The sequence below is a fragment of the Salmo salar genome, chromosome 03 (assembly GCF_965601325.2).
Source record: "Salmo salar chromosome 03, fSalSal1, whole genome shotgun sequence".
Classification (NCBI taxonomy): Eukaryota; Metazoa; Chordata; class Actinopteri; order Salmoniformes; family Salmonidae; genus Salmo; species Salmo salar.
This window is the reverse complement of record NC_138293.1, coordinates 55,445,524-55,589,702: the sequence shown is the minus strand read 5'-3', so window position 1 is coordinate 55,589,702 and position 144,179 is coordinate 55,445,524. Positions and strand designations below refer to the sequence as shown.

Genomic DNA, 144,179 nt, shown 5'->3' with positions numbered 1-144,179 from the left:
AATTTGTGAGCGTGGTCAAGGGGACTTCCTTATTATGTTGATATTGACTCTGGGTCTGGTAATTTGGCTGTTGAATGGCCTTCTGACATGTGACAGTCCAGTTCCATGGTTTCTCTGTCTCTAGTAACTTCCCGAGGGGAGGACTGACGGTGGAGTGGGCCTATCGAGGACACTTCTGGGAGATTTAGAATTGCATTGACATTGGAGAGGTGCAATTCCTATGACGTGAAGAAGGCCAACTAAATTGATGGCATTTCTTGTCAATGAGCAACAGGTTATGTTGGTTCATACTAGCCTTATGCGCTTGTCATGTATGGTTGCATCCTTCCCATACACCTTAATATCACCAAATCAACATATAAGGCAACTCCAGTGCAGACAACCAGGATAGTGGACATGATTGTCTGTAAGAAGCAATGTGCCAGCTCAACCCGAACAGGATAAGAGGGCACCGGAACATCCCAATGTGCATCACAAATGCAGTTATCCAGCGAAAGGTCGTGTTGGAGTCAAGCAGCCATATTGGACAAGCAATGAATCAAAGCTTACTTCTAAATGATAAGGAGGTGACATAAGAGTCCAATCTTGGAGGCACAGTTATACCACAGTGGGGAAAAGCTGTAGAGATATGGAGTGGGTTTGAGAGTCCAGGGTTGGATTCTCTTTCCTCTCGTTGGAGCCTCCCAGTTGCCTCATTGATCCTCAAAGAGGCTTGTCACTTGGAATACTTGGTGTTGCCATGCCAAACAGCCTACTTCCTTTTCCTTATCCAGACAAAGGTCTTGGAGTGTATATGCTGGGCGTATTGGATTCCTAACATAGTTGAAGTACACAAAAATTGTCTTGAGTACAGGTCATACAGTACAGGTACACAAATCTTCAAAATGTCTCTCATTAAAACGTGCTCATAAACAGGTGACTAAACCACTATTAAATGGTATTGTGGTGGCCATATTTAATTTTGGATGCTATACTGGATTTGGAGAAAAATCTAGGTGGGCCCCCTAATGTAATTGCAAGAATAGGGGCTGAACATATAAAATTCACAGAGGAACTTTTGGCTGGAAAGAATTACAGTTTTCAGTCTCAGCCTACTTGCCTTAGAGCCAATTACAATAGCCACAACATCAAAAAACATGTGTAGGCCTAATTGTATGCATTCTGTCAGGCAGGACCATACAGCACTGAATGAGAGCAAATTTGACAGCTGACAGTTGTCTATTGAACAGCTACCAAAAAGTGAACTTCACATTCATCCTACATTTTAATTGTTGGTATTCTCTGCATATTGTATCTGTATGTTTACAGGTCTATATTTCCAAGATGCCTTCAGATGTCCTAATGCTGTTTGTTTGTTTGTGTATGTAGGGCAGACAACCGACTACTTGTATTCCACATTTTAACAATATCTGAGCTAGAATTTTAGGTTAGATGTGGCCCACCCCTCTCCAGCCAGGGACTACTCTGCACTTTTGTAGCTTTTTTGATAGTATGATAAAAAACCTGTTGGTATTGCTGTTTAGATGTGATGACATGTATGCCATTTTTTTGCTCACGCCATGCATTATTCTGCACTTTTTGAGTTTAGGTTGTCTAGCTTGTCTAGCCTAATGAAGGACTCTCTCATTGTGGAACTCTTAAGTCTTATAAGCAGCTGATTTCTGCTGTGGGAAAATCCCATGCTGCTGATGCCTTCATTCAGGCTTCTGCTGTTTTGGTGAAAATAATGTCTCCCCATTTCTGTAGCTTCCTAATGGAACTATCCTGAATAGCCTAACATATAACTGTTGCTGAAGTAATGCATCTGGCCTTGTATAATTCAGTGTTGTTGTAACCAACACTCAGACAGACAAACAGACATTTTTCAACCGTTTAGAATTTTTCACAATTATAAATAAAGGTTAAATAAATAAATACATTTCCTATGCAGTTAACGGATAAAAAAAGTATTCTGTCGGGAGGAGGTGCGTGAGTCCTCTGTTATGACAGATGGTAACCGTATATCTCTTCCGGTGGTGTAAAGTACTTACGTAAAAATACTTTAAAGTACTACTTAAGCAGTTTTTTGAAGTATCTGTATTTTACTTTACTATTTATATTTTTGACAACTTTTATTTTACTTCACTACATTCCAAATGAAACGTATGTACGTTTTACTCCATACATTTTCCCTGACACCCAAAAGTACTCGTTACATTTTGAATGCTTAGCATGACAGAAAATGGTCTAATTCGCACACTTATCAAGAGAACATCCCTGGTCATCTACTGCCTCTGATCTGGCGGATTCACTAAACACAAATGCTTTGTTTGTAAATGATGTCTGAGTGTCGGAGTGTGACCCTTTCCATACATAAACAAAAAAAAAACGAGAAAATTGTGCCGTCTGGTTTGCTTAATATAAGGAATTTTAATTATTCGTACTTTTACTTTTGATACTTAAGTATATTTGAAACCGAATACTTTTAGACTTTTACTCAAGTTGTATTTTACTGTGTGACGTTCACTTTTACTTGAGTAATTTTCTATTAATTTAGCTTTACTTTTACTCAAGTATGACAATTTAGTACTTTTTTCCATCAGTCTTCTGAGAAGCTTTAGGTTTAAGTTCAGACAATGGTCAAGGTTATGGGGAGGAGAGCGGAGATGAACATAAATGAACAATAGTGAATTTCATTGTCTTTGCCTAATAAAATGAACAATATCGAGAAAACTGTTCAGCCAAGGCTAGATAGGATAATATTTTCTCGTCATAAAAACTATTGTTCTTGAAATATCTTGTTGCGTAGTCCTAACAGTCACCCTGACCCAACCAATAAAATAATTGATTTCGTTAAAAGCCTTTCTAATATGTATTCAGAAGCGTAACAAAGAACGGCATCCGCAATCCATCAACCTAAAATAAGACAAAATATGTCATAATACAACAGGCTACACATGACAATTCGTGCGATTTGCCTACATCTTAAAAATAATCAAATCTATAGTATTGTATAAACAGCACACTGCTGAATTAATAAATGATCCTATTGACCACTTCGAAATTATATGGTCGGCATTGCCAAGTTTGATGAAATGGCACTATTTCTACAGGCCATTTAAGACCATTTAGCTTATCTTTTCGATTCAACTGCATAGGAAACGACACCAAAATGTCATTTTAAACAACGATTTTGTTTTTACAATATCCGCAAATTCTAAACATGGACCTACAATTTAATTTGATATTCGTGTCAGAATGTTTCTGTTTGTTGAAGCAAATAGGTAGTTTTGACCATGGTTAGGAAAAGTTTATACCTACGCGAAATCGTGAATACGTCTGTTATTAATAATCAGAATGAGCAACGTCTAATTTCTTGTCCACCATTTTACAAAAATGTTTACTGGACATTTATACTTTTATTTACAGATATTAAATGTTGATTAATATGTGCAAAATGTGTAATTTGCATAAGCCTATACAATACAATGCCTAAACTAAATAAAACCATCATTATTTACAGAACACATGGGCTAACTTTTGATTTTCCTATGTAGGCGTACTTCAAATGTGGGCAACCTATAAACTACTTTACAACGACCTGCAAAGATTTCATTTGATCAAAATCTGATATGAGCAAATAGTAAAAGGTAGCCTACCCACTGTCCACATACGTCAATTCAACGTCTATTCCACGTTGGTTCAACATAATTTCATTGAAATGAGGTGGAAACAACTCTGATTCAACCAGTGTGTGCACAGTGGGTAGGCTAATGTTCTCACTCTCAGATTATTCCTCAATAAGTATGGGTGCTGAATCCCGATGAATAAAGTCCACAATGAATGAGATGGACAGACAGCACACCAAAAGCATGGCTTAAATAGGCAAATCCATAGATTATTGAAGACTAATTGTTGGTGCCTGTGGTGTGATACACGCTCCTCAGTAACTCTCCCTGATGCACACACACTTTCCATGTTCTTATTTTGCCCACATGATCTGTCATCATGAGGTTTAAAAAACACACACAACAAAAAAAAATCTATGCAAAGTAGAAACTGCATGAGAAAAAAAATGTATATTTGTGGTCCCTACAGGTGTAGCCATAATAAGACATAATCTGTCCCAGGGGGCCTCATTCTGTAACACCATTGTGATTATGGCCAGGCTGTGGCTGATTACTCTATATGGCACAAGTATTAGTCTCATGTTACGTTTGCCTTGGTAGAGAGGAGCCCTGAGGAGCTCCAATGTTTCATCTATTTTATTCAACTTCATTATCAATTGCGTCAAACAAAGCTTATAATTGGCCACTTGTGGCTAAACCATGTTGGAGATCACACATTTTAAAACAGCGATTAATTCCATCCCAGAATAGACCTGAGATTGGGTCCAAACCTTAAACCGAACGGAAATGAGATCCAGGTCTAAATTTATAATGCAATGTAATCCAACCTCTTTCTCTCAGACTGACTGCAATTGTGTATGAAGACTGTATAGTGTAAAGTGTAGCGCATTCTTTGCATCATATGTGCTCCGGACACACACACACACACACACACACACACACACACACACACACACACACACACACACACACACACACACACACACACACACACACACACACACACACACACACACACACACACACACACACACACACACACACACACCGCGCACACGTGGGAGGGGAGACGCCAAGCAGTCTGGGCTGAGTTGAGAAGTATTGTTATTAACTTTTTTCCCCCAGTGTGAATAAAAGCCACAGTAAGGGCACATCCCTGCTCCATGGCTGCAGGGCCTGGCTTTGTTCTCCTCCATAATGCACACACAATTACAGTCTTAAAGAGTGGCTGAGCCTCCCTTGCTCGCTCTCTCTCATCTGTCCCTCACCTTGCACAGCTATGACAAGCGTCCACGACTCCACCTAGCTACCTATGTATACCCCAAAACAATTGCTTGGTGCCATGTCACCAGTTTGGTAACCCTGCTATCACTGGTTTCCCAGCAACGTCCATTCCTCCATCATTAGAGCATTTTTCTTTTTCATCCCTCAATCTGTAGCATTTCATTGGACACATCTACTCATTCAAGGGTTTTTCTTTATTTTTACTATTTTCTAAATTGTATAATAATAGTGAAGACATCAAAACTATGAAATAACACATGGAATCATGTAGTTACCAAAAAAGTGTTAAACAAATCAAAATACATTTGAGATTCTTCAAAGTCGCCACCCGTTGCCTTGATGACAGCTTTGCACACACTTGGCATTCTCTCAACCAGCTGCATTAGGTAGTCACCTGGAATGCATTTCAATTAACAGGTGTGCCTTGTTAAAAGTTAATTTGTGGAATTGCTTTACTTCTTCATGCTTTTGAGCCAATCAGTTGTGTTGTGACAAGGTAGGGGTAGTATACAGAGGATAGCTTTATTTGGTAAAAGACCAAATCCATATTATGGCAAGAACAGCTCAAATAAGCAAATAGAAACAACAGTCCATCATCACTTTAAGTCATGAAGGTCAGTCAATCCGGAAAAGTTCAAGAACTTCTAAAGTTTCTTCAAGTGCAGTCGCAAAAACCATCAAGCCCTATGATGAAACTGGCTCTCTTGAGGACCGTCACAGGATAGGAAACCCCCGAGTTACCTCTGCTGCAGAGGATAAGTTCATTAGAGTTACCAGCCTCAGAAATTGCAGCCCAAATAAATGCTTCACAGAGTTCAAGTAACAGAGACATTTCAACGTCAACTATTGCTGCAAAGAAACCACTACTAAAGGACATCAATAAGAAGAAGAGACTTGCTTGGGCCAAGAAACGGGCAATGGACATTAGACCGGTGGAAATCTGTCCTTTGGTCTGATGAGTCCAAATTAGAGATTTTTGGTTCCAGCCAGCATGTTTTTGTAAGACGCAGAGTAGGTGAACAGATGATCTTTGCATGTGTGGTTCCCACCGTGAAGCATGGAGGTAGAGGTGTGATAGTGTGCATGTGCTTTACTGTTGACATTGCCAGTGATTTAATTAGAATTCAAGGCACAATTAACTAGCATGGCTACTACAGAATTCTGCATCAATATGCCATCCCATCTGGTTTGCGCATAGTGGGACTATCATTTGTTTTTCAACAGAACAATGACCCAACACACCTCCAGGCTGTGTAAGGGCTATTTGACCAAGGAGAGTGATGGAGTGGTGTACCAGATGGCCTCCACAGTCACCCAACCTCAACCCAATTGAGATGGTTTGGGATGAGTTGGACCGCAGAGTGAAGGAAAAGCAGCCAACAAGTGCTCAGCATATGTGGGAACTCCTACAAGATTGTTGGAAAAGCATTACAGGTGAAGCTGGTTGAGAGAATGCCAAGAGTGTGCAAAGCTGTCATCAAGGCAAAGGTTGGCTACTTTGAAGAATCTAAACTCTAAAATATATTTTAATTTGTTTAACACCTTTTTGGTTACTACATGATTCCCTGTGTGTTATTTCATAGTTTTGATGTCTTCACTATTATTCTACAATGTAGAAAATAGTAAAAAAATAAAATAAAACTTGATTGAGTAGGTGTGTCCAAACTACTTTTGACTGGTACTGTACCGCTCAATTTAATCTCACTCTCATCAATTCCTCCAATCCTCATCACTACCTCTGTTAGGTATTTGAACTAACTGTAAGTCGTTCTGGATTAGAGCGTCTGCTAAATGACTGAAATGTAGACGTATATAAGAAAGAACAGTTGTCATACTGTTGAGTTGAGGAACGTCAAGGAGATTTGTGCATCATCAGCAACATTAGAATAGAGATATTATATATCAGCTAATGACATGACCTTGGGGGAACAGCTAACAAGAAAATAGGCCTAGAACTGAACCCTGTGGGACACTACAGTCTTGAATCTACAACATGAACTCTACTTACTGAACTTACAAGTCAGTGGTCTGCCTGTCAACCAAAGAGTGATATCTATTCCATGGTCTTAGGGTGTACAAGACAAATCCCATTTAATACATTTTGTTTGTTACCCTGTGAAAGATGACATTCGAACATTCACAATGCCAGTGAATAGCATATGCTGTTAAATTCTTGAGTTTGTGCATGGTGATTGATGACCTGTGGTTGATGTATACTGTGCCACACGGAGAAGAGTGGGGTGGTATACTAATTCAGGACCATGGCCTTACAGAATCTGTGGAGGCCCTGCGAAACAAAATAACAATACTGTTTTAATGAGTAGATATGAAGACAGCTTTGTGACAAAATGTCAGTGTAGATTCAGTCTATCCCCCACTGGCCTTAAGTTTGAGGCTGATGAACAGATTGAGTCTACATTGACTTGTAAGTTCAAGATGTGTCACAATGTGTGAACCCATGATTTCAACTCAAACTCATAGGAGACTAATATATCATGACATTGTGCATCTCTCCATGCTAGACTTCAAGATTAGCATGATGTGGTGATGGAAATGTTACTAAGGGGGGGGGTTCAAGGTTTAGGGGTGACATACACATCAACACATTGAACCCCCCAAAATGACATTTTACAGCCATAAATGTGACAATAATTACTAGTATTTTTTCAACGCTATTGGCACAGTGAGTATGGTCCCAGTGTAGTTCAATTAATCTTCTGGCCCGTCTTGGATAAAAACCCAAGAGCTGGCAACATAGAGGTAAAATGACAGGGTTCATGAGAGGGGGAGGGCGTGCCCGACGATTACAGAGGTGAAATCAGAGCGCCGAAGAATGTTGGCGCGAGATGAAAGCGCAGGAATCTATCATTCTCGACACGTCATTCTTTTGGCGTAATAGCACGGGTCCTTCGGCAGAAGACAACAAACATGAACTTCTAAAGTCGAGAGAGACAATACTGTGTTTTTTCTTGGCACTCAGCACAGGGATAAAAGTACAGTGTGAATGTCTCAATGGAATCTGTTACGTCTTATCTTCAGAAGATAAGATAAATATGTATCGTTCAGACTGTAATTATTTTCAGTAGGCTATATAGACCTAGCTTTTTTGCAATAGCCTATACAAAGACTGCATACCAACAGATAGAATCAATTAGCCTAAATTTGGTCTATGCAATTTACAACAGGACATCATGTCTATAGAGCAACCATATTCTTGATTTGTGCAGCAATCCAAGTAATCACTAAAGGACACTACTTTAAGGTCTAAAAGTTCATGAAAGATGTTTAAATATTCTACTGATTATGGCAGGGTTTTTGTCGATTTAAAGTTGCATCAAGACATGCACTCTACAGGTCTAAATTATACCTGAGGACTGCACAGTGCATTCTTGCTCAATATTCCAAGATCAAGTTGGCGCTGTACAAAAGATAGCGACAGGCGTTCAAAGAGCTGTTAAGTCAATGCAAGATTAACAACAGGGTTGGGCGAACTGCCGCCGGCAAATAATAAAATACCCTTGTTGTTCATATTTTTTCTTTATTTGCACTAAATTTACACGTTTGGGGATTGTAAAACTGTATGTAGCCTATCGAGTTATGCTTTCCCTTGGGTTCCAATTCTAATATAGGCTACAAATGGACATTTGGTGAAACTAAATGTGCAAACGTGTTGGCTCATTGCATGGTAACGTGGTTGCATTGTTGGCTCCTTGCCAGCAAAGTGGATATTGGGATTTGTTTTCACTTCAAAGTGTTTTAGTTCGTTGCTTTTTTTCTGTTGTGTGACTTAACCTAGCCTCTAATTATTTTTGCCATCACGCACTTTAAGCCTACACTGCATTTGTATCCTCTTAAAACAGGTAGGCACCTGATGTGTTATCATACAATATTGTTGCTTTTTTGCATTTTCATGTATTGAAAAAAACTTGATGATTGTGTTACACAAATATGAATATGGTGAACCATTTAATATGCCAACATTCGGCTAGATGTTCTTTACCATTCGACCATCAGATTTGCCACCAATGCTCCTTATAGGACACATCACTGCACTCTCTACTCTGTAAACTGGTCATCTCTGTATACCCGTCGCAAGACCCACTGGTTGATGCTTATTTAACCCTCAAGCCTCACTCCCTCTTATCTGAGATATCTACCGCAACCCTCATATTCCACATACAACACTCGTTCTGCCAGTCACATTCGGTTAATTGTCCCCAAAGCACACACATCCCTGGGTCGCTCGTCTTTTTAGTTCGCTGCAGCTAGCGACTGGAACGAGCTGCAACAAACACTCAAACTGTACAGTTTTATCTCAATCTCTTCATTCAAAGACTCAATCACGGACACTCTTACTGACAGTTGTGGCTGCTTTGCGTGATGTATTGTTGTCTCTACCTTCTTGCCCTTTGTGCTGTTGTCTGTGCCCAATAATGTTTGTACCATGTTTTGTGCTGCTACCATGTTGTTATGTTTTGTTGCTACCATGCTATGTTGTCATGTGTTGCTGCCATGCTATGTTGTTGTCTTAGGTCTCTCTTTATGTAGTGTTGTGTTGTCTCTCTTGTCGTGATGTGTGTTTTGTCCCATATATATATATACAACTTTGTACATTTATTTTCGCAATCCTAGCCTTGTCCCCGCAGGAGGCCTTTGTAAATAAGAATTTGTTCTTAACTGACTTCCCTAGTTAATAAAAATGTTAATAAAAAATAAAAAATGAAATACAATTCGTTATAGACTAAATGTTTTCAATATTATTTTAAATAAATATAAGCCATTATTATGGGATAGGCCTATTTAATTCCACCGAATAGCAGACGTTGGAACATGATTACATAGCCTACTATATGAGGATGAATGGTTCACCATAACGACTACAGTAGTATTTTTATTTGAGTATTACTGTGTAGGCTAGTGTGTAGACCTAATAGTTAGGCTATCATAATTATTCAGGGGGTCTCAGTCCTGAAACGTTATCTTCCGCTCGTTGCTCAATTGTTACCAAAAGCAGCATCGGCTAGCGGCTAGAGCTCTGGCATAGGCTATATGCCTACAGGTTGACAGCAACCTGTGACATTTAGACTTGTGACTGAATTACATAAAGTGACGACTCTAAATGTGCCATTTAGGCCTAATGATTTCGAGCGTCTTCGGCGCTACATCTGTCATGCGCTGGGCTCCGGCCGGCGTGCATTCAAGTTGATATATATCGTCACCCATCTGTCTGCAACCTACAGACATAGATTACACATGACCAACTATGTAATGGTTTGCAGTCGAATGTGAACGTCTTCTTTCATCACGGACAAGATTGATAGCTATGGGCAGACTCCCCTCCTTCTCTAGAAACGATCAGTAATTACAACTCATCCTCTCACCAAGTACAACCTCCTAAAGAAGAGTTTCCCATTTGTTGCATTTTTGTTTAAAGGGAAACATGATTAGTGTGTGTTATACAGGTGCTGGGAGAATGTGGGGGTGTGCGTGTGTGTGTGGGTGTGTGTGCATGTGTGTGCGTGTTTTATGTTTTATCTTGATGCGTCTGAGCGTTTTGATAAATTCAAATTTACAACAGTATAATAGCCACTGTGTTGGGTTTCTGCGCCCTCCCTTGAGTCTAGTCATGCGTAGGCTAAATCACGCATTGGCGCCAGATGGAAATTTAATGTATAGTCTTGTAATGTAGCTATGTGTATCGCGTATTAATTAGGCCTGTTTACATATATAATAATTGATTATCCTATGGCCTAACTTGTGCGCAAAAGATTTGTCCTCACGTAAAAACATCACTGGCAAGTTGTCAAGTTTGTTGACCGTCTTTGCAAACGCCAAAAGGCTACATAACAAAATCTAAACATGCTTGACATTAGATTAGCCTAGTTAATATCTGTTACAGTAGGCCTATCTTCTCATTTAGCATAAATTGTTTCCAAATTCTGCCGCAATGACATGTCATTGCCGCCCAAACTGGAAGACCGACTTCACGTACGTAGCTTGTATTAATCAAGTTAAATATGGTTTGGCCTCGGGGCAGGATGACATGATTAGCCACCGCAACCAATGAGCAGGCGCGCTTGTGAATGCCAAGCGAGGTAGCAACAAGTCTAAACCATATGCACAAAGTGTTCGGAGAAACAGTGCAGGTTTTCCTGGTCTCTTTTTAGAGACGATAAAATAAAGGGACTGCGTAATTTAGAATTTGGAGACAAACGGAAGGATTTAGGAAATAACCTCGTCGCTTTGTGCTCTAGGTATAGTTTTTTTAATTTTTTTGGCAGCATAACTTGCCTACTCAGTGGATATGCATCGGTCCCATCTGTAGCACTCTATGGTGCCCTTAACTGCGCCTCGAGTTTATGGACCCCCGCTCAATGATGACTATGAGTTCATTGTCGGACAGCCTGGTTGCTTCTGATCCCTCCAAATCTGCCTTTCTGGAGTTCGGACACGGCTATCCCGGCCACCAGCAGCACTCCCCCGGCTTGTCCCACAACCACTATCCAGTGCACGGCTTGCATCCCGTCGGACCCTCGCAGCACGATAGTCCCTTTTCTTCCAGCGCGTCATCTTATGGCCGCCCGCTAGCTTACCCTTACCACAGCACGGTAAGCGCACACCACCCAAGTGCCTACCTGCCATACCAGCACAGTAGCCACAACAACGGTCTGGGACACACGAGAATAGAGGAAACAGGTACGTTTTTAAAAACATCCGTGTTGACATTTTGGAGTTAGTTCAATGTTTGTTGCCATTTTGAAAATGTGGTTACAGTGGCGAAGGCTATACGAACGCGATTGACTTCTAAAATTAGAATCGGGCACTTATATAGCCTACCTAAACCCTATCATAAGCCTGCAAATAAACCACTAATGAAATATAGGGAATTCCTAACATATAGCAAGCAGCATTACGCAAACAGTGCTCGGACCTAAAGGTGTTATCAATAAATAGGATGTTCCCATGTCACATATGTAGTCTATAACACCTGAGCACTTTTGCATAATAATACATATTTTTAAGGGTCAATAGTTGACAGGCTACTGAACCTCGAGATGTATGAATGGGTAAAGCAAGGGACTGTTCTCGTCTCAAATTGATATGAGAATCTATTTGCATACGATTTCACAATACCTAGGGCTATATGTAGCCTATTTCACCATTGTAATTATTAGTCTAGTCCGATATTAGGACGGATGATTAGACCTAAGGCTAGGCTACAACTGGCCAATTTGCATTTATATTATTGGGCCGCAAGACAGGTCGGTTGATTAGCACAGTAAATAGCCTAGCCTACTCTGGATGATGATACAGGTCACATGCAGCCGACATGGGAGGAAAAAACCTAGCCACTAAACATTTTGTCCTGTGGTCTCCCACAAAGCACAGGGTCCAGACAAAACATGTAATCTGAAAACCATTTGTCTTTGATGACGTTATTGTTTCTGTGATCCTACATTACTTCATTGATATTTTAGCATACAGATAGCCGCATAGGACTACACGAAAGAGTCACATCGTTATACCTCGTATTTTTTATTAAAACGTTAAACAAAATGCGTACAGCATTAATTCCACGTAGCCTACTGTCAATGATCAAAATAACCCTGTCTCTAGGTTTATACTTAAAATCAAATTGTTTAAAACGGCTAGTCCTATTTGGAGTGTGAAGCTGTTTGGGACTAAAAGCTCGAAGACATTCAGATAGGAATATTAACCAATAGGCCTACTCCTCTCCCCCCAAAAATTTAATTATGATGAGAGTGAGTTCGCTTAGGGGTTTAGCAGCCTATTTATATTTACACAACATCAAAAACCTGTGCTATAATCGGCAGGGAACGTCATCCATATATTGTTGACTGACGTGCGACATCTCCACTGCACGGTTGGCAATTGCCATGTTTATCAACTCTCTCCAGACATTGAAAAGTAAAACTTTTCACCCGCGTATTAGGAAAGGGTTTGTGTGGCTATCTTACAGGCATTTCGTGTGTTGGGCATGTTGGAAAGTCAAGAAGTATTTAAGGCCCCAGATAATATAAACATTGCAGTCCTCTTGAGCATTAACAAATTCATTATGTTATTCTTAGTTCTGATTAAAATCCGGTCTTCGTTCTGAACAATGTATTATTATTATTATTATTATTATGATAATATAACCATGAAATTATGAGTTTAATTCCTACCAATAACAAGATAATGGCCTAATAATAATAATAACGGAAACAATAGCAACAAATGCTATATCAACAATGATGACCATTTATTTGTATGTTGCAATTATTTTTGGAACGCTATTAGCAGGCCAATATTACTTTTAGTGGTTTTAAAGGTGCTACACAGGATTTTTATTTATTTTTGCATTGTCATTTCAGAAAATGTCCATAATATATCTGTCGCGAATAGTGGAATAATAGTGTTTCACAGTATTACTTACTCGCCAATGTTGTGATTGGCTGTGATATTCAACTATTGATTTCTCCCACTGGAGTGGCATCTGTTGTCAAACTGGAATATATTTTCAATAACAAAAAATACAGTTTTACAGCTGTTTGAAGCTGGTGGACCAAAACAAAAGAACAGTTTCTGCATAGTCACACAGCAAATTGGCCAGTGTTACCTATAGTGTTGATTTTCAGTGTAACATTTCTAGTGTTGATTCAGGTGTTAAATCAACACTCATTGGTGTAAAAGTGTTGGAGTTAATAACCAGTGTTAAACCAAAACCACAACCATCAGTATAATATTTCCAAGCATGCTGTATTGCAGGTAGATTTTTAGAATAGTTTGTTTTAATATCTATGTTTTTGCATGTACATTGATTGATTAATTAATTTTATCCTACTGAAATATAAATACAACATTCCTAAACTAATCAAATCTGTAACTTGGACTTATTGCACCGGTTACTGAAATGGTTGTTCCAGTTTATATGGTTTAGGTAGTCTTATATCTTGATTTAACACTGGAGAATTGGCTGTGCAGTAGCATATGATGTAAGGCCTATGAGTTTGTTTATTATTTGCTATTTGAATGGCAGGCTTAGAATAGAAAAGGGACAATCAAGATTCAACATTTCCAATGCAACTTATTTAACTCAACAATAAAATACAACTTTATTTCCCATTAGTTACAGCAAACAACAGAAATATGTCTTCTTCTCATTCTCAACTGCCCCAGACAGCACAAATCACACATACAGTTGAGACGAGCACCGGGTCACCCCTGTATGTTGTGGGGTTAAGGGCCTTGTTCAAGGGCTCAAGTCACCTAACAATAGGGGGATGTCTTAAGGATGTGAACCCAGCAGCACTCCACTTGCCAGAAACATTTTTTCCAGCGCCTGGCCCGGGATTCAAACCGGCCGTCTTTCGGCCACAGGTCCAACTCCTTTAGCCGCTGGGCTACCTACCACCTACCGAAATTCTCTGCAATTATTGTTCAACTTAGCAAATCAAATCTAAATCTTACGCCGCGGTTCTAGGCCATTTCAACTGGGGGGGGGGGGGGCAAGCTGGGGCCAGTTACATTAGACGTTATTGTTGTCATATCGTTTTCTTCACTGCATTGCAGGCATTAGCAGTCAAAAGACCATGTTCATAATCATCATCGTTGCCACTGTTTAATAAAGGATGTAAAAAAATAACGATAGCAAAAATTTGTTATGTAAAAATTATTTCATACTCCACATTTAGGGGGGCCACAAGGGGGTCCAAAATTGTTGTCACAGGGGCACTGCCCCCCCCCCCCCCCCCCCCCCCCCCCCCCAGAACCACTGGGGCCTAACGCAGCTGTTTCCCTAATCACTAGTTGGTATGTGCAATCTTCATAACAATGGGGATAATGGGGAGCACTATGCAGTCTTTATATTCCTCATGCTCAATGACCTCTTTTGCAACATGAGGTAGAAAAGAAAAGTTAAGCTCTTGCCCTCTGAGGGCAAATTAAATGGCTTAAATTAAACATGTATTATTCAGTAAATGAATGATTATTATGATGATCATTATTATTATTATTATTATTATTATTGATGGTGTTGTTGTTAATATTGTTATTATTATTCCAACATTTCTGACCTCAATTGGACTTCCTGGTGAAATAAAATACAACTTTTTCTCCTTCATCCCTTTGAAGAGCTTGAGAAGCCGACCACAGTGATCGAGAACGGAGAAATTCGACTGAACGGAAAAGGGAAGAAGATCCGAAAACCTCGGACCATCTACTCAAGCTTACAACTGCAGGCGCTCAACCAGAGATTCCAGCAAACCCAGTACCTCGCGCTACCTGAGCGCGCCGATTTGGCGGCAAAATTGGGACTAACTCAAACACAGGTACATATTTCTGTATTTTGGGCCCATTTTAATAGTCTATTTCAGTTCTTTTTAACTGATATAACTGTTCAATAAGGTGTTTGTTACAAGAGGCTCTTCAACACACAACGATTTTGGTGGAAGTCTCTTTTTAAATGTGGTCTGTATAGGTCTCAATAGTTCGAATGGAATACCTTACGCAAAGGGTTCACAAAGTGAACAATTCCTATAGCCTATTGTTTACTCGAGTCGGGCAAAATGTCCCTCTTTTGTAAGCATCTCATCTCACAAGGCGGTGAGAAGTTTAGTCAAAATGCTGCGCGTGCCCATTCTCAATGGCACGCCTACTCTTTGCATCCGGGCTACAACACTATATGCATAAGTGCCCGGTTAGATACTGTTAAGGCCAAATGTCTCATCAAAAATGAGACTGGTGCCTAATGCTATGGAGGTATGTACATTTAAGGCTTTGAGAATTTCCACTCAAAGTAGTTAAAGTGTTGACTCTTTCGATGCTTTATTGTTTAGCATATAGGAGAAAACACTGGAACATTAGGTTTCTAGGTCAAATCAAATCCATTTTTATTTGTCACATGCGCTGAATACAACAGGTGTAGACCTTAACAGTGAAATACTTACTTACAAGCCCTTAACCAACAATGCAGTTTCAAGAAAATCCCCCCAAAAATGAAGAGATAAGAATAACAAATAATTAAAGAGCAGCAGTAAATAACTATAGCGGGGCTATATACAGGGGGTACCGATACAGAGTCAATGTGTCAATGTGCGGGGGCGTTAACTTGCATTAGTGTGATGTCCTGCCATGTTCATGGAGGTGTTAGCCTACTCTCTCGGCCTGTAACTGATATTGTTTCCCCTCATCCGTGTGTGGCACACACACTTTCATGAATATTTGAATGCAACATGAATGCCCTTGGCTTCAGCTGAAATGGCAGTTCCCTGTTGGCAGGGAGGCGAGGCAGCAGAAGAGCAGGGTGTATCACCGTCCTGTATTACCGCTACTTGTCTTACTACTGTGTTATCCATCTCCTACTATTACTTACTTACTCATCTGGGCCTGTATTCACTATAGGCCGCTTTCCTGGACACATGTTAAGTGTAATCCTGGACTAAAAAAAAAACAGTTTCAATGGTGATTCTCAATTGAGCATGCGTTTTAGTCCAGGTCTAGGCTTACTGGCCTCGAGTCTCAGAGTAGGAGTGCTGATCTAGGATACATTTAGCCTTTTAGATCATAATAAATATGATTATGGACAGGGGGAAACCTGATTCTCGATCAGCACTCCTGTACTCTGAGATGCTTAATGCTTAATGCTTAAGCTCAGTGGTCTCCTTTAGCCTATATAGCTCTTGCTTCAGTATTAAGCCCTCAATCTCTCAGCCACTGGGTTCCTTTTGTAACTAACTCCTTGCTTCTCACCAAGCTCTGTCTGTCTGGCAAGGGAAGAAGAAGGGAGAGGGGTGGAACGACCGCGGCCATTTTGTCTGTCAGTAGGAATAAAGGAAGAGAGCTTAGCAAGTTATCGCGTCACGTTTTATATAAATATTGTGAGTCCCAGGAAGTTTTGGGGTTCCCAAAACGAGAGAAAAATAACTGCAGAGAAAGTACAGACTTTGGTAGGAATACATCATTTTTTATTTGGGAGAGCTTACTGCTTTCAGCCAGGTAATCATTTTATATTTCTTTAAATCTAGAGATCTCCCTCACTACGTTTGCCTGGGGGCTTAAAAAAAAAAACATAATGGCGAATCCAAAGGGAATATGTACTCTCAATGCTGCTATACATCAATTGGAGTAAAGATAGTTTTTGGCGTATGGACGGATATGAGTGGTAAGAGACCCTTCTGAACCTGTAGAGGCCGTGATGCGCCGCTAAGAGAGGACGGCCTCAGTAATCCCATGTAAGTGCTACATGACAGATATCTGAGAAAGCGTCAACGGAACTTTTTGCAAGATGAGCCCTTTTTACATATGACATCAGCAGCCTACATCTTTGTAAATGAGGGTGTCAGATAACTAATGTCCTCCAGAGCCTTTTCAAGTGGATGGCATTACACTGTGGCTTTTTGTTTTTGTGGAGCTAATTTCTGCTGGGTTATGCCAGATGTGCTATTACATTAATTGGTTTAATGTGCAATCCTTAAATGGATGAAATCACCCTCAACTATAGAGCTTACTGACATATAGAACTACAGTATTGTGACCCTCCCATTCACAGACACTTGACTTTACGGTTTCAAAGACATATAGAGCTACAGTATTGTGACCCTCCCATTCACAGACACTTGACTTTACGGTTTCAAAGACATACAGAACTACAGTATTGTGACCCTCCCATTCACAGACACTTGACTTTACGGTTTCAAAGACATACAGAACTACAGTATTGTGACCCTCCCATTCACAGACACTTGACTTTACGGTTTCAAAGACATATAGAACTACAGTATTGTGACCCTCCCATTCACAGACACTTGACTTTACGGTTTCAACGACATATAGATTACATCAAGACAGGACTTTTTTCTTGAAAACAATACTTTTCCAAATCTAGTTGGAGAGATTATTGTGTATACATGCATCTGAAAGTTGCATTAATTAGTACTTTAGAGACATGATATTTCTAGTATATAAAGGACACCTATATACACTGAGTACACAAAACATTAAGAAAACCTGCTCTGTGTATCAAGAATGGGCCACCACCCAAAGGACATACAGCAAACTTGACACTGAGGAAAGCATTGGAGTCAACATAGGCCAACGTCCCTGTCGAACGCTTTCGACACCTTGTAGAGTCCATGCCCCGACAAATTGAGGCTGTTCAGAGGGCAAAAGGAGGGCAACTCAATATTAGGAAGGTGTTCCTAATGTTTGGTATACTCAGTGTATGTATATGATAAATATGAAGAAGCACTTCTCGGAACCTCTCTGATATTATGTTTCCTGGGCGGAAGCAGGAGTTATTGATTAGGGAGCTATTGGTAAGGTCATATTGATAAGGGTCATATTGATAAGAATCATATTGATAAGGGTCATATTGATAAGAATCATATTGATAAGGTCATATTGATAAGAATCATATTGATAAGGGTCATATTGATAAGGGTCATATTGATAAGGGAGCTAAGTATAGATAATTGGGATCGAACATTGCTTTGTTGGAATCACTCATGTCTTCTGGCCTTCTATGAGCAGCAACCACCTGGCAGATTATGCATAGACCTTTTTGCACCAGAAACACTGACCACCGCTCGCCAGTCACCACACATTTAACTAAGGAGAGTGGTTTCCCCAAGTTGTACGGTACATACACTGAGATTTAGTTGGATATGTGGGACAGGATTTTCTGCCGTGATTTCTTGAACTACCTAGTTACCAAACATTTCAGACTGAAAGCCCTTGTCAGCTGAGTGTTGCTGTTCAAATCTAAAACCAATACTTCCAATTATTATAGGAACAGCGACTTACATTAGCATGCTGTTGATTGACGTTAGGGTGAAATTCATTCATAATTAAAGTTCAATCCAATTCGGCATTAAAGGGATAATCAGCAGTCGCTATATCACTTTTGGATTTATAAATTAATGATATGTACCTATTGATTCTTGAAGAATATAACTCATAAATGCTTCATGAACTTAGTTAAACAGTCATACCCCATAAGAACCCAAAATATGAGCTTGCTTTACTCCAATGGTTGTAAACAAAGTAAATGTAAACCAACACTATTTAGCCTCAGAACATGGTTAAAATGTTGATATCATGGATGGTCAATCCTTGCGCCCATTGCACTGTCTATGAATTTGATAGTGGTTGCATTTCTCCAGCCCCATCCTTCAGCTTTTTAACAAAACGGGTGGGAAATCACTTTTATAGTTTCAACAGCTGATTTAAGGATGTCCCCCTTTTGAAAATCAGTGTTTTTGGAGGTCTTAGATGTAGTTGTAGATCCCCAACCTGCGAAGTTATGAGGACATATTTCATATGTCTTCTTATTTCTTGTTTTTTTCCCTTCTAGTATTACATTATTATTGATTATTCCATTGTTGGGTTTTGAGTTTGCAAGAAAGGCGTTTCACTGTACTTGTGCATGTGACATTAAAACTTGAAAGACAATATCAGCATTCTGTCATTGAAAATGATTTATGTGAGACTTGGTTTTTGTTACATCTCCATGAACTGTTAATTCCCTTGCAGGCATTGAATGTGATACACAATTATTATTAATATACCCATTTTAACACTTCTAGGTGTGCCCACATTATTATGTTTAGGCCTATGGGAGTTTAGGGGAGTGAAAGATGTTGGTTACTCACCATGGCCCTAATACTTTTCATGTTCATCAGAACTGTGCATGTGCAGGCTAAAGGCAGAGAAAACAACATAAAAGTTAGCAGAGTTGTGGACTCCAGTTACATGACTTGGACTACTCGAGTCACATGACTTGGAGTCGAGTCTGACTTGAGTCACAAATTTGATGGCTTGAGACTCGACTTGAAAGAAAATAAAATAACTTGAGACTTGACTTGGACTTGGAGCCTCAAGACTCGGGACTAGACTTTGACTTGAGACTGATGACTTGAAATTATCTGGACATGTTTTGTAATGTTTTGTAACTAATTCTGTGGCACAGATTCTATGTGGATTACGCTACATGTAACCAGAGAAAATAGCCGCAGCATCGCCCTTGCAAAAAAAAAACTGCAAAAGATTGGCTAGTGAAACGCACACTCGGCACTCTGATTGGACCAGAAAACTGTCAATCAACACAGGCAAGGTGCGCAAGCGAACAGATTGATGATTTGATGTACAGCTATAGGATCGGGTGCAGTGCAAACGTGAAATTGTAGGAAGAGAGGATTGAAATCAGGCCAGCAGGCAGTTGGGAACCCCAGCAATCACTGGGGAAGCCAACACCCCAACTAGAAAAACATGTTGACTCACCCTACTTGTAAAGAAATGTCAATGCCATCCTCCTCTCTTTCATGTTGAGGGAACGGTCTATTGTCCTAGGGTATCGGGCTAAAATGCATGCTCACTAGCCTAACATCCATTCATGGGCAAAGTTAGCTAGTTAACATTAGCCTAGCTACATATTGAACTTCCATCCTCTCAGGCCAGGGGCACAACAATGTATGAATTAATGGTCAGATCAGAATCGCCGTTATAATCATTGGCCAGTACGGAGAATTAAGTAAAACCACAAGTCCAAATCCATATCTCCATCCATAGCTAATTTAGGAAAGGGACAATTTTAGCTAGCTGGCCACTGGAGGACAACAACACAACAATTCAAGTTTTTCTGTCAATGACATATGCTCTCAATGGGATTTGATAGCTGGCTTCCCTTGACACTTTTTTTTGGTCCGCCAGTACCATTCATAGTTGACCTCGCTCAGTTTAGCTGATTGGCAAATTTGTTAATATTTTTTTTGTCAAGGGAGGCCAGATGCTCACTGGCTTCCCTTGCCTTCAATGCTAGGGGTGGCAACAATGTCATACTCGTTTGGACCAGAGAGCTTCAGATAGATGGCCTACATGTAGAGAGACAGAGGGGTGCTGTTTTGCTCACTCGGATGCTTTCCCCCTCGAGATACATTCAGCCTCTTGTCAATTGGGTAGGCTAATTGTATGGTCCTGGGGGCTAAGTGTTTATATTATGTAGGCCTACCTGTTTGAACTCCTGTTAGACAGATTTGATTTGTTTCTCAAGGGGTGTCTATTCAGACAGGACAGGTTAAGCCTGCTACAGAGGCTATTTCTTTTGGGCTATTGCCTGTCTATATTTGGTAAATCTACTTGTATATTTTATATGATATGGCGCTTTCACCATTGGATCACCAAGACCTAATAAATCTACACTCTGAGCACGTCAACCTGCCTTGCCGTCAGCTGATTTCATGCCCTTACCACAGCTACAAGGCCCATATTTTACAATTACTAAGGCTAATAAAAATATGTTGTAGACAAAATAATGAAAAGAGCTGTCTGGTAGCCTCAATAAATAGACAAAGATTTGTAGTTGAACAAGTTGTTGCATGTATATATATTTTTTACTTGACTTGAGACTTGACGTGAAAACTTGTGACTCATCTCGACTTGATTTGGTCTTAGAATGCACGACTTGGACTTGACTCAAGTCTTAACCACGTTTTACTTGGGACTTGACTTCGGACTCAAACATTATGACTTGAGACTTGCTTGTGACTCGTATAATAGTGACTTGGTCCCATCTCTGAAAATTAGTAAAGCCTGCAGGTCCCCCTTAATATATAGTGCATTTGGAAAGTATTCAGACCCCTTGACATTTTGTTACGTTAGAGCCTTATTCTAAAATGGATTCAATTGTTTTTTCCCCTCTCATCAATCTACACACAGTACCCCATAATGACAAAGCAAAAACAGGTTTTTAGAAATTTTGCAAATGTATTCCAAATATCACATTTTCATAAGTATTCAGACCCTTTACTCAGTACTTTGTTGAAGCACCTTTGGCAGTGATTACAGCCTCGAGTCTTCTTGGGTATGACGCTACAAGCTTGGCACACCTCTATTTGGGGAGTTTCTCCCATTCTTCTCGGCAGATCCTCTCAAGGTCTGTCAGGTTGGATGGGGAGCGTTGCTGCACAGCTATTTTCAGGTCTCTCCAGAGATTTTCGATCAGGTTTAAGTCCAGGCTCTGGCTGGGCCACTCAAGGACATTCAGAGACTTGCCCCGAAGCCACTCCTGTGTGCTTAGGGTCGTTGTCCTGTTGGAAGGTGACCCTTCGCCCCAGTCTGAGGTCCTGAGCACTCTGGAGCAGGATTTCATCAAGGATCTCTCTGTACTTTGCTCTGTTCATGTTTCCCTTGATCCTGACTAGTCTCCCAGTCCCTGCCGCTGAAAAACATCCCCATAGCATGATGCTGCCACCTCCATGCTGGTGGTGTTGCCAGGTTTTCTCCAGATGTGACGCTTGGCATTCAGGCCAAAGAGTTTAATCTTGGTTTAATCAGACCAGAGAATCTTGTTGATCATGGTCTGAGAGTCTTTAGGTGCCTTTTGACAAACTTTTGACAAGCAGGCTGTCATGTGCCTTTTACAAAGGAGTGGCTTCCATCTGGCCACTCTACCATAAAGGCCTGATTGGTGGAGTGCTGCAGAGATGGTTGTCCTTCTGGAAGGGTCTCCCATCTCCACAGAGGAGCTCTGGAGCTCTGTCAGAGTGACCGTCGGGTTCTTGGTCACCTCCCTGACCAAGGCCCTTCTCCCCCGATTCCTCAGTGTGGCCATGCGGCCAGCTCTAGGAAGAGTCTTGGTGGTTCCGAACTTCCATTTAACATTGATGGAGGCCACTGTGTTCTTGGAGACTTTCAATGCTGCAGACATTTTTTGGTACCCTTCCCCAGATCTGTACCTCGACACAATCCTGTCTCAGAGCTCTACTGACAATTACTTCGACCTCATGGCTTGGTTTTTGCTCTGACATGCACTGTCAACTGTGGGACCTTATATAGACAGGTGTGTGCCTTTTCCAAATGATTATGGGGTGTTGTGTATAGATTGACGAGGAAAAAAAACAATTGAATCAATTTTAGAATAAGGCTGTAAAGTAACAACATGTGGAAAAGGGATGGGGCCTGAATACTTTCCGAATGAACTGTAAATGTAATTAATTCAAGACATCACAACAACAATAATTCTGTCATCAGCGTGTTTGGGGTGACACTCTTGGGCAGATCTCTTATTTTGGTTCATTTACGAGCCTTTGTGAAATGTGGGCTATCTGAGCCGCGTTTTCCACTCATCTCCACAATCAATTGTAATTCATAATTAGATTTTACTAGAGCTGCTTTTACCACGCTGTGGGTGTTGCGGTTACATAAATGTCTCAACAGGCTCTCTCCATATCAAAATATCTCTGTAAATTCCCTGTATTGTTCGTATAATGGGGAAAAGCCTGCAATAAAGGAATGCCAAACGTATTGCTTGAGTGGTCTGTAGTGGGGTTTACAATTAATTATCCTGGCAACCTGAACCCACCCACCAGCTTTATTTTGTCTTTCTTGTGAATGTTCTGTTTTTAGTCCAACATATTGTTCTCAGATGGAAAATATTTGTATTATTCCTTGGCGCTAACAATGCAGTCATATAGCCTACAGTTATCATTTTAATAATGTAATGCTCAATTTGCCCGCATGCTGGCAACATGCAAAGGTGCATAACAATAATATCCAAAAACAATTATATTGACAATAACAACAATGAGGCCATGGATATTATAATGAATTATAATTATTATTATAGTGAGTACTGAGTAGACTAATAGTAATAATAATAATAGCTTATCAATGATGATAACGATTATAATAATAGCCTAATTGCAGGCTTAATATGCTAAATTGTATTTATTGTTGCAGGTTAAGATATGGTTCCAGAACAAACGCTCCAAGTACAAGAAGATCATGAAGCATGGCACGGGCGGACCGGAGGGAGAACACCTGCACCCTGGGTCATCCGGATCTCCGTGTTCCCCGGGGATGCCGCCACTTTGGGACGTTTCCATGGCAAATAAGGGGACGCCTGCGCACTCCGGTGGATACATGAACAATTTCGGACACTGGTACCCAAGCCATCACCAGGAATCTACGCCGAGAACTCAAATGATGTGATAGGATATGGGACAATGGGATGAAATTCTACACGCTCTCCTCTTGTACATGAACCGCGTAGCCTATCCCTTTTAAATATAGCTCCGAGCCCCAACTATCACATTAGAGACTTTTCATTTTTGAAATGGCCGTTTAAAGGTCTTTTGTTTGGATTTCATCCGAGGTTTTGCCTTACAATTTCTTGGACATATGACTACATGGATTTTGCTTGGAGGCCTATGTGGATCTGTATTTTGTATGCAGTTCAGTTCCAAATAAATCCTCAGTGGTCAACTATGCACTGCAATAATATCTATTTTTACTAAATTAGTTTGAGCATGACAATGCCTAACCCCGTCCCCATGAGTTACAAAGCAATTTAAGTTAAATTCAAACGTTTACATTTCACCTGATAAGTAATAATTATAAACTCATGCCTAACCGAAATGATGTCTTTGCATCAAATATTTAAATCACACATACACACATCTGTGATTTAAATATTTGATGCAGAGCCATCATTTCGGTTAGGCATGAGTTTATAATTATTACTATTATTAATATTATTATTATTATTAGTAGTAGCCTATTATTATTATTATTATTAAAGTACATATCAAAATATGCCAAAAGTGTAAAAAAAAATGGACTTCTACGGCGCAATAATGAAACTAACATATCACATAAGAAAGGGTCAAGTATTTTACCCTAAAACATCTGGAAAAGCAATAGAGGGTACTATTTTAACATTGACAATGATTTTATAAAATGGCCATGTCAATTAAAGGTAATTTGGGACGTAGTTTGTTATATAAAGCTTTCATTCCAACAGTATAATTACCAGCAATTTGCAGGCAACAAAATATCCCTCTCCAAAACTGAAAGTGCAAAGGAACTAATAGGAAAAGGACAAGGAGAGTCCATCGGCTGTTGCGGCTCTACAAGGCAACGGAATCGTCATTAGTCCAAATGACTTGCAGGTGTAAGCTAATTGTAGCCTATCAGCAGTCCGAGACAAATAGCTGAAAAACGAGAGGCAAAAGACATGACAGCGCTCGAGTGTGAACCAACTGTGGTGATTTTTTTTAAAGTATAGGACTAACTATTGAGCACAGAGGTGGCACCACAGGTCCAGAGTGGTGTGGCGAAAAAAAAACAATTATGGGGCCGGTAGTTTTTCTTGATCTGGTAACCTAACCACGTAAGTGCAATGCCTTATGCGGTAGGACATGATTCATCTCTTGTAAAAAAAATGTTTAATATGGGCTGTGATGGGACCAGAGTTTTTCTAATCAGGTCACATGGGTTAAAATTTTTAAAAAATATGGAAAAAGTCCTGGCTTTGCGGAGGATGAAAACCCAGTCAAACTGCAGCAACTTTGTACTTGTTCATATCTGAATTATATTTTAAAGGACTAGGGGGGTGCCTATACACGTACACAGAGAAAGCAACATGATTGGACAATAAAACACACAAGGCTGAGCTTCCCTGATGCTGATTTGCATACCCTATGCAACTGTAGGCCTAATAAACATTTACTCACAGTCTGTCAGCTATTGTGTTTATTGATTAATTCCAGTTAATAATTTGACAGAAAAATCCTAAATTGCCTAGTCAGCCCAAGTTTAAATATAAACCAAATTTGATCCATTCTGATTTTCTCACAAACAAATGGGTTAAAAATAAGCATACACAACGTTACAGCTTAATTTACTCTGGCCAGAAGGACAGGGCGCATAGAAGGCTAGACTATGCTGCCGCTGTTGTTAGTAGCCTATAGTTGATCAGACTGAGATATTGTCTCGCCTCCACGCAATACAGCATGTAAGATCGCTAATGTTTAGGTGTATAGGCTGCTACATTTATGTAATAGCCTTTGCTTGTGTCTGTCGAAAGTATTGTGTTATCATGCTTGCTAAATAAATACCAGAGGAAAGTGAAGCGCGCGCCTTGATCTTTGTCCAGCCGGTGCGGCGTGTTATTTCCGTGAATCTGATTGGTCAAGACATCAAAGAGCCTGCGGCATCACTCAGATGCGAAGGACAGAAATTGTGGGTAAGTGAACAAATGAGGCAAATCGGTCTAAGTAACAGCTCTTTGCCTCTCTTTATAAAGCTTTGCATCTATATTTTCTTAAACTAAATCAAAAGTGCTGTGGAACTTTTTTCCTATATCCCGGCAATTGTCAATGTGCGGTTGGATTATATTCCACAAGTGGATACTCAGGGCTAAATATGCTAACAAAATCATTTTGTGTTGACCACAATGTTGCCACTACAACCTACCTTGGTCTGAAGGTAGGCTAGGCTTTTGCACATGTTATCGGAAGCATCTATAGTTCCAAGTTGGAAATTTCACTTGAACGCAGTAGTGGTGCGTGGGTAAAATCACCGAGGAAGCCAGGGAAAAAAGCCCCATTACAACCTATGTGTTTTGATAATTGCGTTTTCTCTATAACCTAATAGTTAATTCATATGAATTACGACCGTGATATATAGGCCTGAAGGCCGAGACAATAAAAAGACAGTGGCGGAATAAATTCAACCACACCTTGATTTCATCAGAAACCCGGAGATCAACCTCTGTCTGGTGAAGTCCATAAAGCATATTGCATGTAACAAACAGTTATATGACCTACAGCATGGTAAAGCAAGTTAATGTTTCTGACATTTTCAGACCACTAAACAACTATTGATTTACAATGAACACAAATATAAACGCAACATTTTCAAAGATTTCACTGAGTTACAGTTCTTATAAGGAAATCAGTGAATTTAAATATATTCATTAGGCCCTAATCTATGGATTTCACTTGACTAGGAATACAGATAGGCATCTGTTGGTCACAGATACCTTAAAGGTAGGGGCATGGATCAGACACATCTCCTTCGCATAGAGTTGATCACGCTGTTGATCGTGGCCTGTGCGAAGTTGCTGGATATTGATGGGAACTAAAACGCACTGTTGTACACGTTGATCCAGAGCATCCCAAACATGCTCAATGGGTGACATGTCTGGTGTGTATGAAGGCCATGGAGAACTCTGACAATTTCAGCTTCCAGGAATTGTGTACAGATCCTTGCGACATGGGGCTGTGCATTGTCATGCTGAAACATGAGGTGATGGTGGCGGATGAATGGCAAGAGCATTCAAATTGCCATCGATAAAATGCAATTGTGTTTGTTGTCCTTAGCTTATACCTTCCCGTACCATAACCCTACCGCCACCGTGGAGCACTCTGTTCACAACCTTGACATCAGCAAAACGCTCGCCCACACGACACCATACACAGTCTGTGGTTGTGAGGCCGGTTGGACATACTGCCAAATTCTCTAAAATGACGTTGGAGGCTTATGGTAGAGAAATGAATGTTCAATTCTCTGGCAACAGCTCTGGTGGACATTCCTGCAGTCAGCATGCCAATTGCATGCTCCCTCAACTTTAGACATCTGTGGCATTGTGTTGTGTGACAAAACTGCACATTTTAGTGACCTTTTTTTCCCTCCAGCACAAGGTGCACCTGTGTAATAATCATGCTGTTTAATCAGCTTCTTGATAATTCATCCACCTGACGTGTGGCTTATCTTGGAAAAGGAGAAATGCTCACTAACAGGGATGTAAACAAATGTGTGCACAACATTTTAAAGAAATAAACTTTTTGTGCTTATGGAACATTTCTGGGATCTTTTATTTCAGCTCATGAATCATGGGACCAACACTTTACATGTCGCATGTTGCAGAGTAACCGCAATTCACAAAGAAACAAGAACTGCCTCCACTATTCCAGCAGAATTTCAACTTCAACATCATCAAATCACCTATGCTTACAGTGACTAAAAACGAAAAGATGGCAAAAACAATTTAGTCCAATCAACGTAAGCTAAATATGATGTGGCTGTCCATGTTTCTGATTTCTGTGTGTGTTTGTGCAAATAGACAAAACATATTGACTCACCCTACTTGTAGAGAAACTCCAATGCCATCCTCGTCTCTTTCATGTTGAAACAAACTATCACTCTGTCATACAGTACACACTTGTTTTTAGTTTCCTGGCTAAAATGCTTGCTCCCTAGCCTAACATCCATTCATGTGCAACGTTAGTAGTTAACGTTAGCCTTCTACATCTAGCTACATATTGAACTTCCGTCCTCTCAGGCCAGGGGCACAACAATCTATGAATTAATGGTCGGATCAGAATTGCCGTTATAATCATTGGCCAGTACAGAGAATTAAGTAAAACCACAAGTCCAACTCTCTATCTCTATCCATAGCTAATTTAGGAAAGGGACAATTTTAGCTAGCTGGCCACTGGAGGACAACAACACAACGAAATGCAACAATTCAAGTTGTTTCTGTCAATGACGCATGCTCTCGACGCGATGATGGGAGTGACACCAAATCCAAACTGGCTTCCCTTGAGACTTTTTTGTTGTTGGTGCGCCAGAACCATTCACAGCTGAGCTCACTCAGTTTAGCTCAATGCTGATTGGCTATTATTTTATACTTTTTTTTATCAAGGAGGCCAAATGCTTGCTGGCTTTCTTTGCATTCAATGCTATGGTCGGCAACAATGTCATACTCTTTTGGACCAGTCAGCCTCAAATAGATGGCCTACACATACAGAGACAGAGGGGCACTGTTTCGCATGCTCGGATGCTTCCACTGGTGAGATACATTTAGCCTCTTGCGAATTGAAGGAAAATTATGAGAGAGACAGAGAGATGAAAGATGTTTTTACTTTCTTTCCTGGTAATTTTTTGGGGGAAGCCTAGCTTCCCTTGGCATCCATGAATACTGCTTGAACGACTCTCCAAGTTGGAATTACAAGTGGGAAACTTTTTGTTATTCGAGTTGCCAAGTTGTGATGCTTTACCACTGACCTTTTACCTTTTCAACCAAAAGATGACAAATCCGTTTTTGACAATTACAACGTTATCAATAAGGAAAACATAGCTAGTTTGACCATTATGTCAATGTTAAGCACGTTATTTAACTTTGTTATAAGCAATGTTAGCTAGCTTATCAAGTTAAAATCTTATTGGATGAAGAATTGTTACGGCTTCAATGGCACGTGAACACATTCATGTGGACTTAGCTACCACTTCCCAGTTTACCATTTCCCACAAGCACATAAAGAAACCCTTTGTCCATAATCGGTAGACAGTTTAGGCCTATATTAATTCTGCGTCATTTACCGAGCAGTGAGCGAAAGAAAGCTATTAAAACCAGTTTTTAAGAATTTACCCCCCTCCCCAAATCAAACATAGGTGCTAATGTTGTGTCCTCGTTTTGCATGCACATGCTTACACTACTTCCTGTCCATTGCAGCCAGTCATTGGTGGCAGCATGACGTGCCAATTTTGCAGGGCTCATTAGCTAAAGGTGGGGATACCTATTCAGTTGCACAACTGAATGCATTCAACCGAAATGTCTTCCACATTTAACCCAACCCCTCTGAATCATTCGTCCACGTTATCGGCGCCCGGGGAGTAGTTGTTGGGGGTTAACTGCCTTGCTCCAGGGCAGAACTGCAGACTTTTCCACCTTGCTGGCTCGGGGATTTGAACCAGCGACCTTTCAGTTACTGGCCCAATGTTCTTAACCGCTAGAGATACAGGTGTGTGAACCACAGTGCAGCAAAGCGAGAAAATTCTGTCTTAATTATTTTTGGAAATGTCTATGATTATGGATAGACCTATACCTTCCGACCTGGGGAAAGTGTCCTAAACAAGTAGGCCTACACCACAGATGGTCATTTCAGCATGACTTATGTCGACCATGTCTATAATTAAAACCCAACCTTAGGCGCAATACATCCCCGTCTACGATTAGTAACACCCCAAGCAAACGGCAGAAAAGTGTCCCTGCTGCAAACATCAACACTGAGAATACATATTCCAGGGCCATTGAAAATCCACAGCTGTCTCATGCCTCTTACATCCCATCTTTGTTTGTGTTCCCCCCCCCCCCCCCCCCCATATGAAAATGACAGTGGTGAGTGACGTTTGTGGTAGGAGTGAAACCATATCCCTTCCCTGCCTTGAGAGGCAGTATGACGTCTGCAAGCTGGGATGCTGTCCTCCTCAGCTGTGCTTCTCAGTTCTCACCCAACCACCCAATCCACCTCCAGATAACCTCCGCACCCCATCCATAGGTTTGCTTGTGAGAATAAAAGGGGGAATATGGATTCTTGTTTGACTTCAAATGGTCCATCATCTATCTCGTGTGAGTGACAATTAGCTGTGCCCAACACTGGTTCCCAATAATACCGTAGATATGGACCGTGGCTGCACCTACTACACTGAGAATACAAAACATTAAGGACACCTGCTCTTTCCATGACATATAGACTGACCAGGTGAATCCAGGTGAAAGCTATGATCTCTTATTGATGTCACTTGTTAATAAATCCACTTCAATCAGTGTAGATGAAGGGGAGGAGACAGGTTATTGAAGGATTTTTAAGCCTTGAGACAATTGAGACATGGATTGTGTATGTGTGCCATTTAGATGGTGAATGGGCAAGACAATAGATTTAAGTGCCTTTGAATGGGGTATAGTAGTAGGTGCCAGGCGCACCAGTTTGTGTGAAGAACTGCAACGCTGCTGGGCTTTTTACACTCAACAGTTTCCCATGTTTATCAAGAAAGGTCCACCACCCAAAGGACACCCAGACAACTTGACACAACTGTGGGAAGCATTGGAGTCAACATGGGCCAGCATCCCTGTGTGACGCTTTCAACACCTTGAAGAGTCCATGCCCCGACGAGTTGAGGCTGTTCTGAGAGCAAAAGGGGGTGCAACTCAATATTAGGAAGGTGTTCCTAATGTTTGGTAAACTTTGTTTTTCAAATGTGGTTGATTCTGATCAATCATGTCCAACTTCGCTAACGATTCAGTTACCATGACAATGTGTAATGTGCTTAGTTGCTTGGTGGGCTAAAATCTCAACGCTACCCCCTCAGCCCACACACCAGACATATAGTCAACTCCTATCTCCTAAGGCTTAAGGCATCCAGTCAGCCTGCTGAGTGAGGCATGAGAGACCAGAGGCCCACACACAGAGCCAGGCAGCACTCCTCCTGCTAACTTCAACATTTATATTGTTTGTCCCATAGAGTCATCGGTAGAGATAAACTTCACAGAACTTGACCGTTTCAAGCTTCCATAGCTCCCCATCAACTCAAAGAAGACATGATTGTGTTTTCATGTTTAATACTGTAGAATGATACCACTTGTTAGTGAGAGTAAGGGTTTCTTTGTGTCCCTGTCTTTGTGTTTTGAATTCGAACAAAGTTATTTTGAGCTACTACTTTAAAATCCAATATCCCAGATATCTAAACGTGCTTGCCATAGGACGACACCTCCTCACTACATATTTCTGGACAGGAGGAGGAGAAGGAGAAGATAGGAAAACAAAATGAATACGTTTCAAATCAGACCAGCAGGGGCTGTTATTAACGGACCTGTTAAAGATGGGGTATGAAGGGGTTTCCATGCTCTGTGCTCAGTCCTCCGGGCCAGTACAGCAGCCTCTACCTATAGATGTATGATCTTAATTTGGTCACCCTGCTGCAGGAGACCTTTCCTACAGTGGAGGAAATGTACAACTTTTAGTATATTTGAGGTTTAAAAAGGCTTCGGAAGTTTGTAATTTTCACGTTGAAATGTCAAGACTTGATTTTCCCTTACAAAAATTGTTTTTCCACTCTACAAAAATGTCCATAAATTATAATCCACCTAATAATTCACATTTCCTGTTGCTGCAGGATTATTTTCCTGCTGTGGCAAACTGGCTCAATTTAAGATCCTACATCTGTAGATTCCCCTTCCCATGATGTCCTGTTGTCCCTCTATCCATCCATCTCCCCATCCCTGATGACACATTCTGTCACTCTACAGCTCTGCAAACAGACCAGCCAGGTAAACTGTTGGTAGTCTTGGTTGGTATGCGAGCGCCTGAAGCAAGCAAGGATTCTGGGAGACAGTTATTTCGTCACAGTCTCCTTCCCTTTCCAACTGTCTCTCTCCCATTCCTTAACTGAGTCTCTCTCTTGCTCGCTCTCTCTCTCAATTCAAAGGGCTTTATCTCTCTCTCTCTTTCTCTCTCAATTCAATTGAAAGGGCTTTAGCTCTCGCTCTTTTTCTCTCGCTCTCTTTCTCTCAATTTGCTCTCACTCTCTCTCTCTCTCTCTCTCTCTCTCTCTCTCTCTCAGTGGTGTGCTATTAAAATCCAGAGACTCCAGTGTGTCTGCCCGCCTGTCACCTCCCACAGCTTCTTCACACGCAGGCTGGCAGCTCTTCCCAAATCCAGGGCATGTTCACCTCACTGTCTCTTCCTCACACACTTAACCCATGAGCTGCCAAATATAGTTGGTACTTCCTTAACAACTTTAACTACAGTTGTTTCTATCGCTTTAGTGCCTTTTTCACAAGTATGCGGTACATTTTAACAACTGTTATTCTCTTCACACGTGAAAAGGTGGCGTGAACTCTAAATTATGTGAACTCTAAATGAAATACATGTGAACATATGTTTTTGCATGTGAACAACTGACCTCGTGTCTCTCAGTTCAACGTGAAAACAGCTATTTCACATGTGTTTGTTTGTAAGAGAAGTAATGAAATGGTATTGGGGTTTTAAGGTAAGTGGTACACTGTTCAGCTAAAATAGTGAAAATATCTTTAATCAACATGATTACATTTGACATGATCCCTTAGTACTGACTTTTCAAAACTCACAACCTCTGGATTTAGAGTACGCTGATCTTTCTGCTGTGCCAGAAAGTCTGTAGCATTCTCAGAAGTCCCCGACAGATTCATGACCTATAATACATCTCTGCACTTAGCAAAAGAGTGTCATCTGCACTGCTATTTTAGTCATCAGTTAATCTGACTTTTCTCTCATCATTGATTTAATTGACTTATTTCAGTAATTTGAGGGTTTTCTGTGTAGTCTAATGTTGGTGAGACATATTATTCTGTTTCAATGTTACTCCTGAATAACTATGATAAATATAATCGTTTTTTGTGTGTGTGTGTATTTGTAACAATGCTGAGATTTACTTTGAAGTCCAAAGTTTGGGAACACAGGTGAAATCAGTCATTGACACAGACATGGTGGCGTAGCAGGAAGATCTGAATGCTGTGAACCAAGAGGTTGTGAGTTCAAATCCCAGATGAGGATATGTTGAATAATTACTGTATAAATAAACATACGCAATGTAATCATGTGTGTCTAATATGTCAGTTGAAAACACTGCGACTGCGTGATGTTCCGGGGACATTCTAACAACACATTTTTGTTTGCAGGGCATCACCTGTGAAATCTCACGTGAAAAATATCCATTGTTCCAAAACCACATGGTTTCACGTGTGAAATTTCAGATGTGAAATAAAATGCGCAAACCGTGAAATCATGTCATTTTTCCATAAGTGAGTACTGTAATATATACCATTTACGCAGCAGACACAGTTCACACATTTTGGTATGTGACCCTGGTGAGAATCCAACACACAATTCTGGTGTTGCTAGTGCCAAGCTTTTATGAACTGAGCCACATACAGGACCACTACAATACATAAGTACAATACTGCAAAATACAATACATGATTACCATACAGGCGGAAGATGTATGATTACCATCCCCGTGAGCGTACCACCCTCCTTCAGGCCATGGAAGACGCATGCAATGATTTCAATCCGGACCTATTTAGACCAAAAGGTTTCTCCCAAGGTACATGAACAATGAGGATATTTACTGCCGTTTCGATCAAAACCTATGGCCAAATGCTCAAGACAGGCTTGATTGCAAACTAGTGCCTGCTAAAGATTGTTTCTTTAATTTCTTTAATTTGATTACATTGTGAAAGATGTCTTCAATGATCACGCCTTTGATCACACATGGGATAGAAATGATGGAAATGTGATGTTCAGTCAATTTCAATGGGTAGTGCAGGTGTATAGCCTAATGTAAAACAGTGTAATGTACTGTAATGTACAGTACTGTAGCATACTACATTCAAAGGACAATTTTAAAACATGCATGTTTTGGTATGGGATTAACTGGTTGTTAAAATAACTAAATTGAGAATATATCATTATGTTGTGTTTTTGTGATTAAACCAATGTACTCATTATATTTCACAGTAAACTTATATTTTGGATCAATGGTTGTGTGGTGAAAGATCTTTACAAACAAAATGAACGCACAATGAAAGGTTTTGAATGTAAGACTGGCTGTGTTGCAAGTGTTACCAGTTTGGAGTTTTGTACTAAAGTTGAAAAAATGAATCACATACTTGTGAAAGTAGTACCAACGAGATACAACTGTAATATAACATGTGATTCCATCTCAATAGAGATCCAGCTCTAAGCTCCTGTATATTTGTTGGTCTGGACTGTAAATATATCATTTCTACTATTCCATGTTGTCCTTACAACTGTTTCAATGGATCATTTGTATAAAGAAGTTTATGGAAACAAGATTTGAATGTTATCTCAAGGGGTCATTTACGTGTGTGTGTGTGTGTGTGTGTGTGTGTGAATATTACATAATTTCAATCGGTGTAAATAGAATGAATAAAAACAAAAACTTTATTATTCACTCAAAAGACTACCTATAAAATATGTTTTTCCTCAGGCACAAAAGTGTCACATTGACTTTCTACTAACAGATCAATAGAGTATAAAATAGGCTACATTATAAATAACAACCTGAGTTTATGGCTTTTACCTAAAAAAAAAATCGATTGCAAACGCAAAGTACCAAATACACATTTTTTTTCTCCTATAGTTCTCTGCAACTTCCAAGGGATGTTATGTTTTGAACCATTGTGAAATAAAATGCTGTATGGCTCAATATGTGAATTGAGCCTTGATGACATCTATATAAATGCAACAAATGCCAAGTATAATTAACAAATGTATGAAAATGGTACACGCTACTTCCATGTATCTGTGAGTGTTTCATACTGTGAAGAAACAAATGGCGTTGAATGCACCGACGGTATATATTTGCATAGCTGTAGATCAAAGAATCTGAAAGGACCTTTTTCATTGTTCAGTTAAAGGTCCCACAGTGGGCCACCGTAAAGGAAAGTGCCACCAAATAGGCTGCTATTCTATTCATTCTCATATCAAATCTCTCCAACAGAGTGAAATGAGCCACTGATAACATTAGCATCTCATCACTCTATCTAAACAGAATATGGACTTGGATTTGTCCGTTCTTTTTGTATACAACAGAGACAACAAGTCCTTGTGTATGTTTCCCAAATTGTCCGTGAACTTCAGCCCTCTGTATCGGCACACAAATCCCATCGCAGCCCTCTAGGCTTTATTTCCAATGAGCCGCCATGTTGTTAACCCACCGTTTGTACCGGTACATTTTGTGTTAGTACACCGCCGCCCATATTCTTAGGTGGTGTTGTGTGCTGAAGAACCAGTCCTGAGTGCTGTGACTGTGAGGTCTGTTGATACCAGTGATGAGTGTAGTTCTCCACATAACATAGAGTGGAGCTGAGGGCGGGCTGGGGAGCCTGCTCTCTAGTGGCGGGGTCTGTGGATACGCTACGGTCCCAAATGGCCGGGGACGGAGGTGAATTGCAGGACATAGAGTCACTGGCTCCTGGGCTGTGGTCCAGTAGAACTTCCCCGTTCATGTACAGCTTCTTGAATTTGGAACGGCGATTCTGGAACCAGATCTTGACCTAGTGAAAAAATATTTGAGCTACAGGTTTAAATACAAGGTCGGGATGTTTGCAACAGAAAATGTGAAGGTATGGGTTAAAAATGTATTATCTAGCAAAGTGTTGTAATTTCATATTGACACCCTAGGCCGTATTAGAATAGAATATACTTAATTATGTTGCATTGAAATTTGGAATCCAGATGCAAACTTAGATCAATAAATGAAGCTATCAATTATTAGATATAAAAATGACAGGAAGAGGTTAATAACCCTGGTGGTTTGACATATAATATAAACAATACCGCCTTTTTATCGCTTTGGTACAATTTTTTACAAGTATGTGGTGAATTGTAAGATACATGTTTCAAAATTGTCCTTTGAATGTAGTATGCTACAGTCTGTACATTACAGTACATTACACTGTTTTACATTAGGCTATACACCTGCACTACCCATTAGAATTGACTGAACATCAAATTTCCATAATTTCTATCCCATGTGTGATCAAAGGCGTGATCATTGAAGACATCTTTTACAATGTAATCAAATTAAAGAAACATATATTTTAGCAGGCACTAGTTTGCATTAAGCCTGTCTTGAGCATTTGACCATAGATTCTCATCGAATTTGCAGTAAATATCCTCATTGTTCATGCACCTGGGGGAAAACATTTTGTCACGGCAAACTTCATTTTGGATCCATATGTATTGTGTAGGGGATGCATTTCTTTCTTGTTTTGGACTTCCTGGATTATTTGTGTATTGGTATTGCATTACCGCACTGTAGGAGCTAGAAACACAAGCATTTCGCTGCACCTGCTGTAACATTTGCTAATCTGTGTACGCGACCAATTAACTTTGATTTGTTACATACAGTACATCTCTGATCAGTTTTTCTTTTAACTTACTGTGAAGTAAAATCATAGTCATCATCATAGCAGTACATTCGAGTATATATCATATATTTTTTATGTTTCTACTTTACAGACACTTTTTTTCATGCAATTCTCAAAATATGTTGTAGACAAACACGTTTACGTGTACAATCTATAGGTTTACCAAACGTTTAAGTGATCATCAATTAAGAACATTCGGATTAAGTAATAGTAACATGTCTTGTGAGTATTACATTGTGAAAGGCAATTACTATATATGAACATGTATTGCAATGCGAAACGTATTTCTAGATGAAACACTGATTAAGTTTGGTGAAAAAGGGACTGTATGATTTTGTGTGTTGTACTAAGTCAATTGAACATGTGCTAAGAGTTTTAAAACGACTGCTTTTTTGTTGATCTGTTTTGAGTGTTGTACTAAGATTTGTGAAAATGTACCACATACTTGTGAATTTAAAAAGCGATTAAAAAATCTATAACATCTCAGACGATTCACTCGGTGTAGAATTACAGTATGCAAAAAAGATGCCAGTATAGTTCATGGTTTTATAAGACAAATGAACATAAATCATAGAGATACAAATCTCTCAACAGCGTGTCATAACAGTGGTATGCGCGGCCTGTTGGCTTCCTCACCTGTGTTTGTGTCACGTCGAGTTGAGCCGCTAGTTCAGTTCTCTCAGGAAGAGACAAATACTGAGCTCCCTGGAAGCGATGTTGCAACGCAGCGAGCTGGTAACTCGAATATATGGTGCGAGGTTTTCGGATTTTTCTAGGCTTTCCGTTGACCATTCTCACCTCAGGCTCTGGTTCCTCTTTCACTGAAAAATGACAACAGAGCATTAGTAGGCTAAAGGACTTGAGGGGCTCATACATTTACACTAGGCCTACAGAGGGCTTCAACAGTAGGCTATAGGCCTATGCCTACAGAAATAAAATATTATGATAAAGATTAATGAAAAGTATTATGATAAAAGATGAATGATGATATATTTCATTAGTCAACATCAATTTAAAAAAAGATAATTCTGCCTTCCATTTTTTTTTTTTACCAGTTCTGAAAATGCTCGACTCAATAGCCTAAACAGAGTTTGGTGCACAAAATGTCTCTGTCCAAGAGATTCCAATGCCCCTCACATTATTATGGGATATGCCACTAATGAGAGAGGAGGATTGGTGCATCGAGTATATAGGCTATATAGCCTTCATGTATTGTTTGGGGGTGTTTTCACATGCAGTGACCAAGTCAAAACTCTAAGACAGGCTATTGAGTCAAAAAAGCAATACGTGCCAGACTGACATGTTGTGACACCTGATGCACTTGGCTTCGGGCCAATTCGAAGAGAAGTTTTCTTTCTGGAATGCCAATGCTACCAGGTAAATGGTATGTTATAGGGCCTAGATACCTAAACATTGTTAACAACACTACAATTACCAATGACAACACAAACGCAATAGCAGTTCTCTCTCAAATGTGAAGGTTTCAGCTGCTTTGCAAAACCAATTTTGGAAAAAAATTAAGAAACCTTTTGCATTTACAGAATAGGCTACATTTTCATTTTAGGCCATATGAACGATTTATATGATTTAAGAGCTTAATAGCATAGTGTGTTATTGCAAAACGATCAAAGTAGGCTAGGCCTAATGGGTCATTTGAATTGTAGGATAAAAATTATATACTGCACTATTCCCTGGGAGCTCATCTTAAAGGCCATGAACAGTCAAAATCATTGTTTTCATGAAATTGGATGATATTTGGATGAAACCAGATCAAAGTATGATCACCAATGTATGACTTGCTTCCACTTTGATAAAGTTTTATCATAAAGTTATTGGTCCCCTCCCCCGTGTCAAACACTTGGATTCAGGAGGCGGGATTATTAAAGGGATAGGGTATCATCACCTTCATTTTCTCTTACCTAATTTAAATAAGTACCGCCTTGTAACCAACATCCGAGAAGGCTTGGTTGCAAAGGGGCATGGTTTATATAGCTAGATAGCTACTCTACTGTGTCAATATTTGGCGGTAGGGTATCAGCAAATGCAATTACAAGTTTACCATATTCATCTATGTCAAAGATACTTTTATGTTTCCACTTTCATCGGTGTCTCGTGTTAGCTAGCTACTGGTTAGCTAGGTCTTCATCTGTGTCTGGTGTTAGCTAGCTACTGGTTAGCTAGGTCTTCATCTGTGTCTGGTGTTAGCTAGCTACTGGTTAGCTAGGTCTTCATCTGTGTCTGGTGTTAGCTAGCTACTGGTTAGCTAGGTCTTCATCTGTGTCTGGTGTTAGCTAGCTACTGGTTAGCTAGGTCTACTACAAATTAATTACCATAATACATCTCTGCACTGCTATTTTAGTCATCCGTTAATGTGACTATTCTCTCATTATTGATTTAGTTTACTTATCTCAGCATTTGAAGGGTTTTCTGTATAGTTGTCTAAAGTCAGTGTGGCAGAGAATTCTGTTTTAATGTTACTTCTGAATCACTATGATAAATATAATCGTTTTTCTTGAGTGTATTATACAAAGCTGAGATTTACTTTGAAGTCCAGTGGAGGAATACAGGTGAAATCAGTCATTGAAACGACATGGTGGCATAGCAGGAAGTGTTGAATGCCATGAACCAAGAGGTTGTGAGTTCAAATCCCACATGAGGACATGTTGAGCAATAATTACTGTATAAATAAACATACACAATGTAATCATGTATGTAAATGACTGTAGCTAAGTGGAAAACACTGTAGATTTTGTGACTTTCTGAGGGCATCCCAATTTTGTTTGCAGGGCATCGTGTAAAGAAACTTAATGTGAAATATCATTAAACCACATGTCACATGTGAAATACAATTTTGAATGTGCAAAACAGGTGGAATTTTTGCATGTGTAATAAATCATGTAATTTTCCACATGTGAAATCGTGTTTTTTTCCATAAAGGTTGGACAAATTAAGTTGATAAATTATTCCAAATCAAAAGTACGCTAACTTACACTATTTTCAAAACCGTTTAACTCCCAAGACACCCAACAACCAAATTAATGCCTAACACCAGTTAGGCTGACCAAATGTAAATTCGATGTATAGAATTTTAGGTAGGCACATTTAAATTCTGTGGCATGAAGGTTGGTCCTCATTGTCGATAAGCCTTTTGGATGGTTGATTTAACATCCGCCACATTGACACGTCAGAACAAAATAGTAATAAATATAACTTCGAGATTCACCAAAAATGGCAACGTGGCTCATGCGTAAATCTTACCGATATCTTGGAGATGTGACTGTACGTCCCGGGCATAATGAGCGTATTGCGTATGAGGATAAGGATTTTCCGATTTGGCAATGTAGGCCCCATGGAGATTGTAGTGGTGATGATACGAGTATGGCTTCATTGGTTGCAAGCAGGACTGACCGTGGCTGGGGTAGTAGTCGTGGTGGCTGTGCGTCGTCTGGCCGCTGTAGAACCCCATGTCCATGGGAGAGGACTTTGGCAGTGTCGGCAAATCATTGGCGCCCGGGTGACAGCTCACTGTGGAGTGGAGATCAGACGAAAGGCTCGATGCCGCCTTCTCAGAAGTAGTTCCATTCATCCTGCACGGCCTTCCTTCACCCCCCTAATACAAACCTCCAGAAATAGAGGATACTCGTAAGAAAGGCCTTGTAAGTTGAAATTCAAGTTTGAAAAGAAAACATCAACTCCCCAAAATAAAAACAAAACCAAAACAATATTGTGAAGCGTTAAACTCTTCAGAATCTATCCAAAGTCCCTCGGCGAGACTGCACTGCACTGTGACGGCACCTAACCCAACTGAACTCAAAATTACAGAGCGAGGGGAGTGAATGCTTCATTCCCAGTTTACCCTGAGGGCTAAACTGTGTCGCCAGCCAGGCTACACTCCTCTCCCCACGAAAACCTCCAGAACCTCCCCCGGCCCGAACCACAGTCCCACAACATTTCTGAAAGTAGAAGATACATTTTCTGCTGGATGTGTTTATTAGGCAGTTAAGAATACAGTTAAGAAAAAACGCACAGACTATGCAATCTCTATTGCACTCCACACTGCCCTTTCCCACCTGGACCAAAGGAACACCTACAGTGGGGAGAACAAGTATTTGATACACTGCCGATTTTGCAGGTTTTCCTACTTACAAAGCATGTAGAGGTCCGTCATTTTTATCATTGGTACACTTCAACTGTGAGAGACGGAATCTAAAACAAAAATCCAGAAAACCACATTGTATGATTTTTAAGTAATTAATTAGCTTTTTTTTTTTGCATGACATAAGTATTTGATACATCAGAAAAGCAGAACTTAATATTTGATACAGAAACCTTTGTTTGCAATTACAGAGAACATACGTTTCCTGTAGTTCTTGACCAGGTTTGCACACACAGCAGCAGGGATTTTGGCCCACTACTCCATACAGACCTTCTCCAGATCCTTCAGGTTTCGGGGCTGTCGCAACGCAATACGGATTTTCAGCTCCCTCCAAAGATTTTCTATTGGGTTCAGGTCTGGAGACTGGCTAGGCCACTCCAGGACCTTGAGATGCTTCTTACGGAGCCACTCCTTAGTTGCCCTGGCTGTGTGTTTCGGGTCGTTGTCATGCTGGAAGACCCAGCCACGACCCATCTTCAATGCTCTTATTGAGGGAAGGAGGTTGTTGGCCAAGATCTCACGATACATGGCCCCATCCATCCTCCCCTCAATACGGTGCAGTCGTCCTGTCCACTTTGGAGAAAAGCATCCCCAAAGAATGATGTTTCCACCTCCATGCTTCACGGTTGGGATGGTGTTCTTGGGGTTGTACTCATCCTTCTTCTTCCTCCAAACACGGCGAGTGGAGTTTAGACCAAAAAGCTCTATTTTTGTCTCATCAGACCACATGACCTTCTCCCATTCCTCCTCTGAATCATCCAGATGGTCATTGGCAAACTTCAGACGGGCCTGGACATGCGCTGGCTTGAGCAGGGGGACCTTGCGTGCGCTGCAGGATTTTAATCCATGACGGCGTAGTGTGTTACTAATGGTTTTCTTTGAGACTGTGGTCCCAGCTCTCTTCAGGTCATTGACCAGGTCCTGCCGTATAGTTCTGGGCTGATCCCTCACCTTTCTCATGATCATTGATGCCCATGAGGTGAGATCTTGCATGGAGCCCCAGACCGAGGGTGATTGACCGTCATCTTGAACTTCTTCCATTTTCTAATAATTGCGCCAACAGTTGTTGCCTTCTCACAAGGCTGCTTGCCTATTGTCCTGTAGCCCATCCCAGCCTTGTGCAGGTCTACAATTTTATCCCTGATGTCCTTACACAGCTCTCTGGTCTTGGCCATTGTGGAGAGGTTGGAGTCTGTTTGATTGAGTGTGTGGACAGGTGTCTTTTATACAGGTAACGAGTTCAAACAGGTGCAGTTAATACAGGTAATGAGTGGAGAACAGGAGGGCTTCTTAAAAAAAAACTAACAGGTCTGTGAGAGCCAGAATTCTTACTGGTTGGTAGGTGATCAAATACTTATGTCATGCAATAAAATGCAAATTAATTGCTTAAAAATCATACAATGTGATTTTCTGGATTTTTGTTTTAGATTCTGACTCTCACAGTTGAAGTGTACCTATGATAAAAATGTCAGACCTCTACATGCTTTGTAAGTAGGAAAACCTGCAAAATCGGCAGTGTATCAAATACTTGTTCTCCCCACTGTACGTGAGAATGCTATTCATTGACTACAGCTCAGCTTTCAACACCATAGAGCCCTCAAAGCTCATCACTAAGCTAAGGACCCTGGGACTAAACACCTCCCTCTGCAACTGGATCCTGGACTTCCTGACGGGCCACCCCCAGGTGGTAAGGGTAGGTAACAACATATCTGCCACACTGATCCTCAACATGGGACCCCTCAGGGGTATGTGCTCAGTCCCCTCCTGTACTCCCTGTTCACCCATGACTGCATGGCCAAGTACGACTCCAACGCCATCATTAAGTTTGCCGATGACACAACAGTGATAGGCCTGATCACCGACAACGATGAGACAGCCTATAGGGAGGAGGTCAGAGACCTGGCAGTGTGGTGCCAGGATAACCTCTCCCTCAACGTGATCAAGACAAAGGAGATAATCGTGGACTACAGGAAAAGGAGGGCCGAGAACACCCCCATTCTCATCGACAGGGCTGTAGTGGAGCAGGTTGAGAGCTTCAAGCTCCTTGGTGTCCACATCACCAACAAACTATCATGGTCCAAACACACCAACACCTATTTCCCCTGTGCCACCACACATTGACTCTGCACCGGTACCCCCTGTATATAGCCTCGTTACTGTTATTTTATTGTTGGTCTTTAATTTTCCATTTTCTTCTTTTTTATTTGTATTTTTTATTTATTTATTTTTTACTTCAGTTTATTTTAGTAAATACTTTCTTAATACTTATTTTTCTTAAAACTGCATTGTTGGTTAAGGGCTTGTAAGTAAGCATCAAAGCTGGAACCGAGAGACTGAAAAACAGCTTCTATCTCAAGGCCATCAGACTATTAAACAGCCATCACTAACATTGAGTGGCTGCTGCCAACATACTGACTCAACTCAAGCCACTTTAATAATGGGAAAATTGATGTAATCAATTTATCACTTGCCACTTTATATTATTTATATTAGATAATGTTTACATAACCTACATTATTCATCTCATATGTATATACTGTACGCCATACCATCTACTGCATCTTGCCATCTTGATGTAATTAGATGTATCACTAGCCACTTTAAACAATGCCACTTTATATGTTTTCATAACCTACACTACTCATCTCATATGTATATACTGTACTCTATACCATCTACTGCATCTTGCCATCCTGATGTAATGTATCACTAGCCACCTTAAACAATGCTGCTTTATATGTTTTCATACCCTACAATACTCATGTCATATGTATATACTGTACTCCATACCATCTATTACATCTTGCCTATGCCGTTCGGCCATCACTCATTTATATATTTTTATGAACATATTCATATTCATTCCTTTACACTTGTGTGTACAAGGTAGTTGTTGTGGAATTGGTAGATTACTTGTTAGATATTACTGCATGGTCGGAACTAGAAGCACAAGCATTTCGCTACAATTGCATTAACACCTGCTAACCATGTGTATGTGACAAATACATTTGATTTGAAGTAAGCAAATCACTGTAAGGTCTACATCTGTTGTATTCGGTGTTGTATTCGGAGCTAATTAAGACATATTTAGTCAACATTTAACTGTCTGCAACAAAGATAGGCACCATTCTTCACTGGAGTTGTGCATTAAAAAAAGTAGCCTATATACATAGGTTTGGGACTAGATCAATTTGATAGGCTAATTCCTCTTTAGGTTTGCTTGTGACTTGCCCTAAGGACTTTCCGTAGGAGCCCTAGAATTGGGTCGTCACTAGTTACCACAATCAGAAGTCATAAACCCCGCCTATTTCTACCATTTATCTTCTTAAAATCTGACTTAAAACCTAACCTCAACTGCAACCCTAACCTTAACCATAACCCTTTTTGTTTTCATACATTTTTACGATAGCCTGTAGCCAATTTAACTTTGTGGCTGTGGTAACTAGTGGAGACCCTAGACGTGGCCAATCCATTCACGTCATCCAAAACAACCCAAAAAGTGTGTCAATGGCACCAAGGTTTGGAGAAGTCTCGGTAAATTGTGTGTAATTCGATTGTTGTTGATTATCAGATATGCAGCAAATTATGGCCTATCAGCCTAACAAAACGCAATTAACTCATATAGCCTATAGATAATGGCAAGTGAAACTCTCAAGGAGTGTCAAAAAAGATACATCAACTTTCGCTTTCCTCTTTTAACTTCCATGGTTGAATGTTTGTAATCTTTGTATATTAGCAGTGGACCAGGTTCTACGGAGCCCCTTAGGGGTCATAATGGGGGTTAAAACAGCCAGGCTAATCAGTACCCTCAGTTTTGATCTATTCCCTCAATTTTTTTTATTTGTTCTCTCTGTTTCATTATCCATTCCCTCTGATTTTTATTTGTTAACTCATTGTTTTTAATCCATTCCCACGGATTTTTTATTTCTACCCTTAGTTTTTGTTTTTATAAATTACTTTTGAACTCCTTGTGGATTTATGTATCCCATCTTTCAGCCTGGTCTCATAGACTAGACGTAACATAGTAAATGTAAATATATATACAAATTAATATGTTTTGTTACATTTCGTGTGGAATTCGAATCTCATCACAGACAAGTTGAGCATTTTAGCTAATGAGCAACTTTTTAGCTACTTTGCATGTTAGCTAACCCTTTCCCTAACTCTAAATGTATCCCTTTAACTTAACCCTAACCTTAACCCCTAACCTAGCTAACGCTAGCAAGCTAGCTAGTTAACGTTAGCCACCTAGCTAGAATTTGTAAAATATATTCCGAATTGTAATTTGTAACATATCATACCAAATGGGCGATGGAATCCCAAAATTAATACATACTGTAATGAAACAGCAAGGAGCAGGTCTCGAACCCTCGACCTTCAAGCCCGAAGTCCGGCGTGCTATCGACTGTGCCGCAAAAGCATGCTCAAGCGGCAGAGTCGATTTCCGCGCTTATAAACCCAGGGTCGTTACACTACTCCCTCCTTTCAAAGAGCGCGTCCTCGCGCTAGCTTGCGACTCAACGTCTTACAGGAACGCGCTCACCGGCCAAGCACACGCACTGTCGTGGATGCAAGGTCCGATCACTTCCGACACCAATGTAATAAAACAGCAAGGAGCAGGTCTCGAACCCTCGACCTTCAAGCCCGAAGTCCGGCGCGCGATCGACTGTGCCGCAAAAGCATGCTCAAGCGGCAGAGTCGATTTCCGCGCTTATAAACCCAGGGTCATTACAATACTATACGAAACATACCCTACTAAATCTCGGATTTGCGTACAGAATAATACAAAATGCTCTGAAACCAGCTCTGATCTCTAAATATAAATATACATAAGTATGCATGTATAGGTCTTGTAGCTATCACCCGCTTAGTATATAGACCTTCCCTTTGAAGGACTGTTGTCTGTAACTATTCTAACCCTAACCACCCCGGAAACCTGAACCCTAAACTAACCTCTCTGACCCACATGCCTAACCCTAAACACCCCAGAGACCTGAGCTCTAACCCTAACCTCTCTGGCCACCATGCCTAATCCTAACCACTCCTGAGGCCTGAGCCCTAACCTCTCTGGCCCCTATACCTAACCCTAACCAGACCTGAGTCCCAACCCTAACCTTTCTGACCCTTATACCCAACCCTAACTACTCCAGAGATGTGAGTCCTAACCTTAACCTCTCTGGCCCCCATACCTAACTCTTACCATTCCCGAGGCCTGAGGTCTGAGTCCTAACCCTAAACCTCCTTGGTTCTCCTGCCAGCTCTGACCCCTAGGGAGATCCCTTTTCCCACATGATATATTTAAATGACACTTTTACCTACAACTATAACAAGTATTTGTCTACAAATTATTTTGAATATAGTATACTATTTTCTTATGGTAAAATACACCTCTTTCCACCTCTTAATTCTTATTTTTCTTGTCTTCATTTATTTTTTCTTTGTTCTTTGTGTGAATACATTTTGGGCTTTTGAAGGGATGGTTATATGTACGGTGACCTGTGCCTGTGCAAGCTCGACATCTACGGATGTCAAGTGTACGGTCTCCTAACTTAACCCCTAGCCTAGCTAACGCTAGTCAGCTAACTAATGTTAGCCACCTAGCCAGAATTTGTAACATATTGTACATTAGGCAAATTCGTAACCTATAATACAAATTGTAATTGTAACATATATCATACGAAATGGGTGATGGACATCCACAAATGAATACATACCATATGAAACAAAGTACTGAATCTCGGCTTTACGTACAGAATAATACAAAATACTCTGAGACCAAGTTGGATTTCTAGGCCTATGGAAGTAATTATGTAGGCTACCATGACCGTCCCACTTGGCTGATAACATATTGCAGCCTAAAATGTAATTCTGTTTCGTTAATTACATGCTTTAAATGGTGATGATCACTGACCATTCAGTATCTTATTTCCAGTTTCAGTGTTTTCATAGGTCGCCAAATAGGTAATGGGCACAATCGCTAATGCAAAACGTTTGTGTCAGAAATACAACAGTAGAGTTTAAAATGCAATGGAAACCCGTATAACTCTTTTTTTCCCGGTAGATAGGAATTTAAGCGCAAAATGAAACATCTCTGGTGGTAAAATGCGAATAGGTCCTATAGTTTTATGCGGATTTGAGAAAATTGGCATTACAATCTGGCGCCAACCTACCTAGCTAGTAACCTTGTTTACATCCACAGTTTTTATGTGAGTAAAGTCATACTGTAGCCTATAAACGTTTTTCTAAACAGCTTTGATGGAAACAGGAAGTTTCTGTACAATTTTATAAATGCCAACAGCTAATTTGTTCGTTTGACATGGTGGGATCTTTTTGTGTCGGTAAAATGTATTATGCGCGAAATGGCGGTGGAAAAGCCTTTATTCGCAGATATTGATATAGCCTTATAACAATCACATCGACCTAAACTTGAAGTCACGCGATTAAATGGTGTGTTGTCCTCCCACTATGACTCGTGAAACCGGGCAGTTTTAGGATACATATTAAACAAATGATGATTAAGTTCACAGGGTGGTGAACGTGCACGATGAGTTTGATACCGCTTTCCAATACATATCTAGGGTCTTATTCTGGTAACATGATGATCGATGCTGACTGCCGTTTGACAAATACAAATATTCTCGCTATTATCCATAATAATTTCATCATGTAGACTAGCCTACCTGCACCGGCACTGTATCTGTCGGCTAGAGCGCACGTGCCAAGACCAGAGCAACCACATTTTCAATTTAACGCAACAGTTTGTGCCAAAATTATTGGAGGAGTTTAAAATGAAATTCATACACATTGAACTTACTAAGTACATGAAAACTTGAGCGAAAAAAATACATTGTGTGGCCAAATGCGCATATTTTTTTTTATGGAGATTAAGAATATACTCATGACAATCTGTCGCCAATTAGATGGAAACCTAGATAGCTATTGACTTTGATACGATGACAATATGTTCACCTGGAAATTTGCCAGGCTAGGGTATATGTACAGTCTTGGCCAAAAGTTTTGAGAATGACACAAATATTTCCATAAAGTTTGCTGCTTCAGCGTCTTTAGATATTTTTTGTCAGATGTTACTATGGAATACTGAAGTATAATTACAAGCATTTCATAAGTGTCAAAGGCTTTTATTGACAATTACATGAAGTTGATGCAAAGAGTCAATATTTGCAGTGTTGACCCTTCTTTTTCAAGACCTCCGCAATCCACCCTGGCATGCTGTCAATTAACTTCTGGGCCACATCCTGACTGATGGCAGCTCATTCTTGCATAATCAATGCTTGGAGTTTGTCAGAATTTGTGGGGTTTATTTGAGGTTTGACCACAAGTTCTCAATGGGATTAAGGTCTGGGGAGTTTCCTTGCCATAGACCCAAAATATTGATGTTTTGTTCCCCAAGCCACTTAGCTATCACTTTTGCCTTATGGCAAGGTGCTCCATCATGCTGGAAAAGGCATTGTTCGTCACCAAAATGTTCCTGGATGGTTGGGAAAAGTTGCTCTCGGAGGATGTGTTGGTACCATTCTTTAGTCATGGCTGTGCTCTTAGGCAAGATTGTGAGTGAGCCCACTCCCTTGGCTGAGAAGCAACCCCTACACATGAATGGTCTCAGGATGCTTTACTGTTGGCATGACACAGGACTGATGGTATCAAATCAAATTTATATAGCCCTTCGTACATCAGCTGAGATCTCAAAGTGCTGTACAGAAACCCAGCCTAAAACCCCAAACAGCAAGCAATGCATGTGAAAGAAGCACAGTGGCTAGGAAAAACTCCCTAGGAAAAACTCCCTAGAAAGGCCAAAAACCTAGGAAGAAACCTATAGAACCAGGCTATGAGGGGTGGCCAGTCCTCTTCTGGCTGTGCAGGGTGGATATTATATCAGAACATGGTCAAGATGTTAAAATGTTCATAAATGACCAGCATGGTCAAGTAATAATAATCATAGTAGTTGTCGAGGGTGCAACAAGCACGTCCGGTGAACAGGTCAGGGTTCCATAGCCGCAGGCAGAACAGTTGAAACTGGAGCAGCAGCACGGCTAGGTGGACTGGGGACAGCAAGGAGTCATCATACCAGGTAGTCCTGAGGCATGGTCCTAGGGCTCAGGTCCTCCGAGAGAAAGACAGAAAGAGAGAATTAGAGAGCATATTTAAATTCACACAGGACACCGGATAAGACAAGAGAAATACTCCAGATGTAACAGACTGACCCTAGCCCCCCGACACAAACTACTGCAGCATAAATACTGGAGGCTGAGACAGGAGGGATCAGAAGACACCCCCGGACAGGGCCAAACAGGTAGGATATAACCCCACCCACTTTGCCAAAGCATAGCCCCCACACCACTAGAGGGATGTCTCCAACCACCAACTTACCGTCCTAAGACAAGGCCGAGTATAGCCCACAACGATCTCCGCCATGGCACAACCCAAGGGGGGGGCGTCAACTCAGACAGGAAGACCACGTCAGTGACTCAACCCACTCAAGTGACGCACCCCTCCCATGGACGGCATGGAGGGGTGCGTAGCGCTCACCTCGTCTTCTCCGGACAAGCTTTTTCCGGATGCCCCAAACAATCGGAAAGGGGATTCAGAGAAAATGACTTGACCACAGTCCTCAGCAGTTCAATCCATGTACCTTCTGCAGAATATCAGTCTGTCCCTGATGTTTTTCCTGGAGAGAAGTGGCTTCTTTGCTGCCCTTCTTGACACCAGGCCATCCTCCAAAAGTCTTCGCCTCACTGTGCGTGCAGATGGACTCACACCTGCCTGCTGCCATTCCTGAGCAAGCGCTGTAGTGGTGGTGCCCCGATCCTGCAGCTGAATCAACTTTAGGAGATGGTCCTGGCGCTTGCTGGACTTTCTTGGGCGCCCTGAAGCCTTCTTCACAACAATTGAACCTCTCTCCTTGAAGTTCTTGATGATCCGATAAATGGTTGATTTAGGTGTAATCTTACTGGCAGCAATATCCTTGCCTGTGAAGCCCTTTTTGTGCAAAGCAATGATGACGGCACGTAGCCATGATTGGCAGAGGAAGAACAATGATTCCAAGCACCACCCTCCTTTGGAAGCTTCCAGTCTGTTATTCAAACTCAATCAGCATGACAGAGTGATCTCCAGCCTTGTCCTTGTCAACACTCACACCTGTGTTAACGAGAGAATCACTGACATGATGTCAGCTGGTCCTTTTGTGGCAGGGCTGAAATGCAGTGGAATTTTTTGGGGGGATTCAGTTCATTTGCATGGCAAAGAGGGACTTTGCAATTAATTGCAATTCATCTGATCACGCTTCATAACATTCTGGAGTATATGCAAATTGCCATCATACAAACTGAGGTAGCAACTCCTCCGAAGTACAGATCTAGAACATTTAAAGGTCATGAAGCAGAGCCAGACGGAATTCCTGCCTAGGGATGAGAGCGCGTCATTATACCATATTTGCACCTTTAATGATTTTGCATGCCCTTTACTATCATTTGCCCTTATGATTCAGAGGCATATGAAAATACAATGAAGGGAGGGAACTAATAAAACATAGATTAGCCTGGCTGTTCATTTTTCTCCACCATGACACCTAAGTGGCTCCATAAAGATTAATTAGGTGATATAAAATGCAGTCTTATTTATTAGGTTAAACCACTTTTGAAGTCTGAAAACATCTGACAAACTTTGATTTGAGGGAAATGTTCCTTGAATTAGCATGTAGCCTATAATTCCATACTACTTTTGTCAGACAGTATGCACATGAATTCAAATACGAACATGGCTCAAGCAAAGCGTGAAGGATTTAAAAACAGACATATTTGAACAAATTAGTCAACCTAAAGAGATTATTTTCCCCCCACAATCTTTGACCAACTAAAACAATTTCACTTGTGAAAATCCCAATCAAATAGCGCCCCCTGGTGTCTGAAGTGTAGCTACATCATGACATTCATTAGAAATGTGCCATGTGAGACCCACTGGTCTATGTCAAGATGCCCTAGCTGGGTAAAATGGTTTGGTGAACAGACCCCAGACTCGCTGTAGCGCTGACTGTCCAATCACCTTTTGCTTATGTTCGAGTTGTCTAAAATGGAACAATTCATTTACCTTGATAAATGCAGCAAATATGCTGAATCTGATGACATATGCAAGATAAAAATCTATATACAGAGACCTGATAGATTTGAGGAAAAACCAAGGTATTTCTTGATTATTGTAATAGGCAATGGGCAAAAACAGAGAGTCAAGATGATAATAGTCCATCTAGTTTAGTTCCTCCAAACAGAAAATTAAGCTGTGACATTCAACATTTATTAGCACTTGTCTTTTATCTATGTCATATGGGAAATGGTAGACTAGTAGTCCTTGCAAAACGTAGTCCCCAAACCTTACAGCTTTTATATTTTTCAGCAAATGAGCCACAGTCTTGAATACATGAGGAATAAAAAAAAACAACTCACTCTCCCTGTCAGTCAGCCAGTCACAATCCATACAACCAGGTCAATCGTTTCCACCACCACTCACAAAAGCACACTGGGGGCTTATTTTATTCTCATTTAGTGTTAAATATATATATTAAAAGGGGGGGGGGGGGGGGGGCAGAGTGTTAGCATGACAGGCCTGGCAGAGACATCTGGCAACATTATGTACAAATTGGAATTAGAGGCAGGGAGGGAAACAATTAGACCTGGATTCAAATAGTATTAGAGATCATATCAGGTACTTTATCTGTTCTCGATTGAGCTGGAACCAATAGAAAAGTCCCAAAAAGGGAAACCACACCCTCCTGGTACCCCAGGCAGGATAAAACAAATAATATTGACCCAGCTCTGGGAACTATGAAACGGTGTGGCGATGACTGTGTCCTTTTCCTGTGGCGTGTTCGCAGGGACAGTGGTCCGTTCTCTGTCCACTCTGGCCCAAAGCCAGCAGACCCAGACTGCCGTCTGTGTGTGTTGGGGGGGGGGGGGGGGGGGGAGATGAAGGCAAGAACACAGGTTGTTTGGCAACAGAACTGAACCTTTAGGCAGTGTGAGCCCACCAATTACACTCTTTCAGAGACCTATATGTATCATACATGTTATGTAGATGTTTGTTTCTTTACAAGATTCCCTGATGGCCAGCAAGGAAGGGAGGAGGGCGATGCTGAGGAACATAGAAACCTGTGATGGAGATGCCAGTACTTGTAATGTTCATTGGGGGGGGGAAACAGTTAAAAAAATGTACCCAGTCTGAATTGAAGAGGGGTGGGGGGGCGACAGCCTAGCCATGTCAGTTTGTGGGTTGGTCAGTTGGTTTATTTGCTTGCTGGGTTGTTTGAGTCCGAACACCCCTCCCCATCCCAGAGTGCTTCACATGCTCTGTGCTGGGTTACAGGTGGTCTCCTCTGTGGAAAGAGAAAATGGAAATGTGATTAACTGGCTGGCTGGAGCGGCAGATTTAGGGACACAGATCAAGCTAGTCATGGACTAAATCGCATACTCAATTAAAAGCGGATAATCTGTGTTCGGGAAACCGTCCCAGGGCTGTCATACATAACAAGTACACATATTCCACATGCAGTACCAGTCAAAAGTTTGGACACACCTACTCATTCCTGGGTTTTTCTTTATTTGTTCTATTTCTACATTGTAGAATAATAGTGGAGACAAACTATGAACTAATACAGATGGAACCATGAAGTAACCAACAGAAAAGTGTTAAATCAAAATATATTTTAGATTCTTCAAAGTAGCCACCATTTGTCTTGACAGCTTTGCACACTAGTTCGCTTTCTCGCAACCAGCTTAATGTGGAATTTCTTTCCTTCTTAATGCTTTTGAGCCGATCAGTTGTGTAGTGACAAGGTCGGGGTGGTATACAGAAGATAGCCCTATTTGGTAAAAGACCAAGTCAATATTATGGCAATAACTGCTCAAATAAGCAAAGAGAGATGACAGTCCATCATTACTTTAAGACATGATGGTCAGTCATTGCGGAACATTTCAAGAACTTTGAAAGTTTCTTCAAGTGCAGTCACAAAAAACATCAAGCGCTATGAAACTGGCTCTCATGAGGACCGTCACAGGAAAAGAAGAACCAAAGTTACCTCTGCTGCAGAGGATAAGTTCATTAGAGTTAACTGCCTCAGAAATTGCAGGCCAAATAAATGCTTCACAGAGTTCCAGTAACAACATCAACTGTTCAGAGGAGACTGCGTGAATCAGGCCTTCGTGGTCAAATTGCTGCAAAGAAACCACTACTAAAAGGACACCAATAAGAAGAAGAGACTTGCTTGGGCCAAGAAACACGAGCAATGGACACAAGACCGGTGGAAATCTGTCCTTTGGACTGACGAGTCCAAATTTCAGATTTTTGGTTCCAACTGCCGTGCCTTTGTGAGACGCAGAGTACGTGAACGGATGATGTCTGCATGTGTGGGTCCCACCGTGAAGTATGAAGGTGCTTTGCTGTTGACACTGTCTGTGACGCATTTAGAATTCAAGGCACACTTAACCAGCATGGCTACCACAGCATTCTGCAGTGATCCCCCATCCCATCTGGTTTGGGCCTTAGAGGGACTATCATTTGTTTTTCAACAGGACAATGACCCAACACACCTCCAGGCTGTGTAAGGGCTATTTGAGCAAGAAAGAGAGTGATGGAGAGCTGCATCAGATGACTTGGCCTCCACAATAAACCGACCTCAACCCAATTGAGATGGTTTGGGATGAGTTGGACCGCAGAGTGAAAGAAAAATCAGCCAACAAGTGCTCAGCATTTGTGGGAACTCCCTCAAGACTGATGGAAAAGCATTCTAGGTGAAGCTGGTTGAGAGAATGCCAAGAGTGTCCAAAGCTGTCATCAAGGCAAAGGTTGGCTACTTTGAAGAAACAAGATATATTTTGATTTGTTTATCACTTTTTTAGTTACTACACGATTCCATATGTGTTAATTAACAGTTTTGATGTCTTCACTATTATTCTACAATGTAGAAAATAGTCAAAATCAAGAAAAACCCTTGAATAAGTAGGTGTCTTGTACTGGTACTGTACATTTATTCTATATCACTCCAATTCTGCTAGTGGGCTCATGGGACAGACTGACCTATGTGAGCTTCTTGGCTTTGTTGTAGAGTGAGTCCACCACTTTGCTCATGTTCTGAATGGTCTCCAGGGCCACCTCATACGTTGTGTCTACTGCAGGCTCATCGAAGATGATCAGCACACCTTCGCCTTGGTCCAAAATACCTAGAGAGAGAGGTGGAGGGATAGTTTCAAGTAGGTACATAAAGGCAACAAAAAAAGACCTAAAAAATGTTTTGAACTTGAAGTTAATTATTACATTTTACCAACAACTATGGGACTAATATGACGGGAGGAGGAAATCTGGATTTAAACTCCCCCATGTATTTATTTGAAAAGTAAAACTTTTAGATTGGTCGGCGAGTTTTAGCTTCACTGTCCAAATAACTACATAGAAGTGTATGTGTTCACATTTTTCACTATCATAGACACCTACCGTGAAATTTTGTGTCTAGAATCATCTGTGACAACTTCCTCTCGACATCTCCCTGTGTAGAAGTGAAGAAACCAAATCGACATACAGATAAACACACACCATGAATGGGGTAAAAAGAACACCAATGCTTGATATATTTATTTCTTCTTCGACATTACTGCTTCAGTCAACAGAGCAACATTTTAAGAAAGGAAACAGGCAAGGCAAAATATAAATAATATGTAATAAGCGATGACTTACCTTGGAGAGTTTTATGAGGGTGGAAATGTGTTCTATCTGTGGGGAGACAGAACAACACTTGTCAGTGTTCTGGAACACAAGCTCAACAATGCAAAACAAATAGACACTTTTAGAAAGAGAGCAACTTGAACTTCAGACTAAGGATTTGTAAAGAATTTTACAAGACGAAAAATCCAAGCTGAACAAAGCCAAACAAATACTAGCCTTTCACAAATAGCCTTATGAATTCCCTGCCAGTGACTTATCAGCATCTCACATCCCTTTCAAGCTGCACACTCCACTCCCCAACCCCCACGACCCTAGGAGTACAATAAACTGGCCTGTCGAACACATGACCTGGGTTGCTAAGGGGTACATTGTTAGGGGGCAGGACACCTGACAACTCCTCTGACTGTACAGGCCAGTGTCTGTTCACTCCTCTGAGTGGACTTGTGGGATAGAGTTCGAGCAGAACTGAGTTGTTGTTATTGTTCTAACGTGTGTGTGTGTGCTTACTATTTACTGTTGGTAGTAGTTAATGATAATTGTTTGCTTATATAGCCTAGACCTATACAGTTCTTTAGATGTATACAGTCCTTACCAGTGCTCTTGCTGTGCTAATGTATTGGATTCATGCTATGCTAATTTTGTACAGCCTATTCATTACTGCTTATCTTACAGATCCACATCCTTCCCATTACTATTCCCTGTCTGCTGTGAGTGTGTACAGCAATAAAGTTCCCTTGGGTGTAACTGAGGTTGCCTCATTCCCCTCTTACCGAGGGAGGTGCTAGTGGGTCACAGATTGGCCCAAAACGGAGAGTCGCTCTCTTTCAAGCCTACTACTTTTTTTAAAAAAACACAGAAATTCGGGTTTTTACAGACTTCATGAATTCTTAAGGAATTTTACAAGAACAAAAAAAAGCCTAGTCCTGGACTGAAAAGCATGCCCCCACCCTCCACAAAACGCTCAGCTGTAAGCTCACCTGTACCCTGGAGAAAGGCTCGATGACACGGATCAGGTTCTGTTCAAGCAGGTTGTCATAGAGCGTGGTCAAGTGTGTGCTTATGATGGGGTCATCTCTCAACTCACCTCTGTACTCTGTCAGGGCCTGGAGAGAGGGGGGGGGGAATAGAGGTGAGAAATGGGTCAAATAGAAGGATATAGATGGGAGGGGAGAAAGTAAAGATGTAAAACAGGTGTTGCGGAACCTACAATAGGGGATAAACAACGCATAGGGATAAAAACAGCAACCGAAAAAATTGCATCTGTTCATCGATGTTATTCAGTTCACTCGACATGCTCTTACCTTTTCAAAATTCTCCAGCGACCGGTTCTTGCTGGCTTGCGCCACGCATTTCAGAGAGTCCGTCTGTCTCCCGGCGTGCCGCAGGGCTAGCTTTCCACTGACAAGACCTTGGACCTCCTCAGGACTACAAGACAACAGGTTACTCATCCAAGACATCAACTTTCCTCTAAAGCTCTTATCATCTACACATAACCAACTCCATAACTAACTGTTGTGCTGCATATTTACTCAAATTCGAAAGTTATATATTGCGTAAGTATATCGTGATTACACGTCGATCATGATAACACAACACAGAGTTGAGCGCTCAGCTGCTTACAGGTTGAGCATGATTTTGCAGAGCAGCATGTATTTGAGAGCGGTGATCGCTCTGGGGTGGTCGATGGAGTCGTAGCCTTCGAAGGCCTCGTAGAAGTAAGAGTAGGCCGTCTTCCAGTCCTTCTCCTCTGCTGCATGGATGATCCCTGTAGGAGGTTGAGGTCATCAACCAGGGATACTAAAATCTGCACCTCAAATCCTGTTGCAATGCTGATTGTCATTCTTGCTCTCTAATCAGGGACTGATTTAGACCCAGTGCACCAGATGAGTGCAATGAGGTAAAAATGAAAATCAGATGTACAACTGGACTTAATACCTCAACAACACTGCATGGCCACCTCTGCGCAACCAGAAAAGGCCAACCTACAACTATGTCGAGTTAGGATCCACGCCTTTATGCTTGGTGGATGTGGAAGAGCTGGCTGATTTCCTACCACTGTAAAATGCTTTAAAATGACACAGATAAAATGTTCAGAAATAAAAAATAAAAAACGGCAGAGGTCACTCCTATACAGTGGACATAAGACTGAACTAGTGGTGGGTGTTGTAGGGGAAGAGGATGGAGCGTAGCAGACCTGACTGCATGTCCAGGGCGGCCTGTAGCTTGGGCGGGCAGTAGATGCCGTTGGCGGTGGTGCGTGCAGAGGTGAGGGCGGCACGGGCCTTGGGCAGGTTGCTGAGGCCGTGGTACGTCTTACTCTCCAGCAGCTGCACCTCCACCAGCAGGGCCTTGTCATCCATCTTCTTCAGCTCCTGAAGTAGCTGGGTGCCTGAGGGAGAGAGGGATGGAAGGAGGGAGGGAGACATGAATGAGTACACCAAGCCAGAGTTGGCAGATAAAAATAATTCCCTGCCTAAGTACTTTAATTGGGACTGGTCAACTGACGTGTATAAAACGGAGTTAACATGTATCTGATGTGCACTTATTAGGAATAACAACTGTAATCATATTCAGCTCTTTCTGCTGTGATTAATATTTCCAGTTTCTATACAAACAAGCAAATCAACGCACCTAGATGAAGCGCCTCCTGATACCGCTTTGTGTCAAAATACAGAGAGATGAGACGAGCCTGGAGAGAGAGAGAAGACAAAGTCAAGGATAGCACCACCTCTGGAACCATCTTTAACATAGTCATCACCACCAGAGGTCCAAGTTTAAGAAAAATATCAAAATTGTTCAATTGGAATTTCAACTTAATTCCAGAATTGAAATGTGTCAAGATCCACCAATGGCCCTTGCAGCAAAGGCTGCAGCACTACATACAGCGAAATAGACTCAAGAACCCTAAGACAGGCTTGATCTCCATCCACTGTAAACCATCTAGTGAGGCAAACCAAACCCCTCATGTCAGTGCTCCCCCTCAGCTCCCTTCCAGTGGGGTCCCCTCTCCCGCTCCTCACCTCCAGGGCCTGTCTGAGGAATGTCCTCTTCTCAGCCTTGGCCCACTCGATGCACTCCAGACACAGCTCCACCTCCTGGCCTGTAGCTGCCTCCATGTCCAGAAACAGGTCCAGCAGCGAGCGTACCAGCCGCGCCGCCTTGGCCTTGCTGATGGAATTCAGGAACGGCCGAACATACTTCAGGAGACCGCCCAGCTCTGAGGGACACAGACAGCAGGTTGGAGGGGGATCAGTTTAAGCAAGCCAAGGTGAGGAGCAGAAAACCTAATGTTGATCACAACGACTAGGTATTTGGGACGCAAGGTGATTTGTAGATAAGTCATTCTGGGCAGTCCGCATGCAATGTAATCAATCTCAAACTTGCGTACCGTCAAGGAGAAACTTGTCACAGTCACTCTCACCGACATTATAGAAAAAGTTAATTGCCACAGCATTTGTCAGCAATTTAGTCCGCATCGTGTTTTGTTTCCTAGCCATACTGAAGATCATGAAAACACTAATCAGTATTAGTGTTGCACGGTATACCGGTACCATCATGGTACCAAAACGTCATGATACCAACATTTTAGAATAACGTAGTACCGTTTCATATGATACTACTGACCTTTTCAGCCCTACCGATCAAAAGAACCTGTTATAAAATCTTTATAAAAGTCAGCATTGTTAATAAAGTCAGTTGAATTGAAGCAACAGCCACTAGTCTCTTGTATGGGCAGGTCTAATAATATCCACTTCAATTTCATGCGCACATCACGTGTGGCAGCTGTAATCACCCAGCACCATCCCCTAGACCCTACCGGACCTCACACACCTGCTTCTCTCCGCCCGCTTTTCACTCACATCTATTCCTCCATCAGTTTTTTTTTGTTATAGAATTTTACCGTGATAGAGCAGAGATGCAGACCCAGACCCTGATGAGTCTTCTGTTAGATCTGTACATGTATTACATTGGAGCAGCGCGCAAAGTGAGCAATGTTGATATCATTTCGCCGCCTGTTATAACCAAGAGCACAGACCAGTCTGAGTAGACTTTTGAAGTTCACTGTCATGCAGCCTCAGTGTCAGAGAGGGGAAATGGAGCACCGCTTCGCGACAGGCATGCTTGCAGCTTTACAGCAAAGAAAAGGCTCGTCTGCAGCCTAAACAGTTCAACAAATACAACCCATTTTACTGGAGATGCCTTTTTTCTTTCTAACGGGATTCGCAGAGATTGTATATAATTTCACAATCCATGTCACGGGGCGTTCTAATCTAATCCCAGGTCGCAAATTATTGATTTGATAACAAACAACGTTCAGTTATATTACCTAGATAGCTAACAACCTGGTAGCTTGACAGTAGGTTTAGGCAAATTGGATTGGCACAGGAAGAAAAAGGGTCTGCTACTCATGAAATGGGCTTCAAAAAGGTAGGACGCATATAGGCCTAATGTAAGGCTAAACTATATCAAAAATCTATTTTTGGTGCTCCTTAAAAATCGGTTTGGTGCCTAATGTTTTAAAAGTTGGGAGTAGTTTCAATGTGTGTGTTTGTGAGTGAGACAGTGTGTGTGAGGAAGGGAGGGATTGTGTGTGTCAGTGTTAACTGAAGAGTAAAGGTTTCATGCAGTGTTTTCCCCTTACTGACACAATGACATGCAGACCATTATGTATGTATATCCCAGGAGGTTGGTGGTACCTTAATTGGGGAGGACGGGATCGTGAAAATGGCATCAAACACATGGTTTCAATGTGTTCGATGCCATTCCATTTGCAACTTTCCAGCCATTATTATGAGCCATCCTCCCTTCAGCAGCCTCCACTGATGTATATTCCTTCCTCCCATTCCTCCAGCCAAATCACAGGTAGGCCTTTGCAAATCAGCCATTCTATGCAGTATTATATTATACACTGAACAGTGTGAAGTTCTACTCTATACAACACATTTGAATTTAAGTGTGAATTTCCGTGACAGGTTTTTGGGGGATGGGGCGAACAGGATGCTAGGCCACAGATTTTCTTCCGCCATGGTATCGCGATACTACTCGGTATCGTGATACTTGGTATTGTATTGTTTTGTTTGCAAAATATTGGTATCGTAACAAGCCTAGTAAACATCATTCTCTAGTAGAGGTGATGTGTCTACTCTGAATGAGCACTTATCCAGCTGAAATCGGAGGAAGGATATGTCACCTGCAGCCTGGCCCGTCTTAGCCAGCAGACCACCCAGCTCCAGGATGCTCTGCTCTTTGACACACACTGCCTCCTCATCGCTCTCCTGGATGTCCCGCTTTACTGGAACAAAAAAATGGAAGAAAACTTGTTGACATTGACAACACAACCTTTTACACATAGACCTAGCTTCATAGATGGCAACATCTAGGCTATATGTGGAGAAGAAAAAAATCAGTTGTCAATCACAGTGGGGATGCTAATTTATAAGTCACTGCTTTCAGTTGACAGCTAGCTGGGGAAATCATCCCTGGGTCCAACATTGGACCTAGTTCGCTAGCAGTCAATGTAACAAAGGCTCAGCCACTGTCTGTTGAGCTTCTGCTGTCAATAAATCTGATTTAGCTGGCTCTATTTACCAACAAAAATGTGTAGCTAGTTAGTAATTTCAGTAATGTTCGCTAGCTATCTGGCTAACTTTAGCTAGCTATATAAGGTTAGAAAAAGGCATTTGTCAGATAGCCATCACATTCGCTAACATTTAGCTAGATTTTTTATTTTACCTTTATTTATACAGGTTTTTCTCATTGAGATAACATCTCTTTTCCAAGAGAGACCTGGTCCAATAGCAGCAGGGGGAACAGTGTTTCAGACAAAACAACTTACATACACAAACACAACATTTAACGTTAAAAACACGAAAGTCTTGACTAAAAACAGCTGTCCTAAAGACAATTACACTAAATGATATATACGTCGATCAAGTGTTTAAACTCCACCAACGAAACTAGATCAAAAGTTTAAAAATGTGTAAATCAAAAGAAACTAAAAAGAAAAGAAATGTAGCTAGCTAGATTATTTAAATGTTATACATTCCGCTACAGTAAAGAGTTGGGAATGCCTTTTACTTAGATTAACACAGCTGAGCCGGCATGAGATATGGTTTGGAAATCAAGGGATTATAAATGGCATTGTATTCAGAATTGTCCCATCTACTACATAAGACTGAACGACTGCTAATTTTAAGTGAACTGCCGTTTTTGTCCTCATGCTAGCTAACAGTAGCCACGAAATAATGCATTTTAGCCTATTCTTTAATTGAAATACCAGTCAATGTAGCGCGAGAGCTTCTGATACAACTCAAGCAGCTTTAATAAGCCCAATCAATTTGCAACAATTGTAAAGGCAATGTGTGTAAAAAAAAAAAAAAAAAAAAAAGTTTTTTATATATATAAATAAAAATGCGATTTTTAAATCGTGGACAGTTTAAAAAAAAAATATATATATATATACACACACACACACACGGCTCAAAAAAATAAAGGGAACACTTAAACAACACAATGTAACTCCAAGTCAATCACACTTCTGTGAAATCAAACTGTCCACTTAGGAAGCAACACTGATTGACAATAAATTTCACATGCTGTTGTGCAAATGGAATAGACAACAGGTAGAAATTATAGGCAATAAGCAAGACACCCCCAATAAAGGAGTGGTTCAGCAGGTGGGGACCACAGACCACTTCTCAGTTCCTATGCTTCCTGGCTGATGTTTTGGTCACTTTGAATGCTGGCGGTGCTTTCACTCTAGTGGTAGCATGAGACGGAGTCTACAACCCACACAAGTGGCTCAGGTAGTGCAGCTCATCCAGGATGGCACATCAATGCGAGCTGTGGGAAGAAGGTTTGCTGTGTCTGTCAGCGTAGTGTCCAGAGCATGGAGGCGCTACCAGGAGACAGGCCAGTACATCAGGAGACGTGGAGGAGGCCGTAGGAGGGCAACAACCCAGCAGCAGGACCGCTACCTCCGCCTTTGTGCAAGGAGGAGCAGGAGGAGCACTGCCAGAGCCCTGCAAAATGACCTCCAGCAGGCCACAAATGTGCATGTGTCTGCTCAAACGGTCAGAAACAGACTCCATGAGGGTGGTATGAGGCCCCGACGTCCACAGGTGGGGGTTGTGCGTACAGCCCAACACCGTGCAGGACGTTTGGCATTTGCCAGAGAACACCAAGATTGGCAAATTCGCCACTGGCGCCCTGTGCTCTTCATAGATGAAAGCAGGTTCACACTGAGCACGTGACAGACGTGACAGAGTCTGGAGACGCCGTGGAGAACGTTCTGCTGCCCGCAACATCCTCCAGCATGACCGGTTTGGCGGTGGGTCAGTCATGGTGTGGGGTGGCATTTCTTTGGGGGGGCCGCACAGCCCTCCATGTGCTCGCCAGAGGTAGCCTGACTGCCATTAGGTACCGAGATGAGATCCTCAGACCCCTTGTGAGACCATATGCTGGTGCGGTTGGCCCTGGGTTCCTCCTAATGCAAGACAATGCTAGACCTCATGTGGCTGGAGTGTGTCAGCAGTTCCTGCAAGAGGAAGGCATTGATGCTATGGACTGACCCGCCCGTTCCCCAGACCTGAATCCAATTGAGCACATCTGGGACATCATGTCTCGCTCCATCCACCAACGCCACGTTGCACCACAGACTGTCCAAGAGTTGGGGGATGCTTTAGTCCAGGTCTGGGAGGAGATCCCTCAGGAGACCATCCGCCACCTCATCAGGAGCATGCCCAGGCGTTGTAGGGAGGTCATACAGGCACGTGGAGGCCACACACACTACTGAGCCTCATTTTGACTTGTTTTAAGGACATTACATCAAAGTTGGTTCAGCCTGTAGTGTGGTTTTCCACTTTAATTTTGTGTGTGACTCCAAATACAGACCTCCATGGGTTGATAAATTGGATTTCCATTGATTATTTTTGTGTGATTTGTTGTCAGCACATTCAACTATGTAAAGAAAAAAGTATTTAATAAGATTTCATTCATTCAGATCTAGGATGTGTTATTTTAGTGTTCCCTTTATTTTTTTGAGCAGTATATATATATATATATATATATATATATATATAAAATTTAAAAAAAATTTAAACTGTCCACGATTAAAAATAGAATTTTTTTTCCCTTCTCTCAACTGGTAATTGAAGTACGCTTCCCATTCAAATGCATGGCAACTAGGCAGGCTTCAGTGCGTCACCACTTTGCAATGAGCTGGAGGCAGTATGCATTTCAAAAGCATACTTAATTGTTTGAAACCAGAACGTTTCACAACATGAGGCATGTCTTACCTTGCTTCAAAGTAGCCTAGCCAAAGTCCAACCAAATGTGCAGGCAATAATTTTATAAAGACTTCCATATGCCATTGAAATCAATAGACTTTTTATTTTATGTTCTATTGGTTTTCAAATCAAATCCTTGTCCAGTAGCCAAAGGCCAGTGGTATAAAGTACTTAAGTAAAAATACTTTAAAGTACTACTTAAGTAGTTTTTGGGGTATTTAACTTTTCACTACATTCCTAAAGAAAATAATGTTCTTTTTACTCCATGCATTTTCCCTGACACCCATACTCGTTACTTAGCAGTATATGAAAATGGTCCAATTTACACACTTCAAGAGAACACGTAATCATCCCTACTACCTCTGATCAGGCAGACTCATTTGTAAATTATGTCCGAGAGCTTGAGTGTACCCCTGACTTTCACTTGAGAAACGTTCTATTAAAAAAGGTATCTATACCAAAGTATGACAATTGCATATTTTTTCCACCACTGCCAAAGATACACTCCAAGTCATAAACTCAGGGGGAAAAAAAGAACCGTTGTCGCACTGTCAACTGCGTTTATTTTCATCAAACTTAACATGTGTAAATATTGTATGAACATAAGATTCAACAGGCATAAACTGATCAAGTTCCACAGACATGTGACTAACAGATATTGAATAATGTGTCCCTGAACAAAAACAAAGGAGGGGGGGGGGGGGGGGGGGGTCAAAATCAAAAGTAACAGTCAGTATCTGGTGTAGCCATCAGCTGCATTAAGTACTGCAGTGCATCTCCTCATGGACTGCACCAGATTTGCTGGTTATTGCTGTGAGATGATACCCCACTCTTCCACCAAGGCACCTGCAAGTTCCCAGACATTTCTGGGGGGAATGGCCCTAGCCCTCACCCTCCGATCCAACAGGTCCCAGACGTGCTCAATGATATTGAGATTCGGGCTCTTTGCTGGCCATAGCAGAACACTGACATCCCTGTCTTGCAGGAAATCACGCACAGAACAAGCAGTATGGCTGGTGGCATTGTCATGCTGGAGGGTCATGTCAGGATGAGCCTGCAGGAAGGGTACTACATGAGGGAGGAGGATGTCTTCCATGTAACGCACAGCGTTGAGATTGCCTGCAATGACAAGCTCAGTCGATGATGCTGTGACACACCGCCCCAGACCATGACGGACCCTCCACCTCCAAATTGATCCCGCTCCAGAGGACAGGCCTCAGTGTAACGCTCATTCCTTTGATGATAAATGCGAATCCGACCATCACCCCTGGTGAGACAAAACCGCGGCTCGTCAGTGAAGAGCACTTTTTGCCAGTCCTGTCTGGTCCAGCGACGGTGGGTTTGTGCCCATAGGCAACGTTTTTGCTGATGATGTCTGGTGAGTACCTGCCTTACAACAGGCCTACAAGCCCTCAGTCCAGCCTCTCACATCCTATTGCAGACAGTTTGAGCACCGATGGAGGGATTGAGCGTGTTTAAACCCTTTACAATGAAGATCTGTGAAGTTATTTGGATTTTTACAAATTATCTTTGAAAGACGGGGTCCTGAAAAGGGGACGTTTCTTTTTTGCTGAGTTTATTAGCCACCAATGCTAGTTGTTGTATAGGCCTATTTAGAGGATATCTACATATGTCACATGAAACCGCTCACAATGCTATTTTCCCACTAATTGCATTATGGAACACACTGTTCGAAGCAGTGTCTTAGAGTAGGCCTAGACTATAGGATATATCAGAGACTACATTTCTTCACACAGGAAAAAGTTGGCCCTTTATAAACATTTCATGCAATTCTACTACCCTTTATAACGGGAAAAATGTGCAATATGAGACCCACTTAACTTGGAGGAAATTACTGTCCAAAAACAAACAAAAATGGCACTGACAGAATGATAAAGAATATGGCGTATGTTCTCCGCTGGGGCAATTAATTAAGTTTAGAATTTTGTTAACTAAGACTGATTAGAGACCCCTTTACTTTTTCCACATTTTGCTACATTACAGCCTTATTCTAAAATGGATTCAATTGTCCCCCCCCCTCAATCTACACACAATACCCCATAATGACAAAGCAAAAACAGGTTTTGAGAAATGTCTGAAAAAACAAAACTGAAATATCACATTTACATAAGTATTCAGACCCTTTACTCAGTAAATAAGCATCTTTGGCAGCAATTAGTCTCGAGTATGACACTACAAGCTTGGCACAACTGTATTTGGGGAGTTTCTCCCATGGGCTCCCAAGTGGTGCAGCGGTCTAAGGCACTAAATGTCAGTGCTAAAGGTGTCACTACAGACCCTGGCTCGATTCCAGGCTGTATCGCAACCGACAGTGATTGGGAGTCCCATAGGGTGGCGCACAATTGGCCCAGCGTCATCAGAGTTGGGGTTTGGCCAGGGAAAGCAGTTATTGTAAATAATAATTTGTTCTAACTGACTTGCCTAGTTAAATCAAGGTTAAAAAAAAAAGAAAGTTGGATGGGGCGCATCGCTGCACAGCTATTTCCAGGTCTCTCCAGAGATGTTCGATCGGGTTCAAGTCTGGGCTCTGGCTAGGCCACTCAAGGACATTCGGAGACTTGTCCCGAAGCTACTCCTGCATTGTCTGGGCTTTGTGCTTAGGGTCATTGTCCTGTTGGAAGGTGAACCTTCGCCCCAGTCTGAGCTCCTGAGCGCTCTGGAGCAGGTTCTCCCTGTACTTTACTCCGTTCATCTTTCCCTCAGTCCTGACTAGTCTCCCAGTCCCTGCCGCTGAAAAACATCCCCACAGCATGTGACGCTTGGCATTCAGGCTAAATAGTTCAATATTGGTTTCATCAAACCAGAGAATCTTGTTTCTCATGGTCAGAGTCCTTTAGGTGCCTTTTGGCAAACTCCAAGCGGGCTGTCGTGCCTTCCGTCTGGCCACTCTACCATAAAGGCCTGATTGGTGGAGTGCTGCAGAGATGGTTGTCCTTCTGATAACTTCTCCCATCTCCACAGAAGAACTACAGAGCTCTGTCAGAGTGACCATTGTGTTCTTGGTCACCTCCCTGACCAAGGCCCTTCTCCCCCGATTGCTCAGTTTGGCCGGGCGGTCAGTTCTAGGAAGAGTCTTGGTGGTTCCAAACTTATTCCACTTAAGAATGATGGAGGCCACCATGTTCTTGGGGACATCCAATGCTGCAGACATTTTTTGGTACCCTTCCCCATATCTGTGCCTCGACACAATCCTGTCTTGGAGCTCTGCGGACAATTCCTTCGACCTCATGACTTGGTTTTTGCTGACATGCACTGTCAACTGTGGTACCTTATATAGACAGACGTGTGGCTTTCCAAATTGTGTCCAATCATTTGAATTTACCACAGGTGGACTCCAATCAAGTTGTAGAAACATCATGGATGATCAATGGAAACAGGATGCACCTAAGCTCAATTTCGAGTCTCATAGCAAAGGGTCTGAATACTTACGTAAATAAGGTATGTTTTTATTTTTTTTATTTGCTATAAATTTGCAAAAAAATTATAAAAACCTGTTTTCTTTTTGTGATTATGGGGTATTGTGTGTATATTCATTTACTGTATTGTGTGTACACTGATTTAATCCATTTTATAATATGGCTTTAACGTAACAAAATGTGGAAAAAGGGAAGGGGTCTTAATACTTTCTGAATGCACTGTGCATGGCTGTCTCTGGGAATATTGGCCTCATTGACCCCAAAAACTCTGTATATCGGTCGTTCTCCAGTCTGAAGGTACAAACTCTGCCTTCTTGGCAGGCCGGGTGGGAGCAAATCAAGTGCCCTATAGGCCTACCACTGGCCAATCGGATGGCTCAGATTACCGTGTTTGCAGTAACTTAGCAGGCGTAAAATAAAGCTACAACAAAGTTGATACTGTGAGATTTCAAAACCATGACTAGAGACTCAACGAATACAACAAAGATTGAGTTTATGTTTAAAAGTTTTTACTAACACTTTCTATTCAACACTTTTATAAGCAATAAAATGTGCATTCTCCCTACTTCCATTCGCACTACAACCAGCACTGCAGTTGCAATGAATGAGTAGGAAAGTGTATCGATAGGCTTGCATTGTTATTATTAGGGGCTTAAGTATTTTTTTAATATGGAGGAATATTTAGCTTTCTCTGGTCATAGGAGTAACAACATGAATGTGTGCGGTGGGACTCAAGTTTAGCTATCAGCAGGAAGACAGTGACCCTTTTTGGTCGGTGGCAGTGGAGAGCGGAGGGATGTTGAGGTAGAGCCTCACTCTGTTGCCCTCTCCCTCCTCTGAGACTGACCATCAGAAACAGGCACCATCAGCCCAGTAAAATAGAAAAAAAGGTAATTCTTTAAATGTATGCTCACTCAGCTGTGCTTCAGGAGTAATACAACTGATATATTACCAGTGTGATCATATAGCCTCGATTTTTTTATATAATTCTTAAAAACTGGTCTGAGAAGAACAGTGTATTGGCAGGGCAATTCAAGTAAAGCCAAAATGCCGTGATAATGTTTAGGTCCAATAGCCTACTGCACATAGTTCAAAACATTGGGTAGATGTGTATATTTAATAGGTTAAAATTAATAGATACATTTTGCATAGACTTACTTTTTTTAAGTCATGCAACAACAACAAAAATCAGAGCGGTAGATCTCGGCTTGAATTTTGACTCAGAAAAGGTTGTTGACCACTACTATAATCCACACCGGTCTGTGTAGCATTCTCACACCCCAAATCCCGATCTGGTCTGTCGAGTCTGCTTCGGGAAACGTTCCCGAAGGTCCCGCGATGTTGTGTCGATGGGTATAAGGTTGGAATCACGTCTGTCTGTGTCCGAATTTTCTTCCATTTAGCTAGCTAGTTATTAATGCAATGCGCAAGCAAAGGGGTAGCTAACTAACGTTGCCTAGCTAATTGCACATAGCATGCTAGCTACCGGTCTCCCTGCTGCTGACTCACTGTGACCAATGGGGATAGGCCGGTAGCCCGGTACGGTCATTGAGCTATAGAGTACGGTAGCTAGCAAAATTAGCTAGCTAACTGCTCTAACCCATGGACAGGGACTGTTTTTGCGATAATCTACACGTCCGAGACACTTGGATACTACAAGTTACGTTGCAGCTGTATACTTACCTATTGAATGTAAAATATCGATAGATGCATTCCGGTCTGAACTGAGAAGAGACTGGGCTCTTTGAAACTCAGCCACTGCCGCGGCTGCCATCTTGCCTCCTCTCAATGACAGGTTGTTTCCGGTCTGTCAATCAACTTTCCCCTTCTTTTCCTTTGAAGTTAAATGGCGGTTGCCGCCACCTACTGGACTGGAATATGTATCCTATGTTTCACAGACAGAGAAATACCTTGCCTAGTACCCACTGATGTTGTCTCCTAGGCTAGCAGACTGGTTTCACGAGGCTAGTTATCGCCCTAAAATAAAAAAAAACTAAATGTAAACCTCCTAACACAGGTTCTCATTGGTCTGGGTTATGGACATCTCCATGTGTGTGTAAAGGATAGGAATCGCCCGTTTCCCAGTGAACCCTTAGTGAGGTTTATTTTAATGAGAATTTCGGTTGGGAGGTTTACATTTTTTATTCTTTTTTTAATTCTATTTTACTACGCATTTGAGTTGACAAAAAGCAATGAGTGAAGCGGGGGAGGTGCATCTGCGACAGCCGAAAGTCGACACTGTTGTGGTTTTCCTACAGCAAAGCTCAGAGCAACATGACAGTGTCAACATGCCATTGTTTATAAAAGTTTATGTCTAAATGAACATGTTTCTTAACCCCAATATCAAGTGGCGACCAGTCATTCAGTCATTCATTTTAAGCCCCACCTGTTTAGCTTGAGCCCCGCCTGTTTTACATGTTATTTTGGCATTAATATATGTCACATATCAGTTTACAAACAATGTAAAAAAAATAAAAAAATAACTAAAAGTAATGTTCTCTAGTTGTGCCATGATTCTGACTTGGTGGTTCTGTCACTCATGGGAACACTACGTCACCGCAAAATCTACGGGGAGAGCTCGAAAATTCAAGCCCCTTGCACGCTGCCATAGAGTAAGGTTAGAAGTGCCCATCCAAGAAGGCTCAAGGTCATTGGCCACAGATAAAATTACATCAAATCACGTTATATCTACGGTAGCTTTGATTGGACTGATCATGTCAACATCATACTTTCAAAATCTTAGCCAGCAAGCTAGACAATCAGTTATCATCATGAATCAAGTCGACAATCTATTGGCAAATGCTTTTCAATCTTTGTCATATGAAGCTTAAAAGAATAAACATTCAACACCATGGGCCAGAAAAGGTAGAATACATTGCCATGCTGTCAATCCAGCATGACTTCTGCTGCGTTCAAAACAACTTGACACTCGGAAAAAAACGAGCACCAACTGTGAAAATATGTTTTGAAGAGTCAGCCAACTCGGAATTCAAAGTCGGGAACTCGGGCCTCTTTCTAAAGTTTCGACCTGAAGATCACTGACGTCATGATTCAACCTTGTTTTTTTCCCCCCAGAGTTCCCAGTTGTCTTGAAAGCACCATAAATCCAGAGAATGTCAGATTTAATGACAAAGTTTGATGGCAAAATTTACCCACAAGAAGGACCGCCGTGCCACTGTCCTGTTCAAGTGAGCACAACAAGGTGAGTCCAAAAATGTCTTGTATGCTGCTGCATAAATGATGTAATATGCCAGGGAGATATTTATACTGTAGCTAAGAAAGTAATAGCCCATGTGACTCACCCTAATAATTTGGTCCCTTTCCCCCACATAACTTAGCCTACTGTTCTGACTTGGTGGTGCACATGTAGCCTATAGCCTGTGTTAGAGAAATCGAATCGAAAATTGTAAGCGCTTTCATTGTCTGCTTATATGCCCCCTTTATTTATCCTACGGTTCTGACTTGGTGTACAGGGAGAATACTGTAAGAACGGCCCATGTTCTGAATTCTGCCGCTGTACATTTCAAAAGTGCTGACCAAGTAGTTATATTGACTACGTCTGTTTTAGCTTGCTCATTAATGTCTTAATCAAAATTACGTATTGCCTCTTATCTGCCATCGTCCCCTTATGCCATAGTTTGTATATCTCAATTTCCAGTAGAAACCACATTTGTTTAAGCAAGTCAGCCATCTCAGCTATGTTTTTTTTTTAAAGGCAGTAAATGAGGATGATTGAACTGTTTCGCTGCAAGACAACACTCCAGGTGTAGCAGTGGTAAGGATTCACTTCATGGTGCTGAAAAGAAAGCTCTGCTGTTGGGACAGCTTTAAGTAAGCCCTAACAGTTTGTGGGCACCATTTGTCACTGTTATAATGCAATGAATGTGTTGTTTAGGGTTGTGTTGTGTTGTGCAGTGGCTTTGCTGGCATGCATCTAAAACATTTTGGTTGAGTTTGCCCCACCAAGATTGACATGCTAAAATCACCACTGCCAATATCACAAACTCACAATCTGAAATCGTATGTGTGTACATTATACAATTAATTGATGAGAGAGTGGTCTCAAATATTACATTTATTTGTATCCATTGTATGAATCATGGCAAAGTCAACACTTCTTCTTCTTTGGTATTATGGCGGTCTGTAAACAAATGTTATAGTTGCATGCTTCCGCTGTAAAATCTCGTACACGCAAATACTTCTCTGTTGCCGCCACCACAACATCTATCCTCTATGATTTACATTCCATTCCTACAGTACAATTCACAACCATGGCCACGAATGCCAAAAAAACAACCTTACTGAAGCAAGTTATTCCTATCATTCTCTATTGGTCTCATCCTATTCACAGGGATCCTCTTAGGATACCTCAACCTGGACCCATCTTCCTCTACTACTCTCTAAACTGCCTCAGCATACGACACCATCTGCACTACTCTGATCCTGGCAACCTCAACCTCCTGCCTTTCTCTCGCTGGACATTTCTGATCTCCAGCACCATGGGTACCCTATATTTTACACACATCTTTCTGCCGATACTACACATTCCTTTGTCTCATGTCCTCCTGCACACTTCTCACATTTAGGTATATCCCTACTACATACTGCTGCCACATGACCATAAGCTTGACATCTAAAACACCATAATGGATTTGGTATCAATGCTCTCACGGGATAACTGGCACATCCTATCTTGACCTTATCTGGTAAAGACTCTGTATCAAAACTCAATAGTACAGACAGTGTCTTCTCTGTTTTACCACGCTCTCCACTGGGTCTGCATCTCACCAAACAGCAGGTGTCACAGACTTCAGTTGATCCTCTTCAACACTTAACGCCACTCCAGTTATCACTCCTTTCAACGGTGCCCTGCTCCGGAGAGGAAAGCAAGTCACAGTTCTTGTCCCCAGTCACGTAATTCGGCGCACATGCTCCCTCTGGATGGCAGAAACTTTCACTGACCCAACATTCTCCAACCTCTTCTGACAACACATATCAGCCAGAAGGCAAGGATCCATTCTCTCCAAAAATCTTTATCACCATCAGGACAAGGCTCAAACTCGGCGGTCTTCACCACATCTGCCACCGAATTTAATTCATCCTCACTCTCATCATGTTCAATTTCCTTCTGCAGCACTCCATATTTATATGTTCCACTTTCTTCCCTTTTCCATGCCCACCTTCTTACTGACCTCTATGGGTTCCCCTGACTCTATCTCCAAATCCGACAACCATTCGGGTGTACTCGCCATGGTACTAGAAGTTAGAGAGGCCAGGAAACTAATGGTTGCCAGCTAAAATCACAGATCAGATGGGAGAACTCTAGAAGAGATGAGAGCTGGCACCTCTGTGTGGATACTGGATTGAATAAAATGTCATTTAAATGAATATTTTATTAATATTTTTTTTATTTTACATTTATTTAACTAGGCATGTCAGTTAAGAACAAATTATTATTTACAATGACGGCCTACCAAAAGACAAAAGGCCTTCTGCGGGGATGGGGACTGGGATTAAATAATGAATGGATTAAATTAAAACGTTTATAATTATTTTAAACTGTTAAATAGTTCAAAATTGAATTGCTTTATTAAAAACAGAACCCTTAAATGAAGGCCAATTAATATAATTAATATAATATGAAAGTGACAAGTCAATTTCACTTCCGTTTATTTGTTTTGTAGGGTAAGAATGAGACTAAAATGTGCATCATCAAAGTCATGAAAACGCGGTCATTTAAGATGTATACGTGTCTCCGGGTGAATTTACTTATCATTTGCCGATTTTCTACATATTTGATGGCCAAGAACAAGCACGAAGCCGAAAGGCTACAACCGTTTCTTTCTAACTACACACATTCACTACAACTTCCACAAGCTGTCTACAATGTCTCTCTTTCGACAGCATACTGGTTGGATATATGTTTTGTTTTTTGCATTTTCAAAAAGTAGCCTACTGGTTGGCAACGTTCAGTAAAAAACAACAACACGCGTAATCTAATATAAAACACAGGAAACGGCCTGTATAGTGGGTTCTTACCATCCTGTATCCCCAGCCACTGGCTCTGGGCCCCTCTCTCCCCCGATCGCATATGAACACGTAATAAACCATGTCGAAAAGGTTTAGAATTGGAAGAAACTGCGGTGCGCCACTGTCCTCTGCGCGAGCAGGCACTTTCCAGTATTGTAACAAAACTGTGGGGGTTGTAGTTCAAATTAGACTTTTCTAACTTTCGGTGAAGTGTCTTACTTCTTGAGTGTCAAATATTTTGATTAAAGGAATCGAATATAATTTATATATATCTTAAATTACCGCGTTTTCATGAATTTGATGATATAATCTTGAAGCCCAGTCAAGAGATTATGGGGACATGATACGGAAGTAAAGCGGACGGGGCGGTTACTTTCACGGGGTATTCATTTCACCCCTTTTTTATGAATTCAATGCACTGCAAATACATGTGACACTATTTCATCAAATCAATTGGCCTTTTATCGTTTTATTGAGGGGATTCAGTGTTGCCAGGTCCAATTTAAATTTCTAACACAATGACCTCTGAAAACCCGCTCACAAGGCCTGAAACCTAGACAAAAAAATGTATTGGCAGCAAGAGAGGAGTTGCCACATTTATCCATGAAACCCTTTTTCCATGAAACCCTTTTTCCATAACGTTATCGAGCGAATAAAGGGGGAATATCTACTTCATTTTAAATGAAGAAAGCTAAGAAGCTAAATTTGTTTTTCCATCAAAATAAGAATTATTGGAAGTTTAAGAATATGTTGCAAGAGAAAAGGTAATTCGCCCTTGTTAAACTCTCCAGATCATTTTCCATCAATGGATGTCGATTTAACTTGTTCTGACTGCTATGATTGAACAATAAGGCCCTAGAAGGTGTGGTATTTGGCCAATATACCACAGCTAAGGGCTGTTCTTTTGGACGTAATCTGGTTAACAATGTAATTAGAATAGTAAAAAGTGAGAAAAAATGGTAATTCCCATGGTACACAGTCTGATCTAACATGGCTTTCAACCAATCAGCATTCAAGTCTCAAACCACCCAGTTTACACTACCGTTCAAAAGTTTGGGGTCACTTGTTTTTGAAAGAAAATAAAAAAATGTGTCCATTAAAATAACATCAAATTGATCAGTAATACAGTGTAGACATTGTTAGTCTCAATGTCAACAGTGAAGAGGCGACTCCGGGATGCTGGCCTTCTAGGCAGAGTTGCAAAGAAAAAAACATATCTCAGACTGGCCAATAAAAATAAAAGATTAAGATGGGCAAAAGAACACAGACACTGGACAGAGGAACTCTGCTTAGAAGGCCAGCATCCCGGAGTCGCCTCTTCACTGTTGACGTTGAGACTGGTGTTTTGCGGGTACTATTTAATGAAGCTGCCAGTTGAGCACTTGTGAGCGGCCTGTTTCTCAAACTAGTCACTCTAATGTACTTGTCCTCTCGCTCAGTTGTGCACCAGGGCCTCCCCACTCCTCTTTCTATTCTGGTTAGAGCCAGTTTGCGCTGTTCTGTGAAGCGAGTAGTACACAGCGTTGTACGAGATCTTCAGTTTCTTGGCAATTTCTCACATGGAATAGCCTTCATTTCTCAGAACAAGAATAGACTGATGAGTTTCAGAAGAAAGTTCTTTGTTTCTGGCCATTTTGAGCCTGTAATCGAGCCCACAAATACTGATGCTCCAGATACTCAACTAGTCTAAAGTAGGCCAGTTTTATTACTTCTTTAATCAGCACAACAGTTCTCAGCTGTGCTAACATCATTGCAAAAGGGTTTTCCAATGATAAATTAGGCTTTTAAAATTATAAACTTGGATTAGCTAACACAACATGCCATTGGAACACAGCAGTGATGTTTGCTGATAATGGGCCTCTGTGCGCCTATGTAGATATTCCATAAAAAATCTGCCGTTTCCAGCTACACCGTATTTCCGATCAATTTGATGTTATTTTAATAGACACATTTATTTTGCTTTTCTTTCAAAAACAAGGAAATGTCTAAGTAGCCCCAAACATTTGAACAGTAGTGTATAATTAAGCAATAAGGCCCCAATATGGCCAATATACCACGTCTAAGGGCTGTTCTTATGCACAACACAATGCGGAGTGCTAGGACACAGCCCTTACATGCTGACCACACCACTCGCATCACATGTGCGAGCATTGCAAAATAAATGTAAACATACATGTTATTCAATTATTGCACCCACACTGCTCGTGCATGCCAACGAGCATCTGCGTTGCCAAGGGCTAAAATAGAAGTCAGTTCTATTTGTGACGCTGATTGCGGTGCAAGTCCTGCCTCTCCAATCTCCTCATTGGAGAGGCAGGATACTCACGTGCCATCTCCTCATTGGTTATACCCACGTGGGTGATTGAAAGATGAACTGAGTTCGGTCGGTCGTCGTGGTAACTATGAGTTGCTAATCGCCATATAAATCCAAAGAATAAAAAGCCTGGAAGGAGGAGAGATGACTACAAACAATTCGGTTGACTGTTTTATGTGTGGATTAATTGTCGGAGTAGAGGACCTTGTGCATTTCAGGTAAAATAACAACTCAACGTTTATATCCCAAGAAAGATTAGCTAACAACAGCAAGCCAGCTAAATAGGGCAAATTAGCTAGCAACGGCAAGCTAGCTAACTAAATGTTTAATGCTTTTTGACATGTCCCCAAATTAATATAATTGGATCAGAGTTTGTTTTGATATTTTAACCTGTGTGTCGTGATCGCGTTTGGTGTTATAAACTGGTTACCAACCTAATTAGAGCAGTAAAAATAAATGTTTTGTCATACCCATGGTATATGGTCTGATACACCTGGCTTTCAACCAATCAGCATTCAGGGCTCGAACCACCCAGTATATAATTGTAAATAAATCCTGTTTGTGCATATGCATAACTATAGATAAATCCACCAGGAGAGTTTGAGTGATGAAAGTTGGACAGAGGATCTCAAAATCTGTGCAAGAAACACTTGGATGAACATAAAAAAATGATTGATAGGCTATTTTCTGGCAATTATGTGCCAGATGTTAAGACTACAAATGTCCATTTGCGAGATTTACTTGTTATTTCAATAGGCATAGGCTACTGACTAAAATCTGTGTTTATAATTGCAATTCAACTTTGCCATGGTTTGCTGAGCTAGATGCAGCAAGCCTATATCCCCTGAAAGGCCGACATCTAATTTTAGGGAAAAGTCCACCATGAAACTGACATTAAATGTGGAGAATGATATATTTGCGATTGAACTGTGACCATGATCACAATTGGCATTTTGGAAATCAACAGCCACACGGTACAGGTTGAGTACAAATCAAGTCTAAGTGAAAAATTTGAAGACGAAATAGAGACATATTTTAAGAAAGAGGAACATACACAGCTCCCGGAGACATGGCGGAGAAACACTGACATAACCGTCCAAAACCTGAAGGAGGAACTTATTGATGATACACAGAAGCAATGTGAGGAATTGCTAAACATTATACAACAGGTGGGTCTAATCCTAAATGCTGATTGGTTAAAACCGCATTCCAGCCGGTGTCTATTCCACAAGTTACCATCGGCTAAATCTATGACATTAAAATGCCTATTTACCCTGTTCCATCTCACTGCGCAATCCACTGTCTCATCAGCCTAGCCAAGCAATTTATCAACTTGTTATCCACTATTAAAAGCATCTAGACATTATCTCACATTTCTTTTAAACTAACATTTAGTTTTCAACAGCAGAGATTTGTATGAACCTTGCTGTCTGTCTCTCTGACATTTGTTTCAATATTGAAATTCAATATCAAATCAATTTTTATTTGTCACATGCACCAAATACAGCAGTTGTAGACCTTACAGTGAAATTCTTACTTACAAGCCCTTAACCAACAGTGCAGTTTTAAGAAAAATATTTAAAAAAAATAAGAAATCAAAGTAACAAATAATTAAAGAGCAGAAATAAAATAACAATTGCGAGGCTATATACAGGGGGTACCGGCACAGAGTCAATGTGCAGGGGCACCGGTTAGTCGAGGCAATTGAGGTAATATGTACTGCAGGTAGAGTTATTAAAGTAACTATGCATAGATATTAACAGAGAGTAGCAGCAGCGTAAAGGGGGGGGGGGGGGGGGGGGGGGGGCATTGCATATAGTCTGGGTAGCCATTTAATTAGATGTTCAGGAGTCTCATGGCTTGGGGGTAGAAGCTGTTTAGAAGCCTCTTGGACCTAAACTTGGCGCTCCAGTACCGCTTGCCGTGTGGTGGCAGAGAGAACAGTCTATGACTAGGGTGGCTGGAGTCTTTGACAATTTTTAGGGCCTTCCTCTGACACCGCCTGGTATAGAGGTCCTGGATGGCAGGAAGCTTGGCCCCAGTGATGTACTGGGCCGTACGCATTACACTCTGTAGTGCCTTGCAGTCGGAGGCCGAACAGTTGCCATACCAGGCAATGATGCAACCCGTCAGGATGCTCTTGATGGTGCAGCTGTAGAACCTTTTGAGGATCTGAGGACCCATGCCAAATCTTTTCAGTTTCCTGAGGGAGAATAGGTTTTGTCGTGCCCTCTTCACGATTGTCTTGGTGTGTTTGGACCATGTTAGTTTGTTGGTGATGTGGACACCAAGGAACTTGAAGCTCTAAACCTGCTCCATTACAGCCCCATCGATGAGAATGGGGGCGTGCTCAGTCCTCCTTTTCTTGTAGTCCACAATCATCTCTTTTGTCTTAATCACGTTGAGGGAGAGGTTGTTGTCCTGGCACCATACGACCAGGTCTCTGACCTCTTCCCTATAGGCTGTCTCGTCATTGTCCGTGATCAGGCCTACCACTGTTGTGTCATCGGTAAACGTTATGATAGTGTTGAAGTCGTGCCTGGCCGTGCAGTCATGAGTGAACAGGGAGTACAGAGGAGGGGACTGATTACGCACCCCTGAGCTGCCCCCGTGCTGAGGATCAGTGTGGCGGATGTTTGTTACCTACCCTCACCACCTGGGGGAGGCCCGTCAGGAAGTCCAGGATCCAGTTGCAGCTGTCCCATAGTAATGAACGTGTCGGGATTCAGGATGAGACATATAGGCAGGCAGTGTTTCCCAGCCAGTCGAAATCATGAATCAACTGGCATAATTTTTATGGATATATACAAAGAAATGTGAATTGAAAAAAGGTAAAACGAAACGAAGTGCAGCTAGTTTGCAGTCTTTCCAGCTTCAGTTTGAAGTGATTGTGTTAGCTGTGTTGTTGGCTAGCTCCTCTGAACAACAGTGTCCTGACGTGTGAGCAAATTTTCTATGCCTGGTGAAATCACGCCTCAGCTCATTGTTGTGGATGTATCCAAATAAATGTCACTAGAAAACAGCTTAAACAAATGCAAATGTGGCTACTTTGTTATTATTCCGGCTGCACCTTTTGACGTGACTGTAAGTTAGCAATAGTTGGCTAGCTAGCAAGCAAGGGATAAGAGTGTTGCCAGTCAGTATGGCAATGGAACATTGAGATCAAACGACTGGTTCGCGTCCATAGATACAGAACAAAAAGACTGAACGACTGGTTCGCGTTCATAGATAAAGAACAAAAAGATTGATCGACTGGGTCACGTCTCTAACAACCAAACCGATAGAATGAACGACCAACCGGTTTGGGTAGCAACCCTAGATTTGTGTCGGAACTATATCTTGTGGAAGGATGAAATAGTATGACTAAATTCATCAAAATAATGTTTTTAATGAAAATATGTTAATCATTATTTGAATGTTGGTAACCCGTTATTTAAAAGGGATAATGCCCTCGAAGCCGGTGTTTGGAGGATATATTGGCACGGTTAACAACACCGATGCCAATATTCCAGCCCGTGTCTATTCCACAGGTTACCACCGGCTAAATCTATGACGTTAAAATGCCTATTTACTCTGTTCTATCTGACTGTGCAGTCCACCGTCTCATCAGCCCAGCCAGGCAATTTATAAACTTGATCTCCACTATGAAAAGCATCTAGATATTATCTCACATTTCTTTTAGACTAACATTTAGTTTTCAACAGGAGATTTGTATAAATCTTGATGTCTGTCTCTCCGACATTTGCAACATTGTTTCAATATTCAAATTCGATCTCCAGCTGTCCCATAGTAATGAACTTGTCGGGAGTCGGGACCAGACAGCTTTTCTCAGCCAGTCGAAATCATGAATCAGCTGGCATAATTTTTATGGATAAATACAAAGAAATGTAAATTGAAAAAAGGTCAAACTAAACTAAGTACAGCTAGTTTGCAGTCTTTCCAGCTTCAGTTTGAAGTGATTGTGTTAGCTGTGTTGTTGGCTAGCTCCTCTGAACAAGAGTGTCCTGATGAGAGAGCACATTTTCTATTCCAGGCGAAATCGCGCCTCATTAGCGAGCCTAACAACACCCGTGCCAATATATCCTCCAAACACCAGCCTCTCAGGCATTAACACTTAATTGTCATCTCTTGTTGATTACACTTTGAGAACATGCGAAAAGCAACACACATTGCAATGCCTCAAAGTGGTTGGATGAGCTATGTTCACAACACGGAGGTAAAGACAGTTTGAAGTTGGATATTCAACGGATATTCGCACTTTCAAACCTCAATCGCTTTCTAACCACTTGAGCCACAAACTCCAAATAAGTGTCATGATGTTGGAAAAATTGCACACAACATTGCACTGGTCTTATTTTCACGATTTGGACATTATTTTGCTTTCCAAAGCTAATAAACATGTGGAAATGTGAGCAGCATTTTGTATTCCTAGTTGAATTAGTTAGGGAGGGTAAACAAAGTACAACCTTTTTTTACATTCGAATTTCAATAGCTCCTTGGTCATGTGATCTACTTGGCTCAAACAAGGTTCAGAATGTCCACTGACTACCCTTCTATATTGCACACCCTTTTGGTTTGTCCATTTTCATCGCACACGTTTTTACATGAATCTTTCAAACATTCTAATTTCAATAGCTCCTTGGTCATGTGACCTACTGACTTCAAACAATGTTCAGAATGTCCACTCAGTGGGACTACACATTACACACCCTTTAGTTTGTCCATTTTCATCTCACAAGATTTTACATACATTTTTCAAAATTTTAAATTTCAATAGCTCCTTGGTCATGTGACTTAATGACTTCAAACAAGGTTCAGAATGTCCACTCAGCCCAGTCAGACTGCACTTCCAGTTTGTGTTCTTTGCTCTGTTGAACTCTTTTGTCTTCATTCCTAGGCACAACACACGGAACCACCGTTGGCATGCAAAACATTCAATCTAAAACAAACAAAGCATAACACGTTATAAATAATATCAAATATCTATGCAGTATGGCGAAAGCACGGGGGTGGCAGCATCATGTTGTGGGGGTGCTTTGCTGCACTTCACAAAATAGATGGCATCATAAGGAAAATTATGTGGATATATTGAACCAACATCTCAAGACATCAGTCAGGAAGTTAAAGCTTGGTCGCAAATGGGTCTTCAAATTGTCACGGTTGTCGTAGGAATGAGCGGACCAAAGTGCAGCGTGTGTGTCGTTCCACATTTTATTTATGCTGTGAAACTATGCAATACATAAATAAACTTGAATGACAAAAAAAACAACAAACCATGACGCAGAGGTGAAACAGACACTACTCAAAACTAATCTCCCACTAACCCAGGTGGAAAGAACCCCTACTTAAGTATGATCTCCAATTAGAGACAACGAGGACCAGCTGCCTCTAATTGGAGATCATCCCAAACAAAAACAACATAGAAATACAAAACTAGAACATGAACATAGAAATACAAAACAGAGAAAAACACCCCCCTGTCACGCCCTGACCTACTCTACCATAGAAAATAACATCTTACTATGGTCAGGACGTGACACAAATAGACAATGACCCCAAGCATACTTCCAAAGTTGTGGCAAAATGGCTTAAGGACAACAAAGTCAAGGTATTGGAGTGGCCAACACAAAGCCCTGACCTCAATTCTATAGAAAATTTGTGGGCAGAACTGAAAAAGCGTGTGCGAGCAAGGAGGCCTACAAACCTGACTCAGTTACACCAGCTCTGTCAGGAGGAATGGGCCAAAATTCACCCAACTTATTGTGGGAAGCTTCGGAAGGCTACCCGAAATGTTTGACCCAAGTCAAATAATTTAAAGGCAATGCTATCAAATACTAATTGGGTGTATGTAAACTTCTGACCCACTGGGAATGTGATGAAAGAAATAAAAGCTTAAATTAATCATTCTCTACTATTATTCTGACATTTCACATTCTTAAAATAAAATGGTGATCCTAACTGACCTAAGACAGGGAAGTTTTACTAGGATTAAATGTCAGGAATTGTGAAAAGCTGAGTTTAAATGTATTTGTCTGAGGTGTATGTAAACTTCTGACTTCAACTGTATCACTGCCTTGTTAGGGAGATTAAGTATCATACATAAGGAGGTGTTATGAAGTCAAGAAAGTGTGTTATTGCTGACAATACTGTGTTTATATGATGACACATCTTCACTATTTAGTTTAAAGTGACAGAATAAGGGCCCTAAATATTCAAGTGTACGTCATCAGAAACATTCTACTCCAATTCCAGTTAACTACATAATGATATTACATGTCCTTAGACTTGGTTAGGTGCACATCTAATGTACTTCTATGTTCATCCTTCATACTGTATGAATTCTTTTACATAATATGTTAAGAATTGTGATTTAAAAAAAATGCTTATTGTCGTGTTATGACTAGTATTTATTACCTCACCCACAAGCATTTGTGGGGCTGCAGAGTTTTAAACTCTGAATGATGGAGAAGGAAAGAGGACTTTTTGTCTGTAGACCTCACAACAGCAACCACCACCTCGCAATTGTTTCTTCGCCACAGAGCTGTGACCTGCAATATGCAAATGTAACACATTTAGAAGAGTTATTGTCCTCTTAAACATGAACTGAAAACAAACAATCACAATCCTTTAACATTTGAAAAAAAAAACATTGTCACTTTGTGCTTGTATGTTATCTTTCCTGTCATCTAGAGTCTCTGCCTCATCTTCTGTCTCCGGAGTTCTCTTTGTCACTTTGTGCTTGTATGTCATCTTTCCTGTCCTCTAAAGGCTCTGCCTCACCTTCTGTCCCTCTGTCTCTGGAGTAATGATCTAGTTGGTGTTGACTGAATTTATGGCCATCATCAATATTTCCCTTTCCATTGTCATCTTTATTTGGGCAAATTAACTGTGGCACATGTATACCGTCAAGGCTTAAAATACTACGGACTAATATAGCCAATAAAAAAATGTGAAAAAGCTTATTTGTCAAAAGGTAGGTAAAGGCGCAGGTTGCCATGTTAGCACCCGCTATCTAGTTCTAGTTGCTTATTACAATATATTAAAATACGAAAACTGATAATCACAATATGAAAAATCCACCCTGTACAAAAGCACTTATTTGTAAGAAATTACTATTAATACTTTTTCATTTTCATTTTTTTTTTTTACGGGAGAGTAAATTAATTACAATGACGTCTTTGCCATGAAGGCTGTGAAAGGCAGACTGGACTCTTGAGGCAAAGAGCTGGGTGACAAATGCAAATATTAAACAAACTTGTAAAAGTATGCTTTAGACTAACAACAACCAGCTTAGTGGACAACGTGACAACTATTGTCACAGTACCGTGCAGCTGTATGCCAACGACAAAGGACAGTTATACGTATTTCCAAACAAATGTGGACAAACACATGACAGTAACTATTACAAACAACATAAAGTATTGCATGGAGTACATAAGGATGACCAGTGTACAAGCAAACATAACTTTATTTACTATTTTAGAGGCCACCCTCAGGCAAATGAGTCCGGTACATCTGGACCAGAACCAGGTTATTCTCCAGTGCTGTGACCCTTATCAAAAGAAAAGTCCTGAAAATAGTGATGACTCTACTGTCACTACAACAGCATCCCCCTCTACTGTCCATATCCCACAGCTGACTTAACATTTACCATTCCACTGAGCTGTAGTATTTCTTTATTAACATACAGCTGTGAAAGTATTTTTCAGCTCCCAACAAGATTTTTATGCTGCAAAGTCAAAATAAACAGAACTAGTAGGTAGTATACGTTTATGTACCAGGGAAAACAAGGCTTTGACTTGAAATGACTTACCAGAGTCACACAAAAAGCTTAGTCTTTGATATTTCAACATAGTAAGGACAAAAAAGCTTTTAGACCTGCAAGCTACAAGCTAAGAAGGCTATGGATATGGGAATCTCAGTTGTCATGGATCTGGGGGCGTCTACAGCTAGAGGGCTCTCATGGTTCTTAGAGTGTAGACAAATGGTAGAAGGTGAGAGGGTGTTATGACCCCCGAGCGGGGTGGCGTGGTGCTTATAACATAATGACACCTGACTGGAGCTAGACTGAAAAGGCATCAATACCGTCCGCTCAGCAGGACCTGAGAAGGCAAGGAACTGGAGACAACATTTTATGCCTGACCATAAGACTTATGCGAGAGAATGTTAAAAAATAGAAACCAAAAAAAAGAAACATTTTGCTTTTCTTGAGAAATAAAGTATAAGTCAGTACATTTTTTTGTTAATAACACTACATTTATAAAGACCACCATGGATTATAATTTAAACATTTTTTGTGGGGAAAAAAACAACTCCAAACCCACACTGAAGCCGTTTTCTGCTAACTGTACAGTTTTTAATGATTATCTAGACAACTCCCTAGCAAGCATTAGTCCTGTCAACTGTAAATGGTAACATTGACTGTGAATTTCAACAGTTACACAGTCATTGACCATCCTATTAAAGCTTGAGGACTGTTAGAAAGGAGTCTGGGGACCATCGAATATCCTGCGTTGTGAAATTGTAATTTCCTGGAAGGGTTTGAGGGTACAACGGGGTCAGACAGATAATAGTAATCACTGTTAACTACTCTATCAGTCAGATACTCTCTTTTTCTCCAAATGACTTCTGAGTGTGGGTGTCCACTGTACAGCAATGTCCACACCTACTGGGTCTCTGTTGGTCCCTCTCCTTGTTCGGGCGGCGTTCGGCGGTCGACGTCACCGGTTTTCTAGCCGCCACCGATCCACTTTTCATTTTCCATTTGTTTTGTCTTCATTGTACACACCTGGTTTATTTAACCCTCTGGTTCCCCCATGGTTTTGTGCGTGTTTGTTCATTGTAAGTTGGACTGTGTTTGTGAGCTTGGTTATTTTCCTTCTTGGAATATTTGTTGTTTTGAGTAAAGTTACGTGTATTACTCATCTCTGTGTCCTGCGCCTGACTCCGCCTTACCTGCTACACCTAGACGTCTTACAGAAACACGCACCACGAAATGGAGTCAGCAGGTGCACACAGCCCTCCTTTGCTAGTGGAGGAGCGCGTCCAGCAGCACGCGACCATGTTGCAAAGTCTCGGCACAGCCATGGATCGCGTGCTGCAAACAATGGAGCCATGGGAGAGAGGAGGTTGTCCAGCGCCCCCATCATCATCACAACAACCCACACCGCTGTCCACCCCTCCTTCACCTGGTCCCAGTGGGATTCGGCTCGCGCTCCCGAGGGAATATGATGGGACGGCTGCCGGGTACCAGGGGTTCCTACTCCAGCTGGAGCTCTACCTGGCGACTGTCCACCCGGCTCCTTCGGGAAGCGAGAGCGTGTCCGCCCTCGTCTCCTGTCTATCCGGGAAAGCCCTTGAGTGGGCCAATGCCGTATGGGGAGAGGGCGACGCGGCGTTGGACCACTATGAGGATTTCCCCCGCCGCTTCCGGGCGGTTCATCTGCCTGAGGGTAGAGCGGCGGGGGAACGCTTGTTTCACCTAAGACAGGGGACGAGGAGCGCACAGGACTTTGCTTTGGACTTCTGAACCCTGGCCGCCAGCGCGGGATGGAATGACAGGGCCCTGATCGACCATTACCGGTGCAGTCTGCGCGAGGACGTCCGTCGTTTGTCTTCAGTGTAATCTTTGCATTCAAAGTCCTATTTACAGTTCTCCCAATAGAACCTGCTAAGGGCTTTTGCAGCTCTTTCAAACGTTTCCTGTAATAAACATGTGGAAATGACAGAAATGAAGTTTCTAATCCTTTACAGCCAAATCATAGCTTGAGATAAGCTTGCATAACATTGACCTTTTCATAAAATTTTGCATGTATGTTAATGGTTTCAAGTTCAATTTACACTTGCAGATTTCAAGTTAGGAGTCAGGCTTTACAGATAGAATGTACAGAAATGGAATGGAACCCATACCTCACTTTTGTTCACTTGTTCATTCTACCTTGAAGGTAAAAAGGCAAGCAGTTACTTAAAGGTTCAACATCATATTATGGGGCGGCAGTGTAGTCTAGTGGTTAGAGCGTTGGACTAGTAACCGCAAGATCGAATCCCCGAGCTGACAAGGTACAAATCTATCGTTCTGCCCCTGAACAATGCAGTTAACCCACTGTTCCTAGGCCGTCATTGAAAATAAGAATTTGTTCTTAACTGACTTGCCTAGTTAAATAAAGGTAAAATAGAATGTATGAAAATGCACCAAAAAGTTTGAGGAATTGTGATGAGTAACTAGTGACTATCATTTACCATTTCTGTCAAAAGTTCGTTATACACGCAGCCAGTCCCGTCACACAGACGGGCTCTCCACAGGCACACCTGCTGAGGAGAGGAGAGCGAGTAGAGGAGAGGAAAGGAGAGAATCAGTCGAGTACACTATTTATCTGTTAATAACCTGAAGAGTGCAATGTGCATGGTTAAATAATCATGAAATAATAGTGAATACCTAATTGAATTATATGCAATTTCACTACAACCACGTCACATAGAATGTAAAACGTTGTTTCATTCATATATAGCTAAACAACGTGCACGTAAGTAGTAGGAGCTGGGTTTGTTTCAGGGTTGGGCTCAAACCTTTTCCAGTCAATTCAGGGTATCAAAGATTCATGGCCCACTGTTTTATATGATAACGTGAGCGAAACCCAGATGGATACTGTGGTATCTCCAGCTACAAGTGTGACTGTCAGTGCTGTGACAGCTTGAATAGTGTTGGTGAGAAATTATGAGGCAATATAGAGTCTAGAACTCACAAAGAGACAAGCTCTGATGATCTATGCCGAGTCACTTGTCATGTTGCCTTGGTAACCATTAGGATTCCCCCTGGGCAGAAAGAGATGGGGGGGACAGAGAGAGTAAATAAATAATAAATATTCTTCCTTCAACAATTCTCCCTGCAAAACTGGTTTATCGTGACAGAAACATTAATGACATTTCTTTTTTGCCTGACTGCCATTTGAGGGACAGAATGTTTTTCAAGCGTCACTTCCATTCTTTGTGTGTGTCATCAGTGTGATTGTCTATACTGTTAAGCACATTTCATATGTTGTATTGGTCATTATCAAATACTGTAGATATTTCAGGAGATAGGTGTCGTAGGGTAGAGACCAAGACGCAGCGGGAAAATGTATACTCATCTTCTTTTATTATAGTGAAGAAGGAAAACACATACAACGTATACCAAAACAAAACGAACTTGACAGTCTTGTCAGGCAAAACAAGAACAATCTCCCACAAAATCCCAAGACAAACACATACCTATTTATAGGACCTTCAATCAGAGGCAACGATAGACAGCTGCCTCCAACTGAAGGCCCCAACACCAATTAGCTAAACATAGAAATACAAATGACTAGACTGAACATAGAAATAAACTAACATAGAACAATAACCAAAACCCTGGACTAATAAATAAAATACCCCTCTACATACACAACCACCCCGAACCATATAAACCAAATACCCCCTCTACATGAACACATACACAAACACACCCTAAACCACATACAACAAATACCCCCTGCCACGTCCTGACCAAACTATGAGAACAAATAACCCCTTTACTGGTCAGGACGTGACAGTAGGATAGGTCTACTAGTGGCATAACAGTAGGAATGGATTTATCTAACTTTTAATGTGTAACCAAGCAGTTAATATCCTACCAACTGAACATAATAGATAGTCAAGCATGACCAGTGGTGGAGCACCCAATTGTCACACCCAATTGTCATACTTGAGTAAAAATATAGATCATATGGTGGAAATTACAACATTATGTTTTTCACATTACTTTATATTAGAATGTATTCTTATATTAGTACTTTCACACTCTGTCTGTTCTTCCGAGAGGAGCCTCTGATGCTTAACGCTGACAATTGATTTTCGATGCCTTGGTGATAAAACCTAGACTGCATTCCATTCCATGATTAGTGTCTGTGTCAAATGCTGACCTGTTTGCCATTGCCAGGTAAACCCTCCATTAAGCTCATGGGAAAGACAAAGGGTCAAGGTGTCAGAGAGAAGAAAGGCCCTGAGAAAGGTCACCAAGTTTCAAAGGCCATTAAAATGGGCCTGTGTCCCATGTTGAATTGACATGGAAAACTAATTGGACTTGCAAAAAGTAATCAACGTAAGGGCATTTCGTCTTTTTTTCACCCAAATTTTACCCTAAATCCAATGACATGGTGACATTTGTTTAGTTGATTTCACATTAAATTCACATTAGTTGACAACTCAACCAAATGTGAATCCAAACTAGACGTTGAACTGACGTCTGTGCCCAGTGATTACCTTGATTATGCCAAACAGCTGCTGATACACTTTGATGAGAGTCTATGGTGATACATTTACAGAGTACAATGTACATGGTCTCACTCACTTGGCAGATGTTGCATTTCACAACTGCTCACTCAATGGGCTTAATGGCTTTCAGTTTGAAAACCAGCTGCAGTGGCTTAAACGTGCCAGCAAAAGCCCACGATGTGACTGTCTTAATAAAGCCAAGTGAAACATACCGCCAAGAACATCCAAGTTCAGCACGTTAGATAGTTGCTTCCTCTTCCAGGACAAATATGCACATGTCTAAGAAATAAGAGACGATGGAAACCTTGTCTGTGATGTCATTCACCATACTCAAACTGACAACTTCTTCATTTTTCCACGTGCCTCTAAAGACTTCCACATCGCAAGTACCGTAATTTCTGGACTATTAAGCACACCTGAATATAAGCCGCACCCACTGAATTTAAAAAAATATATTATTTTGAACATAAATGAGCTGCACATGTCTATAAGCCACAGGTGCCTACCGGTACATTGAAACAAATGAACTTTACACAGGCTTTAACGAAACACGGCTTGTAACAAAAATAAATAGGCTTTAACAAAACACGGCTTGTAACAAAAATAAATAGGCTTTAAAACGAAACACGGCTTGTAACAAAAATAAATAGGCTTTAACGAAACACGGCTTGTAACAAAAATAAATAGGCTTTAACGAAACACGGCTTGTAACAAAAATAAATAGGCTTTAACGAAACACGGCTTGTAACAAAAAATAAAAAATTTGCAGTAAGCTTTAGTTGTCTTTTTGCACTGAGTCAATTACTCACGCTGCTGTTTCCAACGTCTTATCATCGACTCATTAAGACCAAGCTCCCGTGCAGCAGCTCTATTTCCTTTTCCAATAGCCAGATCAATCGCCTTCAACTTGAAAGCTGCATCATATGCATTTCTCCGTGTCTTTGCCATGATGAGGGTGACAAAATGACTACCGTAATCAGAATGATGGGAAGTTTGAGAGCGCTCGATTTAATCTAAACAGTAAACAAAAAAGTTGTTTGACCGTAACCCATTCGGCAATTTCATTGGTCTAATGAAAGCTTCATGCCGCCAAAAAACTGAGCACGTCACAGAATGTGTTTTTTTTGAGAAAAAAAATTGAAAGCGGGAAAAATCCATATATTAGCCGCGTCATTGTTTAAGCCGCGAGGTTCAAAGCCTGGGAAAAAAGTTGCGGCTTATAGTCCGGAATTTACAGTAGCTCAAATATCCATAAAATGCAAAATGCTAAATATTTATCCCGAGGACCTCATCAGCAAGGCTGTGTCTGCCTTAACATAGGCTACAAAGTGATCCCTCTGCTGTACAGTTTTGCCAAGTAAGATCAGATCTATTGGAATAGTTTGGTTTGCAATTATGGCTTATATTACAGTGAGGGGAAAAAAGTATCTGATCCCCTGCTGATATTGTACGTTTGCCCACTGACAAAGAAATGATCAGTCCATAATTTTAATGGTAGGTTTATTTGAATAGTGAGAGACAGAATAAAAACAAAAAAAATCCAGAAAAACGCATGTCAAAAATGTTATAAATTGATTTGCATTTTAATGAGGGAAATAAGTATTTGACCCCCTCTCAATCAGAAAAATTTCTGGCTCCCAGGTGTCTTTTTATACAGGTAACGAGCTGAGATTAGGAGCACACTCTAAAGGGAGTGCTCCTAATCTCAGCTTGTTACCTGTATAAAAGACACCTGTCCACAGAAGCAATCAATCAATCAGATTCCAAACTCTCCACCATGGCCAAGACCAAAGAGCTCTCCAAGGATGTCAGGGACAAGATTGTAGACCTACACAAGGCTGGAATGGGCTACAAGACCATCGCCAAGCAGCTTGGTGAGAAGGTGACAACAGTTGGTGCGATTATTCGCAAATGGAAGAAACACAAAAGAACTGTCAATCTCCCTCGGCCTGGGGCTCCATGCAAGATCTCACCTCGTGGAGTTGCAATGATCATGAGAACGGTGAGGAATCAGCCCGGAACTACACGGGAGGATCTTGTCAATGATCTCAAGGCAGCTGGGACCATAGTCACCAAGAAAACAATTGGTAACACACTACACCGTGAAGGACTGAAATCCTGCAGCGCCCGCAAGGTCCCCCTGCTCAAGAAAGCACATATACATGCCCGTCTGAAGTTTGCCAATGAACATCTGAATGATTCAGAGGACAACTGGGTGAAAGTGTTGTGGTCAGATGAGACCAAAAATGTAGCAGTTTGGCATCAACTCAACTCACCGTGTTTGGAGGAGGAGGAATGCTGTCTATGACCCCAAGAACACCATCCCCACCGTCAAAAATGGAGGTGGAAACATTATGCTTTGGGGGTGTTTTTCTGCCAAGGGGACAGGACAACTTCACCGCGTCAAAGGGACGATGGACGGGGCCATGTACCGTCAAATCTTGGGTGAGAACCTCCTTCCCTCAGCCAGGGCATTGAAAATGGGTCGTGGATGGGTATTCCAGCATGACAATAACCCAAAACACACGGCCAAGGCAACAAAGGAGTGTCTCAAGAAGAAGCACATTAAGGTCCTGGAGTGGCCTAGCCAGTCTCCAGACCTTAATCCCATAGAAAATCTGTGGAGGGAGCTGAAGGTTCGAGTTGCCAAACGTCAGCCTCGAAACCTTAATGACTTTGAGAAGATCTGCAAAGAGGTGTGGGACAAAATCCCTCCTGAGATGTGTGCAAACTTGGTGGCCAACTACAAGAAACGTCTGACCTCTGTGATTGCCAACAAGGGTTTTGCCACCAAGTACTAAGTAATGTTTTGCAGGGGGTCAAATACTTATTTCCCTCATTAAAATGCAAATCAATTTATATCATTTTTGACATGTGTGTTTCTGGATTTGTTTGTTGTTATTCTGTCTCTCACTGTTCAAATAAACCTACCATTAAAATTATAGACACCTAGACACCTGCCCAGAGGGAAATTACAACCCCTACCCGTTCCACAACTGCCGTGGTCACACCTGTCGGTGGATTTCTCTGTCACAGGGAAACGCCACGATCTGGTCATTGTGGATCGGTTTTCTATGTCCTGCCGCCTCCTTCCTTTGCCCGGTCTCCCTACGGCCCTACAGACTGCGGAGGCCCTGTTCACCCACGTCTTCCGGCACTATAGGGTGCCTGAGGACATAGTTTCTGATCGGGGTCCCCAGTTCACGTCCAGGGTCTGGAGGGCGTTCATGGAACGTCTGGGGCTCTCGATCAGCCTCACCTCAGGTTTTCACCCCGAGAGTAACGGGCAGGTGGAAAGAGTTAACCAGGATGTGGGCAGGTTTCTGCAGTCCTATTGCCTATTGCCTATGTGCACCTGCAACAGGCCATAAGGCAGCAGAAGGCGAGCGCCGACCGCCACCGCAGTGAGGCCCCGGTGTTTGCACCGGGGGACCGGGTCTGGCTCTCGACCCGAAACCTGCCCCTCCACCTGCCCTGCCGGAAGCTGGGTCCGCAGTTTGTGGGGCCATTTAAAGTCCTGAGGAGACTGAACGAGGTTTGTTATAGGTTACAGCTCCCTCCTGATTACCGTATTAACCCCTCGTTCCATGTGTCTCTCCTCAGGCCGGTGGTGGCTGGTCCACTCCAGGAATCTGAGGTGCGGGAGTTTCCTCCGCCCCCTCTGGACATCGAGGGGGCCCCGGCGTATGCTGTTCGAGCCATCATGGACTCCAGGCGTCGGGCGAGAGGCCTTCAGTACCTCGTCGAGTGGGAGCGGTACGGTCGGAGGAGAGACGCTGGGTGCCGGTGGAGGAGATCCTGGACCCTTCGTTGCTGCGGGAGTTTCACCGTCTCCACCCGGATCGCCCTGCGCCTCGTCCTCTGGGTCGTCCCCGAGGCCGGTGTCGGCGCCCTGCTGGAGCCGCGCGTCAAGGCGGGGGGGGGGGTACTGTCACGACTTCCGCCGAAGTTGGTCCCTTTCCTTGTTCGGGCGGCGGTCGACGTCACCGGTTTTCTAGCCGCCACCGATCCACTTTTAATTTTCCATTTGTTTTGTCTTCATTGTACACACCTGGTGTATTTAACCCTCTGGTTCCCCCATGGTTTTGTGCGTGTTTGTTCATTGTAAGTTGGACTGTGTTTGTGAGCTTGGTTATTTTCCTTCTTGGAATATTTGTTGTTTTGAGTAAAGTTACGTGTATTACTCATCTCTGTGTCCTGCGCCTGACTCCGCCTTACCTGCTACACCTAGACACCTTATAGTCTCTGGCTTACAGATTTAAGTCTAATAGCATGAGATGAAAGTAGGCAAACATCAGAGTGTGTGATATGAAGGCTTAGTCAGTGGACATTCTGAAACTTGTTTGAAGTCATTAGGTCGCATGACTAAGGAGCTATTGAAATTTTAAATTTGGAAAAATTCATGTCAAATCTTGTGAAATGAAAATGTACAAACTAAAGGGTGTGCAATTTGTAGGCCCAATGAGTGGACATTCTGAACCTTGTTTGAAGTCAGTAGGTCACATGACCAAGGAGCTATTGAAATTAAAATATGTAAATAAATAATTTAAAATAGTGCAAGATGTAAATCAACAATAAAAAGTGTGTGCAATGTATGTCTATGCCATCGGGTTAGCTACAACCCGTTTTGAAAGTTTTAGGAGTAATAGTTGAAGAGCTATTGAAATTTGAAAAATGTGATTTGTCACTATGTTGACGGTCCCTAACTGCTGTTGGTGGATATAAGGAAAACTACAGGCGAATATCCGTCGAATATCCCTCCTGAAACTGTCTTTGCCTTGATGTTCACAACTCGGCAAAACAATGTCAATCTCAGAAGAAGATGTAAAAATCATTAAGAAAGAATATCTTGAAGAAAGAGACGAGACGAGGAAATGGAAAGAAAGACAGAAACCACGTTTCCATCCACAGTTTTTATGTGAGTAAATTCATGCAGTCTAAAATAAAATCAAGACAGCAGTGATGGAAACAGGAAGTTTCAGTACAATTTTATAAATGCCAAAGATCATTTGTTCGTTCGACATGGGATCTTTTTGTGTCTGTATAATGTATTATGCAAGAAATGGCAGTGGAAACGCCTTTATGCGCAATTATTTATATAACAGCAATCATATTGAAGCAAAGTTGGACAATCACACCAAGTAGACTAGCCTACCTGGCCTCACAGCCTACCCGCACTGAACCTGCAAGCTGTTGGCCGGAGCGCACGTGCCAAGACCAGAGTAGGTACATTTGCTATTTAACGCAACAGTTTTTGTGACAAATCTATCGGTAGAGTTGAAAATGCGATGGAAACACATTGAACTTTAGATTTTTATTCAATACATAAAAAGGTATATATTGTCTGCACTGTCTTCACGCACTGATTGTTATCCACAACAAGTGCATATTTTCTTAATGTGGATTTTAGAATATTTGCATGAAAATCTGTTGAAAATTGGATGGAAACCTAGCTATTGAGAGGTTCACGTTCTTAAACAAAATAAGAAGTTTCCTTGAAACAATTCGGCAAAATGGAAACCTTTTTATGCGAGTAAAGTCATGACAGGCCTGATGGAAAATAACATTTTTCGATCAACTTTCCACATGTCGACAACACTAAATACGTTAAACAAGGTGGGATCTTTTTGTGTCTGTAAAATTAATTATGAGAGAAATGTCAGTTGAAACGCCTTTGTGCACAAATATTTCTATAATAACCATCATATCAAACTTAACTTGGAGACATGCGATGACATGCTGTGTGGTCCTTCCACTACGACTCGTCAGGAAACCATGCAGTTTATTAGGCTACAGATGAAATAAATGATGAACTTCACAGGATGGTGAAAGTGCAAGGTGATCAGCTTAATGCTATTTTCCAATACATATTGAGGGTCTTTTTCTGGTGACATGATCAACGATGCCTGGCTGCCATCTGACAAATAAAAGTGACTTATTTTGTCCATAATAATCACATCATGTAGACTTTATGTGTGCTCTAACCAAGAGAATGCAGATACAGTACTGTCTGTTTCTAAGTGGTAGTCAGTACAAGACCAGAGATATATTTTCTGTTAATTTTTGTACCACTGACGTATAAAGCGATAATCGCCTTTTTCCATCACAGGACTCTATAGTGTCTCCTACAGAAAATATGAAGAGTTTGGTCACCCCCTTGACAAATGGCAAGTCACTCCAGATGGAAGTCAGAAATGCTACAGGAAGTGGTTCATCTGTACCTTCAAGAAGCAATTGGAAGAAAAACGCACATTGAGAATGGATACCAGGATGCAATTCCAGAAGCTTGGACACAGATATCAAAGGAAGATGCCCTGAAGGAGCTACATTTCAAGCAATAAAGAAACAATAGGTCATCACTAAACACAAACACTGGATATGAATTTCTACCTCAAATAAAACTTTTTGAAAACATTTTCACTAAGATTCTAGAGATGGAAAGTAGAAGCAACTCATGATGGAGTATTATTATCTTGTTCATAGGGAACAAACTAACAATTAGGAGAACTACATCAATGCTCAAATTAAGATATTTAGTAGGGAATTGCACACACTCATAAATATAGTCATACTATACCAATCTTCATTGTTAAGATTGTTTTACTTATTGTTTATGCTTATACATAATTTATTCCAAGCATGAGATAATTATGATTATTTTTTATTTTTTATTGTTCTGTCATTTTCTTACATTGAATGTTAATGGTATATATATTTCCTTTTTGTTTGAACTTTATAAAGTAATCACAGGCAGTTAGTTGAAAGGCGCTATAACCGAGAAATGTACATGTAAGTAAGTTGAAGATGTTTGTAAAGCATGGTTACTAATTGTATTCAATGTTTTAAAGACAGTTAGGACAGGAACAAAATGCACTGTAAAACCATGAAACATGTGACGTGGTTATAACCTAAAACTAAACGTCAGTGTTTGAAACTTAAACATTACGCATTTAGATTTGTCAATAAGTGTTCTCATCTTAAACACAGGCAAGCATGCAAAACTAAACATTGTACATTATTGTAAACGCTTTTTCCAGGCTGTGGACTATAACTGAGAATTTGTCAGTTTGTAAAACAATGGTTATTAATTAGGTTTGAATTGTTAGGTAACTAACAGGAGAAAAATAACATTAGCAAACTTCTCAGGAGATGCTGTTATCGAGGTAATTTCCTTAGTAGGGGATCAGAGGTCAGCATGTGGGATAAGTGAGAGCTCAGGATGATTGACGAATTTCCCACTAGTAATTACCAGTTCAAGTAGATTTTTCCCAGTCATATGTGGTAAATTCCACTTCCCACTTGGCTATGAATGCAGCATTTGTGGACAGTAGTAGATTATTCATGTTGCTAACGCCCTCCACTGGGGGCATTAGCCTATAGTTTGTCACCTGATTTATCTGAAACTAAAACCGAAATGACATTTACTTTCACTGGTGGCCAAAAATAACAATCTGAAAGCCACACCCCTACTAAGCCACACCTCCAGTCTTCTGATCTGACCCAGTGGATTGTAGCCAGGAAGGGCATAAATTACAATTACAACTACAAAACACCCTAAAGATAAATGTATCGAAATAAAAAAACGATATACTAACGCAAAAGTATAGTATTTCATCAAAATAAATGATGGTGTATAGTGATCTTTATTCCCTTGTAATGGGGACAATATCTAAATTATACTTTTGATTATCGATTTCAAGTGTAGGCTATTCCGCATTGTTAAAAACCCCTGTCCATCGGAAATGCACGATGCAGAATTTCAGAATAAGTTACAAATGCATGTTTATCTAAAAGATATAGGCCTACGGAGAATCCTGATCTGCCAATGGGGTTTGAGTTTACATGGGGGTATCCAGCTAGTTTGTATGGCATAACTGTATTGGTTGTCAGTGGAGTGAAGGGCATCTCTGGATACAGCGGATTCAGCACCACGGACCGAGCACCCAGCGGTTGGCTACCCACACATCCACAGACAATACTGTCTCTAGCGCTACGATTGCGAGAGCGACATAGCAGAAACAGCAGCCTACAGCGTGGACCAATAGGATGGCTGCATATCAGGTTCACAGCCAACCCGAATATCTGCAGATGCCTGCATCAAAGCGTTGAGATTTTTGCTGGGTTGCTTATTAAGGATAAGCCATCTATTTTTAGAATCTGTTGTATACATTTTATCGTTTTATTTTCAATGTTTAAATCTTCCTTTTCTTCTTTCTCGACTTTCCCTACGGCGTGTTTGAGAGAGACACCCCCCTCTGTCTGCTTCGTCGCGAGGACTGCGATAACAGCCGTGCTATTGATTTTTGCTCTTCAATGGAATACATTTTTATTCTAATAGCGAGTGTTGGCAATACATTTCGCATCTGCTGTGTACCGGTATTGCCCTCTATGAGAAAGAGACTATTCCATTACTCTTAGCTGAAGATTGAGACACCACACATAGACACAACAAGAACCGGGTAACATTCATTCATAGAGCCTTGTCTTGCTCCTAGATACCCCAGGACCGTGGACAGCGCTTGTGCCAGTGGCCGCAGCTCGGTGTGAAAAACAACTATTAGGCCTATCGGTTAATCACAATCATAACATGATACTCAAGAATTGACTAAAAGTAAAGATTACAAGCCGTGATTCTATACGGATTAAACCAGAAGACTACTGATTTGAAGGTAAGACATTGTGACGTTATGAGCAGTTGTTATTCTGCCGCTTGTGGCAGCATCATTATCAAGTGATATAATCAACATGCTATAAACAATACAGTATATTCGGTTTCTTTATCATTGCACTGTATTTGTCTTTATTGGGCAAAATTAAACAACCATTTTAAAATTACAGTGCAAATTGGTTGCTTGCATTACATATCTTGGTAATGGAGAGAGAAAATGTCTTCAATAATGGGTCATGTGTCATCAATAAACAATATTTATCAATATCCCAAATAAAAAATATGTAACATCAACAACTATGACATCTATATCTATATCAAAGCTGTCTTGTGCTAAAGTGGATGGTGTTTTCATTCAAAGGCTTCCATTTTGAAGCTAAGATGGATGCTTGCGCACATTTCTTTATCATGCTTCGGTGGCCTTATCTCGCTCCTTATATAAAATTCATAGTAATGATGTAATGTTTTTCCCGGTTAGATGAATTCAAATTTGCATTCGAAATTAGAGATATGGAACATAATCCATCTTATAAATGATATTAACATCACGATTGAAATGAATATTAAACAAATCCTAATTTCAAAATTGGATAGTGAATGCTGCGAGATTTGTCCGTTATGAATGAACTGTCTCTAAGGGGTTTTATATAGTCCAAGGTCTATTCATTCATCTGTGACTAACAAAAAACAACAACATGCGACTATGAATCTCCTGTAAACACAGGCTATTTAATTAACGTGCTATTTATTCATAGCCCAATTAACACACATATAAGGAGCTGGTTGATTAATCTAAACCAAGCTTTAAAGGAATTTGATTTGGTTATAAGTTGGACATTTGGATGATTTCGGTTTTAAAGATAGGAAGTCAGATTTGCGTCTGATGTATATCAACTGAACAAACTAAAAACGATGTGTTTGAAATAAACACGAAATATTAATACTATTGAAATGTAATATCTAATGTATCTAATGCGTTCCAATTAATACAAATAATACAAAATACTTTACCTCCTGCATTTTCCAAGATCAACAGTTGTTGTTTTAATAACTGTTGAAAATGCATTCAGTAATCAATGTACAGCTCATCTTCAATACAATTGTCACCCAAATACCAAATGTTTACCATGCACAAAACACTGCAGCATACTACTTTGTAATGCACTTTCTCTTCTGTTTATTGACAGGTACCATTTTCCCTCTCAAAGAACAAGCATCTTTGGTTCTTCCCATTAAAAACACTTTTGTCAGATCCCCCAGAGAAGAGAACCAACACTCCATCCATAACTCTCTCCCCCAGAGGAACCATGGGTACCGTACTGTCCCTCTCCCCCAGCTACCGGAAAGCGGCCCTGTTCGAGGATGGCCCGGCCACTGTGGGCCATTACACGGCCGTCCAGAACAGCAAAAACTCCAAGGACGCCAAGAGCCTCAAGCGCCAGTCCCTCATCAGTGTGTTGCCATGGAAACGCATTGTGGCGGTGTCAGCCAAACGGAAAGGTTCCAAAAAGCTCCCACCCGACGACGGGCAGAAGGTCAGCACTGAGCACACCATCACCAACAGCCAGAAGCTGAAGAAGTCCCAGTCCTGCGCCAACTTGTCCTCTTTCACCACGCAGGAACCCACCATAGCTGCCACCATCCCCACCTCCAAGACCGTCTCCAACGTGGCCGCAGCCACCAAGAAGAACTCGCTGACCGGTTCCACTGGGGGCCAGGCAACGAACGCGGGCACGCCCAAGCGGGTGATCGTCCAGGCCTCCACCAGCGAGCTAATGCGCAGTTTGGGTGAGTTCCTGTGCCGGCGCTGCTACCGGCTGAAGCGCCTTTCGCCCACCGACCCAGTGCTGTGGCTGCGAAGCGTGGATCGCTCCCTCCTCCTCCAGGGCTGGCAGGACCAGGGCTTCATCACCCCGGCCAACGTGGTCTTCCTCTACATGCTGTGCCGCGATGTGGTCTCCTCCGAGGTGGCCAGCGAGAGGGAGCTGCAAGCCTCTCTGCTCACCTGCCTCTACCTGTCCTACTCCTATATGGGCAACGAGATCTCCTACCCACTGAAGCCCTTCCTGGTGGAGGCTGAGAAGGAGGCCTTTTGGGACCGCTGCCTGGAAATCATCAACCGCATGAGTGGCAAGATGCTGCAGATCAACTCCGACCCGCACTACTTCACCCAGGTGTTCGCCGACCTCAAAAACGAGAGCAAGAAGGAGGAAGAGAAGACAAGGTTGTTGATAGGCCTCGACCGATAAGAGGAACCATGGGAAGACGGTAAAGGGAGGAACAGGGGAGAAGTGGGACGGGTGGGATGTGCATAGGGTCAGGGTGACACGCACGACTACAGAAAGAACACAAGTGTTGTCTGGTGTTCCCATCTTGTATTAGTAGGAAATTGATTTAGCTGGAGGCCCATGATGGCCCAATCAGGAGGCTCTGGTGTCATATATCATGTTAACAAGGCCAGTGTTTGGGCATTATAGTACTTACAGACAATCACACAGATAAAATTACTGATAACCTTTATGTTGAGTGAACAGTAAAACACTGCCTTCAGGACGTTTGATAACAGAGATGCAGCTTGGTCTAGAGCTGGACACATATTACTTCAACAGCAGCCTAACCTGACAGGATTACATTGATAGAAAATGATGACCCCTCAGAAACCCAAAACAGGTAATCAAATGTCAGTGACTTGAGTAAAAAGAAGAATGGCTGAGTAAAAAACAGATTATTTTTATGTGTCCAGATACAGAGTCAAGAGAATCACTTTAGGGACTTCAGAAAGCTGTGAGGCCACTGCATCCCTTTTCCCCCTCTCCAAGCTGCATCGGCATCCTTACTGACCCTAAATATTAACACAGACAGTGGAAACACCAGACAACTTCACTGTAGTAGTCTGCTCGTGTACTGTACATACTTAGGGGGGAAAAAATAAAAAACTATAAGAGAGTCATCAAAGCAACCAAAAGCAGAGCTAAGGAGAGGATCCGTGTGGATTCAACAAGGCAATGTGGGGGCACAAGAAACATCATGATTCCAGTACGCATGAGATCACGGCCCATGTCATCACGTGTCCCCTCAAGACCTCACGTCTTCACACATCTTCACGCGTCCTCTCACGTCTTCTCACGTCCCCATTCCCTAATGTCCTCCACACAATCACCAATTGCCAATGCTCCCTACCTCACCACCAACAATAGCCCTGCCCAAGTCTACCCCCACAGCATTGCACTTCTTCCCACAACAAGCATGCCTGGTTTTATTTCACCATTTACAGATAAGAGTGGAACATTGTCAAACCTCATCCCTCCACCACAGTCCTAATTTGTGTTTTGGTGTGGAGAGGAGGCTAGAAAGTGACATGGAATGCCAGTAGAACACGCTGCTGAGTTGATTGACTTCCAATACAACACTAGTCGAGAACTACAGGAGACTATTATCGTGGCACTTCATGTGATGTGTCCACCTGCTTGGTTTCCATTGAGGACAGAACAAAATGGATTCTCCATTCAGTCATCACTCTTAAAGAGATGCTTCCCACCCCCACTGATGGTTATTTATGTAACAACTTGTGTTGACATGCATGTGTGCTTCTATGGGTTCCTAGCATGCTGCTTTGTGTTCGCACACCACGGCTACGTCCTAAGTGGCGCCTTATTTCCTATGTAATGGGCTGCTCTGGCCAAAAGTAGTGCATTACATAGGGTATGGGATGCCATTTGGGACATAGCCCCACATTATTTTAGACTGAGAGCAGTATGCTGCAATGCTGCCCTTACCTTAAATAATTATGATATTATGATTACTGATTAAGCCTTCGTTTTGATGAAAACCCACCTCCTGCAAGGTTGGGAGGCGTGAGTCCTGTGCCATATCGTTCTGAAGATTAGGATTTATAAAAACAACAACCCAAGTCTTGGATCATCATGCAGAACAAGAAAGACTTTTTCATGCAATCATCCTATACATTTCATTAGTTATTATTATATTATTGTGTATGTACGTTGGAGACGACAGAGCCAGTGACTTGTGTTCTACCAATGTAACTCAATGGCCACATGTAACAAGAGAAATAGGAATTATCTGTCCATTTCAGAATCTCCACTGACTTGGCTACGTAGCTCTCAATTTAAACTGCCATTGATATTATCAACGGTCTCAAACCTAATGAAAAATATGCATATGAAAATCAGATTGCAGAGCCTGCATACATGTTCTTCCTGTATGATGTGTTTGGGATGGATTGGACGGTACATAGCTGATGTATAACTTTCAGAAAAAAAATTGAATTATAATTATAAAGACATTTTCTTTGCTGTTGCTGTTCAACTCAGCGAACGGCTAGTCGCAAAGAACAGAGGGAAGGAAACAAATGTTTGGAATGGAGCACTCCTCCATTTCGGAATGGAATACCCAGCCTGTTTCAAATGGAACACCCAGCCTGTTTTGGAATGGAACATCCAGCCTGTTTGGAATGGAACACCCAGCCTGTTTCGAATGGAACACCCAGCCTGTGTGGAATGGAACATCCATCCATTTCGGAATGGAACACCCAGTCTGTTTGGAATGGAACACCCAGCCTGTTTGGAATGGAACATCCAGCCTGTATGGAATGGAACACCCAGCCTGTTTCGAATGGAACACCCAGCCTGTCTGGAATGGAACACCCAGCCTGTTTGGAATGGAACACCCAGCCTGTTCGGAATGGAACACTCAGCCTGTTTGGAATAGAACACCCAGCCTGTTTGGAATGGAACACCCAGCCTGTTTGGAATGGAACACCCAGCCTGTTTGGAATGGAATACTCAGCATGTTTGGAAAGGAACACCCAGACTGTTTGGAATGGAACACTCAGCCTATTTGGAATGGAACACAGCCTGGGACTCTATGGAGATCTATGGAGAGGGGTGAAGTTCACCCTGTATCTTTCTTTGACTAAGTCATAACTATGTGCCATGTTTTCACTTGCAACACAAACAAGACAACACATTTGTACAATACAAAGTTAATGGGGTTATTTCATTTTTCCCCCCTTTTCATTTGTGAATCATATTGTGTGCAACTTTGTTGAACAATAAAGTCAAAATAGTGTTGTTAGAGTAAAGATGAGGCAATCTGTGACTAATGTATGTGGATGTATGACTATGTATGTGAGTGAGACTTTATATAAAAAAAAATACATTTGCAAGCCTTTTGAAATGTTCTGTTTCTTTGTGACTGATCTTGTGAATGAATGTTGAACATTGAGGCAATAGGAACTTCATCTTACACAGATAGGCTTGGTGGAATTTTCATTGTATTGGATAGACCAATCCTGTCCCAGGGACCTCACACTATAAATCCATAATGCAGACAGGCCAAATTCTTTCCACCTCCTAGCCATATAAATCACTGTATAAACAATATGAGGGGGAAAATCCCTTCATCTGTAGGCCTGTTGTTCTGCCCCTGAGCAAGGCAGTTAACCCACTGTTCCCCAGGGCCCCGAAGACGTGGATGTCGATTATGGCAGCCCCCCGCACCTCTCTGATTCAGAGGGGTTGGGTTAAATGCGGAAGACACATTTCAGTTGAATGCTTTCAGTTGTACAACTGACTAGGTATCCCCCTTTCCCTTCCATGGAAGCCTCCCCCGTAAAAAGAACTTCACTTCCCATGAGCCTGCGCTAGCCAGTCTAGCCACAACGAGGCAGTAGAGAGTTGCTGCTCATCATAAGGAATGCTGAGCAACCTGCAGCTTGGAGATTTGAGAGGATAGATAGTGTATCTAAGTACGATCATGGACATTGCTTCACCTTTCCATATGATAGGCTGGGTGGAATGTTGAATTAGAGAGGATTAGGTTGCTTAATATGTCTGCCAAACTATAGCCCATGTCTGCTGTGAGGATGCTGATGTAGCCTCTACTATCCATGGCAGGCCGACAAGAGATGACTACATTACAGTCGAACTGCGGAGAATCACAGATCTACAAATAACCTTGCCTTCCAAATAACTACTTACTATGTGATTAAGATGATTAATTTTGCACCTTGTCTCGCTCAAAGGCAACCCCCTTAAAAACACTGAGAGCGCTTTGCCTTGCTCAAACGCTTAATCTGCAGCGGGGTGGGCAACTGCAGTGCGGTATGGCCTTCTCTGAAGTGGTGGAGTGGTTAGGAGGAGCTGTCCACGGTTGGTGGTGCTGAACGGGCAGCTAGCTGTTTGTACGTGTGAGGACCGCTGTCCCTGGTCCTGACTAATGCAGAGGCGCTGCCTGCAGAGCTGAAAGGAGCGCCTTCTCAAGATACCACACACCCAGCACAGTTTCGAATCTAGATTCTAGCTGCTTATTCACAATTGCAGATCACAATATCAATCTACAAACTCCAATAGCTACATTGTGTGCGTCATTCGTTAGCACATATTATTTACTGGTAAGCTAGGCTACATACAATGTCACGTTTAGGTCATAGCTTGGTTTAATACAATTATTTTATTGAGAATACTCAACATTAAACAGATAATAGGCTACATGGATAAGAGTGTGTGAGAGTGGGAGGGGACACACACACGGGGTCAGGAGGGAAGCCATTCCCTAAAATTGCCAGCCTATCCATCCATCGTGCAACGTGAGGGACGTTCATTGCAACGAGATCATTGACGAGGAAGAAGAAGAACGTTAATCTAGGGCTTCCTCTGAATTCGGCCAATCAAAATCGAATGCGTTGCTCTCGTCGGTGTAGTGTGCAGTGCGTGAAGCGTTGGTTCCTCCTGCGCAGCTAGATAGGTAGGAGACAGTCCATCTGCCTCTGCCGTCTCCGTCCGCTTTCAGTGCTGCCGACTGCCATATTTATTACCATTCAGAGCTGCACCTCTGAACATCACCAGACTCGAAGATGGCGGCCCGGGTAAGATATTTTCTCGGTTGTTCAATATCTCTTTGTCAAAATAAACATTTTCTTTCGTTGTAAATATAATACAATGCCGAGTGTGACGTCCAGATACGCGAAGGAAGGAGGTTGCCAGCTTTCAAATTGCAAGAATTTAGCTGCAGCAACGTCGCACCTGAATGTCAAGTTCGACGTCGGCTCTGCTATTTCAATGCAGAATGTATTTTTTACGCCCTGGCATTCAGCTTGATAGGCACCCGCACAATCTGGTTTTGACGGGTCGCAGAAATAATTTATCTGTCTTGTAGAATCATCCTACAGTCAGCGCTAGGAAGCTATAGGCCTCTACAGCTAGCCACTGCATTAGCTGAATGAATCGGTTGAAGTTAATCCTGGATTGTACATGCCCTTTAGCCGACAGAATGCTTAAAGGTGCAATTAAAACCTTTTGATAGGATATCTGTGCAAAAAGTGCTTGTAATAATTTTGTGAAAAGCATATCACAGCAGCGCACGCAGGCTGCCTTGTCCATAGCACGACCTCCTTGTCCATAGCACGACCTATATACAGTCGACTATGGCAGTTTTGTGAGTCCAGAGTATAATCTATGCATTGGAAAGCTATTTTTGCGCTATCTAGATCATGGTTGAGCAAACCCCCTTTTGTATGCCCACGGATCAATTTCCAAAAACATATATATTTTTTTTTTTTTGGGGGGGGGAACTCAGTCAGGGTCAATTTACTGTTGAGAGTTAGAATGGTAGAAGAAACAAGGTGTAATTTCAACACGTGGTTATGGATCATCAGTTGTTCTCTTGTTAGGCCTATGTCAGTCACTGACAGGCACTTAATTAGCCCGTGTCAGCTTGCATTTGTTTGGTAAATTAGTCTTGCCAGCTATCTAAACTTGTAATAATCATGGTCGAATTACCGACCTGGTCTCCCCATTGATTTTGTTAGTCACTCTCACTCAGATTTCATATTAAAAACTGCAAACATTTCTCTCCACTCTATGGCAAAATGTGTAGAATTGCACGAAATTACCTGTAAAACTGCTAATTTATCTCTCTGCCCCATTGCAAAATGAGTAGAATTGCAGGAAATTAACTCTAAACTAAAAAGGCCCCCAAAAAAGAACCTATGGCCACCAAATTTCTTCAAGGCCTCCACCCCCATCAATGTTGCCCATCCCTAATTATGACAAAGCAGTGCATGACAAGCAACAACCTGTCGCCGATAGAGATGCATTCCAGCCAGGCAGCCACAACCTATAACAGGGGTAAACAGCCCAGTTCCTGGAGTGCCGCAGGTATATAAGCTATGCTCAACTTGAACAGACAGCACCTGGCTGATGCATTTCGTAGGTTAGCTATGCCCTGCCTGGCCTGCTGATATGGACTGATGCCAGTGTGCTGCCAAATTCCTATTGGAAATATCTTATATCACTGGATTTTAATCACAGGATGGAGCACAGTTTAGAGCTGGTCGACTGTCAAGTTATGCACCGCACCTAGGTATGTTGGCCCATCACTGATGCAGATTGAAGCTCTTCTCCTGTCTCTCCCAGTGTAAAACCATGACATGTTGTGGAGATCTAAGCTTGCCCATTGAATTTCCATAGCTCAAGGCGAAATTGTAATATAGGTGGGGCATAATAGCGTGAGATTTTCAAATCAAGGCCTATTCCATTGGTTGACGCTGTTGCCCGCCTGCATTATTGAAACGTGTATCCAGAAGACATCATTGGCAATACCCCTCTGTGGTTTGAGAATAAGGACTCAAAACGGAAACCCTGAGGAACACCTTTCCATTCTCAGTGGATTCTCTGTTAAAATATAGGCCTCTATATTTACAACAAGACAGCTTTGATCTGTCAGCAAGTTTTGCATCCAGCCAGGGCACCGTGGGCACACAGACAAGACCAGAGGTGCAATTTGTCAAAGTCTGACTAGAGCTGTTGTGTTCTTTTTAAACATATCCGCCAGAGGTGTCTGTCACAAATTCCAGGGCCCGATGCGCTGCTGAGTTACATGACAAGGCATTTTTTGGGTGAACCAAATATTTCCCCCTCCAGTGCTCTAGTATAATGGCCCTAATAAAATTACAAGACCGTATTGAACATGCAATCTTTACACTTATGAAAATAACAGAAATTACATTCTTTAAGATAGTATTCTACTCTTTCTTGCCATTGGGTGTCAAGGCAATGATTTAGCTGTTGTACATTAGTGTACTGGACTCAGCAGTTCGTTTCAGTCGACAGACTTGTTTAAGGCTGATGATACATTTTTAGTCAGTCGCAAAGCATGAGTCAACTGTGTCCACTGGCATTGGTCTCCCTCCTTCCCTCGCCCTTGCAGACTGCACTGCACGTTGTTGCTGGGCATAGGGTGTCATAGCTGCTGCGAGGGACATAGATGGTATCACAGACTGACAGCACACAGCGGACATTTTACAACAGAGGGAAATAGCCTACATGAATACCCCTTACAAAATGTTCTCACTAAGAGTGAAACATAAGAAAGGGCGCAGATTCACCATGAACAGTAGACCTAGGGAATGTATACCGTAGATGGCTGTCAGAGAATGACCTTCGTTTATGTACAGTACCAGTCAAACGTTTGGACACACTACTTCAAGGGTTTTTCTTTATTTTTACTATTTTCTACATTTGAGAAAAATAGTGAAGACATCAAAACTATGAAATAACACATATGGAATCATGTAGTAACCAAAAAAGTGTTAAACAAATCAAAATACATGTTATATTTGAGATTCTTCAAAGTAGCCACCCTTTGCCTTAATGACAGCTTTGAACACTCTTGGCATTCTCTCAACCAGCTTCATAAGGTAATCAAATCAAATCAAATCAAATTTATTTATATAGCCCTTCGTACATCAGCTGATATCTCAAAGTGCTGTACAGAAACCCAGCCTAAAACCCCAAACAGCAAGCAATGCATGTGAAAAAAGCACGGTGGCTAGGAAAAACTCCCTAGAAAGGCCAAAAACCTAGGAAGAAACCTAGAGAGGAACCAGGCTATGAGGGGTGGCCCGTCCTCTTCTGGCTTTGCAGGGTGGATATTATAACAGAACATGGTCAAGATGTTAAAATGTTCATAAATGACCAGCATGGTCAAATAATAATAATCATAGTAGTTGTCGAGGGTGCAACAAGCACGTCCGGTGAACAGGTCAGGGTTCCATAGCCGCAGGCAGAACAGTTGAAACTGGAGCAGCAGCACGGCCAGGTGGACTGGGGACAGCAAGGAGTCATCATACCAGGTAGTCACCTGTAATACATTTCAATTAACAGGTGTGCCTTGTTAAAAGTTAATTTGTGGAATTTCTTTCCTTCTTAATGCGTTTGAGCCAATCAGTTGTGTTGTGACAAGATATACGAAAGATAGCCATATTTGGTAAAAGTCCAAGTCTATATTATGGCAAAAACAACTAAAATAAGCAAAGACCAAGAGTTACCTCTGCTGCAGAGGATAAGTTCAATAGAGTTACCAGCCTCAGAAATTGCAGCCCAAATAAATGCTTCACAGAGTTCCAGTAACAGACACATCTCAACATCAACTGTTCAGAGGAAACTGTGTTAATCAGGCCTTCATGGTCGAATTGCTGCAAAAAAACACTACTAATGGACACCAATAAGAAGAAGAGACTTGCTTGGGCCAAGAAACAGGAGCAATGGATATTAGACTGGTGGAAATGTGTCCTTTGATCTGCTGAGTCCAAATTTTTGGTTCCAACTGCTGTGTCTTTGTGAGATGCAGAGTAGGTGAACGGATGTTCTCTGCATGTGTTGTTCCCACCATGAAGCATGGGGGTGTGATGGTGTGGGGGTGCTTTTCTGGTGACACTGTCAGTGATTTATTTCGAATTCAAGGTACACTTAACCAGCATAGCTACCACAGCATTCTGCAGCGATACGCCATAGAGGGGTTATCATTTGTTTTTCAACAGGACAATGACCCAACACACCTCCAGGATGTGTAAGGGCTATTTGACCAAGAAGGAGAGTGATGGAGTGCAGCATCAGATGACCTGGCCTCGACAATCACCCAACCTCAACCCAATTGAGATGGTTTGGGATGAGTTGGACCGCAGAGTGATGGAAAAGCAGCTAACAAGTGCTCAGCATATGTGGGAACTCCTTCAAGACGGTTGGAAAAGCATTCCTCATGAAGCTGGTTGAGAGAATGCCAAGAGTGTGCAAAGCTGTCATCAAGGCAAAGGGTGGCTACTTTGAAGAATCTAAAATCTAAAATATATTTTGATTTGTTTAACACTTTTTTGCGTACTACATGATTCCATATGTGTTATTATATAGTTTTGATGTCTTCACTATAATTCTACAATGTAGTAAATAGTAAAAATGAAGAAAAACCCTTGAATGAGTAGGTGTGTCCAAACTTTTGACTGGTACTGTATGTGTGGTCATCCATGGCCTTGTAGTAATGGTCGTCTTTTACATGGCCGGTGGTTTAGAAGAATCTACATCCTATGTTGACATCCGATCCTCTTCGTTCATGGGCCCTCTCCCATCTTTGTATTTTAATTGGAGAGTTAACATATGTTTATGTAACGTACAAGAGTGTAAATAAACAAACACAACAGTGCAGCGGAAAGATTACTCAGCAAAATCTGTGTTCTGTGCAAGATGGGATGGAATGGGGGAGGTTTTCAACAGGACAAGAATCAGGATATAAGATCGTTGCGTGAGTGTGACAGGATCCGAGAAAATGACAGACTGAATTAGATAATATTCTCCCTCCTGTGAACCTCTACACATCCTCTACAACCAATAACCACCCCAAACTACACTCCCACAAACTGCAACTAAACTACTAGTAGTAAACTAAACTACCATACACTACCACTTTCTGTCCATAACTGTCCCTGCCTCCAACAGTGCATACAGGTCTTCATAAGGATGTCATAACTGCACTGGAAGTATGGACTGGCAGTATTAGAACATGACAGAGGAGACTGGTGGGCAGAGATATAGGAGGGGGGGCTCATTAAAATGGCTGAAATGGAATTAATTGAAAGGTATCAAACACCAAGTTTCCATTCATACTGTTCCATTTATTTCATTCCAGCCACAACAATGAGCCCGTCCTCTGATATTTCCACCCACCAGCCACCACTGGACCAGAACACTTATAGCCAGACCCAGACTGAAGTGTACTGACTGAGACTGTGATGAAGTGCTGAGTGATTAACCAAAATGTTATTTTTTTCAGTTATTACATTTACATTTACATTTAAGTCATTTAGCAGACGCTCTTATCCAGAGCGACTTACAAATTGGTGCATTCACCTTATGATATCCAGTGGAACAACCACTTTACAATAGTGCATCTAAATCTTTTAAGGGGGGGGGGGGTTAGAAGGATTACTTTATCCTATCCTAGGTATTCCTTAAAGAGGTGGGGTTTCAGGTGTCTCCGGAAGGTGGTGATTGACTCCGCTGTCCTGGCGTCGTGAGGGAGCTTGTTCCACCATTGGGGTGCCAGAGCAGCGAACAGTTTTGACTGGGCTGAGCGGGAACTGTGCTTCCTCAGAGGTAGGGGGGCCAGCAGGCCAGAGGTGGATGAACACAGTGCCCTTGTTTGGGTGTAGGGCCTGATCAGAGCCTGAAGGTATGGAGGTGCCGTTCCCTTCACAGCTCCGTAGGCAATCACCATGGTCTTGTAGCGGATGCGAGCTTCAACTGGAAGCCAGTGGAGAGAGCGGAGGAGCGGGGTGACGTGAGAGAACTTGGGAAGGTTGAACACCAGACGGGCTGCAGCGTTCTGGATGAGTTGTAGGGGTTTAATGGCACAGGCAGGGAGCCAAGCCAACAGCGAGTTGCAGTAATCCAGACGGGAGATGACAAGTGCCTGGATTAGGACCTGCGCCGCTTCCTATGTGAGGCAGGGTCGTACTCTGCGAATGTTGTAGAGCATGAACCTACAGGATCGGGTCACCGCCTTGATGTTAGTGGAGAACGACAGGGTGTTGTCCAGGATCACGCCAAGGTTCTTAGCACTCTGGGAGGAGGACACAAGGGAGTTGTCAACCGTGATGGCGAGATCATGGAACGGGCAGTCCTTCCCCGGGAGGAAGAGCAGCTCCGTCTTGCCGAGGTTCAGCTTGAGCTGGTGATCCGTCATCCACACTGATATGTCTGACAGACATGCAGAGATGCGATTCGCCGCCTGGTTATCAGAAGGGGGAAAGGAGAAGATTAATTGTGTGTCGTCTGCATAGCAATGATAGGAGAGACCATGTGAGGATATGACAGAGCCAAGTGACTTGGTGTATAGCGAGAATAGGAGAGGGCCTAGAACAGAGCCCTGGGGGACACCAGTGGTGAGAGCGCATGGTGCGGAGACAGATTCTCGCCACGCCACCTGGTAGGAGCGACCTGTCAGGTAGGACGCAATCCAAGCGTGGGCCGCGCCGGAGATGCCCAACTCGGAGAGGGTGGAGAGGAGGATCTGATGGTTCACAGTATCAAAGGCAGCAGATAGGTCTAGAAGGATGAGAGCAGAGGAGAGAGAGTTACCTTTAGCAGTGCGGAGAGCCTCCGTGACACAGAGAAGAGCAGTCTCAGTTGAATGCCCAGTCTTGAAACCTGACTGATTAGGATCAAGAAGGTCATTCTGAGAGAGATAGCAGGAGAGCTGGCCAAGGACGGCACGTTCAAGAGTTTTGGAGAGAAAAGAAAGAAGGGATACTGGTCTGTAGTTGTTGACATCGGAGGGATCGAGTGTAGGTTTTTTCAGAAGGGGTGCAACTCTCGCTCTCTTGAAGACGGAAGGGACGTAGCCAGCGGTCAAGGATGAGTTGATGAGCGAGGTGAGGAAGGGGAGAAGGTCTCCGGAAATGGTCTGGAGAAGAGAGGAGGGGATAGGGTCAAGTGGGCAGGTTGTTGGGTGGCCGGCCGTCACAAGACGCGAGATTTCATCTGGAGAGAGAGGGGAGAAAGAGGTCAAAGCACAGGGTAGGGCAGTGTGAGCAGGACCAGCGGTGTCGTTTGACTTAGCAAACGAGGATCGGATATCGTCAACCTTCTTTTCAAAATGGTTGACGAAGTCATCCACAGAGAGGGAGGATTCAGGAGGGAGGAGAAGGTAGCAAAGAGCTTCCTAGGGTTAGAGGCAGATGCTTGGAATTTAGAGTGGTAGAAAGTGGCTTTAGCAGCAGAGACAGAAGAGGAGAATGTAGAGAGGAGGGAGTGAAAGGATGCCAGGTCCGCAGGGAGGCGAGTTTTCCTCCATTTCCGCTCGGCTGCCCGGAGCCCTGTTCTGTGAGCTCGTAGTGAGTCGTCGAGCCACGGAGCAGGAGGGGAGGACCGAGCCGGCCTGGAGGATAGGGGACAGAGAAAATCAAAGGATGCAGAAAGGGAGGAGAGGAGGGTTGAGGAGGCAGAATCAGGAGATAGGTTGGAGAAGGTTTGAGCAGAGGGAAGAGATGATAGGATGGAAGAGGAGAGAGTAGCGGGAGAGAGAGAGCGAAGGTTGGGACGGCGCAATACCATCCGAGTAGGGGCAGAGTGAGAAGTGTTGGATGAGAGCAAGAGGGAAAAGGATACCAGGTAGTGGTCGGAGATTTGGAGGGGAGTTGCAATGAGATTAGTGGAAGAACAGCATCTAGTAAAGATGAGGTCAAGCGTATTGCCTGCCTTGTGAGTAGGGGGGGAAGGTGAGAGGGTGAGGTCAAAAGAGGAGAGGAGTGGAAAGAAGGAGGCAGAGAGGAATGAGTCAAAGGTAGACGTGGGGAGGTTAAAGTCACCCAGAACTGTGAGAGGTGAGCCATCCTCAGGAAAGGAACTTATCAAGGCGTCAAGCTCATTGATGAACTCTCCAAGGGAACCTGGAGGGCGATAAATGATAAGGATGTTAACCTCTATGGGACCGGCGGGACGAATTCGTCCCACCTACGTAACAGCCACTGCCAGCCTGTGGCGCGATTTTCAAAATCTTCAAAATCCTATTACTTCAATTTCTCAAACATATGACTATTTTACAGCCATTTAAAGATAAGACTCTTGTTAATCTAACCACACTGTCCGATTTCAAAAAGGCTTTACAACGAAAGCAAAACATTAGATTATGTCAGCAGAGTACCAAGCCAGAAATAATCAGACACCCATTTTTCAAGCCAGCATATAATGTCACCAAAACCCAGAAGACAGCTAAATGCAGCACTCACCTTTGATGATCTTCATCAGATGACAACCCTAGGACATTATGTTATACAATACATGCATGTTTTGTTCAATCAAGTTCATATTTATATCAAAAACCAGCTTTTTACATTAGCATGTGACGTTCAGAACTAGCATACCCCCCGCAAACTTACGGGGAATTCGCTAACATTTTACTAAATTACTCACGATAAACGTTCACAAAAAGCATAACAATTATTTTAAGAATTATAGATACAGACCTCCTCTATGCACTCGATATGTCCGATTTTAAAATAGCTTTTTGGTGAAAGCACATTTTGCAATATTCTAAGTACATTAGCCCAGGCATCACGGGCTCGCTATTTAGACACCCGGCAAGTTTAGCACTCACCATAATCATATTTACTATTATAAAAATGTCATTACCTTTTGTTGTCTTCGTCAGAATGCACACCCAGGACGTCTACTTCAATAACAAATGTTGGTTTGGTCCAAAATAATCCATCGTTATATCCGAATAGCGGCGTTTTGTTCGTGCGTTCCAGACACTATCCGAAATAGTAAAGAAGTGTCGCGCGCTTGGCGCAATTCCTGACAATAAAATTCAAAGTATTCCATTGCCGTACGTCGAAGCATGTCAACCGCTGTTTAAAATCAATTTTTACGTCATTTTTCTCGTAGAAAAGCGATAATATTCCGACAGGGAATCTCCTTTTCGGCAAACAGAGGAAAAAATCCCAAAGGCGGGGGCGGTCGGGGTCACGCGCATAAGCTAGTGTCTCTTGATGGGCCACTTGAGAAAGGCGATAATGTGTTTCAGCCTGGGGCTGGAATGACGACATTCTCTTTTTTCCCGGGCTCTGAGAGCCTATTGGAGCCGTGGGAAGTGTCACGTTAGAGCAGAGATCCTTAGTAAATGATAGAGATGGCAAAGAAGTTCCAGAAATGGTCAGACAGGCCACTTCCTGTAAAGGAATCTCTCAGGTTTTGACCTGCCATTTGAGTTCTGTTATACTCACAGACACCATTCAAACAGTTTTAGAAAATTTAGGGTGTTTTCTATCCATATGTAATAAGTATATGCATATTCTAGTTACTGAGTAGGAGTGGTAACCAGATTAAATCGGGTATGTTTTTTATCCAGCCGTGTCAATGCTGCCCCCTAGCCCTAACAGGTTAAGCTTGAAAGGGCTGGTAACTGTGACAGCATGGAATTCAAATGAGGAGATAGACAGATGGGTCAGGGGAGAAAGAGAGAATGTCCACTTGGAAGAGATGAGGATTCCAGTGCCACCACCCCGCTGGCTCGATGCTCTAGGGGTATGCGAGAACACGTGGGCAGACGAAGAGAGAGCAGTAGGAGTAGCAGTGTTATCTGTGGTAATCCATGTTTCCGTCAGCGCCAGGAAGTCTAGGGACTGGAGGGTAGCATAGGCTGAGATGAACTCAGCCTTGTTGGCTGCAGACCGGCAGTTCCAGAGGCTGCCGGAGACCTGGAACTCCACGTGGGTCGTGCGCGCTGGGACCACCAGGTTAGAGTGGCAGCGGCCGCGCGTTGTGAAGCGTTTGTATGGCCTGTGCAGAGAGGAGAGAACAGGGATAGACAGACACATAGTTGACGAGCTACAGCTATTAAACAACTAATTGACCGACGTCGGTCCAATTACTTGAATTCCATTTTTTTTTTTTGTGAGCCCAACGCGCCGTTTCTCTAGAGAGAAATCAAGTCATTCCCAAGAGAAAGTGCTGAATGTAGTTGTAGTTTTCATTAACCTTTTACTGCAGTGGGCTAAATCAGGGTAACACAGAGTGTTTCTTGGTAGTCTTAAATAAATCAACTTTGAAACAAAAGTATACACCTCACACAAATGGTTATGAGCTTAAAGAAAATAAGACACCTGTACCATGCCAGATATAGAGTTGGAATGTATTCAATTTTGTGTTTGTATTCCAATATTACACTTTATATACAGTCCATCACAGAATACTGACTTACAGCAAAACTATTAGACATAGAAACACCAGATTTTCGGCAGGTTAAATTTTATTTTATTTTATTGATTATGAAAAATATTAATAACATTCCACTCATAAGGCCGTTAGGTCATTTGATTGCAGGAAAGGGACTATGCAAATATTCACCCTAGTTCATCGCAGAAACGTGGTAATTAACAACAATGACCATAGTTAATTGCGCCTGGTTTTTCCGGCTTGGACAGAGATGGTCCGTGTTCGAGAGGATCAAGACCGTAATCTATCATGGGTAAATTGTGACTGACTGACCGATCTACAAATAATAATGAGTAGTTATTTTTGATGCAGGTCCTTTGTAGATCAGTCAGTCGGCAGTCACCTGCACTATCGGCTGCAATGTCGTACAATCCCATGGATACAATTTTACGCCTGCTACGTTACAGCAGTGATCCACCATACGGATACCCACACTTTATTATTGTATTGATTTTTAAGGTTAGCCACACTAGCTTCACCCTCATTTCAGTGCTAGCAAGCAAGCAAGCAAGCAGGCGAGGTAGTGCTAGGCTTCAACAGCCAATCTAGTAGGGGCTGGAAACTATAGTGAGCCTCGATTGGTCAATTGTAACGTGATGTCGAGGAATACGCGACAAAAGTTAAGCTTTTCCCAACTTTGGTCCTGCCCTGTTCACGCTCCCTCACCCATGCTTGTATCGCCCAATGGTTCCCGCGCACTTTGCTTCCCTACATTGAAAACGAATGGGGTTTCCAACAGGAAGATCAAGAACTACCAGTACCTAGCTCGCCAATCAATTCTGAAAGTACACTACATGCATGTTTTCATGTGTTCCATCGCAGACTGTCATAAACATAAAACTCCCGGCTACTATCCAATCAAAGTCATATTGACATTATCCCACCCCTGGTTAGCCACTATTGGCTTGAAAAGCCAAATGTAACACAAAATCTGCAAATACATTTCCAGCAATATTGCCCAATGTCTGTCTGTTTGGTGTGCACGTTTGTCTATCACTCTCTATGTAGCCAGTTAGCGATGCTAATGATAACCATCTTGTGAGTAGACAGACTTTCCCCTAAAAACCTCCTGAATGCAAAGTAGGCTCACCTGACAGAACAACTGTATATCAGGGTTATTTGTATCAATTGGGTGGCGATTGTTTTGCAAACTTTGCCATGACATGTGCTGCAGCAGTAGGTCTAACAGCAGAAACATTGCTAGACCGACACATTCCTCTCTTGCTAGATGCACAGTTTTAAAGGGAATTACACAAAGATGAGTTATTTTCAGACCTAGAAAATGGTCTTCAGATGCGATTTAAGCATTGACATATATATTTTTTTATTCTTGATGAATAATTATAATATTCAGAGTAACAAACGGAAGAAAAAAATCCAAAACCAGGACAAATAAAACAGAGAAAACAGAATTCAGGAAAATACCAAATATCATTTTTGGGGCCCCCCCTAGAGTCGTTTGTTAACCATTATTTTACCAGGTATATTGACAGAACACATATCTTGTACACCAAGGAGTTGCAGGGCAGAGGAGAAGAATGTGCCTATTTGAAAGGTATAACAAAATAAGTAGCTCACGACATGTTTCATTTTTGAAAGGTTGCTCTAACCATGGGTTAGATACACACAGATAGTGTACGATAGTGTATAGATAGTGTATAGACACGCATAGACCACATGAGGAATGTACACAACACAATGACGAGAGAGAGGGATAGAGACTGTTTGTGAAAGTATGCCTAATCTACGTTGAAGAACTAGTAAAATGATAACTCTGTAGCATACTTAGGCAGGCTAGCCTAGCTTAGCTAAATAGGATGACCAAAGACAGTACAGTATGGAGGGAACAGAGATAACAGTGTCTGGCTGCATGGCTGCTACTGCCTGAGCAGAGATGAAATGATGACTTTAAAGAATACATATAATAAAGTTATCAAATAAAAACAAAGTAATATACACAATTGAAATATTTGATTATTTCATAGTAATTTCCTGTTTTGTCTACCCAATGACCGAGACAATGGAATAATTTAAATGTTTTGGCAATTCCCATAAAAAAATGTCAAATTATTTTAATGTCATCATTTTTTTATGCATTTAATGTGAAAAAAGAAAACAGAAATCATAAAACTGGGATCATTTTTTTCATAATCGAACTGAAACCGAACTCGAAAATCACTAATCGCTCAGCACTACCATGATGAGCCCAAGACCAGTTTAAATATTAAAAAACATGAACCAGAGGAGGGTTTAATGATGAGAGAATTCTAGCTCTCCACAGGCCCTTATAAAGAAAATGGGTAGTTCATTTAGCTAGGCTTCTGGTAAACTAATTATCTCAGAACAGCGTAGTGTCAAACATCAAACATCTCCCCCGCTGTTAGTCACGTGCTCAGTAATACACAGCACTGTTGTATATGACATATAAATTGGTCTCATTTAATTATTCAGTCTGCAGCCATGTTTTTTTGTAACCTCAGATATGTCACACAACAAAAACACTAGTCTCACTAATATTTCTATAGGCCTTTGTTTTTATGATTTTATGCACCAGATAACTCTCTGCATATATTGAAAATGTTATAACAACATGGGTTGTGTGTCTTTATAGCCATATCTCCGCGATGCGTCGTGCTTAAGAACAGCCCTTAGCCGTGGTAATATTGGCCATATACCACACCCCCTCATGCCTTATTGCTTAATTATAGCCACATCTCTATATGTATTTGTTATGTGCTTATATACACATATACATGTGTATGAGTGTACAGTGTGTGTGTGGGTGTCTGTGTAATCTGTAATCCCTGTCTCGGTGTAGGGCCTTCATCTGTGTGAGCGTTGAGCTGCAGCTATATTTAGAGAGAGTGCCGCTATGTGCCGTGGCGGCGTTGCAGTGGGAAAGGCTTGAACAGTTCAAACACTCTTTTCATCAGACACACAATTAATCTGATAGATGTAATGTGATTATGCTTAGTCTGCACAAAACAAGAAGACCTGGTAGTTGAGTTGAAGGTATTCTCTCGGATTCTGAGCAGGGTGATGATCAGGGTGTTTTCTCTAGGACAAGAGCGACCTTCAAATGTGTCCTCTTGCCCTGCTGTGATGCGTTCACTCGCGAAGCAGTGGTCCGTTCCTCTATCTCTACTGGAGGCGTCAAACAAAGAGCATGCAGCAGAATCAGCTAATGAGGACAAAGCATAATATAACTCATGTGAGTTTAATTGTATTGGAATGGAACCAGGAGGCATAGACATCCTTGGTAGCAACATTTGCCAGATATATTGAGAAAAGCTTGAAGCTTCATTGCCAGCTGGACATATGCAAAAAAGGATATCAAAAAAGTATAATAATCAAGTTACAATTATCTCTCATCTTTCACATTTGGCAGCTATATTGTGTCACTCAAATATAGGATGGGAAATTCCCTACCGCACAACGTAGCCAAATTGCACAGAACAAATACAAGCACATGAACGTTTTTGAATCGTCCTCTGCAAAACATAACATACCCTGCAGGTGTGATCTGTCTGCATGGTCTCTCGCTGCCATTAAATCTCTCCAACTTCAATGTAATTACTTTCCAGTAGGGGAAGACAGCCAAGAACTAACTTAAAGTCATTTATCTGAAACAGAAAATGGAATTGGCTTTCAAACCTACCATATTAGCTCAATGTCTTTAGCTGCTTCTGAATTCATAACACATACAGTTGAAGTCGGAAGTTTACATACACTTAGATTGCACTCCACAAATGTCTTGTTAACAAACTATAGTTTTGGCAAGTCGGTTAGGACATCTACTTTGTGCATGACACAAGTAATTTTTCCAACAATTGTTTACAGACAGATTATTTCACTTCTAATTCACTGTATCACAATTCCAGTGGGTCAGAAGTTTACATACACTAAGTTGACTGTGCCTTTAAACAGCTTGGAAAATTCCAGATAATTATGTCATGGCTTTAGAAGCTTCTGATAGGCTAATTGACATCATTTGAGTCAATTGGAAGTGTACCTGTGGATGTATTTCAAGGCCTACCTTCAAACTCAGTGCCTCTTTGCTTGACATCATGGGACAATTAAAAGAATTCAGCCAAGACCTCAGAAAACAAATTGTATACCTCCACAAGTCTGGTTCATCCTTGGGAGCAATTTCCAAACGCCTGAAGGTACCACGTTCATCTGTACAAACAATAGTACGCAAGTATAAACACCATGGGACCACGCAGCCGTTATACCGCTCAGGAAGGAGACGCGTTCTGTCTCCTAGAGATGAACGTACTTTGCTGCGAAAAGTGCAAATCAATCCCAGAACAACAGCAAAGGACCTTGTGAAGATCCTGGAGGAAACAGGTACAAAAGTATCTATATCCACAGTAAAACGAGTCCTATGTCGACATAACCTGAAAGGCCGCTCAGCAAGGAAGAAGCCACTGCTCCAAAACCACCATAAAAAAAGCCATACTACGGTTTGCAACTGCACATGGGGACAATGATCATACTTTTTGGAGAAATGTCCTCTGGTCTGATGAAACAAAAATAGAACTGTTTGGCCATAATGACCATCGTTATGTTTGGAGGAAAAAGGGGGAGGCTAGCAAGCCGAAGAACACCATCCCAACCGTGAAGCACGGGGGTGGCAGCATCATGTTGTGGGGGTGCTTTGCTGCAGGAGGGACTGGTGCATTTCACAAAATAGATGGCATCATGAGGTAGGAAAATTATGTGGATATATTGAAGCAACATCTCAAGACATCAGTCAGGAAGTTAAAGCTTGGTCACAAATGGGTCTTCCAAATGGACCCCAAGCATACTTCCAAAGTTGTGGCAAAATGGCTTAAGGACAACAAAGTCAAGGTTTTGGAGTGGCCATCACAAAGCCCTGACCTCAATCCTATAGAAAATTTGTGGCAGAACTGAAAAAGCGTGTGCGAGCAAGGAGGCCTACAAACCTGACTCAGTTACACCAGCTCTGTCAGGAGGAATGGGCCAAAATTCACCCAACTTATTGTGGGAAGCTTGTGGAAGGCTACCCGAAACGTTTGACCCAAGTTTAACAATTCAAAGGCAATGCTACCAAATACTAATTGAGTGTATGTAAACTTCTTACTCACTGGGAATGTGATGAAATAAAAGCTGAAATAAATAATTCTCTCAACTATTATTCTGACATTTCACATTCTTAAAATAAAGTGGTGATCCTAACTGACCTAAGACAGGGAATTTTTACTGCGATTAAATGTCATGAATTGTGAAAAACTGAGTTTAAATGTATTTGGCTAAGGTGTATGTAAACTTCCGACTTCAACTGTATCCCTGTGCTGACTCTAATGCCCTTGAAAATTTGACCTATGGCCTTCTTGTTGACTCGCTTACAATGGTTTCAAGTAAAGATTGGTGTAGGGAGAACTGATCCCATATCATTTTGTGAAATAGATTGTGTATGCACTTTTTCTGGTGCCATTCTGAAAATAACTGATTTGTAGATAGTATGCTGGTAAGATTGTCAAACTACCATGGAAAAAGTAACGCCTCATTTGAAATTATTGCATAAATATTGTGGTTTTGTAAACATCAAATATAGGCCCGTAGGCATATATATTATATTCAAATACACTGACTATACCAAAGATTAGGAACACCTTCCTCTTATTGAGTAGCCCCCGCCATTTGTCCTCAGAACAGCCTCAACTCGTCGGGGCATGGACTCTACAAGGTGTTGAAAGCGTCCCACAGGGATGCTGGCCCATGTTGACTCCACTTCCCACAGTTGTGTCAAGTTCTCTTGATGTCCTTTGGGTGGTAGACCATTCTTGATACACATGGAAAACCGTTGAGCGTGACAAACCCAGCAACTTCACAGTTCTTGACATAAACCGGAGCTCCTGGCACCTACTACCATACCCCGTTCAAAGGCACTTATATCTTTTGTCTTGTCCATTCAAGCTATGAATGGCACACATACACAGTCCATGTCTCAATTGTCTCAAGGCTTAAAAATCATTCTTTAACCTTTCTCCTCCCCTTCATCTACACTGATTGTAGTGGATTTAACAAGTGACATCACTAAGGGATCTTAGCTTTCATACTGGATTCACCTGGTCAGTCTATGTCATGGAAAGAGCAGGTGTCCTTAATGTTTTCTATACTCAGTTTAATTATGTTTCTACTGTGTACATCATTGGGTGAACCTGATACACTAGCTGGCTAGAGGTATAGGTGAATGGCTCCTCCTACTGGCTGCATCCATACATATTGATCTCCAGCACAGACATCACAATGGATACCTCCCCCAGGACTCCAGCTGATGGAAAATGGAAAAGGTATTCCTGAAATAAGGCAGGAGAAAAAGCCTAGAGTGTTCTGTCCTACGAGACTGCAGGGCTGGGTGGGGCATCAAGATTTAGGATTGTGTGTGTGTGTGTGTTTTTATACTGCAATCATAAGACGGATCACTGAACACCCTCTATTCTTAGTCCTGAATGCAGCATACCACCACCAATGAGCCATTTTGTAATATATGTTTTGAATACAATCTTGAGGGGTTGTGAGACGTGACTACTTTGAATTCAAATGGTGTCTCATTAAATGCATTGAGTTCTGTTATGAATGAAGGTATTTATGTTCAGGGTTTTATTCTTACTACATTTTCAAAACCGTGTAATATCTTGCTTGTTTGTGCATGATACAGCTCCTATTACCATTTGAATCAGCCACACATGACAGTAACCCTGGGGTTCCATCCATTCATCACATAAACTCACCAAAAATACGAAAGATTTCTGCTCTCATGGAAATTCATATTAGTTCTCATATTTAGACAATATTTTCTGTTTACAATGTGAAGAATGAATCTCTTCCTTATGTAAGATCTACATAAGACTGTTAAGCATATATGACTGACAAATGACAATACTGCCAGATTTGGGTATACTTTATAGTAGACGCTTAGCTTGCTAAAAACTCACATTTCAAAAACAAGACTCTAGCCACAGACCAATTTATTTGGGCAGTGTAAATTCACTGACGTCAAAATGTCCACGTGCTTTGGTGCAGTTCAGGACGGGAACAAAACCAAAGTGAGTGAAATGATAAGAATGACCCCAACTCTGCCCCGCTCTGCATGCGTTTGCCACTTGCCACTGTCAAAGTGGTATTCCTTCGATTGTGAATCATTGCACCCGGTGCTGCTTCAGCTCTCTGACAGACAGTGGTCCTGGCTGTCTCAATTCTCTGTCTTATGTCCTCCTCTTCCCCTCCCTCTTTGCTTGCGTACGTTGGCCCCCCCAGGTCGTAATATTTTTCAAGGTATGTATGTAAGTAATTTCCTCATGTATGAACTCCCACGCCACCCGCTAAACGTCTAATAGCTTAATTGGACAGTCAGTCGGCTTTACTGAAAGCAGCTTTATCCGCCTCGTCAACTCCCAAGGTCTTACGAAAGCTCCCCCCCCCACCCTGCTGCCACTGCCGCCGCTCTCACCCCTGGTAGTGACTGTCTCAGGAGAAACTATATACATATGGTACACATCATCTGCCATTGCAGATCCATTGACGGAGTTGCAATGCAGAGAGGGAAGCTATTTGATTGAGTGCACAAACAATACATTATCATCCATTACTCCACTGCAGTTTCACTAAGAGTGTTTAGACCTACTCTTGGACTCGGGTCAAACGGAAAAGCGTTAACCTATTTCTTTGTCTTCTGGCTGAGCGAGCGCTGGCAGTGTGGTAGATGAAGGGGTTGGCTAGACTGCATGTGATGATTTTATAAATGGGGCAAGGGCAGTGTGCCAGCACTGCAGTGCAATACGCACCCCTCTATAACTTGCCACAACCCAAGCATTCCCCTTGCTCCCGAACATTGCGACTCCCAACACCCGTTGCCCTTGCACTCCGCTCCCCAGCTACCAGCGTTCAAATGCCAGACATGCAAGCGTACATGGCAGGCCTGTGTATAACTATGAGTGAGCTAAATCAGAGATGGCTATGGCATGCATATCTTCACAGGGTATGTTCACAACCAACGTATAGGATGGTATAAAATCTAACTGAAGTGAATGGCGATTCGTCTCCTTGTTATGTCATTAATTAAATATTAAAGACCCAGACTTAGACCTCAAGACCCAGACTTAGACCTCAAGACCCAGACTTAGACCTCAAGACCCAGACTTAGACCTCAAGACCCAGACTTAGACCTCAAGACCCAGACTTAGACCACAAGACCCAGACTTAGACCTCAAGACCCAGACTTAGACCTCAAGACCCAGACTTAGACCTCAAGACCCAGACTTAGACCTCAAGACCCAGACTTAGACCTCAAGACCCAGACTTAGACCTCAAGACCCAGACTTAGACCGCAAGACCCAGACTTAGACCTCAAGACCCAGACTTAGACCGCACCTTATGACACCCAGACGAAGATGCAACCTGTTTAGACCCAGACCAAACCAGTTGTTATTTTAGTCCAACTTGGCTCTGACAAGTGATGGACTTGCGTGTTATTTCACTCATACATGGCCATATAACTGACAAGATGGTATTCAAAGATGCATCTTGGCATCATGTGTAGAAAATCCACGAAGACCATGGTCTCATCATAGACCATCAGCCCAGACCCAGACCTCTGGCACTGTGGCCCAGACCAAGACAGTTTTTAAATGGTCTTGAGATTGAGAACCCAAGAACCCTCCATCTCCCCTGATTTGTCTTAAAAGCTGGAGTAAGTATTGCATTATTATCCAGATCACTTTCCGTCTTGACCTGAAAAGTGTATTTGTCGTCACAACAAGCTTTTTTGTAACATGGCCTTCTCTGGGATTTTTAATTCGAACAACATGTTCTTGCTTTTTCTAATATTTTCTCTTTTACTGAAAGTGTTTAGAGGCTTGTCTTGTGTACCAAAGGGAAGGCTCTGTACTGCATAGTGTCCTTGGTATGTTATGACAGTTCGCAGGCGGTCTGGAAGCTATGCTCTTAGCAGAATACAAAGGTGACGAGATTCATTTTCACTCTATAACCTTTTCACTCAGTGAATTGTGCGAACAGAGCTATGGAAGAGAATGTCAATGCCGTAAATCCGTGCAATAGTACAATATTCTGACATAAGTATGTAGAAACTTGTCAACAAGAATTGTGTTTAGATAAGTTACCGCAACTAAGAAATGTGTTCTTTTGTTTTTATATTTTGTCTTTTGAATTTGTCTTTGGTTTCATTGTATTTTGTACATCATTCGTTCATACATTCATTCACAGTCTTGTAACGACCGGAATAGATCCTAACAAATAAACTAACTAGCTAGCTAGCTGTATCTGCCGCTAGTTACTGCTCTCTGGCGTTGTCTGTTTCAAGGCTGGTTTATATATGCATTTGACTATCTTGTGATGTTGGACAAACATTGCTGTTGCCTATGAGTTGAAATATGTTGAATTTGCAGAGAAACTAAACATGATCAATGTTCCACCCAAAGAAATGCTGTGACATATCTACAGTATACTGTTGCATTGCTACAAAGTTGAATGGTTCATTATATACCCTCACACCATAGTGTGAACTGCCAGAATTTAACTGGATGTTTCTTTATGATTTTTGATGAAAGTCAAGAGGTCGTCATGGGTGTGTCTCCTGGTTGTTTCTTAGCCTCAGTCTCAACAAGGAAACCCAAGTTGCTTGATGATGCTACTAAATGTAAAATGAGTTTTCCTTTGGAAAATGGAAAGGAAATGCTGCGTCACCACTCAACTACTAGAGTAATATCTCCCTTTCAACTTATCCCACTTCCTTCGTCCCTCCTCTTCTCTTCTCTCTGTTTGTCTATATATTCCTCTCTCTCTCCTCTCTCTCTCTCGCTCTCTTCTTTCTTTCTGTTCTCCACTGCAGACGATGCAAGCGGCACGATGCCCGACAGATGACCTGTCGTTGACAAACTGTGCTGTGGTGAGCGAGAAGGATCTGCAGTCTGGACAGTGAGTAATCACACTATACAGTGTAGCCCTCTGTAGTCTGGAAAATCACACTACATCAGGATTCCCCAACTGGCACTTTTCTGAGCTTTTTTAAATATCTTTTTTTCATTGTTGGACATAAAAGACTGTCAAATCACAAGGGAACCAGCTCCAAGTGATTTTCAATTTGGAAATCTGTTCCCAAGTATTCATACGCATAATAGGGAGACACGTGAGTTGATACAAATGTAAGCAACGTTTGAAATTATTATATTTTAGTCAAATATATCTGTTTGGGCTTCTTGCGGTCAATTTTCAGTCTACAAATTGTAATGTTCCGGGCCCCCAAACGATCCGCTCAAGATAAAATCAGCCCATGGCTGAATCATGGTCTACGTGCTATAGTCTGATGTGGCGTTTACCACTTTGGACCACACATTCCTTACAATAATGTATGTACGAGCCCTGTTTGAGCACAGTTTTGGCCACTCTGTCTTTGCTTCTCTGCACTGTCACACTATCTTCCCAATGTACCATCAATATATATTTGTTTAAATATCAAAGGAGATCAGGTGTTTGAAAATGTTGACAATTGGGCCTTAGAATTTATTTCAGTGTTCTCCCTAGATTTATTCGTACTTTAGGTGGAGTCCAGGGAGCAGATAGGCAACATTAGCCACACCTAAGTAACAACAGGAGAAACGCTGTTCACATCGACTCTTTAAGGGCATTTACAAATAAGCTTTTGAAAAAGAGCACAGGTCCTTGTCGTGTATTGATATGACGTACTGAGATAGGACGTCAGTAAAGGAATGTGAGGGATTACACGGACAGTGATGGAGTAAAGACATGAGTCTGGTTGATTTCATTCAGTATAATATCTTAAGTTAGCACGAGTTGTGAGTATGCAATTGAACAATTGCGACAAGGATAACGTTTGAAAACGATAGTTAAATCTGAAAAGTGAGTTAGTGTCGTCGAGATGGAAAACACTGTGCCAAAGTTTGAAAGCTACAGTGAGCCTGCTACGCTAGGTCCACGCTGGACTAGGTGGTTGATGGCGTTTGAGCTGTTCACGGATGGTAAAGGATTAATACTGTCCGGTGACGCTGAGCCGGTTACAAAACAACGGAGGAGAGCTTTGCTTCTACGTCATGCCGGGACAGATGTGCCGGACGTTTTCTTCACACTCGCAGACACTGGAGAACCAACGGACGACGTCATGCCTCGAACACACCGACAGTGTTATTGCGCAAAATAGTGCGCAGCATCATCTGGATATGTGTGCAACAAAAGTTCCACATTCACCACCTGCTACCATTTCTGTCAAGCCGTCGACACATACAGTTTGATGCATACGTTCGGTAAATCCAAGGTATGCACCACACCGAACGTACTGCAACGGCAACGCAATGCTGCAAGGCAAACGCAGTTGAAATGGAAATGAATGTAATTCTGGCGTACCAAAATGCAATGACGCTGTCGGTGTGTTCGAAGTGTCAGGGCTGTGGCTGCGTTAAACGCATACTTCGTGCCACAGGTGAACACAGCGTTCGCGAGACAGACATTTTATCAACTGACACAGAAAACTGGTGAGACAGTTCAGCAATTTGTTACTCGTCTTAGACAAGCAGCTAAATACTTTGCTGGAGATAAGGACAATCAGATTAGAGATGCCATACTTAGCAAGTGTAATACTGAATAGGTGCGACGAAAACTATTGGAGGAGGGCCCTGGGCTAACATTAGTACAATGTGAAATAATTTAAGTGCAAATGGCCGCCATGCATGTGAGTACAGATGCTAAAGATAATGAGACCGTGTGTCATGTTTTCAAAAAGGATAGGAAATATCACAAAAAATGGGCTGAGAGAATGCAGAAGGAAAAGACCAGTAAATGAGAACTGTAACTGACAGGATCCCGTTCTCAGTGGGAGGGGTCCGTTTATTCATGCTAATTGACTCTGGGGACACAGTGATATAGTAGACGAGAGCACATGGGAAATGTTGAAAGCCAAGAAAAGAAAGTGCCGTTCATCACGGACTGATAAAAAGCTATATGCATACTCATCAAGCGAGCCATTATCAGTAAAAGGGGTTTTCTCATGCCAAATAAAGATAGGCAAGCAGAGCACACAGGCTGAGTCCACATTGTTCACTGTGATTTGTGGATGCTGAGTACCATGGCTAGGTAAAGAGACTGCCATTCAATTGGGTGTGCTAAAAGTGGGTGTTGACATAGCAGCAGTGGCAGATGGAAAAACTCAGATAAAACAGCAATACCCCAGGTTGTTTGAAGGGGTGGGTAACCTAAACACGAAGCAGATCAACCTACATGTTGATCAAATGTGACACCAGTAGCACAGGCCCTTAGGTGTGTACCATTCTACCTGAGAGAAGCTGTGGAGAAAAGATAGATGAACCACAAAACATGGACTTAATGGAGAGAGTGGAAGGTGGCACACCATGGGTGAATCCGATAGTGGTGGTGCCACACCATGGGTGAATCCAGTAGTGGTGGTGCCACACCATGGGTGAATCCGGTAGTGGTGGTGCCACACCATGGGTGAATCCGATAGTGGTGGTGCCACACCATGGGTGAATCCGGTAGTGGTGGTGCCACACCATGGGTGAATCCGGTAGAGGTGGTGCCACGCCATGGGTGAATCCAGTAGTGGTGGTGCCAAAACCGGACGGTGACATAAGACTGTGTCTAGACATGAGACAAGTGAACACAGCATTTGTGGCAGGTACCCAGTCCCCACAGTAGGTGAACTTTTGCAAGGAATGAATGGGCCTGTCATGTTCAGTAAACTGGATCTCAAATGGGGCTCAAATGGGGCTATCATCAATTGGAGTCGAGAGGCATAGCGACGTTTGTAGTGCATAATGGGATATACTAATATAAAAGACTCATATTTGGAGTTTCATCGGCGAGCGAGCAGTATCAACATGAAATCGCAACAGCACCGGCAGGCATCGGGGAGGTGGAAAACATATTGGATTACATCATCGTCCATGCCCCAGACAAGGAGACCCATGACCAGCGGCTACATGCTGTCTTCAATAGGCTGGAGAACTGTGGGCTGACTCTCAACTCAAGAGAAATGTCAGTTCAACATGGACAAATTGGTGTTTATGGGCATGTTCCTCTCACAGAAAGGCGTAAGGCCCACAGCTGAAAGAGTGAGAGCAGTGGTCGAGGCCAGGGAGCCTGAGACGGCATCAGAGGTTCCTAGCTTTCTAGGTTCCGTGGGCTACAGCAGTAGGTTTATTGCCCAGTTCTCTACACTCTCAGAGCCTCTGCGGAAGTTGACCAAGAAGGAAACAACATTCCACTTCGGACAGGAAACAGGAGAAGGTATTTCAGACATTTTAACCTCTCTGGGCTAGGTGGGACGCTTGCTCAACAGCCAGTGTAATCCCGTGGAGCGATATTCAAATACCTCAAAAATGCAAAAACTTCAATTTTTCAAACATATGACTATTTTACACCATTTTAAAGACAAGACTCTCATTAATCTAACCACACTGTCCGATTTCAAAAAGGCTTTACAACGAAAGCAAAACATTAGATTATGTCAGCAGAGTACCCAGCCAGAAATAATCAGACACCCATTTTTCAAGCTAGCATATAATGTCACATAAACCCAAACCACAGCTAAATGCAGCACTAACCTTTGATGATCTTCATCAGATGACAACCCTAGGACATTATGTTATACAATACATGCATGTTTTGTTCAATCAAGTTCATATTTATATCAAAAAACAGCTTTTTACATTAGCATGTGACTAGCATTCCCACCGAACACTGCCGGTGAATTTACTAAATTACTCACGATAAACGTTCACAAAAAACATAACAATTATTTTAAGAATTATAGATACAGAACTCCTCTATGCACTCGATATGTCCGATTAAAACATAGCTTTTCGGTGAAAGCACATTTTGCAATATTCTCAGTAGATAGCCCGGCATCACAGGGCTAGCTATTTAGACACCCAGCAAGTTTAGCACTCACCAAAGTCAGATTTACTATAAGAAAAATGTTATTACCTTTGCTGTTCTTCATCAGAATGCACTCCCAGGACTTCTACTTCAATAACAAATGTTGGTTTGGTCCCAAATAATCCATTGTTATATCCAAATAGCGGCGTTTTGTTCGTGCGTTCAAGACACTATCCGAAAGGGTAAATAAGGGTGACGAGCACGGCGCATTTCGTGACAAAAAAATTCTAAATATTCCATTACCGTACTTCGAAGCATGTCAACCGCTGTATAAAATCAATTTTTATGCCATTTTTCTCATAAAAAAGCGATAATATTCCGACCGGGAAAGTGTGTATACGTACAAAGAGAGAGAAAATAAAAACATCTCGTGCTCGAGCCTGAGTCTCCGAGTACTCTGACCGGCCACTATCCAAACGCGATAATGTGTTTCAGCCTGGGGCTGCCTCGATATCATTCAGCTTTTTCCCGGGTTCTGAGAGCCTATGGGAGCCGTAGGAAGTGTCACGTTACAGCAAAGATCCTCAGTCTTCAATAAAAAGAGCCAAGATGAACAACAACTTGTCAGACAGGCCACTTCCTGTTCAGAATCTTCTCAGGTTTTTGCCTGCCATATGAGTTCTGTTATACTCACAGACACCATTCAAACAGTTTTAGAAACATTAGGGTGTTTTCTATCCAAAGGTCAATAATTATATGCATATTCTAGTTACTGGGCAGGAGTAGTAACCAGATTAAATCGGGTACGTTTTTTTTATCCGGCCGTGTAAATACTGTCCCCTATCCCCAACAGGCTAAAAGAGTAACTGGCTGAAGCTGCGACACTCGCATACTTTGACAAAGACGCGCCCACAAAAGTACCGTAATTTCCAGACTATTAAGCGCACCTGAATATAAGCCGCACCCACTGAATTTTAAAAAATATATTATTTTGAACATAAATAAGCCGCACATGTCTATAAGCCGCAGGTGCCTACCGGTACATTGAAACAAACAAACTTTACACAGGCTTTAACGAAACACGGCTTGTAACAAAAATAAATAGGCTTTAACGAAACACGGCTTGTAACAAATTAGCAGTAAGCTTTAGTTGTGTTTTTGCACTGAGTCAATTCCTCACACTGCTGTTTCCAACGTCTTATCATCGACTCATTAAGACCAAGCTCCCGTGCAGCAGCTCTATTTCCTTTTCCAACAGCCAGATCAATCGCCTTCAACTTGAAAGCTGCATCATATGCATTTCTCCGTGTCTTTGCCATGATGAGGGTGACAAAATGACTACCGTAATCAGAATGATGGGAAGTTTGAGAGCGCTCGATTTAATCTAAACAGTAAACAAAAAAGTTGTTTGACCTTAACCCGTTCGGCAATTTCATTGGTCTAATGAAAGCTTCATGCCGCCAGAAAACTGAGCACGTTACAGAATGTGTTTTTTTGGCGATTTTTTTTTTTTTTGAAAGCGGATAAAATCCATATATTAGCCACGTCATTGTTTAAGCCGCGAGGTTCAAAGCTGGGAAAAAAGTTGCGGCTTATAGTCCGGAATTTACGGTAATAGCAGATGAAGGACCAGTGGGCCTAGGAGCTGTGCTTATGCAAGAACAACAAGGATAAATGGTTCCAGTCTGTTATGTGAGCAAGAGACTGTCAGTGTGAACATAGATATTCACAAACTGAACGTGAGGCACTTGCATTGGTTTGGGCTTGTGAAAGGCTTCACCCGTGTGTACACTGTGTGGGGCAGCAGCGTAGCCTAGTGGTTAGAGCGTTGGACTAATAACTGAAAGGTTGTGAGTTCAAATCCCCGAGCTGACAAGGTACAAATCTGTTGTACCCTGAACAAGGCAGTTAACCCACTGTTCTTAGGCCGTCATTGAAAATAAGAATTTGTTGTTAACTGACTTGCCTAGTTAAATAAAGGTTAAACACTGCAGGGAATTTGATCTAGTGACTGACCACAAGATGTTAGAAGCTATTTACAGTCCTTGCTCAAAGCCATGCACTCGCATCGAACGGTGGGTGCTGAGACTCCAACCCCTATGACTTTCGAGTTGTCCACATACCAGGGAAAAACAACATCGCAGACCTTCTGTCTTGTCTAATTGGGAAGACTGCAGTGAAAGACTCACACGCACATAGAGCAGAGGATTATGTAAGATTTGCGGCTGTGAATGCAACTCCAAATGCAATGACCACAAGACCAATTAGCTGCAGATGAAGAGCTAAAAGAAGTGAGAGATGCTATTCAGAATGGGTGTTATGAGACAAGCCAGGCATTTGCACCCATAGAAAATGAACGGTGTGTAATCGGACAATTAGTCCCAAGGGGAAAGCTTCCAGATATAGCAGAGTGACCTGGAGGCACGGGACAATGATGTTGAGCAGAAAGGGAAATCCAAGATCTATGCAGACAGCCGTCGCAGAGCCAAACACTCCGACGTGGACGTCAGAGACCAGGTTCTCCTGAAACAGGAGAAAACAGACGAGTTCACAACAACTTTCAACAAGATACCACAAACTGTGGTCAATAAAGAGGGAAAAAAATGTGGTTGTTCAATCTCCAACTGGAGCCAGGTATTCAAGGAATACAACATTCGCTGAAGAGGTACAGTGAGGGAAAAACGTATTTGATCCCCTGCTGATTTTGTACGTTTGCCCACTGACAAAGAAATGATCAGTCTATAATTTTAATGGTAGGTTTATTTGAACAGTGAGAGACAGAATTACAACAAAAAAATCCAGAAACACGCATGTCAAAAATGTTATAAATTGATTTGCATTTTAATGAGGGAAATAAGTATTTGACCCCCTCTCAATCAGAAAGATTTATGGCTCCTAGGTGTCTTTTACACAGATAACAAAATGAGATTAGGAGCACTCCCTTTAAGAGTGTGCTCCTAATCTCAGCTCGTTACATGTATAAAATAAACCTACCATTAAAATTATAGACTGATCATTTCTTTGTCAGTGGGCAAACGTACAAAATCAGCAGGGGATCAAATACTTTTTTCCGTCACTGTACCTCTTCAGCGAACGTTGTATTCTTTGAATACCGAGTTGTCCACATACCAGTGTGCTCCTAATCTCAGCTCGTTACCTGTATAAAAGACACCTGTCCACAGAAGCAATCAATCAATCAGATTCCAAACTCTCCACCATGGCCAAGACCAAAGAGCTCTCCAAGGATGTCAGGGACAAGATTGTAGACCTACACAAGGCTGGAATGGGCTACAAGAACATCGCCAAGCAGCTTGGTGAGAAAGTGACAACAGTTGGTGCGATTATTCGCAAATGGAAGAAACACAAAAGAACTGTCAATCTCCCTCGGCCTGGGGCTCCATGCAAGATCTCACCTCGTGGAGTTGCAATGATCATGAGAACGGTGAGGAATCAGCCCAGAACTACACGGGAGGATCTTGTCAATGATCTCAAGGCAGCTGGGACCATAGTCACCAAGAAAACACTTGGTAACACACTACGCCGTAAAGGTGGGCAAACGTACAAAATCAGCAGGGGATCAAATACTTTTTTCCCTCACTGTATATATTTGAGGAGCCGGATCCACAATCAAAGGACCACACACAACTGAAAGAGACTGTGGAGCAGTGTCCTAATCTGAGACGGTACATAGAAAACCAGAAAACCAGTATAAAATGAAAAAAAGGACTAATGCGAAGACTCTGAATGTTTGAGTTATGTTTTGAAAGAAAAAGTGCAGAATGTTTTGTTGCAAAAAAATAAAGGAAAGTCCATTAGGAGAACAGAAATAATAAGACATTGAACAGATTTAAGTTGTTTATTAATAACATAAAGGTTGCTATACAGATAAGGAATAAGTGCAGTTGTGTATGTCAGGTTGACATTGAAGTTCCTATCCAAGTAAAGGGGGGATGTCGTGTATTGATGTGACGTACTGAGATGGGACGTCACCACGTCAGTAAAGGAATGTGAGGGATTACACGGACAGTGATGGAGTAAAGACATGTTGAAGTTTACCTCTGAGTCTGGTTGATTTAATTCAGTAGAATATCTTAATTTAGCACGAGTTGTAAGTATAAAATTGAACAGTCCTAGCATTGAACCTTGCGGTACTCCATATTATAACTAGTTGTTGAATAATAAATAGGAATCAATAAGTAGTTGAATTCAATAGCAGCTTTTCCCACCGGATCTCTCTTATCTCTTTTGTGCTCATAGTTAAGGACCACACAGAGTATAATCTCTTGCTAATTTGAGATTAGTCCTCTAGCCATGGAATCCTCTTGGTTCTCAAACGGGGAAGAGAGGGAGTGTTGTTTAGAAACATGTTGTTGATTTGGACCTATAGCCCTGCCACCTACCCTCTCCTCTATTCCTGGGAAATGTTGGATTCATTTCTTTCCTCCATGGCTGTCCTACCCACAATGAAATTATATTTTCAAATATAAATATGTTGTTTTGAGAACTATAGTCACTCCGTTACAGTAGGGTTTTGACTGAGATTGGCATCTCCTTTGTTTCCTCTCTGCAGAACTAGTACACAGCTATCTACATGTGTGTATTCATTTTTTTATTGTCATATAATTAGTGCACTGTTTTTGCTGTGAAGGTAGTCTTTTTCTGATTTCATACTACAAACTATACTCTATAATCATCATTCTAAAAAATCATTAGCAGAATAGCTGTTAGGTGGGGGAAAAAGTATTTGTAAATATGATGTTCTATTGAGGTCATGCCGTTGCCTGCATATATGGAACAGATGTCCATGAGTCTCTAACCCTCTCTCTACAGACATGTGACTGTGAAGACTACGCCAACTCACAAGTTTGTGTTCACTACAAAAACCCACCACGCCATAGTCCCTGGCACTATCGCTTTCAGTCTGCCACAGGTAAAACACACACCTAGTCCAGATCTGTATATTATACTGAATGTTCAATCTATTGTATAGTATACCCATAGATCTATTTATAATCTTAACGAATTTCTCCAAAACTACAATTCTAATATTTGAAGCATACAGGTCCCTCTTCTCTCTGCTTCCCTGCAATTGTTGGCTGACTTATCTCTCTTCTTTCTCTCTCTCTCTCAGAGGAAATGGGCCGGTCTGTCCATTGGACAGGAGGTGGAAGGTAAATTCACTCCATTTCATTAATGAGTCTGAGGAAAAGAAAACTATGATCACAGCTCTGCCTCATTTACACTGCACCCTGCACAGTCCCTAATATACTGTACCTTCACACCTTGACCACAGCCCATAGCTCACCTTAACATACAACACCTATTTAATTTGACAGTACAGTATTTCTGCGAGTACAAATTATACGGTACTAGATACATATCTGACATGAGTCCTCTCCCCTCATAGTGGCCAACTACAACTTTGACAAGTCCCAACAATGCATCGGTGCCATGACTATAGAGATTGACTTCCTCCAGAAGAAGAGCACGGACACCAGCCCCTACGACTCGGACAAGATGGCCAGCGAGTTCATCCAGCAGTTCAACAACCAGGCCTTCTCTGTCACCCAGCAGGTCAGTCAGAACAGCAAACACTACAGCCGGTCACAACTCTTCACACTTTTCCTGCACATTTCCCTTCCCTGGAGTTACAAGGAAAAAGACTGGTGGCTTAAATCAATCAAATGAATTTAGATGTGGGTGGGAGTGCAAACTTGGGAGAATTGGGATGTAACCTCGCACAGCCTTCCTCCTCTCTCTTCTCATCCTCCTCCTTTCTTCTATCATTCTTCCTGTCCTCCTCCCTTCCCCCCCACAGATGGTGTTTAGTTTCTGCGACAAGCTTTTTGGGCTGGTGATCAAAGACATTGAGGCCATGGACGCAAGCATCCTCAAGGGAGAGCCAGCATCAGGCAAGAAGCAGAAGGTACCCAGAGTTACCATTGACCTACTGCTGTAACGCCTCAACCCTTCATGATATGGGCCCCCGTCGGAATTTACCCCCCTTCCTTGAAGTAATCCATGATTAGAAATGACTGGACAGGTGAATGCCAAGTGGTGGAGCCCTTGCTTTCACCTGCCCCTTCATTTCGAACGGGGTCTCTATTTGATGAGGGAATGTGCTGCTGGGGTGCTGGTCGAAGTCCAAAAGGAACTCTGCAGAATTGTACGAGTTTATTTGGAACAGTTATTTGTAATAACCAGTAGTTGGTAATAATTCCAACAATTCCTGTTTCCCTTAGATTGACATTGGCCTGCTGGTGGGGAACAGCCAGGTGGTTTTCGAGAAAGCAGAGAGCTCCTCCCTCACGTTAGTTGGTAAGTTACAGAGGAGTCCATACAGAATACAGGTAGATTATGTAGGAGCTACAGTACCAGTCAAAAGTTTGGACTCACCTACTCATTCAAAGGTTTTTCTTTATTTGTACTATGTTCTACATTGTAGAATAATAGTGAAGACTTCAAAACTATGAAATAACACATATGGAATCATGTAGTAACAAAAAAGTGTTAAACAAAACAAAAGATATTTGAGATTCTATAAAGTAGCCACCCTTTGCCTTGATGTCAGCTTTGCACACTCTTCCCATTCGCTCTACCAGCTTCATGAGGTAGTCACCTGGAATGCATTTCAATTAACAGGTGTGCCTTGTTAAAAGTTAATTTGTGGAATTTCTTTCCTTCTTAATGCGTTTGAGCCAATCAGTTGTGTTGTGACAAGGTGGGGGGGTATACGGAAGATAGCCCTATTTGGTAAAAGACCAAATCCATATTATGGCAAGAACTGCTCAAATAAGCAAAGAGAAATGACAGTCCATCATTACTTTAAGAGATGAAGGTCAGTCATTCCGGAAAATTACAAGAACTTTGAAAATTTCTTCAAGTGCAGTCGCAAAAACCATCAAGCACTGTGATGAAACTGGCTCTCATGGGACCGCCACAGGAAAGGAATGCCCAGAGTTACCTCTACTGCAGCGGATAAGTTCATTAGAGTTAACTGCACCTCAGATTGCAGCCCAAATAAATGCTTCACAGACTTCAAGTAACAGACACATCTCAACATCAACTGTTCAGAGGAGACTGCATGAATCAGGCCTTCCTTGTTGAATTGCTGCAAAGAAACCACTACTAAAAGAGACCAATAAAAAGAAGAGACTTGCTTGGGCCAAGAAACACAAGCAATGGACATTAGACCGGTGGAAATCTGGCCTTTGGTCTGAATTTTAGATTTTTGGTTCCAACCACTGCGTCTTTGTGAGACGCAGAGTAGGTGAACGGATGATCTCCGCATGTGTGGCTCCCCCCATGAAGCATGGAGGAGGAGGTGACATGGTGTGGGGGTGCTTTGCTGGTGACACTGTCAGTGATTTATTTAGAATTTAAGACACACTTAACCAGCATGGCTACCACAGCATTCTGTAGCGATATTCCATCCCATCTGGTTTGCACTTAGAGGGACTATCATTTGTTTTTCAACAGAATGGATTAAAATGGATGGATTAAAAAAATTGATTAAATATTTTTTTCCACTCGTCAATCCACACAAAATAACCCTATAATAACAAAACAAAAAAATGTTTTTTTAGAAATGTTCACATTTATTACAAATATAAAACAGAAATACCTTATTTACATGAGTTTTCAGACCCTTTGATATGAAACTTGAAATTGAGCTCAGGTGCATCCTGTTTCCATTGATCATCCTTGAGATGTTTCTACAACTTGATTGGAGTCCACCTATGGTACATTCGATTGATTGGACATAATTTGTAAAGGCACATATAAGGTCCCACAATTGACATTGCATGTCAGAGCAAAAACCAAGCCATGAAGTCAAAGGAATTGTCCGTAGAGCTCCGAGACAGGATTGTGTCAAGGTACAGATCTGGGGAAGGGTACCAAATCATTTCTGCGCTCCCCAAGACCACATCGTTCTTAAATGGAAGACGTTTGGAACCACCAAGACTCTTCCTAGAGCTGGCTTCCCATCCAAACTGAGCAATCAGTGGAGAAGGGCCTTGGTCAGGGAGGTGACCAGGAACCTGATGGTCACTCTGACAGAGCTCTGGAGTTGCTCTGTGGAGATGGGATTATATTCCAGAAGGACAACCATCTCTGCAGCACTCCACTAATCAGGCCTTTATGGTAGAGTGCCCAGATGGAAGCCACTCCTCATTAAAAGGCACATGACAGCCCACTTGGAGTTTGTCAAAAGGCACCTAAAGGACTCTCAGACCACGAGAAACAAGATTTTCTGGTCTGATGAAACCAAGATTGAACTCTTTGGCCTGAATGCCAAGCGTCATATCTGGAGGAAACCTGGAACCATCTCTACAGTGAAGCATGGTGGTGGCAGCATCATGCTGTGGGGATGTTTTTCAGCGGCAGGGACTGGGAGACTAGTCAGGATCAATGGAAAGATGAGCGGAGCAAAATGCAGAGCTCCTCGATGAAAACCTACTTCTGAGCACTCAGGATCTCAGAATGGGCTAAGGTTCACCTTCCAACAGGACAACGACACTAAGCACACAGCCAAGAAAACACAGGTTTGGCTTCAGGTCAAGTCTCTGAATGTCCTTGAGTGGCCCAGCTAGAGCCAGGACTTGAACCCGATCGAACATCTCTGGAGAGACCTGAAAATAGCTGTGCAGCGACGCACCCCATCCAACCTGACAGAGCTTGAGACAATCTGCAGAGAAGAATGGGAGAAACTCCCCAAATACAGATGTGCCCAGCTTGTAGCGTCACATCCAAGAAGACTCGAGGCTGCCTAAGGTGCTTCAACTGTACTGAGTAAATGGTTTGAATACTTATGTACTTACAGTTGAAGTCGGAAGTTTACATACACTTAGATTGCAGTCATTAAAACTTGTTTTTCAACCACTCCACAAATTTCTTGTTAACAAACTATAGTTTTCGCAAGTCGGTTAGGACATCTACTTTGTGCATGACACAAGTAATTTTTCCAACAATTGTTTACAGACAGATTATTTCACTTATAGTTCACTGTATCACAATTCCAGTGGGTCAGAAGTTTACATACACCAAGTTGACTGTGCCTTTAAACAGCTTGGAGAATTCCAGAAAAGTATGTCATGGCTTTAGAAGCTTCTGATGGGCTAATTGACATCATTTGAGTCAATTGGAAGTGTACCTGTGGATGTATTCCAAGGCCTAAACTCAGTGCTTCTTTGCTTGTGTCATGCACAAAGTAGATGTCCTAACCGACTTGCCAAAACTATAGTTTGTTAACAAGAAATTTGTGGAGTGGTTGAAAAACAAGTTTTAATGACTCCAACCTAAGTGTACGTAAACTTCTGACTTCAACGGTTCTGTTTTTTATTTTTAGTAAATTTGCACACATTTCTAAAAACCTGTTTTTGCTTTGTCATTATGGGTTATTGTGTGTAGATTGATGAGGGGGAAAAAACGATTTAATTCATTTTAGAATAAGGCTGTAACATAATAAAATGTGGAAAAAGTCAAGGGGTCTGAATACTTACCAAATGCGCTGATAACACTCTTTCTGGGTCCATGGGATAGCCTATCTTCTGCACCGTTAACTACCTTGAACTACACTGGACTATGTACAAACTGGAAAAAGCATATCTATTTATTGTAGTAGGGGACTTTAATAAAGGAAATCTGAGGAAACCGCTTCTGAAATTGTATCGACACATCTGTGCTTCAAACACAACATGGACCCTGGATCATTGCTACTCTCCCTTCTAGGATGGCTACAAGGCCTTCCCCCGCCCTCCCTTCGGCCAATCAGATCACACCTCCATTCTGCTCCTCCCCACCTATAGGCAGGAACCTAAACAAAAAGCAGATACCGATTAATTTTTTATTTTATTTATTTGTAATAGTGACTGAGAAACAGCTCCTATCTCTAGGCCATCAGACTGTTTAACAGTCACCACTAGCCTTAGTCACTGTTCTAGCCAAGTACCACCCGGTATCCTACTCTGCACCTTAGAGACTGCTGCCCTATATACATACAGTAGATAGTCATTGGACACTGATCACTTTAATAATGTTTACATACTGTTTTACCCACTTTATATGTATATACTGTATTGTAGTCATGTCTCATTCTATATAACTACTGCTGTACACACTATTTCTATTCATATATATTCCAGTCTCTGACTTTGCTTGTTCTGATATTTCTTAATTTCTTTATTTTTCTGGATTATTGTCATTGCTAGGTACTACTGCACTGTTGGAGCTAGTAACACAAGCATTTACCTGCACCTGCTATAACATCTACAGATATGTCTACGCAAGCAATAAACTTTGATTTGATTTGTCAAAATAAACATTTAGACGAAGTTGACCAAGATTGATCAAATCCTTCAACCATGGGAAAATAACCGTTCTTTATCCATTGTTAGACTTTTTTCATTGTAAGGTCTATTTGAGTATGTTTTTAATGCATTTTAAATAAAGTTGTATTTGATTCCTCTCTGCCCGCTAGGCAAGGCCAAGACCAAAGAGCAGCGTCAGACCATCATCAACCCGGACTGGAACTTTGAGCGCATGGGCATTGGTGGTCTGGACAAGGAGTTCTCCGACATCTTCCGCCGAGCCTTCGCCTCTCGTGTCTTCCCTCCTGACATTGTGGAACAGATGGGTAAGGCTCCCCACTCCTTCGTCTTAGTAAGATCATGCAGTACTACCTACAGTTGCGGGCACAAAAAAGTAAGGTCGAGCCGCAGTATTGGCAGAACAATTGCCGCATTGGATGTGCAACATGGCGCCTCCTAGTGATAATTTGTCACGAACTAAATTGTCTGTGTACACAACTGGAGCATGCTGTGCTTTCAAATATTCAGAGGTCTATAGACAGTCGTTGTTCCATTGCCCCCCAGGTTGTAAGCACGTGAAGGGAATCCTTCTCTTCGGGCCTCCTGGTTGTGGAAAGACTCTGATGGCCAGGCAGATTGGCAAGATGCTCAACTCCCGCGAGCCCAAGATCGTCAACGGCCCTGAGATCCTCAACAAGTTCGTGGGAGAGTCTGAGGCCAACATCCGCAAGCTCTTCGCAGATGCAGAAGAGGAGCAGAAGAGGGTGAGTGGCCAGCCACCATCTTTTTTTTGACGACCAGAAGTAATTAATCGAACTAAAAAAATCCATCCACGGCCTCCTGAGTGGCGGAGCGGTCTAAGGCACTGCATCGCAGTGCTCGAGGCGTCACTACAGACCCGTGTTCGATCCCAGGCTGTGTCACAGCTGGCTGTGACTGGGAAACCGATGAGGCGGCGCACAGTTGGCCCAGCGCCGCCCGGGTTAGGGGAGGGTTTGGCAGGCCGGGATGTCCTTGTCCCATCGTGCTCTAGCGACACCTTATGGCAGGCAGGGCGCCTGCAAGCTGACCCCGGTCACCAGTTGTACGGTGTGTTTCCTCCAACACATTGGTGCAGCTGGCTTCCGGGTTAAGCGACCAGTGTGTCAAGAAGCAGTGCGGCTTGGCAGGGTTGTGTTTCGGAGGACGCATGGCTCTCGACCTTCGTCTCTCCCGAGTCCTTACGGAAGTTGCAGCGATGGGACAAGATTGTAACTACCAATTTGAATATCACAAAATTGAGGAGAAAAAGGGGTAAAAAAAATAAAAAATCCATCCAAGAGGATAAAATCACAAACAAATGTTATACGTACATGCATGACTGACTGTCTCCCTCTCTTTCTCTTCATCCACTCTTCCTACTCACCCTTGTCTCCTCTCATCCTAGCTGGGTGCTAACAGTGGTCTGCACATAATCATCTTTGATGAGCTGGATGCCATCTGTAAGCAGAGAGGTACTGGGCAGGGCAGTACAGGAGTCCACGACACTGTGGTCAACCAGCTGCTGTCCAAGATAGACGGAGTAGAGCAGCTTAACAACATCTTGGTCATAGGTAGGTGGTAGTACACTCTTCTATAACATACTGGTCATAGATGGTTAGATTTGAGGTATAGATACCAATCTTACCTTAAGCCTCACATAGCACTAGAGATGAATACAAGACTCTGGTTTAACTAGTAACTCCATCTTTATCTTTGCATCCCCCTTTCTCTCGTTCTCTTTCCCACAGGGATGACCAACAGGCCTGACCTGATAGATGATGCCCTGATGAGGCCTGGCAGGTTCGAGGTCAAGATGGAGATTGGTAAGAATCCCACATGTTTTCTGTGCCTTTTCTGTTATCTCCTGGCTTGTTTCTTTTCATATGTTCCGCCACCCTTTATTGTATTATTGTAGTGACCTCTCTCCCTCTCTGAATGCATTTCTACCATTTTCTTTCTTCCTTCCCTCCCTCTCAGGTCTTCCGGATGAGAAGGGACGTGTTCAGATTCTCAACATTCACACCAATAAGATGCGTGACTTCGGCCTGCTGGCTCCTGATGTGGACGTGAAGGAGCTGGCTGCCGGGACCAAGAACTACAGTGGTGCTGAACTGGAGGGGCTGGTCAGAGCTGCCCAATCAACAGCCATGAACCGCCACATTAAGGTTAGAGTACAACCAATCAACAAACACGAACATCCATGATACGGTTAGACTATCCAGTTGACACCTTTGAACACCCATAACATGGTTAGATTCCACCCCTTAGCAAGGTGCTTTTAGGGGCTAACTCTGTCCTAACTCTGTATACCACAGTCAGATCAGACTGCTATTTCTTTCTGTGTGTCCAGGCCACAGCCACAGTGGAGGTGGACACGGAGAGAGCCGAGAAGCTGCAGGTCACCAGAAGCGACTTCATGGGCTCCCTGAACAACGACATTAAACCAGTAGGTATCTCTCTACTATATGTGTATTTACGAAGAACACTAGGCAAAGTGAATAAGGTGTCATTTGCGATTGACCCTTAGACTATCATTCCAATCCTGAAAAGTTCTGCCCACTCTTCCTCCTCTTTATCCTCCTCCTCCCCCTCTTCCTCCCCCAGGCATTTGGTTCCAACCAGGAGGACTACGCCAGCTACATCATGAACGGCATCATCAAGTGGGGCGACCCGGTGACCTGTGTGCTGGATGACGGGGAGCTGCTGGTGCAGCAGACCAAGAACAGCGACCGCACACCGCTGGTGGCCGTGCTACTGGAGGGTAGGCCTGACCACACACACACACACAAACACACACAGTTAACCCCCCCCCCAACTCTCTCTCTAACAGTCTTTATTTGTCCATCTGTCCTCTTAGGACCCCCTCACAGTGGAAAGACGGCCCTGGCTGCCCAAATCTCGGAGAGCTCAGAGTTCCCCTTCATCAAGATCTGTTCCCCGGACAAGATGATCGGTTTCTCCGAAAACTCCAAGTGCCTGGCTATCAAGAAGGTCGGTGTGAAGCCTGGCACCATGAAAGAAGGATAGATTATCAGCACACTGTTGAATGCTCCTGCGGTTTTATTAAGTGTTTTGACCCCAATGTCTTTGTAAGGCTGGCACCATGCCCATAGAAAGAGATGCTGTGCCAGAATCTGGTCGAATGGTAGACTAGTTGTAGAACTGCTGGCTCTGGACCACGCATTGCCCCATAGAGTTAGGGGTTCGATCCCTGCGTCCACCGCTCTCTTTACTAGCTACTTCCCCGCCCTTTTCCTATCTGACGTAACAATAATAGCTAAGAGCTAAGATTATTACCAATGCTTCCTGTATGGTATTATTATGGAGTCTCTTTGTGTTATTTAACTCTGTGTCCCCTGCCTTCCTTCCCTCAGATCTTCGAGGATGCCTACAAGTCTCAGCTGAGCTGTGTGGTGGTGGATGACATTGAGCGTCTCCTAGGTGATTCTCTACCTCCTCGCTCCTCTGAAACCTCGTTCTCCAATTTAGTCTAGCGGACCTCCCTGATCCGTCTCTAGTGGAGCGACAAACCCGTATCTCTTTTAAACTTCCCAGTGACGCTGCAGATCAACAAAGCACTGTGTCTAAAGCCAAGGCCTGGTCTTGGACGCTAAAGGAATCAGCAGCAACACTAGTGGGTCCTGTCTGTAGTACTGTTCTGATTTTCTTTGTGCTCCACTCCTTTTAGACTACGTTCCCATTGGACCTCGCTTCTCCAACATGGTTCTCCAGGCCCTGCTGGTGCTGCTGAAGAAGACTCCTCCGAAAGTGAGTGTTCACTGTTCAGTACAACACGGGCATGGTTGCGTTACTTAATGTAGGTGTTGCGTTACGTTAATGTGCTTATTTACACCAGCCTGTGTGCGTGTGAGTGTGCGCGTGTGCGTGTACGTGTGTGTAACTCTGTCTGTACTTTACTCTGCCTACAGGGCCGTAAGCTGTTGATCATCGGCACCACCAGCCGTAAGGAGGTTCTGCAGGAGATGGAGATGCTGGACGCCTTCAGTACCACCATCCACGTCCCCAACATCTCTACTGGAGAACACCTGGTGGAAGCCCTAGAGGTGCTAACACACACACACACACACACACACACACACACACACACACAAACAAGTGAATACACACAATATACATACTGATGAAGAGTTTCAGTAGTTAATGCGGCTGTCTTGTCTTGTGCGCCATGTGTTTACTCATTGACACTGTATCCATTGCAGCTACTGGGAAGCTTCACGGACGCAGAGCGCGTGACCATCGGTCAGCACGTCAAGGGAAAGAGGGTCTGGATTGGCATCAAGAAGCTCCTGATGCTCATCGAAATGTCTCTGCAGGTCAGTGGCAGTCAGCGCTCCTCCTCCTCCTCCTCATCGATCAGCTGCAGAACAGTCGACCAGAAGTGTCATCCAGTAGCTAATGCACTGGTGTTAATATTTGGTTTCCTGCTTCTTTTTCCTCCAGATGGATGTGGAGTACAGAGTCACTAAGTTCCTGCAGCTTCTTAGAGACGAGGGGGCGTGAGTACTCCCCAACCCCTCCCGACCTTTCCCACCCACGCAATCACCCTCGCCCTGCCTGCATGCGACTCAATCACAGCCACCCAATCGCTTCCTTTCTTTGACTTTATAACCCTGCCTTCCTCTCCTGCGTATCCATTATTCCATTTCTATCTCTGTGAATATTACAACAAGGATACACAACAACAGGCACAAGGCTAAAGTAAAAAAAAAAAACATGATTTACTATATTACTAGTAGTATAACTAGTATAGTAGTAATACTAGTACATCAGTATTACTTATTTGACTGACACAAATGGGATCCTATGAACATGAAACACTGTATCACGCCTGTCCGTGTTCTTGAAGAGGGGTATGAATAAAGTTGTCATACTATCACTTTACCTGCCCGCTGGTTGCCAATGCAGTCAGAGTATCAGTCGTTGACCGGTGTGTGATCTCATCTTGTCATCACCAGGTTGGATGACGCCAAGCACATCCGAATTTAAGCTGTCGCTGAGGGTAAGGCCATCAGTAGAAGCTACGGGGCTAGCTACGAGGCTAGCTACCCAGACGTTTAACTAGCATCCCTAGCTACCTTCTCTAGCTTTATGGACTAGCTTCCCTCATTCAGCTTCATTACAACGCTAACGACGTTTTAGAGCTCTAGAAGCCCCTGCTAGCACTTCTGAGATCGTTCCTGTGTCTATTTACCTTTACAATAAATACCCTCTGGCCCACTTGTGCTATGAGTGACCAAATTCTACATCACATTATCACCCAATGACATATCAAGCATATGCAGTTGCGGTCAAATATATCAGCTTATGGAAACTGATTTAACACTTGTCGTTAAAGAAGCTATTGTTTAGGTAAACTGACATCAGCTGTCCAGACATTTGATAACATCTCTTATGTCGTTATAATGACCGCGTTATGAGGTTGTTACTGAAGACTTATATGCATGACGTGCCTGCCACTCCTGCGCATCAATCGTGTCTATGTAATAGAAGCATTACATAAGACAACCTTATCATCATTCCCTCCCTATGTCATGACCTACCATGACGTATTGTCCAGATTGTCATTTAGAGGCTGCTTTGACCCTGCTGTGATAGTCTCTGACAACGGACACCACTTATTCCATATCAGGGGTGCATAGCCTCAGTCCTCAAGCCCTTTGAACTACAGACTGATTTCTACCTGGGAATCGGTGACATCAAGTACCAGGGAGAAACAAAAGCAGCAAGACTGTGGAAGAGCCTTAGTTCTTCCACAGTTGTGCACCCCTGTACTAGATTGCTGTTTTTTTTTTTTTTTTCGGGAAGTTTCTCTTTACGAATAGTTCTGAAGCATTTTTGCCAGATTTGATAAAAGGTAGCCGACAAGATGAAGAAGTCTTTGCTTTCCTTTTGAATAGACATTCTACACAATTACCGTATATTAGAAAGGTCATTAAAGTGCTAAAATTACTGTTAAAAGGTAGGGTTCACCATTATGGTTTTCTTCTTGTTTTATAGCATATTAAGTCCTGTTCAACATTTGTTTCTGCCATTTTGTTGTTGTTGTTGTGTGAGTACATGCTGTAGTACAGTCGAATGTGGTTTACGATATGTCATGTGTTTAAGGTGGGGGGGGGGGACACACTGGTAAATCATTGTCACCTGAATCCGTTTCATCTCCATATCTCCACACGTCTGTCTCTCCAGAGAACGCACCGACCGCAACGACCGCAGCTACAAGCTCGACTAGAGCTGAAGGAGCGTCTGACCGAGAGACAAAAGGAGGAGAGGAGGACGTCCTCCGTTCTCCATCCATTCTCATCCAACCAATCCGAGAGGGAGAAGAAGTCGCCCCCTCTCACCCACGCATGTTTCAGTGGCAACTGCTGGTCATCATCCATCCACCCGACACTATCGACATATCACGTCACAGAAAGCTATTGAAAATCGTACCCGTTCCAATATGTTATCTGTGTGAAACACAATATGGATTGCAAAGTGCTGTCTTGTGCATTGTGCGTATATTTAGCCATGTATGTTTTAGCTTTCTGTATTTACAGTGCTGTGTATCTGTCTTGCTATCTATATTTATGCAGACCAGTAGATATATCAGTCTTGGAAACATGATATGTATTATATATACACATAGATTCATATGAAGCGCCAGTCATCGCAACTATTTGAATATTCAGATGATAACATAGACAGTGTAGTGGAAGTAAGAAGTGTCGTTTCGGGTGTAAATGTATTTCCCTCCAACCCTATGTTATTTATTTTCTGTACATAGTATATATAAAATACAGTATATCATGAATTATTTCAAATCATTCTATTGACTATATATATATATATATATATATATATATATATATCAGTATTGTTTATCTCACTCCAAACTTGAAGATTGTGGTGTTGGATTATAACTTGGTTGTAGTCTGTCAAATATAGATACTGTGTGTGTACGAGACCAGTGTTAAACAATTCAGAAACCTTTATTACTTATCAAATCAGCTCTATGTTTGACTGTGATTTCAATATTTTGTGTGTGCATGTGTGTGTATGAACAAGCATTGCTTCTGTGTATGCCTGTAAGAGTGAGTGTGTTTTGTCTGTGCGTAAGTACAGTATGTGTGTGTAATTTAATCCAAATTTTACCAGTCTGTTGTGATGCATTTGTTAATTTATTGCTTTATGTGAACAGTGCTTGTTGTCAAAAAGCTATTTTTATGTTCTGTGAATTGACCATGTGTGTCAACATGCAGATGTATTATTGCAATAAAAGCACAGATACACAAGGTTAAAACAACACCTACCTCTAGTCTCCAGTTTTGGTTTAGTTGTTTGTGTGAAGAAGGTTAGTTGTCAAACCAGCTCGAGCTGTACAGTGCTGTTAGCAGTTGATGTTACTCTTCAATAACGCAGACCCCAATGCAAGTCGGGGAGGAAAATAGGTTTATTCAAAGAGGACAAATCAACGCTTGGAAGTAGATGGTAAATGGTAATTTCTTCCCTGTCCTCTGTGATTCTCTCCAG

At 42.0% G+C, this 144,179-nt stretch overlaps 5 protein-coding genes across 8 annotated transcripts; 3 read left to right on the top strand and 2 right to left on the bottom strand.

The window, feature by feature from the left end:
• The first annotated feature begins 10,995 nt into the window (after window positions 1–10,995).
• On the top strand, window positions 10,996–25,800 carry LOC106600935 (homeobox protein Dlx4a). The gene is made up of 3 exons (XM_014192728.3): window positions 10,996–11,588; window positions 15,027–15,223; window positions 23,628–25,800. Exons 1-3 carry the CDS (start codon window positions 11,252–11,254, stop codon window positions 23,877–23,879), a joined length of 786 nt encoding a protein of 261 aa, XP_014048203.1. The 5' UTR covers window positions 10,996–11,251; the 3' UTR covers window positions 23,880–25,800.
• A 7,587-nt stretch (window positions 25,801–33,387) lies between these two features.
• On the bottom strand, window positions 33,388–40,361 carry LOC106600936 (homeobox protein Dlx3b). Its single transcript, XM_014192729.3, has 3 exons — window positions 39,706–40,361; window positions 37,084–37,268; window positions 33,388–35,571 (listed from the first exon to the last, which is right to left on the bottom strand). The coding sequence occupies exons 1-3, from the start codon at window positions 40,031–40,033 to the stop codon at window positions 35,224–35,226; spliced, it is 861 nt and encodes a 286-aa protein (XP_014048204.1). The 5' UTR covers window positions 40,034–40,361; the 3' UTR covers window positions 33,388–35,223.
• Window positions 40,362–50,222: 9,861 nt separating this feature from the next.
• On the bottom strand, window positions 50,223–72,233 carry LOC106600937 (26S proteasome non-ATPase regulatory subunit 11). 3 transcript variants are annotated; one of them, XR_006769159.2, is made up of 13 exons: window positions 67,737–67,875; window positions 59,520–59,621; window positions 57,349–57,545; window positions 56,960–57,017; window positions 56,523–56,717; window positions 55,949–56,093; window positions 55,630–55,753; window positions 55,306–55,431; window positions 54,341–54,376; window positions 54,101–54,152; window positions 53,687–53,829; window positions 51,827–51,986; window positions 50,223–51,546 (listed from the first exon to the last, which is right to left on the bottom strand). XR_006769159.2 is itself a non-coding variant. In XM_014192735.3 (12 exons), exons 1-11 carry the CDS (start codon window positions 72,142–72,144, stop codon window positions 53,687–53,689), a joined length of 1,230 nt encoding a protein of 409 aa, XP_014048210.1. In that variant the 5' UTR covers window positions 72,145–72,233; the 3' UTR covers window positions 51,554–51,986. The 3 variants fall into 3 exon arrangements, 2 of the variants coding, with proteins under 2 accessions (XP_014048210.1, XP_014048209.1); XM_014192735.3 differs by lacking the exons at window positions 50,223–51,546; window positions 67,737–67,875 and adding an exon at window positions 72,093–72,233 and having other exon boundaries at window positions 51,554–51,986; XM_014192734.3 differs by lacking the exon at window positions 50,223–51,546 and having other exon boundaries at window positions 51,554–51,986.
• A 22,302-nt stretch (window positions 72,234–94,535) lies between these two features.
• LOC106600938 (cyclin-dependent kinase 5 activator 1-like) lies at window positions 94,536–100,552 on the top strand. The gene is made up of 2 exons (XM_014192736.3): window positions 94,536–95,357; window positions 96,544–100,552. Exon 2 carries the CDS (start codon window positions 96,664–96,666, stop codon window positions 97,603–97,605), a length of 942 nt encoding a protein of 313 aa, XP_014048211.1. The 5' UTR covers window positions 94,536–95,357; window positions 96,544–96,663; the 3' UTR covers window positions 97,606–100,552.
• Window positions 100,553–102,089: 1,537 nt separating this feature from the next.
• On the top strand, window positions 102,090–143,958 carry nsf (Vesicle-fusing ATPase). 2 transcript variants are annotated; one of them, XM_014192411.3, is made up of 22 exons: window positions 102,090–102,242; window positions 122,300–122,385; window positions 131,146–131,245; window positions 131,447–131,486; window positions 131,723–131,889; window positions 132,134–132,241; window positions 132,558–132,633; window positions 136,796–136,951; window positions 137,190–137,389; window positions 138,052–138,217; window positions 138,395–138,469; window positions 138,624–138,811; window positions 138,997–139,092; window positions 139,251–139,407; window positions 139,504–139,637; window positions 140,021–140,087; window positions 140,335–140,414; window positions 140,576–140,710; window positions 140,867–140,980; window positions 141,108–141,163; window positions 141,623–141,666; window positions 142,854–142,983. In XM_014192411.3, the coding sequence occupies exons 1-21, from the start codon at window positions 102,231–102,233 to the stop codon at window positions 141,651–141,653; spliced, it is 2,244 nt and encodes a 747-aa protein (XP_014047886.1). In that variant the 5' UTR covers window positions 102,090–102,230; the 3' UTR covers window positions 141,654–141,666; window positions 142,854–142,983.
• Window positions 143,959–144,179: the final 221 nt, after the last annotated feature.

What these genes read in the sequence shown, in the direction of transcription:
- LOC106600935 (XM_014192728.3), top strand. Translation starts at nt 11,252, where the DNA reads ATGGACCCCCGCTCAATGATGACTATGAGTTCATTGTCGGACAGCCTG. An exon ending in CACGAGAATAGAGGAAACAG is followed by an intron (nt 11,589 to 15,026) that starts GTACGTTTTTAA and finishes ATCCCTTTGAAG; the next exon opens with AGCTTGAGAAGCCGACCACA. An exon ending in TGGGACTAACTCAAACACAG is followed by an intron (nt 15,224 to 23,627) that starts GTACATATTTCT and finishes TTATTGTTGCAG; the next exon opens with GTTAAGATATGGTTCCAGAA.
- LOC106600936 (XM_014192729.3), bottom strand. Translation starts at nt 40,033, where the DNA reads ATGAATGGAACTACTTCTGAGAAGGCGGCATCGAGCCTTTCGTCTGAT. An exon ending in GTCACATCTCCAAGATATCG is followed by an intron (nt 37,269 to 39,705) that starts GTAAGATTTACG and finishes GTCATTTTTCAG; the next exon opens with TGAAAGAGGAACCAGAGCCT. An exon ending in TCGACGTGACACAAACACAG is followed by an intron (nt 35,572 to 37,083) that starts GTGAGGAAGCCA and finishes TTTTTTCACTAG; the next exon opens with GTCAAGATCTGGTTCCAGAA.
- LOC106600937 (XM_014192734.3), bottom strand. Translation starts at nt 67,827, where the DNA reads ATGGCAGCCGCGGCAGTGGCTGAGTTTCAAAGAGCCCAGTCTCTTCTC. An exon ending in TGCAAAATCATGCTCAACCT is followed by an intron (nt 55,754 to 55,948) that starts GTAAGCAGCTGA and finishes GTTGTCTTGTAG; the next exon opens with TCCTGAGGAGGTCCAAGGTC. An exon ending in CCCTCATAAAACTCTCCAAG is followed by an intron (nt 54,153 to 54,340) that starts GTAAGTCATCGC and finishes ACTTCTACACAG; the next exon opens with GGAGATGTCGAGAGGAAGTT.
- LOC106600938 (XM_014192736.3), top strand. Translation starts at nt 96,664, where the DNA reads ATGGGTACCGTACTGTCCCTCTCCCCCAGCTACCGGAAAGCGGCCCTG.
- nsf (XM_014192411.3), top strand. An exon ending in CATTGGACAGGAGGTGGAAG is followed by an intron (nt 131,487 to 131,722) that starts GTAAATTCACTC and finishes CTCCCCTCATAG; the next exon opens with TGGCCAACTACAACTTTGAC. An exon ending in CTCCTCCCTCACGTTAGTTG is followed by an intron (nt 132,634 to 136,795) that starts GTAAGTTACAGA and finishes TCTGCCCGCTAG; the next exon opens with GCAAGGCCAAGACCAAAGAG.